The following is a 144,179-nucleotide window of genomic DNA, read 5'->3' as shown; positions in this document are numbered from 1 at the left end:
TATAAATTCAGCACAGTTAACTGGGGTTCAGCAGAGGGCAGAGCTGATCAAATACATCAATAAGGAAAAATATGCAAAGCAAGGAGTTGCAGCTCTTAACTTGGTGCATATATAGATAGGTTATGCTTGTAGAAGCAAAATGATTTAATCAGTTAGGGTGGATACTGTGAAAGCATTGAATCTTACAAGTTACCATGGTGAGAGAAAGTTCACTGAGTTCAAGAAAGGAATATTGGATGATCATGTCAGCCTGAAATGTAAATAAAATGACACGTGTGTAGTATATATGTGTGTGTGTTTCTTAAGTTAGCACAAGGCAAACAAATCTTATCACAGCTAACAAAAACAAATGGCACAACTTGATCGCTACAGGGCCCCAACTGTGGGCATAAATGTTAAGCATGTTACAATTTATTTAAGAGAAGTAAGGTTGTACAGTATGACACTGCCTTTTTGGTGCATTGGAGGAGTGTGAATGGAGAATGCCAAGCATATCCAAAAGTAACCTAAATCCGTGAACAAGTTTGCATATGTGGTATTCAGAAGCAACTGACAAATTCCTGTTTACATAAGGTGGTTGGATTCCCCAAAAGAAAAAAAGGAATGCATGACATAGCCCTGGAGATCTTACCTTTTGTGAAACTATGTAATCAACAGCTGCTCATAGAGAGATTCATGTATATCTTGGCCTCTATTGTCTGTGTGCATGTGTGTCTTACTAGCTGGTTGGCCATCAGGCTGCTGTTCCATGATGTTATTTACTCCAGTCAGGGAACCACATTATTGCTATTTACCATGGTGCTACACAGGTTATAATTATGACACACTCCATCAGTTTAAGAAGCTCACTGCTCATCTTGGCTCTGAATGTTGTTTACTAGAGGATTTGGGCTCTCTACGACTCCACCACTGTTTACTTTAGGTTGTCATTGTCATTCTCTACCCATACTTGTCAGTTGGGCCTGGGCAATTTGTGCTTGGCATCCTTGAATAGGGTTCCCCTAATGAGGCTGATAGAATGACCATTCATCCACAGGGGGCTCTTGATGTGCCACAGTTCAAATGTTAATCACCCAAGCTACTTTGGCAAATTGACAGAGCTCCATTCACTGCTTGCTCTGTGAATGTGTTCTCTCAAAAAGCCAGGCTTGTGTGTCTTCTCTCATCTCTTGATGTGGGGCTAGACTCAGGGAGTCCCCACTGACCCTGTTTTACAGTCCTCAGCTTACCTCTCTCTCATTTTTTCTATGTTAACGGACAAAGCGGTGGCACTCTCATCCGCTGTGGCACTGCTCTGGGGGATGGCGCTGTGGCCTGCTGACAAGGTCCCATCCGGACTCCCTCCATCATTATGTCAGCTTTCACTGGGAGTTCAGTCTCCTGAACAAAAGAGTCTTGTTTACACTTACAACTCAGCTAACCTCCCTGGCCTGGGTGTTTACAACCTCCTTCAATGAATTTTGATAACTGAACAATCTGTCATTCAAACTGCGCTAAAAGCTAACCTGAAGCTAAGATTTGAGGTGTAGTGAGGCAAAAATATAATAGCTGTAATAATTATACATATAATATAAGATATATTATATTTCTATTAGTAGTGTTATTAAAATGTCAAACACTGAGCACTTCATATTTAGTTGGTTTCTTATTAGGTGTTCAGGAGGAGCACCTCTATAAGAGCCAGACGAGCACCTAAAAAGCACTAGCACTTGTTTGATCCTTTGATCCATAGAGGGTATGTTTTATATAGATTTCCCTCTTTACCTTCGGCAAACAAAACTGGCCTTGGTCACACGTTAGCCCAAGATCAAAGCTTCCCAGGTCATGGTTATGGATTTTGCCCCAGTGAACACAGAACAATCTATATTTATATAGCTCTTTACCAGCATGACATCTAAATGATCCAACATAGGCCAACTCTGAGGTTCAGTGAAGTCCCGGTACTCCATCACTGTGTGCACAACATGCTCATACAGATCCAGACGATTACACTCTAGCAGTTTATGACTACAACTCATTGCTGGGCTATGGTTAAACCCTCAGTGGTCCTAATGGCCAGCAGCAGTGCACCTCCCTAGAAACAGGTGATGAATTGCAGCAAGTGTAACATTTTCGGCAGGGGATATGGTGGTAAATGGCCTCCTTTCTAGTCTGAGGCATTTTTGTGACACCAAATTGAGCTGAGATAGCAGGGGGACACATGTTGCTGAGGGTGATAAAGTATCCCCTGTATCAACACATATAGGTTTAGATATAGATTTATATACTTTGCAGAAAAATGCACAGCGAGAAACACTTGCATAATCGTGTTAGTCTGACATGACGAGCTTCCTTTACAGCAGCTCAATATGGCAGTAGTGGGATCGCGACATCTGTCGCTGACAGTGATGAAACAACCATTTAACGCAAGGCGACAACCAACACATGTAGAATCATCACTTTCTCAAGGTGTGGAAGTGGCACTGTCATATTCTTAATCATAATATTCATCCCAGCTCTGAGGCCAGATTAAACACCCCATTACCCCAGCTCTCATTAAAGTCGGTTGACACCTTCATAGGTAGGACCTATTGTACAATGTGGGAAGCTGTTTTCACCATGTAGGTAGCAGAATTCTCTGATATTACTGCAAGTGTGTGTGCATGTATGTGAAATCATTCTCCAGTGTATTTTCATAAGCCACCAAAAAATAATTGTCAATGGTATTTTCTTGGATAATATAATGTAATGCAGATTTGTATGTTAGCCTAACTCTTGTGCAATTTCATATGGCTTAGATGTTGCTTTAGAATGCTTTACAATGCTCTAATGGCTAATTATTAACCATGAACATTTCAGCATAACTGAATAATAGTTCATAGATTACTAATGAATTACAATTGAATTAAAAAGTATATCTATCTTGAAGTAAGGGTAACTGACATTTACCCAAATACTGATGTGACTGGCTGAGATATTACTCTTCATCCAACCGAAGGCAAAGCTTTAAATGTAAACATGGTTAGACCTGGGGAAATAACTAAGATTTATTGCCTGACAGCATTTGTCTTCTTAACCCAGCCTCAGATATACAAGTGTCAAAAGGCAGACTAGATAACACGCTTTAATCACTGTTGTTTACACTACATCCCCCCTCACTGGGAATGTTATACTGCTGACATAACAGAGGAGGTTATCAACCAAATTATAAGAGTTCAATCAGTATTTTACGTGGGTGGAATATCTAGGGATGCTCATGCTGCAAATGTTAGAATGAGTCAAGCTGGTAGATAAAAGAAACATAAAATATCTTTAAGTAATGATTTGCATATTAGTTAGAAAAACATTTGTTTTCCCAGGAGTAGGAGTCAATGAAAAAAATCAATATCATAGTATAATATTGTAATACTTTCCTACACAATTCTGTATTGATATGTTGACCCTATCAGTACTAATTAATATATAACTTTATGTGTAATTTATTGTTACTTTTTTTTGCCTAGAAGGAAATTACTCAGTTCTATTCATAGCATTCTGATATATCACCACATGGCCATCTTAGTAGGAAAATAACAGTTTATAGTAATAAACTAACAGGTGATTATAATCAAATGACAGCAACAGCCAATGAGCTGTGTATATTGTAAAGCACCATATTGGTAGGAAATACATGTGACATCATGGGAATAGTTAGCCCTGTTGGGACTGGCACTGCACTACGTGGGTGCCAGTCCCGCATCCTTCCATTAAAAACCGCTCTGAAAACATTCTGTGCGGCACTTCTAGACCGTATTTTTGCTTGTCCTAGTTGTTTTCATATGGATGTCTTAAAAATGGCTGCCACTCTTCTTCTACTCCTCTACACCCTATGAGCTGTTAAACGTTAGCCCAGTTGGGGGCTCGACGCACAGGGAAGAGGTATAGAAGAAGAGAACATGTTACACCAAAACGTTAAAAAAGTACAGATAAAAGAACCGGTAACGTCAGAGCTTATCAATACTACGGTCTTTAATAATTTAGCCCCGGGGGCCTGTTTAATACCAGGTTTCGATATCCATCCCTACAGCGAAAAAAGTGCACATTAAATAAAATTGCCATACCCTTGATTATTTTGGAGAAAATAGACGTATAAATCAATGCATTATACAACCGCGGGAAGCTGGAACAAGCGTTGATGTCTGGAACAACGAGCGTCTTTTTCCCTTGCCATTTAATCATATACAAAGCAAAAAGCGGAAATGCGGTGGCAGAGTCAACTGAAACTGACAATCGCAAGTCGCGTAGCGACACGCATAATGCATAAGAGGATCTATTAGCAGTAAAAATAAAGGGACTATGACGGAACAAATAATTCACTTTTGACGGAAATCCGTCTGTAGACGGAGCTCTTGCACCCATGAGTTTATTACATCATATTTTTGAGATTGCATTTAAGCTTGCATTTTTTCCAAGACATTCATCTGTTTGCAGTGGTCTGAAAAAGCAACCTTTCTAATTCCAGCTACAAAGATAATTTCTTGCTAGAGCAAGTACGCTTTTATGTGTCCATCAGCAACACTGTTTATGCAGTCAGCCCAACTGCCTGCTGTGCTGTGTCCACAATAATATATGGAATGTTTTTCTGTGTCCAAATCCTTTGCAACTGCCAGTGCAATTTTCTATGTCTTCCTAGACAGTCAGTCAAAATAAAAATAAAAATAAAAAAATATAATAATAATAATAATAATAATAATAATAATAATAATAATAATAATAATACAAAACAGATAAAATAATGGCTGTACCGAATTTACACCAAGGCAAATATGCAAATGCGTAACACAGCTCAAAATTGCATCAGAATTTATTTTTAGGTCAATGTGATTCACTAATGTTTCAAAAATTGCATGAGGGTGTGAATAATGTTGATTATGGGAAATACAGGACTAGCTGCCTCTCCAGTATCAACCAATACAATTAAGACAATATTTAGACATACTGTAGCTATTGCCATCATGTCCAGAGTTTGAACTGAAATGGAGTCCACAGCAGGGTCCAACTGGATTTGTTGTGTGGAACATCAATGTAATGCAATTCTGTCAAATGTTTCTCTCTATTCCCTGAGCCCATGTTGATTTATTACATGCAGTGTCAGAGACCGGTGAAAATGTGACATCTGTGCTTTGCAGTGTATCTTTCCTCTGATGTGTGTCCTTGAGTTTTGTGTTTCATCCAGATCCATCTGAAACTAACGTAATGGCAGCTATCAGAGGTTTAATTTGACAGCATAAGTTTTGATAAAATGTATATCTACAACCCTTTATCCAGCCACAGGCTTCACACAGGAAAACGCAGGACAATTCGGTGTAATATACAGTGCATTGTCTGTGGATTACAGAGAAAAGAATCAGAGGATAAATTAAAAATTTGACTTTTTCTGTACATTAGTAGGGAGATGTGGCTGACACCTGGACTGATAACTGTCAGCGCCTCCCTCTAGATCCCAGAGCATTTTCAGGAAATGAGAACGTGAGTAATACGAGGGCAATATCCGGCAAACACTAGACAGCTAAGTAGAAGTGAGAACACGATTGAGATGCTTTCTCTTCACCCACAAAGTCATGCATGAATCAATCAAAATGGAGTGCTTCTTTGCCTCCTAGAGGCTACTTTTGGTATTTTGTAATTACCACACAGCACCCCAGTTAAACTAAATATGTAAAATAGGCATACTAGCATTTATTGATTGATTATATGACCACCATAGTTTTTAAAGCTGAACCGTAATTACTGAAAATGCTCTCCTATGTTATGGAGATTGTTTTCTTTTGTTAGGAAGTCATTCTCAATATGCAGCAGATACAGCATGAGCACTGGAGAAGTGGAGGGGAAAATCAAACAGTTTTCCCAAAGTTTTTTACCTCCCCCTCGGGCGGAGAAACTTTTAAGGCAAATCTGCCAGTGGGAGGAGAGGGAGGCTGTGCTCTTCATGCTAGAGCTCACCTGGGAGACTGACAAGACCTTGCTTTATGGGTCTGCAATTCCCTTCATGTACAACATTTGAGTTAATAGAAGTCTTCATCCCTGACCAACCTCATCAGGAGCTTACTGCCAAGGAAATTATGGGGCTAAAAATGGCCGCACGGCAGCAGCAGGGTAACCAGGGGAGGGAAGGGGGGAGGGCTGCTCAGGCAGGACAAGGGAATATCATTACAAGGTTAGATGAGATACGGATACCACAATATGATAATCAGAGCCCAGTTCACAGACATAAAGGATAGAAGGCGTGAAACATGTCTGGATTTGCACATTGTAGTTCAATACCATAATTGGTTGGAAGCACAGTGGACCTGAGCATAATGTCAACTTTCAAACCTTTATTGATCAGGTAAGCAAAATCTCTGATAAAGACTTTTTATTTATGTGGTGTTTTGTACATATATGACAAATGAAGACCTCTGAGCGCATACATTATGCAAGAGATGGAAAGTGGATTGATAGCAGTGATCTAACAACCAAATAAAAGCTCCAGTCCTTTTTGTACGGTGTCTGGGAAGTGACTCCCTAAATGAGCTTCTGGAATGATGCATTACGGGAAGGACAAGGGTAGTGCCAAAACCACGCCGTCAGTGCCACTTACAAGGGGAAAAGCTCCAGATAAACATATGGTGTATTCAATCTTGCTAAGCCTTGGGGGGCACAGCAATGAGCGATACAGTGAGGAGTTCCATTAAGGACCGGCTGCTTGTATTTGCACTTGATTATTGCAAATAGATGCTCTCCCTCTCTATTCCATTGTTTCATGAGCACTCATTTACAATACTCATGTCCCTTTAACAAAGCTCTGGTTGGGTTCTACAATTTAGGTTTTTTTTGTTAGGAGTTCAAGCTCGTAGGGCTGAAACCCTATTGTTACCTCCACCAAGGAGGTTATGTTTTCGGTGCCGTTTGTTTGTTTGTTTGTCTGTTTGTCTGTTAGCAGGATTATGGAAAAACTACTGGCCCGATTTTCATGAAACTTCGTGGAAGGGTGTAGTATGGGCCAAGGAGGAACCCATTAAATTTTGGAGCGGATCCAGATCTGACTCATGAACAAGCAATAATAGCACAAACCTTGGCGGAGGGTCTGCGCTCTCCGAGTGCCCTTCTAGTTTTGGTAGGATTCCTCCTCTTCTTCATGATTTGCACCTCATAAGACCCATAAGTCCTCTAGAGCAACCACATCTGGCAAATAGGTTTTAATTCTCCCCCACTATGCAGGAAACAAATATGACACCAATCAGCCAGATGGTGGCACTATAACAAACAACTTTACATTTTGGCCAATAACTCTTGAACCATAAGGTCTCGGATTCCTTAGCTCAAGCCAAATCCATTGCACATACATTCACAATTTCTCCTGCAAAGGAGCAACAAAATTGTGCACACAGAAAATCGGCCGTGGTGCAGAAAAGTTGTTGGTGAAGACAAGCGGGAAGTGAGGCATAATTCCTTGCTTGATGCTAGAACAACTGAACTTCAGATACATTTTTGGGATGGACCCCATAGTGTGACAGACTACATTTGGTCACGCTCCATAGCGCCAGCTTCCAGCCAACCTTTCAATAGCAGCTAGGCTATTTTTTAACATTTCTCCTACAAAGTTGACTCAATCTCCACCAAATTTTGCAAACAGCATGACTGAGCTCAAGCTGCCTACACCATGCCTATTTCACAGATTTTTGATACTCATAACTGTTTGCCCTTGAAGAAAACGAAAATGCAAAAGCATGAGGGAAGGCATAATTCCTAAATGCTTCAAATCTGCTTGACTACTGAGGGAGCAAAAAATAACCCAATCAGGCAGGTGGTGGCACTATAGCATACAACATTAGATTTTGGCCAATAACTCTCTTTTTCTCTGATAGCGCCACCTTCAGGCCAACCTTGCAACAGAAACTAATCTATCCTGCAAAGTTGCTTTAATTGCCACCACATTTTACACACAATAAATTTCAATTGCCTACATAATCTTTGTATCACAGAATTTTGATACTTGTAACCGTTTGGTTGACACACAAAAGAAGTTGCTGGCGAAAACGCACAAACAGGAAGGGAGGCAGATAAAAATGCATAATACTTAATCGTCCAAACTTCACATACCTGCTCACAAATTATTGTGAAGATTACATTCCTCCACCGTGAACTGAATTATGTCACAACAGGACAAATTGAACACGCAATTTTCACCTAAATGTTGTCTAACAGGCAAGTTTACACAATTAAAACAACTTTGGTTAAGGTTAGGGAAAGTCTTTGGTCATGGTTAAATAAGAACAACTTCAAAATCAGACTACATGTTATCATGCAGAATAGCACCACCATCAGGACAAATTGGCATTTTTTCAAATGGCAATAAGTCAGGCAACATTTCACCTGCAGGACTATCACCAAAATGTTCTATCATTGAGATGTAGAACTTTTCCATAATGATGAATCAAGCACATATTCTCACTGTCAAATAATTTGCCCCATAGGCCTGGACTCCACTTACGGTGCCTATATTTTATTTTTACCAAGCACTGAGTCAAAAGCCTGTGTACCAAAGGATGACGTTGTCTGGGTAGAGTGGTCAAGTATGGTGTCCATTCAAGATAACACAAATAGACATGTTTGTATAACATGCCATAGTTATGTTAAGTTATGTTCTATACTCAATCATTTAGGATGTAAATTACTAGTATAACTAAAAGCATGCATTCCTTTGAGTGCCTTGGACAGATTTATTCTAATATTTTTGTCAAGAGAGCCATTGCAGCAGGCAGGCGTCTCACTCTCTTTCTCTTGCCATTTAAAACTGTTTTGAACCCAGGACTCTTGCCAAGTGTTTTGATATATGACACAGCCATTCACCCAGATTACAGACTACACGCTATGCCAAGTTAATGTCCCAACCCTTCCTAAAGATCGGTTAACAGGGAAAGTAAACCTCATCACATTCACACTGACCTGCAAGGAGAGACATCTGTCATAAGCATTGGGCGAATTGGGGTCATACCTTATATTTTTGGCACTTATTCACCCTGGTAGATTGCTGGAGAAAATATTTGATTTCTTTTCATGCTGAAGCACTTCCTCCATAGAGCCAGCTGCAATGTGTCAAGGGATTATAAATGACACCTGCCATGTTTTCCAGAAAATAAGAAATGATGACCTCTACCTATTCAACAGCTGTTGTTGTTCTCTAGCAGATATTCCATCACAGTAATGTGGTTGGACAAATTGAAAGGTGTTTCCTGGAAACCTTGTCAGGTGATCATTTGATTGACAATGAAAGCATGGTCTGTCTGTGTCACAGCTCTCCTCGATAAAGACGGAGTCAGTATAATCAGAGTGGGACAAAAACAAAACATCCCCCAAGCTTAATTTGTAAAATATTTGTAGTGGCACCCATAATAATCAACATACATGTATGTTGAAGACAGTGCTGGCTGTAAGAGGTATCATTTTTAGCTGCTCAGAATCAGGATGACAGGTCTGACATGTTGCCATTCCTTAAAATGCATAATGCCATTCCAGCCAAATGAAATGTTGCCTCAATATTCGGCTCATTTCTATTCAAATTTCTGTTGTCCTGGCATTTAAACAGGAGGAAAAAAAATACGGAGAACTGTGGTGATAATGGATATATTCAGCCTCATCATGATATGTATTATTAGACAGCGACCCTTTAAAAGGGTATAATTTTCACTGCGCACTGTATCGTACATGATGAAAACATTAAAAAAAAGAAAAAAAATCAAATCAGTAGTATTGTTCTACAGAAGAACTCATGCTTGTCAAGCCACTGGTACACATCTGTTGTGTATCAAATTCTGTACATCATTAAATGGGAAAAAAGATGGAGGACCACAAAATGCACGTGCGTTGGACCCTAAGCCTAACCCTGCATTAAAATAGATTCCTTTGGACAGGTTGATCTTTACAACACATGTCCAACACTACTAACGGATCACGGGATCCATGTACTCCTCTTGCAGTTCAGAGGGTTCTGTAGAATATCTTTGCACATGAATGAAAAGCTGCATGATTTGAAGGATTTGTAATGCACCATAATTTGGCTGAGCATCAGCCTTAATATTTTACTTGCTTAATCAAACTGCAAGAAAGGGTAATGCACACTACTAATTGGATTTCATCGTTTAATTCAATAATGAACAAGGAGGGAAAAAAACAAACAAATGAGCTCTCCTATTCATTTATGCAATTAATTCCAAATCATATTGTAAGTGTCAGTGCATGGGGACACAGTGGTACTATATTAAAAAGCTTGCACTTGAAGCCCCTGTAAGACACACTGCAATAAAGTAGCATGAAAAATGCATTCCGTCTGAGTACTAGTACTTTCAGTTGCTCAAAAACGGTTAATTCTCAAAGAGGTAATGCAACTGTGTTGGGTTTTCCATGCTGTTATTGTAGTATTATCTTTCTAGTATGCTATCTAGAACAGGCCCAAAGTGGAATGCGTTTCATCTCAAACATTTATCTATCAGGTCCTACTCTGGGCAGATAAGGTGATTAGCTACAGTCTCAAAATATCCAGGCCACCTCAATATGAATGCATATTTGAAAGATTGACTCTTTACATGGTGAAAACACCATGCAGCACCATTAACATTAATCAACATTGACAGTGATTCTCCATGGAGTGTCATTTGTAGGATTGTGAAACACGTTTTAGGTCCCGCCATGATAATGGCAGCATTAATACCTCAGGGTTTCAGTACCGTCAAAGACATGGCTATGGAATATGTCACGATAAATGTATTATCCTTTATTATGTTTTATCTAAGGCCGCATAGTCCAAGATAAATCAGACAGAAAATTTTCACAAGATCATGAACAAGGTTAATCATTCAAGATCTCATTCTGTATTTGTGATTTTTTATAGCCACTGATCAAATGTAAAAGCATAAGAATGGGTGTGTTGTAAAAGATATAAGCCAGGTGTCGATCCTCATCCTATCCTTCTCTACTGACACAGGTTCTCCTCGCCTCAAAGCCTTTCAGACAATAAGAACATGTTGCCATTGCTAATGATCCAGCAGTGGCACCTTAGTACCTCGTCCTGATCCATCTTAGTGGTACAACATATAGCTGTCAGGCTTCTTCTGCCTAGAACTGTCAGCGAGTAAAAAGAATCTGGGCAGCCGGAGGCATCTTCCCTGGGGACACCAGGACATATGGTGTTGAGATGGAAGGACTTGTTATTCCACAGTAAAGGAGTCCCACAGGACCAGTTAAGTAGTAATGACAGTATGGAATAAATTGACAAGAGTCATATTTCCACAGGTGTTGTATTGAATAAGCCCTACTCAAGGTTTTTGTGGCACTTTCAAATTGGCATCCTGGCTCATCAAAGAGTGGCATTCCTTTACAAAATAAAATTATATTTGTTCCATTGCCACAGCAATTGCATGGGTAGAGTTGCAGCACGAGTTGGGGTTGCTGTGTTATGGTGCTAGAGGCAAGTTCTTACCTTCCAAAGGCTAATAAGAGTCTAATCACTTTTAGTACATCCTGATCTGGCAGGCCAATAGGCGTGTAAAAACCAGTGTTCTCATTAGAGCACGGAACATTGATTAAGATTAAAATTAAGATGCGCAACGGCACAGTGAAACCTAAGGACCATGGCATAAGAATATCAGCAGTGTTTAATGCACTAAAGCCTTCGTTTACTCCATGAAGCTCAAAGTTTTGCTTTGCCAATGCTTTCCAAGTGGTACTTCAACTTTTTCTTGCTAATGGAGCTTACTCTCAAATAGCATGACATAAACTAAGTGTTTCTTGTGTTTGCACTGCATCGCATTGGATGACATAAAACATGGTAAATTCACAGGCTTTCCAACACCCTTAATAAGAAATATTTAAAACTAGCACAATTATTGCCCATAATTTTGCAAGTCAGCACTCTATTGTTTTAATTGCTGGAGACTGTGGAAAACAGGAGTGTCTTTCTCAAGGTGTAACCACACCAGACATGTAGGGCCAGTTGAGTGCTGCAAAGAGGTGAGCGGCTACTCAACTATCCTGGGTCCACTGATTACGATCAGCCAGCATCAAGCAGCTCCCAGCAGATATCAGCACATTATCACAGGTTTAGTACAGCCTCTTAATCACACCAGGCACAGAAATCCATTACTTTCTGTCACCCCCCCCCCCCCCCCCCCCCCCCCAACTCAGGAAGCTAGATCCCTATCTGCCATTTGAATGTTATGGTCCCTCTCTCTCCATCTTCCCTCCAGATTTTTTTTTCTTCCTTCCCACAAGACCTTTCCAAATGCTGCCATACCATTAAATTTTCTTCATTTGTTGCATTCTGTGTATTTCCATTTGTGTCTGGGCAGTAATCTCCCTGTATATCATCTCAATATTCTATCAGCTTCATCCCTCCGAAAGCATATTGCCCCCACCTCCCCCCGTCAAACAAGATGTATGTATACACTGCAGGCTTTCAGTTGGAGGGCTGACATTCTTTCCAGTGTCATGCCTTAAGCCTGTAGAACTGTGGAACAAGATTGCATAAATTCTTCCTGAAAATAAAAAAATGTACTTGACAGATTTTAACTTGACTGATATTGTTTGACAAAATGTATCAACAGGGTTTCTATATGTATGTATAAGGATTTTGATAAAGTTGCAGTTTCCACACAAAAAAACACTGAGCTTCAAAAAAGCATGTGGACACAACCAATATTTGTTGTTTATGCCTCTGTGCAGACTATTTTTGCTTATAGAAAAATCAATAGAGCTTGAGTTATCAAATCCAACGTGTGTTGGAAGAGAGAGCCAAAGGGGAGAGCGAGCGAGCGGCAAAATCGATCCTGAGATATTGCCTTATTTAACAGGTGCCATAAATAGCAACATTATGATGTTAACTATTGCTGAAGTTACCAAGAGGACAAGGAGAGGTCAGACTGCATGTTACATTCACTTTTTGCCTGCTCAAATGTGTCCAATGTCTCATCTAAGATATTCTTTCCTGCATAACTTAATCTCTTACACTTTTATATATCATCAATCTTATCATCAAGTTTAATGCATTATTTATTTATGTGTTATTTTTTGATGGAAGTATTTAAGTATTTACCTTTGTGTTGTATGCACTTTCCCTCAACCTACCTGGTCTACTTCTGCTTCAGTCAGTATTTCCTACATTTCCCAGAATGCCTTTAAACATCCCCTAATCAACTCGCCTGGACTTGTTGCATCCAGCCGTTTGGCATGTAGCTGGAGAGCGTACTTAGTAATAACGATGGTATTAGTAACGGCAAGAGAGTTCGTTTTTCCAGTCAACAAAAAGCGAGAGTTGCGCCCCATATTCAAAATGCAAACATGTTTTGCAGCTGTACTATAATATGGACTATTATTGACTATCGGTGGAGAAATCGGTGGATGATGAATTTCTCCCTGTATGATTGTTTAATGCTGACGGAAAATGGTGAGTCTGAAGCCCTTGCTCTTTGATTTTGAGGGACTGATACCAAAACCTGACATTTACCTCTGAAGTTTTAGATAGCTGAAGAATGTTCTATCAAACTCCATTGTGGCTGCTCTGGAAATATCTCGACATGACGTGACGTCGTCTATATTTGGCCACTGCCACAGGTAAAAAAGAATGCACCACCAAACAACAAAATGGACCCAGGAACGCATGGTACATTGCCCATGGCTGTTTTTAGGGTGGATGCCGTAAGGTATATGGGGTCTACAAGTTGTCATTGAGGTTAATGCAAACTGTGAAAAGTTGACTCGGTGCCTTTGATGTAGTCAGTGGTCAGAGTGTGTGTGGGTGGAAAACAGGTGACGAATCCAACCCGCCCACTGGTGCATCAAGGTAAATGTTTCAGTCGCACCTAAATGGAGTGACACTGTAGGAAAAATCCAAGCTCCTCAGGGATGACAGGCAACTCTAAATTTGCCATAGAATTTGTTGTTTGATATATATATTTGCAAAACTAATGTATCCAAGTATTAATATTACTGATGATTGTTAGTAAAAATAACTATTAACTTATACTGAAATCATACAGTGTAGCCAAGTGTAATGCAACACCTTGTGGAACACCACACCTGTGAATATGAAATGGTTTAGCCCAGCCCCACCGCAACAATCCCAAACAGCAGCAAAATCGGAGCTTGTAGACAACAGAAGGTTATTTTTAACTATTTTTAACCAAGAGGAATGCATTCACCTAATATTTATATATTCGCACAGCTAGTTAGCTAATGTATTGACATGTGGGTTGTAAAGGTAACTGTTAGCTGTAGACTCACTGTATTCCAAACAGAGCACCGATCTGGTTACTACCAACTGATGATGGAATGACTGGACCAAGTGTCCTACTTAACATGCATTGAGGGAGAGGATCCCCTTGCCATCATTTGAAACACAAATTACGCACATACCAGTTGTAAAATTCCATTTCACTCTAAATCAACCAAGACAAAGTACACCTTAAACCTAACTACATTGGCACAGCACAGCTAACCTATGAAAGGAAGGCGCATCACAACACTGAACACTTCCCCTTCCCCTCTAACACCTCTCACACTCACTAATGTGACTATTAATAATTGCACATTGAATCAGGCTTCTATGGCAACAAAGCATGCCACTTGAGGTGGAAGCATTTACATGGTATCCATCCGTAACAGCTACACTGTTCTTTACTTGTTAACTGTGTTTTAGGGTGGCATTTTCCTTTAAGCTACAAGCTGAGGCTGGATAGAATGGCCTTACTGTCCATTGTCATAAATTTAACAAGGCTGACAGAAGTGCATACGGAAATGAATGTGCAAGCTAAATGAAGGAGACATTTGTGACAGAATGCTGAAAATTAATCAGTGGGGACAATTAGGGGGAACACAAGCAGTTTACAGAAATTAGTCCATCAATAAGAGTAATACACCATTTTCAAGTGGACGGCCAGCACTAAACAGATTCCAGTAAGTAAATAAAGTTGTAATCAAGGTGATTAATTGACAGATGAGGTACACTGATGTTAGAAAACCATTATAATGAAACCCATAGAATGGGGTGGGGGGGGTTGGAGGAATCTAATGCTCAGAAAAGATGGATCTCCTCATTGTTGACTGCACACTAACACTAATGGCAGAATTACATGGTGCATGAATGTACCATGAGAGGAGAAACCTTTGACTCAGTGCATTTTTTTCAACTCTATATAACAGTTTGAATTAATATTAGTAGCATGGTGAGGCTGGTATCAGCTACCGCTTTTTTCTTAGTAATTATAACCCAGAATTAGGGCCTCCATATCTGAGCCGTGACTGTGTGGCCACGCTCCAGCAGCATCTGCTGAACCCGTATTGCCACCCTTAGTGTGCCCTACCACAAGTGAGCCTTAGATATAACCTCTTCCAAATCCTTCTACCACCTCCCTACTTGCTTCTGCATGTGAGCCATCTTGGCACAACTACAGAGAAAAAAGGTCTTATCAAAAAATGTACTCACATTGCCCAACGTCACAGCTAGGCCTACTCACAATTCAAGCATATATCTTGCTCCTAGAGTCAAAACTTGAAAGAGTAAAAGGATTAGTATGATGTGATGTGTGATGAACAGTGATGTACATTTAAAACAAGTGAACTACCTTAGTACTAGTTGCATGCTTACCAGCCATGACAATATAGGCAAATGAAAATATAACTGAAAAATAAATATGAAATAAAATCATCTAATCATCAGTAATAGGTCATTATTCCAACTTAACAACCTACATGCTAACACTTAGCAACAAAGGCTTAAGCCTATTTACAATGAAGAAGTCCAACAAACAATAAGTAGGATGTCCACCTGTATATCCCTTATTTCATTCAAGGATCAATTTAATTTATTTAAATGACAGAGGATTTAATTTGAAGAATTTATCCAAACCGCATGTTAGCAGTGGGTAGTATAAACAGTATAAATGGTACACCGGTAGAAATATGTGCCGCAATATGGATTTGGCTGTATCGTTTGTACCGGTGGAAAATGGATTTTAATGGTTATATACAGTAAAGTGCAGCACGAGCAACAGCGGCCTGGTTCAGACCGGATGCAGAACGCCCACAAAGCATAGCCCACTTCCTTTCGGTGCCCATGATACTGGGTTGGACTGTTCACACACCGGCCACGGCGCAGAGCGGAGCTCGTGGCTCGCCATTGGCAGCGATAGTTTCGGCATCTAGTGTAGTTTCTCAGCACGGCAGCGTATATTTCATAAAAAAGCACAATGGAAACACACTGTAGATGGTCATATTTCCATAATATCAACAGACAAGCTCAAATATCAACTTACCGGTGTCTTCTCTCTCTTGAGGGCGGGTCTCAAAACCTTTTCTCTCTCTGAGAGAAAAGGAGAAAGTGAAGAAGATGGACAAAATAAAGTTATGATGTGAAAAATTGAGTAGTCAGCATTTGGAAAACAGTAAAAAATAATATTTTCTATTGAAAAGCCCTACTGCATGTTTCTATCATGTAGACTTCAAAAGGTATGCATTACTATATCTTAGCATATTTAAGCGAAATGATTAATTCCATTGCTGTCTGTAATCAAAAAGTCTTAATTTCCATTGCTACAGTGAAAGACTACAAGTGCAAATATCTAGGAGTATATAAGAGTTTCAACCCATATTTCAGTAATACATGGACAAACTAATCCTCACTTTGAAAACCAATGAAAAAGTCTGAAAAATAAAGTAAAACATCATAGTTGGTGAAATTTTTTTTACTATTCAGTAAAGCAAAAACAAAACAAATTTCCTATAGCTGACATATTACTTGATTTAGACCACATCATTGCCAATCACCAAAGAACCAGAGCACCAGTGACATGAGGAGGGGCAGGAATTTGACTCAGCTGACTGTTAGCTTGAAGGACACAATATAATCCAATGCACACTGCTTAACACAATACAGTACTCAGCAGTGGCAACTTTGAAAGGAAAAAATCCTGACTACATTGTCCAGTTGAAACATTATGACTGAACTTTGATCTCAGATATTTTCAATACAATTGAACTTTAATTTCAGATCTGTTACCAAATATTTTTAACAGGGCTGCTGAGGATTGGTTATGGTTAGGCAACTAAAACAATTTGGTTATGGTTAGGCAACTAAAACAGTTTGGTTATGGTTAGGTTAAGGCAGTGATCACATGAAACATTCAGCTTCTGAGATTATTCACAAGTATGCAGTGAAACTACGTCCAATTTCCGATTATCCATGGCCTGAAACTTGAGTTGCAGTACTAAATGTGTTTTTAAGCTAGTTAGCAAGTATAAAACTCAAATACACTGATGCTGCATTCACATCATATAATTTCCTGTAACGGACAGTTGTGGTTGATCGCATTTGCATCATCTCATTCTTGTACACAGGGTTCAAATTGAGTCCTGAGTCTTGGGGGGTCACAACCACAAAGGGGGTGGGGTGGAAGTAATTGCCGGTTGCCTGTCATGAAACACTCAATTTAATGATTTATGAAGGAGTATGTGTGTATTATTTGCTTATGCCAACTTGGGCCTAACTTAACCCTGACCTGCCACAGCACAGAGCATTGTATAGGGTTGACGTGGCAGCTGATCCTGCTGTCTATTGTCATATAAAAGTTAAAAATCACAAATCACAAAAACCACAAAATTTACAGTACTTACGTTGTGCTGCTGGACTGGTCTGGTCTAGCGCAGGTCCATACTGCCCTGATGCTGAGTGTTTGGTTGCACTGGGCTGACCGGAGGTGATGCGGCTCAATTGAACTCTACAAAATGCAAGTTAAATATGTTCTAAAGAGTGTGTTGGATTAAATTAGATTTTTTTTTTAATAAAAACATTCATACATTCATACCCTAACTGAAGCATAAATAAAATTTTATGACACAGAGTTAGCACACCATTTGTCAACATGGTTGAACAAATATACTGACCATTTCTGGGGGGGAAAAAACCCCAGAAATGGTCTCTCCTTTCCCTCTCTTTCCATCCATTTCTGAAGACTTGTGTTTTCTGGTCAATATTCCACCAGCAACAGTGTTTTCCAAGTCATACATATGGCTTATGTTTAACCTTTCAAATAAGACCTGATAGTTAGCTAGCTAGCTGGACCTAGCTAGACCTAGCAAACATTGGCAAGTGTAAACCTGTGTAATATAACAGTTAGGTGAGGTCGCTAGCTAGCTACGGTTAGAATGTTCTAAAAAAGTAAAAATGTAAACCGTTGAAGTAACCAGCACAAAGTGGATTTTTTTTTTTTACGATAAAAGCACTTACTCAGGTTATTCACGCACGCCAACTGAGATTTTCACTCCTCCTCTGATGAAGAGTAGTCGCCTATCAGACAAGAATTTACGCGTTTGCTGATGAAATGAACACGTTACCGATGTGGGAGATTTAACGTTATGCTACATTCAGTGAAACTCAGAAATTTGGAGCACTTCCAGTATGCTGTATTCTCTACGAAATTTGGGTTTTATCGGATACCTTGCCATCCCCAAATGATGCCCATGGCTGTGTTTAAAACTATGGGCCAGTGCACCTCGTTTGAGACCCACTTTATCACAACAAAGTCTCAAATTGCTCACATTGAATTAACAGCCCCATAAGGTATGCTTATGGATTTTTTCACTCCAGCTGTGTACCGTTTCCAGCATCATTGGTACCAATTCCCTGCTTTGTTAAGAGTGATCATAGATGATAAATGAATAAATGTATCTTAATGTGTAATCAATCTTGCTCTGTGTTGTACACAGCATATTAATTGGCTAAGCAAGTAACGATGGTAGGCTTGGCGGTCTACATAAAGCATACAAGTTAATAAATCTGTTGCATTAAACCAATGTGCTTGCTTAATTTAAATTCATCAATATTATAATCTGATAGACTTATTGAGGCTGCACTCAAACATCTACAGTATGTCTGTATATTAAATAAACAACAAGACAGAAAAGGGTAATAAAGTATATTGAATTGACAGATTTTAGTGGGGGCACAATTGGTTTTAGCCTAACACATGTAGCCAAGCTGTTTTGCTTTTATTACAGTTGTAAAATATAATTTAGGAATGAAAGACTACTACTGTGCTATTTCTCATTTTAGAATGTCAAGGTGTACTCGACAGTCCACTCAGTCAAAGTGATGCATGGGCATTTTAATAGGGCATTGTTTTACCATGTATGGTTGTTTAAGTATTAATCAAAAGTGTATTAGTATAGACAATACAATTTTCTTCACAAATAGTAATCTGAGGTAGTTTAAGAAGTACTATTTCACCAAAAAGCTAATGTTTGACTAGCGAGTACCGATTGGGATGAAAACAGGAAGCTATGACAGTAGTCTATCAAATAAAAGTGGACAATACAGTTAAAGGAAAGACTGGCTGTACCGTTGAAGTTTAATGTATAATTTAGTTCTTTTTTTCTTGTTTTTGAGACCACAGAATCACATTTGACCTCTCTACTACAGGCATGTCAAACACGTGCAGATTAACAAGTAGGCGACCTATGGAAACCCTACTACATCATCAGCACATGCCCCTCTGGCAAGCATAACAATAGCTCAGGGTGTAATCCTGAGTTCAACCAAGATATTCATAAAACAGAAACCATATTCCCTAGAAAGGCTCTCTAAGTGGGCTGGTGGACATATTTTGTTGCTGGCAAGCAGAGTTGCACGTGTGTCTCAGTGTTGCTTTGTCCAAACATGATCTGGGTTAAATCCATAACAAGCCTGTTTGTTTTGCCAGTGGGAGTGTTACAAGTGAAAGATATGGAGGAGAGAAGAGGGAGGGAGACAGATAGATAGATAGATAGAGAGAGAGAGAGAGAGATGTTGCTGTCCTTGCTCCTGTTCCTTCTGAGACAGCTGCAGAGGCAAAAGAAGAGTCCTGTAGGTTACAGGTGCCATGCTGCAAATGTCACACAAACAGATGAGTGTACAGTCTCTCCAACAGAGAGATGGAGAAGTGGGCGAGAAGGAGGGGTCAACCATACAATGCTGGTGAAAACCATTACTGTACAACACAACAAGACAGACAACAGCCCACAATAGCATGTTTGGGGGGGAAGAAAATCAAGGACCAGAAGTCATCCATCCAAATTTTGCCTCCAGTATCAAAACCAGAAGGTCACTCTGCCCTTTTCATATAGCCAGCAAACAGCAGACCAGAAACCAACCAATTCTTCTAGTCTGGAGTAATAGTTGACTATGAATGGCTATTGTTTTGACAGGCTCATTCTACCAAAAGCATCACAGTGAACTAAGTGACAATCCCTGAGGGTTTACTCGCAGCCTTCTTTGTCACTTTCACGTTTACTTTCACTTTTAAATCTACTGCAGTCCTACCAATTAATGGCACAAAGTAAAGTAGTGGTGTGTGTGCCACAGAATTTCCTCTCATTATTTCGGAGCTGTTTGTTCAGTTAGAGTAGAGTCACTGGTAGCTAGAGCTCAACAGATGAGGTCTCTCTTTCTGAGCAGCTGTTGCAGGTTATTGATGACCTCATTAGAATGCTGCCTGCGGCACGACGGCTGACTTTGAAGGACTTCCCATATGCAACGGCACAAACCGTCACCGGCGCCTGTGCCACTCGCTTCATGCCAAACACCATTTCCTAACGGCCTTTTAGTTGGAGAAGTCAAAGGCAAGGAATTGCAGCACAGGGGAGTGTGTGTGTGTGGGTCCTAGATCCTCTCCAAAAACCGGTGGCTTTTCATCGCAAAGTCTGACTTGAGTGATTTTGGGGACTTCAAGCAAATAGCTCTGCAGGTCCCTCGCATGTCGCATATTAATTCTGACCCCCTTCATTTAACACCTTAGGAATATCCCAAAAACTGTTGGTGCTTTCATCCAATTCAACTAATAGGAGTTGTTTGAGTGCTCCCTTGGATTATGAACTATCTCCCAGTTAGCTGTTTGTGAGCTGGACTAATCAAAGATTGAATGTTCTTCCAGTTATTCCATGTCACCCAGAAAGGTGATACACAACCTCATTTATGCACAGCTACAGGTACTGTCACTTTATCTTTTATATCTGAGACACTAGCTTGCATTGACAAAGCCTCATTGAGCAATAATGCTCTGCAATTAAACATGACTTCACATTTGGCCTATCTCACAAACACAGGCAACAAGGGGCCACAAACGTAATGCACGATGGTACATAAATTATTATTTTCAGTGGCTACACATTAACATTTTTGTCGCATTGTGTGGCTATTAAAACCAGCCTAGCACAACCAAAGTCAGCCATCAGATGCCATAAATACCTACAGTGAGACGCACATGTTTTAATAATGCATTTTACTGCTGCATTAAGTGTTTGGCTTTGTTTACAACTGCATGTTTGAAATGGATGTACCGTTCAAGATTATTGTTTGAAAAAAGAGAAGCTCTTTCACGTAAACCAAATGCTCCTAAATTCTAAAAGTCTCCATCATAATTACATGTAGGTTTGTCTAAGCAAATGGAATAGGTAAGATTTCCATAAAGCTTTAGACATACAGTAAGAGTAGCACACGTATTACCTTTCTGTAACATTCACAATGTTCTCAGTGTGTATTGATGCATGATACTACGTTGTCATAGTGTGCTCAGTTTATCCTGATACTGCTTACCAGCAAGCCCATAGAGGTCTAAAGCAGCTGTTCTTTGGCTTAAACACCACATATTGGGTTAAACAAAGCACCCAGCCATCACTGGCAAGCCCACATGAGGTGCCAAGACACTATGCCAAGTCCCTCCAACTGTCACTTCCTTATTTAATATTAACAAGCATCTTACGGTACACAAAACTCACTACCTCCCGAGTTGTCAAACCGTTTTGAGCAGGAGTTTGTTTCCTTGGTGATATTGTTTTCTTCAAGGTTCTTATAGAGACTGATAGAGGGAGGAAGGTGACATGGCGGTTTTGGACTCCATCTGCAGGCTGCTCAAATTGGCCTTCACAGCCCATAAACTTTCCCCCAGCCAGCCAGACGCCCTCTAGCTCCTTCCCTGTGGACAGGCCATATAACGTCCTCTTATAGGCGAGAGAGGGGAAGAGAGAGAGAGACTGTCCTGTTTCCATCACTAAAGAGTATCCCTATTATACTGTGGAGGCAAAGAGAACCTGTTCAAAAGGAATGCTGCAATTTAGCTGTTAGCATAATTACCTGCTCTTTACAATAGTAAACCAAAATAGCAGACTTGTCCCTAGTGTAGTTAAAGCAAAACGTGGGACCCCCATTAAACTTGTCATGCTTAAGTCAATTTTACAGTAAACATAAGTATAAAGGAAAGCCATTGTGTCTATTGATCGCCAAGTCTGAATTTGTGCTTCAGCTCACAACTGACAAAGCAGCGGAGAGAAGCCAGCACAAACCCATCCACCCGAAACGGTCAAGGCTAAGTCAAACTGTTATTGGTAAACACTGCCTTTGTACCCACTTGTTTGTTGTACCCAAATTTTAGGGAGGTTTACATGAAAGCATACTACTAGATGTATTGGCTGCTCCCCAAGATGAAGGATTGAAATGTAAGGATAGAGTTTGATAGAGAATACCAAATCATCTGCTGGTGAACCTCATCCCCCTGTGGAACAGAACGGAGTCTGGTCCTGGGCGAACATCAAACAGTCTTGCTGTAGGCAGCAAGCAACCTTGGGATAAAACACTGACAGTATCTCCTCAGGTAGAAATGAGCAAAGAGATCTGAAGTTCCTGTTTGATGGTGAGTAAAACCTGCCTTGCACAACAAATCCAAATCTCAAAAAAACATACACTCAGTGGCTACTTTATTAGGTACACCTAGCCAGTACCAGGTAGGACCCTCTTTCTTTCCTCCAGAACAGCCTGATTTTTTTTTTTGGAAACCTTCCATTGGGATCCCAGTCTATGCTGACTTCATGCATACAGTTATACAGTTACTGCAGAAATGTCTGCAGCACATTCATGCTGCCAACATCTCAGTCCACCTCATCCCAAGGGTGATCTTTTGGGTTGAGATCCATAGGGACTGCGCAGGCCATTGGAGTAAACCAAATTCACTGTCATGTTCCTGGACCCATCTTCAGACAATGTGTGTTTTGTGACATGGTGCATCATCCTGCTGGGAGTATCCATTTGACAAAGGGCCGTCAAGGGATGCACCTGCGCAGCAACAATGTTTAGGAACGTTGTGGTGTTCAAATGATGCCCCATTGGTACTTAAGAGCTTAATTTGTGCCAAGATAACATTCCCCATACCGTTACACAACCAGCAGCAGCCTGTACTGTTGGATTCATATTGTTTACGCCCAATTCTCACCCTGCTATCAGCATGTTGCAACACAAACCAGGATTAATCATTCAGTTTTGGTTATCGTGTGCTCACTGTAGCTTCATCTCGTTCTTAACTCGTGTCGCCTATCCACTGCATGGTTCGCTGACTTCTGAGATGCCCTTCTGCACACCACTGTTGTACGATGATTTGCATGCTCGTGGCAATGTTGTGGCAATGGCATGTTCAAAGTCTCATAAATCATGTATCTTGCCCATTTTAACATTTAGTCAAACAGTAATTGAGCCTTTAGACTCTGCTGTGTGTTTTATACTCATGCTTTATTTAAACGTGACTCACTGTCTGGAGGTGCGAGCTGTTTGTGTAAATGGAGAGGTGTACCTAATAGAGTGGCCACTGAGTGTACAACACTGCTATTAAACTGTATAAGCACAGTTAATTCCTGAGGACATACACTATTCTACATAAAATGCTCAAGACTGTTATTTTGTATACAAAGGACGAAATTGCCTTTCATTCAGTACTGTATTTTATATTCATGAAGTGCCTTTATTCCAGTCATAATCAGGGTCAAAGACAGAGTACAGAAAGAGCAAGTCACTAAGGCATTTCACGGGCAATGTCTCTATCAAGCTGTTTCACCTAAAGTCAAATGGATAATTCAACATGATGGTCTGAAGATAAAGCTCTGATACTGTGTGGTGTCAGTGATTTGCAATGAAAGAGATGGGTCTGGACTAAACAATAGCTTTGTCTCTTATTCCAACATTCTACCATATGGTGTCTCCCTGTACAGACACGATACATGTAATGCCAAGCTCATTATTGCCAGTAGAATATGCATGAGTATTCCCTCTGTGGTACCTCTTCATTAGAGCACTATGGTGTACTGTAATTACACACTCATTAATCGTTCATCATTATTAATGTTATTGGGATGGACAGTTTTAGCCACCTTCTATTAGTCTTGCATTGCAGTTCTGGCACAGTGCCTACAAATTGAAATAGGAAAAAAATGGGGGGAAAATCAGCATTAAAATCCTCAAAGTCATGTCTAAGTTCTCGCTCTCTAAAATCTCCATATGATGTTTCTCAGGATTTCTCTTTGGAGCTGTGGGCTAGTAGTAGGATTTTGATTTTACGCCACAAAATGTTTGCTCTTTCATGATCTAAAACACACTTTCCAGCACTTCAAGAACTTCAAGTCAAGAACTTTTAACTTTTTCATCCTTTTAAGTTAACTTTCCAGGCCCCTGTTTGCAATGCACCCTCTGCTCTTTGTGCTTAACATGGAAGGTGATACCTACCTGCGTCCCTTGGATGCCAGTGAGAGCAATCTTGTTTCAGCTGCATCCTTCAAGGCTACATCTCCGGGTATTCCTGGTGGGGCTTCGGTTTGCTCGGATAATGCCACGGCCTATGCTAAGGTTCAGCGAGTACTGGCCCCTCTATCAAGCCAATCCTCTGGTGCAGCTTCAGCTAAGATGGGTCTCTCACCCTATGAGTCCACAGAGATGGGCATGGCACGGGTCGGGCATTCATTCACCCTCAAACGGGTCGATGATGCACAGCTATCGGGCTCCAGCACATCGCCCTGGAGTGTCAAGCAGAACATCACCCACTGACGGCCCTGTCAAGGTCATCAAAAAGAGCGCTGGTCTGGACATCTGCCATCAGAGTGAAAACACTGCTACTGGCATGCATGAGCAACAGACCGAAGCAGTCTCCATAATGGCAAAGACGCTTGAGGTCAGTGAACAGCTTTAGGTTGTACTTTTTCCATAGAGCACTTCACCTACATTATACAGTATGTACATACAGCACAAAAAATGTGAGAATAAATCTGAAATTAAATGAGAATATGAGAATAAATCTGTAAGAAAAAAGGTGTTTCTACAGCATTGCAGTGCCTTAATGTCATATTCATTGCACAAGTTATTCATACCATGAGGCCCACTATGTAAAATCACTCTAGATAAATAGTTTATGGTTTTACATTAGGTTTAAGCCCATTAAGATTAAATCAAACAGAGATTTTCCATCATAAAAAACCTTCCTCTCTCTTAAAAGCTCCCCTAACATGATTGAACTTCACCACATACAATTTCCTTTGAATAGACTGATTCCCTTCATTAAAATGCATTTAATAACTGTATAGTTGATTGTCAAAATGGTGTAAGGCTCTGTTCTTAAAATAGTCTATTTTCCTTGACCTACTTCCAGAGATTGTTATCTAAATTACTGCACCACCTCTCCAACAAATTTTCAAGCTCAACTTCTAGTTCATCTAAGTAGCTCATAGTGTTGTATCATTCTCCCAAATTCTGTTTTATGCTCCCTGAGTCTGTCATAGATGTCTTGGTGTCTCTTTATCTACTGCATTTTCACACATTTCTTGCTCTCCCTTTTATTTCTCTATCATCTATTTCATGCATTGTCTTCCTTCCCTCATATCTTATTACTAATCACTCCTCTTTCTTCACTTTTTCATTATTCACTTTTAACCCATTGCTCATCTTTTACCTTTACTTTCTGCACGGCTCTCAAATCTTTGTGGGTATTATCCTCCAATCATTCCCTCATTCTCCTTGGCCTTTTCCTATTCTCACCCCATCTTTTTTCATTTCGCCCCGCTGCTCACTCCACTCCCTCTACCTCTCATGTCCCTTCACATCTCTCTCTTCATCTGGCTGGCTCCCATCCTCTCTCTCTCTCTCTCTCTCTCTCTCTCTCTCTCTCTCTCTCTCTCTCTTTCTCTTTTACATACTCCTGATGCGCTCCTGCTGGCCCCAGCCTGTCCGAAGGGATTAATTGATAGTGAGAGATAATAAATCTTCCCATTAGGCGCAAGGCCCCTGCCCATCGCTCATTATGCGCCCGCTGCTCCTCAGCGCCATGGCCTGGGGTTTCCCCTGCTTTTTTAACACGCACGTCTGCCATCTCAACGCCAGCAAGGTTAATCTCTCTCTCTGTCGCAGTCTGTTGGCTAGCTCGCATCATGACACACATTACTCCACAAACACCAATTGAAGCGCATGTGTTTGTGTGCGCACATACATTCATTCTTTTATTCCTTTCCCTCTCTCTATGGATTAGCACTACCTTAATGTTTTGCGTGAGAGAGAGAGCTCAGCAGCCATACCATGCAGCAGCCATAACACACATGTTGTTTTGCATTTCTGGACTCAAAAAGGGCTAACATAAAATCCTGGCCTGACAGTGTACTTTTGCTTTCTTCTTATGTAATATTGTGATGATAGGTATGCAAAAAGAGCCCATTCCATTTTCATCTTGTTGAATAATTTCCAATACGTAGAGAGAGACAGAGATAGACAGACTATCACTCAGTGTCTCTCTCCAGGTACTCCACTCTCAGATGAAAACGTTGCAGATGGGAGTCTTCAAAGGCTTCTCCATTTATCTTTTCAGCACACAGATGTGCCCCATGCATTAGCCAGTCATTGACCACAATAGATTCACATACACGCACATACACGCACACACCATCTAGTCTTTTATACCCCAGGGTACTCATGCCTCATTGTGTGTGGACGAGTGAGCGCGTGTGCAAAATGACATCAAGAGACATTCCTGTTGGTGTGGATGAATTTATATGACAAATGGCAGCAAAGTGTCTGAATTGCTTCTAAAGTTTGCATTAGTAAACATACATATAATTCAAATGTGAATGATATTGTAACTCTAGGCAGAATGTGTTCACTAAAATGAGTGATTTACTTACCCCTTTTCTTAATGCTGTTTAATATAACACAGTGAATGAATAAAGCCCTACATTATTTATATTATTTAAAAACTGTGGTGCTAATTCATAGCAGGTCAAGATAGACCTCCAAAATCAGTATTTGTAATTAGGTCATTACAGCATTAATTATCGAAAAGTTAGCATCCACATTCACAATGGAGCTGTTGAACTAGCATCTATTTACATAGCTCATTGAAATCCAATATAGAGATGCACTCTTTATCTAAGTACATCTTAACATCTTAGACATTTCCTTAGAGCCAATTCAAGTCTCAGGAATATTTCAGTTTAGATTTAATATTTATAATTTAATAAGTGGGATGCTGATTTCTTTTGTCTCCACTAAGTTACTGAGATATGCTTAGATAAAAAAAGTGCAAATGACAAACCAAAACTTACATTTTGCAAAAATGCAGTTTTAACAAAATCACTTATCTCAAAAATAATATGGGTTGCTTTGTACTTTTATGTAGTCATAAAATGGTGTCCCAATTTTTCATCATTTCCTCTCAAGTTTCGTAATTTCCAGATCCACTGATTGAAATGAATGGCATTTTCAGATGCCGTTTGCCAATCTATCTGTTCTTAAAATGTTTGAAATAATGTAAGAAATGACTTATGACAAAGTTGTGCATAATAATAGTTGTGGAGTAATCATTATCATCAACATCGTCAACATATAATGAATCATGTTTAAACTAGTTTATTGTTTATTCTGGGGCTTGATTTTCCAACAAAATTCCGACTTGGAAGTCCTGGATGTCGTACTTTCTCACCAGCACGTGAACACAGCATGGTAATTATGACTAAAAAACGAAAATAGTCTAATAGTGGAAATGTCAGATATGGATCACCTCCTAAATCTAATGAACTGATCCTTGGGCCAAGGGCTATCTGTCCAAATTCCAGACAAATCCGTTTGTAACTTTTTGAGATATCTTGCTGACAAACAGACAAACAGACCAGTGAAAACAACCTAATATATTGGTAATAAATTGTTAATAATTTAGAAGTGTTTAATATTCAGTGTTACTGATATTTGCTGCAGTTCACTAAGTCTAAACCATAAAGAGTTTAGTTAATATTAACTGCGGGTTTAAGTTATTTTGTGATATATGTGATAGTGGGTTATGCATGTTTGCATGCCTGGACACATTTCTAGTTTTCCCATCTGGTGTCTGACAGGATCACTAGCATTGCACACTGCACATCTGTTTCAATCTATAAATCTGTCAATGATGATGCTGTGTCCTCATCTCTTTTGTTGTTTGCTGCATTATTTTCCAATATATTTGGTTGATTTAATTCCTTGCTGTACATTCTGTTTTTATTATCTTCATTACCTATTACTAGTATTTGTCTTAGTATCTTATTTTGTTGTACTGCGATGACCTAATTTCCACACAGGATCATTAAAGTTTCATTTAATCTAACTGAATCTAATCTGATATAAGTGATATTACCGAGAAAAAAATGTTTGTGACATGATAACATAGAACCAATCAATCAGTAGTTCAACAGGAGATATAAATAGTTTGTATTTTTTATTTAAAACTTCATATAACCCATACAGCAAACTGTACAATTGAATTATTCACAGTGTGTTAAAAAGAAAATAATTCAATAGCTTCTCTATAATATTTTGAATTTCCCCATGTTTTACTCGGATGTTGGTTATTCTAATGTTCTCTTAACACATACAGTTACTAGGAAAACAAAATCTTTTTTTTTTTTTTTTTTACAAAACCTTACAAAAACTATATTCATAGAAATTCTGCATGTCCACAAAGAAAACCCTGGTTGGCACCAACATATTCATTGTATTGTTTGAGAGGTTTTCTGCCAAATGATAGAAGCTGTGCAACTGAAAAGAAAAGGTATACATAAAAAGGCATACCGCTGTGACTGTCGGAAAATCAAAACTCATATCACACACTGCTAATGGAACACAGGTTATGTAGCTTACATTTTGCATTACGTTTCTCTCACATTTCATACAATTTTGTGTAAAATGACATTATTCACATTAATTTATAAAAAAGATGGATATATTCAGTAACCAAACTGACTGAATCAGCCAAATCAGAAACCCTGTTGTAATTCCAACTAATTTTGATAATGATGTCATTTTCAGTTATTCTCACATATTACAGAAGTGGAATACAAGCAAACTCGAGTCTTTGAATCACCTGCATCAAAAGCTACACATGAGGGTAAAAGTAATATAGTATAACCACGTATCAGCCTCAGCCATACTTCAGGCCAGGTCCTAATGGGGATTTAAGAGAAGTAAAGATCCAGCTATATCAAATAAACCCTACTCTAAGGGGGTGACCCCTAAATTCTTGGGGAGCTCAAGATTACAATGTCATGTTCACCTCGTAGAAATATATTAGCCATGATAAAAGAAGATTTACATATATTTCCCCTTCTTGATGATAGTAATCCAATATACTATAATATAATGCATTGCCATTAAATAAATAAACAAGGTCTAGGGCTGTGGAACTGGGGGGAGGTGGGGAAGTAGGTTAAAGTGACCTCTCTAATGAAATAAATAGCATCTATAACATATTTGACTGTGAACAAAATTTATTTAACAGTATAAATTTAGCAAAATACATTTTCTCCTGCTCATCTTATCTACATACTCTACTTTGCAGAAGGGAATCGATAAACATTTATACAATGAATCTCTACCAAACCAATGATAAGTTTTACAGATTGGAGTTCTCTTGAATCATAGATAGTTTTTCATTAATGTGGAGCCCAAGATTTTTGTCTCGACTTTGTATCAACAATAGAAACCTCACAGAGGTTCGCTGTCCACTCAGCTCCCAGGTGACAGCAGCTCACAGACTCCTCGAATCTTCCTACAGCATGATACTTGTTGAAGATATACAGTTACTTAATAGGCATTAACGTCAACAAAAACACACAGAATCAGCAGACATCTGTCTTCTGTCTAACTCACCACACTATCTTTCAGCATGTTCACACTAGAAGTGTTGATTCACTCAATAATCTCTATCTCTGTGCACATTAGGAAATTAAACAGAAAAAAAGCATGTGTCTCGCTAGTCAGAGCTATAACCTACAATGACTCTCTTCGCTCATGTAAAGCCAACCCCTTGCTCAGTTTTCATAATGATAAAACAACCAAGAAGCAGTATGGTGCCAAAAAGCTTCTAGATCACGCCTGGAAAATGAAATAACTTAACGGTGTTCAAATACTAGGGACATTCAATGGTCCTGTAGCCACACATGGACAAAGACCAGCACGTAGTTCAATGGATACATGTCACAATTAAATGCACTTTAAAAATGCACTTTAGTTTTAAGGTCACAGTCTCTTGCCCTTTGTCTCTGTGCCTCACAATTCACTACTAAACTAAGAAGTAATGGGAAATACCTGATCTAATGCCTTCCATGTCATACTGTAGATGCGTGTTTTTGAACAGTGTGCACATGCTACCAATTTTTAAGGACACACATAAAGCACAGTCAAAGCTGATGCAATCATGTATTGTCTTTGTTATTAGCAGTGTTGTTTCAAGTTAGTAATCAGAATAATGTTTTAAAAGGGAGCTTTAACTTTTTAATAGATTCATATAAATATTCAGTGTTTCATGATTATGCTTTTTTTTATTACGTGGGGCCAAAGTTATGTTCCAAGAAAGGCATTGGATCAGGAAGTTCATCCATTAGATTTTTTATTTTTATTTTTTTTTATTGTTTTTGCAATGTTTGTTTCACATTACAGTTTTCATAATAATACTTTGAGGCGAGATGGATCGAAACAACAGCAAATACAATGCCATGACTCTGTGCCAAATACAATTTACGTTGGATACACATTACCCTGCATGGTTGGAAAAAGTGTTAAGTATAGCGAGATCCTTTTATAGTCCCATTTAAACCACTCCAATTGACTTCGCACTGAGCACAAGAAGAGTACTCCCTCTCAGCTCGCACTCTCTAAAACGTTAAGTGAGCAGTCTTGGCCCATACTGTGTATAGTTGTATTGAACGGGCAAATCTTTGGCAATTCATATTTTAATTGATTTTAAATTTAACCATGTACAAAATCATTTTGACATAGGCCAACATAAAACGTACTCCTGCTCCTGATAAATCTAATCCTATACCAAGATGGTACAACATATGGAATCTCTTATTTTTTTAAATGTCTCCTCATTCAAACTTTGCCTTGCATCATTGATTAAATCCCTCTGTGCAACAATGTAATGGATTACATATCTTCAACACACTTCTATTTGTTGTTGAACAATAGTGTCCCGCTATGGGTTTCCACCAATAACAATACTGTGGATACTGAATAAGCATCCCTACGTGTTATCATAGATGTCCCATAGTCCGAGCCACGCTTTCAAAAATGTCCTCCGTCTTATGCTGTAGCTTATTACTCAAAGACACCCATTCAAGCCTGGACAACAGGTTTGAGGTAACATTATTTTCTGCTGTCAAAGGCCATTCAGGAGTTTGCGTAACTCAATAGAAAAGGAAAGTGGTAAGAACTTGGTATAATAATTTTGATGTGCTGTGTGGCAAAACTGATCTCCAATGAAAACTGCTCCCCCTTGTCCTCCTCGTCTATCTGTCATTTATTGCCATGCTCAACAAAGCCTTTTTTCTTACTTCAGTCCATATTTTCCAATAAAATTCCAGTGTCTTTGTCATTGATTGAGGATTCCTTGAATCTAGTGTAATTTCTTGTGGTTTAGTGTTGCGCACGTAAACATCAGACTTGAAACGGATTATTTGGGTATGCTGTTTCCTTTCTCAGGAATGGAAAAAATTCCCAGAACCTCCCCCAAATATTTCTTTTACCTCTGTGGTTTTGGAATATAATGGTGAATGTTGTCATACCTGTGTAGCTGATGCTGCCATTTTGAGTTGCCCATGTTTTGTTAGTGTCCCCATGTCGCTGTGGTTTATGGTGAATCTGGTGATCCCATCTATGCCATTGTCTCTTGTCTCTGGCACCGCCCCTGACACGTTACTCAGGAGGCTCTTTCCCTGGGGGGAGCACACTGTCACGGGAACACGGGCGTCATCCCAGTGCTGCAGCTCATGTTGTCCTTTCCCGGGAGTCGTCGGTCGTTGTAGGCGTGCATGTTGATCACCGCATCCGTCTTCACCATGACCGGAGGCTGAGGCTTGTGTTTCACCCGCCTCTCGCAGGTGAACGACAGTCTGATCTCGTCCACCATGGCACTGCACAAAGACCTCTGGGCAAAAAGGGAGGATGAGGGGAGGGGAGCGAGAAGGAGAAGAGGGGAAGAGGGACGGGGGGTAAATGCCTTAGCTTTAAATTGGTCTGACAGCAGAGAGTGTCGACAGTCCAAGAGTGCAAAACACATTAGAACAGAACATTCATGTTGTGTTCATGTTCGTGTGTGTGTGTGTGTGTTGTGTGTTTGTGTGTGTGCATCTGTGGCTGTCAGCAATGTCAAATCACACCACCACATGCAGCCTGCACATGGTTCATTATTGCTGCTGTGTCAGAAAGAGTGAACACAAGTGCATTCTCCCCCATTACCTACAGTACATGAGAATGCATGCAACAACCCACTTAGTTGCATGACTCAAATTAGTGATTTACAACAGTAAAGGGTTCATGCTATTCTGACATCTGCAATGACTAATAACGGATTAATTCTCTATGCTCCAATTTGCAATTATGCTTGTTAAAATAAGTAAATGTTGTGGTGTTATGGCCAAGAACTCATAGGGATTAGCCAAAGGCATGTAAATCCTTTTATAACATGTTTGAACTAAAAGCCATGAACAGAGCACAGCTTTGGTTTAGAGGCTATGTGAAAAAAGTATCATAACAAAATAGGCATGGTTAGCAACTTCATTGCTAAGAGTGGGATTAAAATGAATTTAAATCCTAGTGTAATTTAATTAATGTTTAATTCATGTTTCGTCCCTCTAAACCACAGATTAAAAAGCAGATGAAGAGATATGGCATTCTGGATGTGATTTATGGGGACATCTACCTGCTCACGTTCTGCTGTCTTCCTTAGCTTGTAGATGAATTCAGCAATCGCCACAAAAACAGAGAGCACTAGGCCTGATGCCAGCACGATGAATATACCACCCAGGTTCTGGATACCCATGGGGCCGGTCTCGCGACGCTCTTCATCCAGGCAGCTGCTCCCGCTCCACCATTTCTCCTTCAGCATGTGCAGGCGCCCGTCCTCCAAGATGCTGAGGATGGCTATGGTGATTTTGTCCCTGTAAGGGGAGCCTGCAAGCAACAAAAGGTCTGCATTACTTTGGATGAAACGCCAGCTGGATTCTGTGATATTAGGGTTTAATGTGACTTAGGGAGAATTCCACAAGACTAAACATGTTATGGTATATTATCTCAGCAGTAGTAGAAAAAAAAAAGTCTTGTGTTGCATCGTCTCAGAACCCCCACTACCCCATCCCTCTAAGGCAACGCACACGCACACACTCACACACATCCCAAGTCATGAAAAGGACTTTGCTTGGTAGCCTCATATTAATATACACTACCAGTCAAAAGTTGGACACACCTGAGTGAATGCACTATGCTTTTCATTATCTTAAAGCCATTTAGATATAAACTCTTATGCTTAAATGCTTGAAATTTGTTTTTAGACAAATATAAATAGTGAAGTTGATGCCTATGTATGAATTTGTTTCCAAAGCTTTTGCCTTTCCATCAAGGCAAAGGGCGGCTACTTTAAAGAATCTAAAATATAAGATAGTTTTGATTTGGTCAATGCATAATTCCATTTGTGTTATTTCATAGTTCTGATGTCTTTACTATTATTCTAAAATGTGAAAAATAGTAAAAAATTAAGAAAAATGTGTGTGTCCAAACTTTTGACTTTCGGGAGTGTACTATAGTCATTGCAGAACCTCAGGTCTTACCAAGGGGAGTGCCGATTCCATAGCCTTTGCTGTCAATGATCCCTCCCACCTGTGTCAGGTTACAGTTCCGCCTAGTGATGTAATCGATAGTGGTGGACTCCATCAGGAGGGCATAGTCTGACTTCAGCACCCTCTGAATTCCATCTTCAATAGACTTCACCAGTGATGTGCTTGGCTTGCTACTCATAAAGGCCCACATCTTCTCAAAAGTAGAAACTTTAGATTTCTGCAAAGGATGAAAATAGCCTGTTAAAGAACTTACTTGAACAGTCTCCCTTGCTGCTGGTAAGGAAAAAGTAACTGATTATAAATAGTCAATGCTTGAATACTTGAACTGATAAATCTGTCAAATGACACTAGTTGGACACTCACAGCTTTTAAGAATCTTCAAGATCCTTTAGTCAGTGACCAAGTAGATTTATATGATTAGTCCTATAGATATTCATGGTCACCAGATAGTACCACAGATTAAAGCTTTGCAAGCATCTATTCTCGTCATAAGTGCTAGTGAGACAGTAATAATAGAGTCCCTCTCCATTAGTCTTGCATCAGGCTATGTGGTATTTCATGCAATTTTATAAGAGGGTCACATTTATACCATGTCTAATCCTAGATAATTACTGTCTCAGGACCATAAGGCATTTCAAATTGTGAAAGATACTATTATCAGCAGTCCTCCATTGTTATGTGCAATTCCAGTGGATGCAGTTCTGGTGGTTCAAATGGGAGATAATATGGTTATTTTGAAACATAAGAGCGGGAGATGCCCAGTGTTGCCAACTTCGGTCGACCCCACTTGACAACTTTATTTCTAAAATGCAACTAACAACAAATCTAGTGGAAATCTTAATGTACAGCTGGTGCCTATATATGCTACTTGCATGTCTTATCCAAGGAGGTCTGATGATCCACAGCGCTTCCCATACACATTGTAGCCTCTCCCTCTGCTAAGCGTGGGGGGCTACAGCAAATATGCAAATTACCATTTAACCTCATCTAGCGCCTTCTAACGACTTTTTGAGCAGCCGATAGCTAATTTGTGATTTCACAAAAACACAGCTCCTCTATAGAAGGCTGTCAGGTAATGCAACACAATCTCTGGCAGCCATATTGGAGGGCCTCTGCTCTTGGGCAACAGCAGGAGCGGATTGCATTTCTAAACGTACTTGGCAGTCTTAACTGTTCTGTTAAGATGGCCAAGTATGTTTAGAATCGATCAGATGTATCAGATGTATCAGTGGCGAAATGCACCATTTTGTGTTTAGATAGCTAGCCTGGTTGCTAGATAACAAAAACAGCCATTTATTTAGGTAAACAGAGCAGACTCTTCTCAAGCTACAACTCGAGACTAGGGCTAAAGAAAAGACAGTTTACTGTGTCACAGTAACCTAAATTTAGAAGCAAACTATCTTATCAGACCATTCACGTTTAACTGACCTACAACCACACACAACAATCTTTTAAAGATATCTCTCTTATTCTAACATGGTTGTTATATACGTAGCCATTATTTGCACACATCCAGTTCTCCAATGGACCTCCGTGATGGTGCCAGTTGTGGTTGCTAGTAGATTTGTGACACAACTGTAAAGCCACTATAGCTATTCCCCAACCTCCTCAGCATTTATCACTTCCCTCATCTGCCTCATCGAGTCAACCTCGTTAGCTCTCCCTGTCAAAGCGAGGAGGAACAGAGGGCACTTGAGCCTCGCAAGTCTGATGAGGTAATTAGACACCTGTGTCTCCTCCCATTAATAATGCCACAATCACAACTAGAATTCATGAAAGTAAATATAATGGACTAAAATAAGTTCCCTTTAGATAGTTACTGAAAATGAGTGAAAGTTCATTTCTTTTCAAAAGGTGAAAGAGATGAGTTGGATCCAGGCACACAGCTACAGTCATCAGAGGAAAGAACACAGTGTCGTCCTTGAATATCTTTGTTTCATGGAGTGCAATAAAATGAAAAATTTTGTTTCAGATTAAAGCAATCCTATATATTGTTGTGACTGGCAATTTAGGGATTTTATGAATAAACACAATGGGGTGCAATTCCAAGACACCACTATTCTTTTAGATGTAGATACTGTAGAGGTATCAGCAAAAGGCCTACGCCCCAATTACATGATGGAGGCAGGGGGATCCTCAAATACACACTCAACATTAAAACATACAGTATTTATGAAATACTCAACTATTAATTTTTTTGGGACATAAAAACTGGGGCAGTGAGATGCCCTGGATGAATTTTTTTTTTCCTCTAGCTATTGAATGTCATAAACTTATGGACTCCCTCTTTTCAATAGAAATGTGCAATGTTTTCATTTTCTTACTCGGAGAAACTGTAACTCTGTTACATGTGTTATTCAGCACCACAGCAGCAGCAGCATCTGAGGCAAGACTCAAAATAATAAAATAAAGTCAAAGACCCTGCAGGCAAACGCTGAAACTTTGGAATAAAAAAATCATTATGGAGGAACACATCAAACAGTGTAGAGAAGTGGAGAAGCTGAAGAATTTGCCTTTGCTGTGGGAATTAAGATCTAACTGGAAATATATATAAAAAATATCTTTTGTTGAATGGTATTGATTTTTTTTTCCTTGGGAAACATAGGCCTACTGAATAGAAAGAAAAAAAGTTTTTTGAAAAGTCAACTAAAAACTTAAGATTCCACATCTTGCCTCATTTCTTAACACATAAGTTTTACAACAGTATAATGTGTTTGTACTCAGCATGCTTCAGCTATGAAGGCTGCTTTCACACTGTGTAAAATAAGTGATGGAATCAAATTAAGGGACAATATTGTTGTGAGTTATTAAATCTGCACAATTCCTTCCGTAATTGATCTTTTAGTTTTTAATAGGAAATTCATAGCTCCGTCTTGTTATCTGTATTATACCTTGAAGAAAGACATGGTTGCACCATCTTTGACAACACCATATTCGATCTTGGTCTGCTTGGCGATGTCATCGGCGGAGTCCACGGGTGAGTCCATTCTCTCCACAGTGAGAAAGGCTGCTAGGTTGGCCGTGTAGGATGAAATGATGATGAGGGTGAAAAACCACCAGATCCCTCCGATGATCCTGGTGGACAAGGCTTTGGGCATCAGCTCCGAGCCTGTGTGGAACACAAAGAGAGAGACTGTTGAGCCGTTAAATATATAAAATTGTCCTGCCAAAACTGATGCAAGATTGTTTGCACTTTTGTACATGAACCTGCTAATGTTGTTGGAATTGCCTTGGTGTTAATCTAGGTGCATTGTCAGAGGGGAAAACAGCCTAGGAAACCAGATTAGGCAGATCAGTGAAACATTTGCCTGCTTCTCAATTCACGCAAGCCTTTACACCTGTCTATCAAGCTCCATAAGTGGCAGAAGACTATATTTTTTTGGGAGACTATAATTTTGTATTGCTTCTTGATCTAAATTAAACCAATAACAAAATATGTTTTAAGTGAAAAGTTAAATGTTTTAAGTGAAAAGTTAATGTGTCAAAAGCCATAAAAGCAGGGAAATTCAAATGATCCTCAAATATAAATTAAGCCAATTCTCTCTCAATGGTTTCTAGTACAAGGTTTTGACAACAAAAATCCTGTATTTGCTGCATTTACACATCATCACCTTCACATGGAAGATAGCTTACCATTCAAAAATTCTCTGTAAAAGCCGTTATTCATACTCTTCAAAGAGGTGACTGTCCAGGACTATTCACACTGTTAACAGCTTGCTACTACTAAATTATTACTACCACTATCAGCATCAAGTTACCAACTTAGATGTATCTAGTGAATAACAACATTTGCATTTTTTCCTACTCTTCTACTGTATCTTCTATCTGAAATTTTGGTTTTGGTGAACCAGCGGACATACAAGTCGATCTGTGAAAACAACATTAATAGAGGATGTGAAACAGCAGATCAGATATTGATAACCAAGAATCACACTTTTCAGTACAATGCAGTGGCTATACAAGCAATCAAGCAATGCTAATTCATCGAAGGCCTGCGTAGATTTCTAGCATGTAATTTCTTCGGTCATCAAGTTAACTGGATGTACACACTAACAGCAATGCATATTACAAACCAAGCATCAAACGATGTATAAAAAACAACAGGGAAAAAGACAAATTTAGGATATAGTACCTAGTCTGACTGACAGCGCACCTCTGCATCAGCCTTGACTTTGAGTGGTCCTTAGTCGAGTAATATTATGTTTACAATGGCTCTCTGACTGGTGTTAAAGTTACTTTATATCTCATCTCTGACAACCTTTAAAATACCCTTGTGCTTTGTGCACTCCGTTACTTTACTGAGAAGATTTATGAGGGCAATTCTGAAGAGTAACAAGCCCACAGAAGGGGGGCAGAGTGGTCAGCTCTTTAACCTCCCCTACCAAATTTGATTGGATTTGTCCTTTGTGGTTTGACAAAGGCTCTATGTGGTTGAAAACAAGGGGAGACAGTACCATTCCTTAATTCAATAGAGGGAAGATGCAGATCCCTCCTCTGGTTGCATTAGAAAAGAACTGAAACAACTGGGAACTCGATTGAATTCCACACTATAAAATGCTGTCGTCAGCAGGGAACAGTATATGGCATTGCACCAGAACACTCTAATAAATACAAAAAGCAGATTGGTCATATAGTGCCAAGGAAATAAAACGGTGTCAGTATGCTATACATTTCCTTGAAGAAGGACTCATATCTTGTAAGCCAACGAAATATAAATGTCTTCTCAGGGTAGAAGATATTGATACTATTTCAGTCAACAACACCACATCTATCTCACTGACTGCAGTACTGCTGCTATTCATACGACTGCAGTAGAGAGTGAACTTAGACTAAAACTGTTATGGGAAAATATTGGAGTACAAAGATTGCTGACACACTGGGATTTGACTCATGGCAAAATAGACACAAATTAAGTGTGCAGGCCCAGGAAAGCATAGACTTACAATAATAATAATAAGATTTACTTATAGAGCTCTTATCAAAACTGAGTGTTTTACAAGATAACTGGATAAGAAAGAAAAAAGAAAAACACAAAGGGCCAATGCACAGAATAATTAAGAATAAAACAGAATGAAGACCATAATTCAAGTAAACACAAGCAGTATGTACTGTATACTTCTATATTTTCTTTGTAATGCTGCCATTTCAGTAGAGCTGTGACTGAAAGGCTGCCTTGTGGATGTAGGCTAGTGTGTAATATACTCCCAGCTGACTATTATAGGTCAATCGTTTCACCTGTTGAGGGAAAATATTTACTGAATTTGCAGGCTCATAAACCACACTTGGCATTGTAGGCCAATTCCCTGGAATCTACTTGAAACAGTGCCAAATAGCTGACTGTGTAAGGCATAAGGTATTAATGTAGACTACATCTTTAGCTCAAATTTGGTGTAGACTAACATATACATTGGTGAAAGACAGGTAGCATTTTTATTTATTTATTAATTTCACAATAACGGTTGGGGCAAAAATTTAATTTGAAATTATTTATAGTAAGAGTTTGGTTAAGGTAAGACAGCAGACTCTGTCTGCAGTGGAGAATCTTGCTTTCATGGCACCTGCAAAGAAATATTGGAAATCTGAAGACTAGTGCCAGGTTGTTGTGTATGAACGACACATTTTTGCATACTACTTGAGTTGAGAGTATTTTCAGTATTTACTCTGTTCCAGAGTATAAGGGCACTGATGGAGAAAGCTTGATCAGCCTTCAGCCTAGACTGTGGAACAACCAAAACAGCACTGCAGGAGGATCTCAGGGTGCGCTTGGGCTCATAAGGGGTTAAAAGCTCAGAAAGCTCAGAAAGCGCTACACCAAAACATACTTTGAAGATTATCACATAACATTTTAAAATCAAGCTGTAATTGCACTGGTAGCCGATGAAGTGAAGGTACTTTAGTAGAGAGAGGACCAAGATGGTTTCGCAATTTAACACTAACAGTAACTAACACTGGGCCCAATAAACATAACTTAGGAAATATTATTCAGTTGTAAGAAATCACCTATAGCTTTGAATATCCAGAAAACAGTTATGTAAAGTGGCCATCTGCTTCACATCACTTGGGTTTATAGCTGGGTAATGGAACCTAACTTTATGTTTATAAAGTACAGTATATGACCAAAGGGTAGCATATATATATGGAAAAAAGGAGTGGATCCAGAATAGACCCCTGGGGGACACAACAGATAACTTGTGCTGTAACTTTTTTGATGACCTGGACTTGCCAGCAGCGGCAGGGAAAGTTATATCCTGCAGATCAAAGGAAAACCAGACGAGCAGCACCAGAGATGTCAACCCAATGTTTGAGATGCTCAAGTAGGACAGAATGATTAACTGTGTTAAAAATTACACTAAGATCTTGGACAATTAAAACAGAGGATTTTCCTGCTTTGAAAGCATTCATCACTGTAAGAGTTGTCCCAGTGCTATGAAGACTTCTAAACCCAGATTTAACCTTCTCAAAGAGACCATTACTGTTCATAAATGTAATTGGTTAGCAACTATTTTTTTCATTTTCCAAAATCCTGGACTTGGAAATGGCAAGTTAGAGATCAGTATGCAATTGTGTAGAGAATGAGGGTCAGGAACAGGTTTCTTAAAAAGAGGTTAAAAAATAGTATTCTTAAAGTGGGCAGGGAGAACGCTAGTGCAAAGTCAGTTTACTTGTTTTAATTGTGGGATGAAGTTTACTCATCTTTTTAACTTGAAATAAATCTTACGAGATAAATTCATAGTATAGATCATCGTAAGTAGTATTAAAACTGATGTAAGTTATATGAGGATAGAGTTTGTTAAGAATCAAAAGCTATTTTGTTTCTGAAAATATAATATATTTTTCTTTATATTGGTGGTTATTTTCCTCATGTTTATCCACCTTTTTATTTACAACTACACTACTGGTTAGGATATATGGACAAGTATACAGTGTACAGTGGGCAGAATAAAGGGAAGAGGTAGAGGACATTTGTCTCGGCTATGGTCTTAATTAATTTGCAGAGGCATTATCAAATGTATCTAGTGAGGCAGCAACCTGTGAGGAGATGTGCACTGGGGTGATCTGCAAATATTGACGATTTGGTTTACAAAGAACCTTAAGTATTCTTTACATTCTTCAGAAGAGGGTTCAGTACTGGCACTAGAGAGAGCATCTGTGGTACGGCTAATCACTTTAAAAAGTAGCCTACCCTTGAATTTTGCTGGTTCTGATGAAGACTGTGATGCACTGTAGTGGTTTCACTACTGTTGACAAAATGCACTTATTGTAAGTCGCTTTGGAGAAAAGCGTCTGCTAACTGGCGTAATGTAATGTAATGTAATGTAATAGTTATTTTTGATAAGATCTAAGAGAATGTGATCTTATATTTTCAACTTCTGAATTACATCTTCTCAAGCAATCTTATGATTGATATATCAAGGTGCACTGGAGTTTTGAGGCTTTCCATTTCCATTCTACTTTTTGACAATATTCCCAGTTAAGAAGGGCAGATTTGTTAGTGTTTTAGACTTCATGTGCACTGAACTTAAAACAGTAAAAATGCATTGTACTGGGGCACCCCGGTGGCTCACCGAGTAGAGCACGTACCATGTAAGGCTCAGTCCTTCCCGCAGCGACCACGGGTTTGAACCCGCGGTCATTTGCTGCATGTCCTCCCCTCTCTCTCTCCCATACCTTCCTGTCTCTCTCTCACACTGTCTCTATCTAAAAATGCGTAAAAAAATATAAATTGCAATGCAATTGCAAAATATAAATTGCAATACATTGTACTGTTTACATTTCCTGTGTGTGTTTCTAGTTGCTCACAGCAAACATTTGTGAATATGTGCAATAGCAAGGTTAATAAACACTTATAATAATTATGCCTTTAGTCTAGTTTTAAAAAATAAAACCAGAGTTAATGACAAATAACTATAATACTGGGGCATAAATTCCATAGGGGAGGATCATTAAGAAGTCTGACACTGATATTCTCATTTGAATAAATGAGCAAAATGTTTAGCTTCTAATGATGCTTTTTGAATTGTCAGTAAGGAAAAAAAAAGTTACTCTCTGTGGATTGAGCAGTACATTGTGCTAAAAGTGATGCCCTGGTTTTCTGGAGTGTTTTTCCCCCACTAGCAATGCCTCGACTTAACATGAGAGAACCAGGCCTTCCCATGAGAATCATTACCTGCACTTAGCATTCTCTCTATGGAGTCATCACACAAAAACTCCTTTTCAATGCTTGAGGCTCTTACTGGTTATTAATTGCTTTTAAATAATGAAACTGGTAAACAGAAATGTTTATTCCAATGCAGGTAAATCTTGCTCTGAATCACAAAAAGGAGCAAAGTCACAACTCTAGTTTCTTAAATGCAGACAGGATGCTATCACAGATTGCTGTAGTTCTTGCATCTTGGTGCAGGTAACAAATCAAGAAAACAGACTTCTAGACTCAAAACCATGGTTTTATTTAGAGTTGAAACATGTATTTTAGAAAATGAAGGATTAACGTCGTTGAGAATGAGAGTCAAATCAAAAGCACTTTCAAAAATTGTTTTATATGGAAACCAATTTATGGGAAACGATCAGACATATGTTTGTTGTGAGCAAAAGCCTACTGAGACCCCCAGGAACGCTTTTGAAGTACACAAGGTGTTTGCTTTTGCACCTCTTCATATTTTGTGTTCTTTGTGCTGTCTGTGACACCTCCCTCCCACAGACAAGCTGGTAGATTTTTTTTTGGATCTCCTCAAACATGTCCATTTGCATTTTAAGCATGTCAAGAAAATGGCTTCCTTCTCAGCTGCTGTCACCGTGTTTGGCAGACAAGCATAGGGTGTCTGTTTATATGAAACAGACAAAATATACCTCCGTGCAAATATTTGCACCATGTAGGTAGAAATGGGCGCCACAGACTCAGAATTAGACTGCAAAACATTCAGTCAAACGGTCTATTCTATAATTGTGAAAAAATTTAAATCGCTGTTAAGATATTTTACGACACTCAATGTAAAAATCATGTGTAAACAGTAATACAAAATATAAAGAATATGTCACATTTACATTCTACTTATACAAAAACCTGCTAGAACACAGATTGTGAAGATATATGAACCTCATATTAACTCCAACATGCAAATGTGTAAGACTGCATTCAGGGAATATTAATAAGAGCTGATTAGTAGCCACGGCTAAATATGAGAAACACTAGGGCTTAAGCATTGACAGACAACACTGAGAGCCATGGTAAGAATTACAACGAAGAATTCCCCATTTAGCTTGATAATATAGGCTGCTAACTAGCTCATTCTGTTTGGATTCTCCCTCCCCTCTCCCTCCCGGCACACTGGTGCCACACTCGTAGCCTCCGCTCACACCGGCAAATTGGCAGAGCTACCATGCAGTTTCACAAGAGCGCTGCCGAGCTTCTGCGCTTAATGAATTGCTGAATGTGTTTGCTATCCTTACGGGCAAAGATCCACCGCCGAGTCTCACTAAGCCTCCTTGATTTGTCTTGTTACATTGAGGTTAAACATTTTATTACTCGGGTCTATTTCTTCCCCAGTTGACTTCATTATGTTATTTCTGGGCCTTCATTTGCTTACGTTTCCCTTTAAGGGGACACGAGGCAAGTGAAAACCTCTTTGCATGAGCAATATCCTCCTACTAACCTTCCTTTGGTTTTGTTAGGTAATACATTTTATATGCGTGTGTCGAAAGCAACAGGGTGACAGTAAAATGTTACTGCTTGTTATATATAGCAGTATATATTTAGGAGAATGGCTAAGACTAAATTAGGTAAACTATTCTAATTGAATAAAATCCACAAAAGCCATGTTATCTATAGCTATAATGTCTACATTTAGATCCCTAGGTAGTGGGTAATCTTGTAATTTAAATGGTTGTTTGAGCCATTACACTAATCTTTTTTTTATAGCAGTGTAGTATAGTCAAGACAGAGTGAAGTATAGGAGTATACAGTAAATGTATATATAGTAGATGTGGAACAGAAAATGTACTCATATTTAGAAAATATCAATGGTCTTTCTCTAACATATTTAATCTTCTTCAATTCATTATCTATTGAACAGTACAAACATGTTTTATCACAGCTAAAGGGGCAGGAAAAACTTTTGCCTCTAATTACTGGCTGTTGGGATATAACATTTCTTCAGTACATAATGAACTGTTAAAAGTCACAGCAAAAGTCTACAGTATTTGATTGCTGAATTTCAGTGTTAATCTCCTCTAACTAATATCTATCTGAGAATCTCAACAAAAAACGAAAGCTCCTGCATGAGCCTGAAGCCTTATTCAAAACAGTTGATAAGCAAATACAGTACAGGCCTACTGCAGTGTGTAGTATTTTAGTCGTAGAGGGTTAATTTGTGTATCTGTGTATTTGTGTCAGTGTACCTGCCAACTATTTATCACAATAGATCAGTGTGATTGTCACTCACTTCACTGTTTTGTGGTAGAAGACAAGTGTGTGTGTGTGTGTGTGTGTGTGTGCTAGCATGCAGTAGAAAACAACCAGCTTACCAGCAAAACTTGACTTAATATAGCCAAATGGCAACTCTGTTTTAATGTAGCTAAAATGTAATAACTATCTAATTATCTATCTAAAATTTGAAGAATTGATACAGTGGCACACCATTTTGCAATTATGTCATAAGTAACATAGATGAGGGGTGGGCATTTATTTTTCATGGGGCACCACATCAAGAATTCACCATGATAGATGAATATTATTTTACAACTACACTCAAAAGTTCATGTTCCAGTTCAAATAAAGGAATTTACGTATGGTTTATGTTTTATGAACCATACGTTTTGTGTAGCATTCACAATATCTTCTCTTGCTGAAATCACTTGTATTGTCTTCAGTGCTCTTCTCAGGTGCTCGTACAGCTGGCAGTACGTCAGAAATCAAACAAGCATCAACCGACTCGAGGCTGGCGTGCTGTACATCCACATTCTAACTGTCATGGGTGAACACATGAATTAAATATTTTGTTCAGAGATTCTCTCAGTTACAACAACACTGGGCTGCCGCAGCCCTTTGGTGTCAACAGGTGGAGTTTTTAAAGTCAAGACAGTTTCACTCACTCCAATCATGCATACCCCCCCCCCCCCCCCCCCCCCCCCCCCCCCCCCCCCCCCAGCACATAAACAGCACTAGCGCACTTGTTCTTATCCGATCCTCGTCTCTACTGTAGCTGGGGAAGTTGCATTTGAGAGTATATACTTGAAATTTCCATTTTTTCTAGACCAGTTGGATCAGTGAGAACCATCTGGCTGCACACAGGCTATATCTTGCCAAGGTTTAACTTAAATATTAACTGAATATCTTACATAAAGCTGTAATAACATGAATACATGTTAAACGTTTCTTTTGTCCAGGTGCTATAAACACATTTGAAACCTGGTTTCAGATATAGGCTTAGATATAGGTATTACCAAAAAGGATGCATCTGCACCAAACAATATGTGAGTGACATTTAACAGAACAGGTACTTGGTGGACAGTTATGAGCAAGACATATGGATCCCCCATGATGGGTCATCCTCAGTGCATGCAAAGCGTTGTAAACGTCAAAGTCACACCAGCCAGTTCTAGCATGGCTGACAGCTGGCATTTGTCTGACATGTTTCCCAACTTACCCTTTTTCGTCCCAACAGTCAGAATGCTCTTGAGCAGGGCCAGCGACTGCGTTATGGAGAAATAAACGCAGCAATGTTTTCCTTCCTTACCTGCCAATCTCTGACAAGTGCTTGACACCTACTCTCCTTTTTTTAAACAGCAGGTAGGTGACAACAGCCTTCTTTTGTCATGTAAGACTGAGCTCTCCAGTTGTTCGTGACAGGTAAGTGTCTTATGAAACAGTCGGGGAATGGAAATCAGGTAGCTTGTCAGTTAAAGAGGCAGAGGGTGGAAGCTAGCAGTGAAGAGGAAAAGGGGGTGGGGTGAGAGTATTGTTTTTGACAGGGAAGGGGGATGTGCGCACCACCGTACCTTGTTGCATCAAGGAACCTACTCCAAACCAGAAGCTGTTGAGGAGAGTGAAGTTGTTCTCCACCACATCTGATCCGGGGTTACAAGGATGGGCGTCATACCATTCATACGGACTGAACCTGCAGAACGAGAGAGGAGGTTGAAATCTGCTGTAAATCCTTGATGCTTATAAGAGCTGAGAAAATGCAAGCATGATGTCTTCTTTATCCTCTGAAAAAAACGCCACATGCTCCTTAGAAAAAAATCTCACAATTGAATCGCAGTAGCATATTCTGCTATTTTAGAGTTCCCGCTTTTGGTTTAGAGTTGCTTTTTTGGACTGAACCCTAATAAAACCGTTGCTAACTCTGACAAGCCACAGCAGCAGCTCTTTGAAGCAATAATTATTAACATGAGCTTGAATGTGTGACCATGAAATCTAGAAAATAAAATGACCTCACACCTCCTGATGTTGGGATTTCTAGTCAGTATCTGGCAGCAATTTTTAAGCAGTTATTTTAAAGAAAAACAAACTTGTTGTCAACTTAATATCAAACTTCATATGAAAAAGTTTTAAAATCAACTCAATACTTCTAGTTTAACCTTACCTTTACATATCTCCTCAACCATCTGTCATGTGCTTTGTAGTTCAAGGTGTCCAACTTGGCACAGAAATATCACTTAAGATGGCAAATATCAAAATGTCGTGCGAGAATATGAGGCATGAAGACTCCCAGTAAAGTCACATTAAACCACAAAGCGTGCTTCTTTCCATATCTCTGCCATTTGGTGTAACATCCACTAAAAATGCTGCACGCCATGAATCCTTTATTACACAAGTCATTTTCAGAGGCAGATGGTGAGATAAAACAAGCTAAATGTCAGTACTTTCCCCTTTTGAAATTTATTTTGAAAATGTGAAAATCATTTTCTGACTATTCACATATATTCTGGGTGTACTGCTGATAGAATTGGATCCTTTAGACTCTAGATAGTATCTCCTTGAAATGTGGCATATCTGTTGCTTTGATGAGATGTGGTTAGTGCAGAGTGGGAATGACTGGAGAGATACCCTCATTTCCAAAACAGAGAAATATATCAAATCATCCACAATAGTGCAATGAAATAGCGTGAATCATTGAGTGCATATTCTCAGCTCTAAAGAACCATCCTGACAATAATCTGGATAGCCTAATTCACTGAAGTTTACACTGTTCAAGAGATAGATACACTTCAATCTCATTATATGCTGCCGAAATATTTTCTAATATGTCAGCAGTCTATTTTAATCAGACACTGAGACAGTGAACGTCACGGTTAAGTCTGAAACTGCTTCATAATTAGGTCTTTAACTGCCATCCTTGAAGTAGTTTTATCATTTTAGATCTTAGTTCGTTTAGATCTTAGTAACCAATCAGAGATCTGACCTGATGAACAATAAGAAATCCTGTTTGTCCCATGTTGGCTTGCCTAAGCATTGTTCCATATGCAATTATAATGGCTACTGTCAAATATACTCAATAGTGTTTCCATCTCAGTTGTGGTACAAATGTGGTACTCCCTACCATTTCAATTAATTTCACTTTAATCTCCTTTTGTTCTACTTTAATGTTAAATTGAAAGCTGTGGTCAAATAATAAGTGATAGATAAGGGGTAAATTTCTATTCAGACACTTAAACAATGCTGATTCAATGCCCTGGTTCTCTGCTACTTTTTAAAAGGCTTGTGTTGGCAAGCAAGACCACAAGATATTTGCTTCAGACTGCATGCTAAACGACACTTTCCTTAACTGTTTGCTAAACAACAGCCTACACACAGAGCAGGTGATTTAGAAACAGCTTGCCATCCATACCTGAAAGCAAGAAAGCATAATGTTTGCATTTGCAAATATTATATTAATTCTACCCGCACTCCAAATGTATAATGCAACTGGTAATCTAACCTGCCAGTCTTAATCAAATTAAATTTGTTATTTAACACACCCTAATAACGCTGTAATCCAATTTTGCCCATACTTCTCATTCTGCTTAACATATTCTGATGTTGAAATTGTCTGTTGCATTTGTTTATATAAGAAATGCAAATATTTGATATATTCTATGCATATTCTATTTTTCTGTTTATCTTTTCCTATGATTTTAGTGCCACAGACGTGGAAAGCAAAGATGACGCAAAGAGAGTCAGATGTCAGACATTGGGCCATAACCTAATTTGATCACAGATTTTGATTGAATCACAAACAGTTGCTGATTGTGACATTTTGGCTATATTTACATTCCTTTAAAAAGGTTATAGTTGGATCTAAGAAAGGATCCTTTGTAAATACAGTATTTTTAGATGCACAAACTGATGTATAGTAAGTAGCTGCATGAAGAGCGACACTTTTAGCCCACATTCTCCTGTCTGCTCCTACAGTACAAAGCTTTATTCCTCCTACGATACAAGTGGGTAGCTTTTAAATCTCTCTATAAGTCCCTGAAATGCAGTGAGGCCATTATTTGAATCACTAAGAAACTTAAAATAACTAAGAAATTAAATAAATAAACATAGCTAGTAAACCCACGCATTGTTACAGGTTAACCTGTATTGAGAATATAAAAGCACTTTCCTTGGTTTGCGTGTGCAGGCAGATATAGTACAGACACTTGCAACCTGAACTCCATGAAAATTGAAACCTGGTCCCTATATTGCTATTTGAGATGATAAGGATACACAGGGAGAAACCACCATCATTACACACTTAGTGGAGCGTGAATGCTTATCCACATCAACACGTTACCGAAGTCTTCTATTAATCTGTACTCCACGGCTTATTTTTATCTCCGAAATTTTTCAAATGTATATTCTCCAGGTTCTGAGTTATGTATTGAATGATTGAAGCAAAAGAGATTTCTGCTCCCCTCACATCCTCTAAGTCAGCCCTGGTTTTAAGGGCTGGACTGATATGAACAAATATGGGGCAGCAGTTATTTCCCCTTTTTTTTTTTTTTGGTTAGGTATGATTTATTTATTTTTCATAGAGCTGCAAGCGCTATAATAGATTTCACATATCATACCAACAGCTATGGACTAAACTATGTCTCTGGCCAAATAAATAAAAAGAAATGTTGTTTTTGTACGCACCTTGCAACACAATCTTCATAGTAGGGCAGAGCTTCTGAAAGCTTAAGTGTTTTCTGCTGATACTGTTTGTAATAGCATCAGACCTCAGTCCAACATATACAATTATCTACTTAAGATAAAGTAACCATTTTCTTTCACTGCAGTCTATTTCAGACTCATATGATGCACTTTTAGGCATGCAGCTTTTCAGCTGTCTAGGCTGGCCTCCAAAAATGATGCAACAATTTAAGATGATTTTGTACTTGTATGACGCCACTCCAAAATGTTTGGTCTCACGACAAAGACTGAACGTTGAGGAGTGCAGCTGTTTGCTCTCAAACCCCAGCATTCCTTTCAAAGCCTACTTTCTCAGAACTTCCTCAAGTACCACTTTGCATGAGAAGCACCAGGAAATACTGACAATGATGCTGACAGGATATCCATGACGTTCATGAAGCAAAAAAACAAAAAAAAGTGAGACACTTTTCAGCCAATCACACAGATAATCTCCATCCATAATGATTTTATGACTGATTACTGTCAGGGATTTCATGTTTTTTTTTTATTTAAATGCAAATGAACCCTCTGTTAAAAGCCCACTCTGATGAAATTGCACATCAGGTGCGTTTTTTTACTGCTCAATATGATATTTAGATATGAAATCCTTTTTTGTTTCAGCAGGTATCTCATTTCAAAAAATGATGGTTGTTTAAAGCGGCATTGCCACTGTGAAAGAAATTACACAGGAAATAAGAAATTACACAGTGAATGGGAGCTTATCACTCGGCTTGAGGTTTTGTTCTCATCCCTCCTCCCACTGCTGGGCTGTAGAGAGCCCATGCTGACATAACTGCCTTGATCACTACCCACCAGCTAACACTCCAAGTCTGCGAAAGTCACCAGTGTACTCTACTCATCCAAATAAACATGTCAAAACATACCATATAAGAGAAAATTCAAGTCTCAGCCTGCACGATAGCACAGAGTCGAATACTAAGACAATTGAAATACCTTGTGTACAACTTTACGAAGGGCATAAAGCATCATTTGAGACTTTTGGACTTACCTGGCTATGACAAACAGGACACAGCTAACACCCAGGTAGGCCAAGAGGATGTAGACCCAGATGTCGGGGGTCATGGGGTTGAGGAAGGAGAAGAAGCCATTGTTGGTGGCGTTGGGTTTGCGATACAGGATGCTGATGCCCATGCTCATGAAGGGCTTGGAGAAGTCAATGACTTTTTCACGCATGTAGGTGATGGTGAGTGGAGCCACCGCCAAGTCTGCCCTCTGTAGTGAAAACAGACAAATGTCACATTAGCTGGTCACTCGCTTTTATTTCTCTTTTCAGATTAGCAATAGGAATGTCTTTTCATATCGATAATGATGCTGTGGAATATGTAGCAGGAGGATAATACAGGTGGATATTATTTTGGCCTTTCCTCTAAACTCAGGACGACAGTTGGAAATGCACGTAAATACAAAAAAAAAATGCATAGGATTAGGACATAACCATTCATATCATTGTGAAAAAATGAGAGTATCAAATGTGGCATTCTCCATAAATGACTTTCTCTCTCTTCTTGGAAAAAGGAGTGTCACTATTCCCATGAATCAGAGGAAATCCGACACAGTCCCATGTACACAGTAATTACCTAGGGCCACTAGAACGACCTGAACCACCACCTCTGTGAGATGGACATGGCAGAGGCTGACAGCGACATTGCAGTCCCTGATTATATGCATATGGCCGCATATTCAGAAGGTTACCGTTTACGTTGGCGGCCCCCACAACTCCCCTGCACCAGGGTTGAACAGGAGGTTAATGAAACCAGCTGCTCGGTTCACGCTTTCATACTTCTTTCCTCTGGAAACGACGCAACTCACAAAGGGAGGTTTTCTCTAGGCTACTTCCTGCTTACTGAGCAGTGGGAGAGGCACAGGGCTTGTTCATACTACAGTTCACTGATTAAGGGCAGTAAATGAGATCCCGTGTTTGTTTTGGGAACTTACGTAAAGCCAGGCCGCCATTACCTCTTACAAAATACAACTACTAATCTGTAGGTCCCGGAAATATACTAACATAGCTTGAATGAAATGAAAATAAATTGTGTTGAATGTTGCGGTCATGTCCTGGCACACCTCTGATCCCACATCCACTGTAAATGTCAGCTGATGCATTTTATCACACCATACACTACCATTCAAAAGTGTGGACACACCAAATTTTTCTTCATTTTTTACTATTTTCCACATTTTAGAATAATAGTAAAGACATCAATACTATGAAATAACACAAATGGAATTATGCAGTGACCAAAAAAGTGTTAAACAAATCAAAACTATCTTACATTTTAGATTCTTTAAAGTAGCCGCCCTTTGCCTTGATGCAAAGGCAAAGGCTCTGGAAAGAAATTCATACTTAGGCATCAACTTCACTATTTATATTTGTAAAAGAAACTCATTTCAAGCATAGCCTAAGCCTTTAGATCAAAATGGCTTTAAGATTGTGAAAAACATAGTACATTCAGTCAGGTGTGTCCAAACGTTTGACTGGTAGTGTATGTGTTTTACAAAATATATATGCACATATAACACCATTTTGTTGTAGACCACTATGCATATTCGGTTCCAGACCCTAAGGCTATTCTTAGCTTGACTTCAGCTTTACCAGTGGCGTAGACAGCGTTCCTTCAGATTTGTGTGATAAGAGTCACAGCAGTAAACAGAGGTCAGAAAGAAAACATTCCCACTCTGTGTGTGGCACTGCGGATTACCTGCACCTGTGGTCAGCACCATGGTGGCTAAATACAAGTCGGCCTCTGAAGAGATAGAAAGAAGGGAAAACCGATATGCCCTACAGTGCATCCGCTGTGTCCTCATTAACTATTCACATTTTACATCACATACCGCTCCCTCTGTTCCATGCTGCCGACTGCAGCTTTTGAACCAAGCTGCCACTCAGCCAGAAGATCAACCAGCAGGCAATCCCAGACATCCCTATGGTGGGCTAATGTACATGCCGCATGTCCATTTTCTGCCTAGGCACATACACTGGGCACAGGCAAGATAACCTGATAGTGCCCTGCTGTTTGCCACATGGCTTGGTGTTATCTGGGTTTGCAGATGGTGGGCTTAGAGGTGTTCTCTTTCTAAACCGCCTCACCTGATGACAGCCTGCAGGATTCATAAAAATTACTAATGCAGTCCCATGCATTGTCAATCCACTGACATGAATGTATTTAGCATCAGTGGGGTGAGCTGTTCCTTCTTGGTTATACGGGGCAATGATTGAAGACAGTGTAGGGCTTAAGTGAAATGTGATGGTTCACATCTGCTGCTCCAGCTCCAAACAAATATTTACATATTGCTCACAACCCTGGCTTAACAAACATGGGCATACTATGCTATATGTAGGCATTTGATAACATGCCATCATGACTCTGACATGACGATTGTAGAACACTTACGTATAATCAGTGTTGTGGTTTTGCTCTTTCTTCCATTATATGAACATTTAGAACAGACATACAGCAACTGCAAATGTTGCTTCAGTGGACGCCTGTGCACAGAGCCGCAAAAAAAAACTGGCGGTGCTTGCAGAGATGCATTTGACACATCCTCAAGGACAATGGGTATGGCAGATGACACGCAGAAGTGGTTGCTATAGGGTTGATGGTGGAAAATATGAGGTCCGATTGGTCAGTTACATTTGCAAAAACCACAGTGAGAAATTAAAGTCCAGCATGACATTTATCTAAAAACCTAGCTACAGGCCTACAGTGTAGTCTCACAGAGAAATACAAAAGAGCTGATTATGAAGCATACAGTGTAATTAATGCTGCATTCAAATGGTGTCGGATTTACTATCTGAACAAGTTTCCGTCCAGGAAGTGCCACATGAACACTTTATTATGTCGGATGATCAAGTCGGAGAAATTGGGATTGTAGATGCAGCATAAATTGGCTGAGTGACGTAATCATTCTCTCCAACATGGCTGAACAGAGCACAGGGGAACATAGTACACCAAGTACAAATTTAAAAGACATGGATATTCCTTGATAAGGTGCTACGCCATTAGATTTCCTGTGGTATCTACATTCATATTCCCCTAAAATAGCCGAAGATTGCTTGCTAGCTAGGCTATCGTTAGCTCGATTGCTAACGTTAGCCTAGAAGGCTAGCAATGTGTGTAAGCAGTTAAGGAAACATTCTCCAATTTGTGACGTATTCCCGACTAGGGGAAAAGTACGACCCGACATCACTTGAATGCAGGGTAAGAACTTTCTTTGCATATCCCTCTGAAACAAACATACAAATGCACACATTTCACCCGGGTGGTCAGAGCATGGAGGCCTGGAACAAGTTCGGGTTCAGTGTCTTGCTCAAGGACAGGGATAGACACATTTGCTGTTGCAGCGAGTGAACTTGTGCCCTTCTAGCTATGGGTCAGCCACTTTCACCAGCAGGTCATCCTGCAGCCTCAGATAAAAATGAAAGTCACACTTGTCAATCCACTTGCAGCCTCATGCTGCCCTCAATAACCATACGTTCCTAGTTCTGCACTCTGAAATCACTCAGGTCTGCAATCCTTAGATAGACCCAAAATGTGTGTGCCTTTCTGACTACAAATAAAGCAGTTTTTCATTAGGATACCCTTTCGGGTCCCAAAACCAGTCAGCTATCTGTCTGTGTAGACAATGAGAGTGTGGGCTGGCCATAACCTTCCAGTGTATCTGTCGAAGCAGAGATTAATTGCCATGACAGAAACAAATGATGTGTTAAGCCCGCTATTAAAGTTTGCATCACAGCATGATTAAAGGGATCATCTATTGTGACTAAATCAAGTTTAACAAGGCCTGTTGCATCATTTAGCACCTTCCCAACAATGCCCTTTGGCACTCTAGTTAGCTTTGTGACTATGGAGAGGAAAATAAAAGGCCATATGTTACACAGAACTAAATTAACCATACAAGGCACCATCACAGTTTCTCATTTAGGAACATCACATTTTCATTGGTCATCAATGGCATACTACTATCATACCATGCAAAAAACATACAAAAAGACACACACACACACACACACACACACACACACACACACACACACAGAGAGAGAGAGCTTTATTCCTGTCACTCTACATTACCCTTCTGTGCGACAAAGCTTGACGACCTACAAAGATGAATGAAGGGGTACAACTGCTAATAAACCTACACCCAAGTCCTGTACTGTTAAAAAGATAAGCCGGCGCAAAGGTTTTGTGTAATACTGTAATGAAACTATGATTTATGTGACCATGTGGGCTGACAGGATGAACACATGATCCCTGTGATTTACCACCATCAGCTAAAACCAACTATGTACACTGCTGTTTTGCCTGTTGCCTACCTCAGACCTTATCTAACTATAGGTGACCCTTTAAGGTAGAGGCACTAATAAACCCCAGTAAACTTTAATGCAGCTTCTCTATCTGTATTGCAATGAGGAGGTAATGATTTTTTTTCAGGGTTATTGAAAAGCAGTTATGAAAACAAATCGAACAGATAAATAACTTTGATAGAGACCATCTACTTTCCCCTTCTCTATCTCTTTGTATACTGTGTACACAACACATACAATACATGCATAAAATAATATTGCATATATAACATTATGTATAGTATAGACATATTGGAAAATAGCAAACCATCACACTATCAACTGACTCTAACAATTCTAGTTAAGAGTTAGAATGAAATGCAGCTTGATTATTAGCGCAGTGAGGAAGATAAGGTTGTTTGTGGTTCACTCTTATGGAATCTATAGCCATCCTGCCTCTCCTCTCATGGCATTCCTGGGTCAGCTCTCTTGAGTTTGCCGTAAGGTTTATGTTTCAGGTCTGCTGAATCAAGATCAGCTTATCTATACGGACAGGGGTAAGAGACGCACTGGACCACAAAATAGAACCAGCTAAAAATCCACAAAGAAGTGGTGATGCATCCTTGGTCATGCGATATGAAGCGGTGAAAGCAATAACTAACAGTATAGATTAAAATCTCTTTCTAGTAGAACGCCACTCATGTGTTGCTATTTGCAAAAAAAGGAATGGATTTAAAAAAAGAGTGAAATACATATATGCTAAAAAAAAAAATGCATGCTTAAAATGCACTAGTTTTTTAATTTATATATAAAGATGACTATTGCCATCCCCTCTTTCAAAAGCTGCTGTACAAACCAAGTGCCCTTGAGCAAGTGGAGCTGCTCATTCACCAATAGTTGACTATGAGTGTGGTTGTACTGGGCAGCTCCCAGGTGTGTGTGTGTGTGTGTGTGTGTGTGTGTGTGTGTGTGTGTGTATCTGAGTGTGAGGGATGGGGTTGCTGAAATAGCATTTTCTAGAGACACAAAAATAAGCAACAAAATAGATCTAGTCTATTTCTGGGATAGGTGAGATTTGTGTGTGGAACTAAAAACAACAACAACAACAACAACAACAACAACAACAACAACAAAAATGATTCAAATTCAAGATCAATCCAGAGGGTCTCAATTCCCCAAATCCTACTTCTTCAAATAGTCCCTAGAAACCTGTTGTCACAAACAACAACATTCCTTTTTTTCTTTTCTTATTTTTAGCCGTAATATGAACAGACTCTCCATGGCCATTCACGCCTTCTTCCTTTAAACCAAAGTACAGAGTAATACAAAGTGCATATGTACTGGGTTTATGATGGATGCTTGTATCTCCATTTCCTGCCAGCATTTTCTGCCTTTAGTAATCCATTTGTTCCCCTCAAGGTTACTGTTATCAGCATGGATCTGGCAAAAAGCTTGGAGGGAGAGATAAAGTGCTGCAGTGGTAGCCCACCTTTCCTAACCCTTTCAGCACCAAGCCATTGACTCCTGCCATATGATTCCCTCCACTAAATGCCACTTAAGCTATTACAACTTTTCAGCCGAGCACAGCGCTGACCCAATGGGGCTGAGGACAAAGAGAGAGCACTGATAGGGACACTTATGAAATGCCAGCAGAGAATTGCCACCATCACTTCGATGTGAGGCCTGTTTCGTGGCCTTTGACGCTTTGGGTTTGATATAGACTGTATCAATTCTGCACTATCTATCATTTCTGGTCTGGTCTGCATCGTTAAAATATATATTGCATACATGTTCATCTCAGGACTCTGGTATATTCATCTACAGGCTGCGGATTGTCTCACTGAATGGCGTCAACACACTTGTAACTTTTAGGCAACCTTGACGGAGTCATGCCATAAATGTAACTGACAGCTTTGCAGGCTCCTCATGTCCTGTACTCAATCATATCTATATCACTGTCTACAACAGAGGACATAACCCGCAATTCAGTCCAATGTAATGATTTTGTCAGTTTGCCTGATGATGCAATACACTTTCCCTTTATATGGAATTGTAAAAGTATGAAACAGATGGTAATTATGCAGCAGACATCAAGGACAAAATTTTAAGCTGCCAGCATGATTAGAGGTAATTGTAGCAATGCAATAGTACAACTTACATGTTCTATCAGTTCCCTGATCATGCCGTTCCACTGGCCCTTGTCGTCCTGAGAGCCGTATTTCCCATCAGGCACCAGGCGGATCTCATACGTGAAGCCCAGGATGTTGGCCAGCTCTTTGAGCAAGTCAATGCAGAAGCCTTCGAAGCGGTCGTTGCCAACCAGCGCCTTGTCAGACTTCTTAAGCATGACATATGGCTCCTCCTGCACAGACCCAAAACATCAAATGAAAAGCAACGGTGAGGTCAGCGTTTTCAATTTGTTTCAGCACATGCACCTAATTGAAGCAAAGTGATCTGAGCTGATGTGTCGCTGTTGCATTTAACAGGGAGTGACAGCGGATTCAAGTTCAATGTGTGGCTACAGAGTGTGTTTAAATATGAAAGAGGACTGAGGTTTTTCTTACATTGGTGTGATGTCTAAAGGAAACCTGAGCTAATTTAAGAACATGATGTGCATCTCTTGTCTCAGAAAATGCAAAGCAGTGACTGCATCGTATGTTTGCTATTACAAGCGAAGGAGATGTACACAAAGGGAGTATTATTACTTCCGATGTGCTTGCAATGTTGAGCCGTCTAAACCTACTGTCTCCCCCACACTGCTGCCCACTCACCTATATAGTCGGTGCACAGGTCGGTTCATTTTATGGTCAGGGAGCTGACACTCTTTACTGCCCTGTAATATTCTGCCTGGCTGCTCATAATTTGGGCTGTATAAAAGCTTGATTAGGAACAGAATGCTGCAATGAAATGGAACATGCCCCTGATGTTGTCTTCATCGCTTGTCACCGAACTCACAAGGGAGAGCAACTGAGCCGCTGCCTGCAGTGACAATGACTAAGACAGAATAGCTTATAAATGAATTCCTTTATTTGGTGTCTGTGACCATTTCTCTGCCAGATAGACTTGCTTATCCCGCTGTGCATTTCAAAACATGTTGGTCCATTTATGCATGGACTGTAATACAATTTATTGCCTCCAACGGCCAGATGTATAATTTACAAACTCAGCTTAGAAGCATAGTAATTGATTCTCTAGTGAAGGTGACCCCTGCTTTGTGTTTGCCAACTGTGGCTTGTGTGGCACTAAGTGAGAAGATACAGTCAAAGGGGAGAAAAGTCATAGCACTCTTTATTCCCTCTGAAAATGTTTTTTTTTTTTTTTTCACAGGGAAGGAGGGAGGTATTTATAGTGGCCAAGAAAAACAGAGAATCACGAGGTGGCGGCATGTGGAAACCAATTATACTGTTTGTTCTAATGTTGTGTTATGGGCTTGATGCTAGCTGCCTCTGAAGAATGGCATAAACCAAATAACATCCTAGTGCGGCATAATTTACTCCAGAAATTATAGCATAATATAGATGTCCAAAAAAGCTATACATGAAAGAAGTATAAACATCTTTAATTGCTTGCCATCCAAATATGAAGCCAGTTGGACATTACAATTAGGATGGCCTCTTAAATAAGTAATAACTGATGAATACTTGATGACAATGCATTTAGAGAGAGAGAGCAAGCGCTTAGCCACAAACTTTGCTCAAGTTGTCCAATTAACTTGATCAAAAAGTTTGCATGTTAAGGGAAAAAAGTCATTACCATCTGTTTCTAGCCTTCCAATTCTTGCTATTCCCCAAGGTTTGGACTCAAATCAAAGTGTTTATACCAGTTCTACCCTCACAGTCGCAGCATGGGCGTGCATAACAGAAAGAGGAGGGAGGTGGGCCTGTGCAGAGACATTACAGGCAATGGAGTGCAAACAATTAATGTAAGGGGAAAACACATTAAGTGTCTTAATCTCTTCGACAAAGTTATCACTATAAAGCTGTCAGACGTCTTGTTCATGCATCACTGGAATCAGTTTGATGCAACGTCGTTAAGCCAAGAGAGGAGATTGATATTAGAGTTGAAACTCTCTTCAGCAATTTAAAAGTAGGCAGTTTTATGATCTTAAACTAATGACTCCTAAAGGACTCGCAAACCAAGGAACATGTCAAAAAATATTCAAATGTCTTATAAGGTAAAAATTAAGCAAAGACACAATTTTACAAGTGAAACACTTACACCACTCAATGAATAACAAATCAGGAAATCAGGAAACTATTACAGCAGTTCATTACACCACCTGACTCCTTGTTTCATTTATTTTTTCTTTGAGATAGGATTGACATAGCTGGCACTAGATAGGCATTAATTATATCCCTTCTTGACCTCACTTGGTCATAATTACAGGCTTGTGGTCCAATCCAGGCATAATGACAGTGTTTATCATTGTTAACTCGTATGTCTGTCCAGAAAATGCCCATGGGGGACATCTGTGTCAGCGCCTCCCTGATAGCTCCACAAAGACCCTCGTACAAGCTTCCAGTGACAGTGTTAAGAATATACAATAGAGGACCTGCAATTGACTGTGATGCGGGGCTGGGGAAGGGATTGCCTGTTTATTTCCATCCAAACATGTAATTAATTGAATTCTCAAGAACAGTCCATTTTTATCTCACTGCTGCTCTCTTTTATTTTGCTCTAGGCTCTCAACAGTAAACATGATCATGATGTGACCATACCAGAGTTGATCTGGAACATATTTTCCCTGTCTATCACGGAGAGAAGAGATGTAAAGTGAGCACACCTCTTCTACATGTTGCAATACATTTTAGATTAAAACTTGGCTGAGATAAGGGTAAAGATGTCAAGCTTTTGTAAATTGCAATGTATACCAATATATCTACAATAACATCAAAATGATACACGTACATGTAACCCATACTTTGTATGTATGTACAAAAAAAATCAAAGCAACAGCAGCAAAGTTCATTCTATCAGCACTGAGGATGGATAACAGAAGCAAGAGACACTTTGTTGGAAATAGCCAGACATTAGACCTAGCTTTTCTAAAGCTTGAACCTTTGGTGGTGTTCCCCAGTGATTTGTCTGTGAGAAAACCGAGGAGAGGCAGAGGGTAGGGCATCTTTTATGCCGGGCCACGCAGGTGACCTACCAGGATGGTGGTGATGACGAGGGAGCGGTTGGCCAGGGAATCAGTGATGTTCATCCCTTTCCGCTTGGGCACTTCTGTGATGTTGAGACCTCCAGACGCACTCCACTTCCCCACCTGCGGAAGATGAAAAGCATGTAGCTAAGTGTTCTGTTCTCGGTGGTGGGTTGTGACCCCTGCAGACTCCCCGCAAACCAGCCTCCTACATTAGTGCCAGGTTGAACACATCTCCAGCAGCATTAGCTGATTGGCTGAGTCACCTTTATCTCACCAGGTCAGGGAGTTTGGGAAAAGCGAGGGCGGTTAGGTGGAAGTGAGTGTGACGGGCAAATCTAAGAAATTGAAGAATCGTTTGATGGATGGCATGTTTAAATAATGGACATGCTTGAATAGATATTTTGCAGAGAAAAATTGGTGAAGATTAAGATTAGATTAGTCTTGTACTCCAAAATGCAGATGTACAGTTTTCAAAAGATGTAAATCTATCAGCTGCCATTACCTTCAAACTAAGCAATACATTATGAAAATCAGATCCAGTTGAAAGAGCCTCTGCTCCACTCTTAAACTACAATTCACAACCTTTATTTCACTTGAAAGTCTGCTTAAATTGGAACAATTTTGCAAGTGGTGGAAAATAAATATATTATGGGTGGCATTATGAGTTTCTGCCCAGTGTGTCTGAAAAACAGAAAATAAGATTTTATGGACAATGCCCTCCATTTGGTGGCTAATATACACATGAAAACAGTATTAAAAATAGCAAACCAGATAAACATGCTTGTGTGATTAACATATGGCTATTTCAGGTTTTGTATCAATGCAGTTTTCTACCCTTAGGAGCACAGCAAAACAAAAAAATGGCTACAATTAATTTTGAAAGAAAGCACAGCAGGCGGTTGCCAGCATGAAAGACTGGATTACATTGTGGAAGTAATTTTGCTCTGAGTAATCTCCCTAAGATAAGCCAAGAGATCTGAACAAATAAAGGGAGTTGTACATGTGAGGAGCCCTCGGGCAAAAAGCTCTGCATATTGTAGAGACACACTCTGGAACATATCATTACCACAAATAGTCCTGTGGCTGTCGGTAACAATCTCTGTTTGCAAGTCGAGCTCTCCACCAAGCTCTCCTCCCATCGTTCCCGCTCGCTCCATAACTACCAACACAGCTTTTAATATTCACAGGGGTTTGTGCTTGAGGTGGATCCATTTAAAGACATACAAGCCCCCACAAAAAGCATGAAAAACGTCTGGTAATGTCCTCCCTGTCTAATCCAGAGAGAGGCATATGCTCTAATTTGAAAAGCGTATTAGTTACAGCTTGTCACCCTAGCAAAGAGGACTCCAGGAGAGAGAGAGAGATTTAAAAATATCTGTAAATGCCTTCCACTTTGCGAAAATTCTTTCTAATTGTGCGCAATTACAATTAGCTCAATTCATTAAACGTGATTAGTCAAAGAAGCAATTCAGGAGTTATTTACTCATGCCACTACAGGAAAAGCATTCCATTTATTTCACCCTCCTGAACATGCCAGCTTCGAGTGAAAGTGCCACTCTGAGAACCCCTTCATAATTCCAGGATGAGCTCAAACTTGGGCTAATATTCAATTACAATGGATTAGTCAAGAAAAGTCCACATCTTAACAGGCTCAAACAGTTAAAGCCGATTCCATGGATATACAAGGGAGGGAAAAAAAAATCCCTGCAATCCGCTGTACACTGCTGGATAAACGTTAACATGCTTGAGCGTAGGATTTGTCAGCGACACAATGAAAAGATGCTAATATGGCATCAAATACTTTTGCAAGATGACTGTGCCACAACTTAATTTACAACACACGGGACAAGATGCCGCTGAAAGGGAGAAGAATCATTTCAAAGCAACAGTGTTACTAGCTCCATTCTTGAACAGCAGGGTTACAAGCTGAAAAGCCCCAGCTATTATACAGTCTTCAGCCTTTAGGGAGTGCTTGAGGAAGTCATAATGGGACTTATCCCTATTTGATGTATTCATAATGTATGAAAGCCCTCTAGTAGACAAAGCTGTTATAGTCCGGAGGGTACTCTGCCTTCCAGTATAATAAAATAAGTTCTACATTACCAACCTTTTAGTTCTTTTTTTCGTTCTTTTTTTTTTTTTTTGTAAAACATGTTTATACAGCTCATTACCACCAAACAGCATTTTGGGCATCACCTCAAATTACCATTAAGAGAGACTGCAATTAACACCCTAATGTGTACCCTAATCCAATTTGCTTTATGATCCACTAACTTATGCTTATGTTGAAACAGCCAATTTGCTTCCTTGTTAGGAGGTAAATGATACTGTCAAATTTGCATTATTCGTTCCGCATCAAGAGGAAAATCTGAAATGAATTTCTGAGATCAATATTCTTATTTCATTCTTTTAAAGGTATAGCCCTCATAAAAGCGCCACTTTTTACACACCGCATGTAATAACATAACATTACATTACTGCTGTGCTTTCACCCCACCTCGGCGAGGAAATTTTATTCTCATTTCAGCTCAAGAAAATGATCTTGCTCGAATCACAAAAACAGGTTTATGTTACAACACGCCTATTCAGTTCTACTGAGCGAAAATATGTGACCACTGCAGATAACTAATGGCGGATGTCAGCTAAAGCTGCTGAATAAAGCCCAAAAAGTATACTAATTCAGGCAATCTAGCACTTTAAACATGTTACCTTTTCGAGTCCCTCTTCCTTCAGACTGATGATGTCCAGGTCGAAGTCTGTACGCAGACCAGTAGTCTTGTTGAAGGACAGTCTCCCCGTCAAACCATCCCAGTGGGACTGAAAAACAATACACCTATGAAACCCATATTCAAACACATTCATAGAGCATATACTATGAATGAACAAACAAACACAAACATACAAGTGCTGTCGACAAAGCGCACACACGCACCTACCACACACACACACACAAACAATAACACCCTCTATCTTTCAGTGAGAGTAAACTCACACCCACACATACACCCACATACCAAAAGTACAAACACAAACTGCACAGGCCGCATTTCCTTTTTTTAATTACATTTTACATCTCAACGCCTCCAACACATTTTCCCCGCAGACCACGGAGTTAATTAACAACCATCTCCTTTGCTTGATTCCCCATGAGGGGGAAAAACACATTACTACCCACTATTACCATTCCCTGATACCCCCCACCCTCACACACACACACACACTGTCACTTTTCTCCAGTACAAGCCTGTCCTTCTCAAGCTTGTGCTAACTGAGAGGTCTGATACACTGGTGATCTGTAGTTGGGATGATCCCGAACCGGAATACCATATTCAGCAAAGCATGAATAATATGCTGTATACGGATATTTGTTTCTTCTCAATTTGTTAAATATTATTCTGATTTATTCCGAATAGTATGCCTATAGTCCTGAGAAAACTTACATAGTTAAAGTCCCCATGAAATGAACTCCCATTACTTTTACCTCCTGGAAAACGGTGTATCTTTAATGATGACCTCATGCTGCAGCAGTTGGCGTAAATAAAAATTCCAACCAATAAAACCATCACAGATTTTTGAACAATCCCACCCCCTCCCATCGAATAGCCTTTCTCTCCCTGACTGATATTCCATTTTTTCTACTCTTGAATGATCACTCACTGTGTTGTATCCCACCCAAACAAACATCCTGTTTCAACAAGAAATATATCAATCAATAAAGATGCCATTTCATTGGGTGTTTAAGTGAAAATAACTTCTGAAAAAAAAAGTATTGTCTGTGCTTGAGAATGCCTTGCACCTCCAGAGCAGCAGGCTGGGGGCAGTGAGGGAGCGCAGCCTTCCAACACAGCACAGCAGGCTGTGTGTGTTCACACTTTCAAAAACAAGGATCTATCACAGCGATAAATATAAGGGACGATAAGGTCACTATAGGCTCTTTGGACTCAACTGCAATTGCTTGCTATAAAATTTGCTGGTCATTTCATGCTCTTATGCCAGACCACATTCACTGCAACAGTTTGGGAGAAGGAGATAACTTGCTGTGTGTACAAACTTCAATTTTTTTTCCACTGAGATGGGGCTGAGCAGATAATGACAGCGTTTTTATTTTGGGGTGAACTGCTCCTTTAAGCTCCTTTAATAGCTAACATTAGCTCAGGCATTTCTTCAGTTTATAATTGACTCGTCAATGTCCTCCAGGAAGAGTGGTGGTGGGATTTATAAAATATATTTTTCTTGTTTAAAGTTGTTTATGGCTATTGTTTTTTTGGGACTGTGTTTATAAAAGCCTATATTTATGGCTACATAACATTTACAGTGTTGTTTGGCAAATTCAGCTTTAAAAAGCATTTTTATTTTGTTATACTTCATTGTTATTGATAGGTCATTGTAAAACCATGAGGTTAATGCTTTATTATCTCAGCAATGATTACAAGGGGAAAACAAACCAGGAATTTCTGGCATTTTTAACATTTCAGCCTAAACCACACCCAAGACAAATACAAACACAAACAATTTTGTTAGTTGAACAAATCGAGACACAAATACAAATAGCAGCATCTCCGCACACCCCTAATCTGCCATTTTCCACAGCCTGGTTTGTCTATTCTGAGGCATTGTCACACTCTCATGTTGGATGAAATAAGAGCTGATTACACAAGTTGTGCTTTCAAAAGGTTACAGTATGTGCCATCCGGAAAATAGGTTATGAATACAAGGAATTTATAAAGATGACAACAACACTGCTTTGATGTGTCTATCAAGGCTTTGTTTGCTTTGTATGTGGATATGATTGATTTGCTGGGTAAATATCTCGGTCCCAAATGAGTACACTGTCTTCACCCCACTTGTATTGTCATCTTCACCGCTCAATCAATATGCTCCTATATAAACAACACTCTAATCAAGCAGCTACATGAGGCCAAAGGTGTCCCATCACCTCTTTGATGAAACTCATGAAGCGCCCTCCAAATCTCCAGGGTTTGTGGCGGTGGCACTGCAGGGAGTTCACCGTCATCTGTGGAGCGTGCTGGTATGAGACGGACACAATGTGGACCGCATCATAGGTCAGAGCTGCATCTGTCTGGAATAAGGGGTGAACATTACTTCAGCTGATGGCCGTGGACAGACATAAGCAGTCGGGACACCATCTGCCAAATCTGCACACAGATACGGGAAGATCCAATGGAATTCTGATAAAAGAAAACATTGTCCACACATTCCTTTCATTCTTCTTTTTTTCTCATATATCATCTTCTAGAAATAGTTAGCTTAGTAATTAATGTCATTCCCTAACATTTGGGGTTTTTGATGCATTTTAAATACAGAGATCAGTTGAGTTATATGATATTACTATTAATATTGCTTAATTAATATCACATGAAGGGATCAAGCTCTCTCTAAAAGGGTTTATTCCAGAATAATGAAACTTGGGAGAGTGCTGTGTGGGCACCATCAAACCAAAATACATTAATACATAAACAAACGAAGAATAACTACAGCAAGTGAATATTGGTTAGATAAAGTTCCTTTTGCCACGTTCTTATTACGTTACTTTAGACTTTAAAGGGATTCTTTATTTGGCATATCGTGGATGGGATTTGCATTATTGGATTTAAGCTTTTATGAAGGGATTCAAGCATGAGCTCCCTTTAATATGCTAAATAAATGAGATTAAAATTTAGTAACGTGACCGCCCTGCATTACCAATAAGTGATTCTTATCTGGCATTATGGCAAAAATGGGCCCCGCAGAATTATTTTCTTAATCATTTTGATTTCTAGAATGAGATTTTTTTGCAATACTGCCAATTTCTCCCAGCGCTGCTCACAGGATAAACTACATTCCAATATGTTTTATCATTAACATCTGTACTAATACACAGTCAGTATCCATTCCATCAGCTACACCTAGCTACAGAAACTCTTTTGCCTCTACAGCAGCCTGAATTCTTCGAGGCATAGGTGCAACAAAATGCTCCAAGCCTTCCACAGGGATCTTTGTTTGTGCTGACTTGATAGTTTCACAATGTTTCTGCAGATTTATTGGTGGCGTATTCATGGTATGAGCATCTCGTTCCACCTCATCTCAAGGGAGCTCTACTGGGCTGAGATCTGAACTGGAGTAAACAAAGGAGTAAACCAAAGTCACTGTGCATTATCCCACTGGAAGTATGCTCATCAATGCTCAGTTGGTGCTAAAGGGCCGAATGTGCACCAAGAAAACATTCCCCAAACCATTACACCACCAGCGGCCTGTATACTGTTGACACCATGCAGGATAGCTCCATGGATTCATGCTGTTGTGCCAAATTCTGACCCTACAACAGAACCTGGGATTTGTCGGACCAGGCTGCATTTTTCGGACAGTTTTGGCGATCCTAATGCCCACTGTAGCTTCATCTTCTTGTTTTTAGCTGACAGGAGTGAAACGCAGCACAGTCCTGTGCCGCTGTTGCCCAGCTGCTTCATGGCTTGATGAGTTATGCCTTTCTGAGATTCCCTTCTGCACACTACTGTTGCACTGAGCTGCTACCCGCATACTTGTGGCTCGCTGGTTAGTTTGAACAAGCCTTTCCATTCTCCTCTGACCTCTCTGATCAATGAGGCATTCTGCACCCACTCAGTAAACTCTAGACACTGTGGTGCGTACCAACGGTCATGTTAAATTCAAAGTCACTTAAATCATGCATCTTGACCATTCAACATTTAGTCAAACTGTAGTTGAACCTCTCAGTTCTGTCTGCATGCTTTATTCTTATGCTATATTTATAGGTGACTCACAGTGCAGAGAAGTGAGCTGTTTGTGTAAACCGGGGGGAGTACCTAATAAAGTGGATACAGTGATGACTTTGATTCCAAAATTAGATATCTACTGTTAGAAAAAACATGGTACTTACTCTTATACAATGATTGCTTAAAAATGAAGTACATTATGAATTACTATCAAAGTTACAAGCCATTGCAAGACATTTTTCTTGCACAATTTTTTTTTTTTCAAGATAGAAGCATCTGTGTTTTTTAAATATTGACTGAAGAATTTAAGGCAGCATTTCTTTTCCAAAATGGACATACAGCCTTTTGGAATGAAACCCTTTATATACAGTTAGAGGCCCTTACACTGACATGACAAGTGAAAGGTTTTCAAGGTTTGGGACAAAAAGAGAAGTAATGAAACATACCGTCATGATGCCCTCCAGGAGGCCCGAGTCTGGTTTGGGTGGTATCTGCCTCTCCGTGGACCATTTCTCCACAATGGACGCAACCTGGGGGTTATCCACGTTCAGGATGCGGAAGCCGGTCATGTTGACACCACAGAAGCGATACGGCTCCAGGTCGATGGCCATCAGGTCCTTTTAAGAGACACCAATAATGAAGGATGGGCTTTCAATTAGTCTGCCAGGATTGAGCCTCATTGTTTTCAGAGAAGTTGCTTTCTCCTCACATAAAAAGAGGAGGATGCAGTGGCTGATTAAAGAGATACTATATTATGGCCAAATACAGTGAAGGGAGGGACTCAGCTTTGAACAATTTGAACACAGGAGAATAAAGTGTGGAGTGTGAAGCAGAGTCTGTGTAATAAATAAAATCTGAGACATAAGGCTCAGGTGGTGGAGTCACTTTTCTGCTGGCAAATCCTTTTATAACTGACAGATTTTGTTATTGTTTTGGTAGAATTGAAACAAAGCAATCTTGAACAAGTGATACCTACATATCAATAAATTCTAAATAAATGATAGAAATTAAAAGCTTGTGATATGTTTTTGATTTTACATAACCATGTTCATCTGGAAGATCAGAAAGTACCTTTATTCAGTTTGTCTGCAATTTTGTTACGTGGGAAATTGAGTAAATTATATTTGTAACCTTAAAAAAAAAACAAAAAAAAAACACCAGTTCTGATGGAGTATATTAATAATGCAACAGTTGCAATCCCCTGGCAACATCTTAGCAAAAAGCAATTCAATTTGAGCGGCTGTAATTTCTGGGGCAGCGATTGTAGCTGAAGTGTGAAGTCACATGTTGACACATGTCGTGTCGGAATGGGCCAGGGGGCTTGAAAAAGACATTTGGATGAACATAGATATTTCATTAGCACCCTGTGGGGTTAGTGCTGGGGGAATGAGAGCGTGTAAGACACTCACTAAAGAACGGTTGCCGCCAGTTACTGAAATAATTTTCCTCTTTTTTTCCTACAAGCATGCGGTTCTGCAGAGTTTACTAAGTACAGTACTCTCTTTTATCAACAAAGATCAAAATAAATCACTATTGTTCTAAAAGACATTCATAAATTCTCAGTAAATTAGATCAGGATACAAGTTTCTTAGCTTTGAAGCTAATAATATAAAGTAATTGGGATAGAATTGCATGTAAAATGGTGTAATTTATCTTTCCTGACATCCTCATTTCCATTAGGACATGTTCCAATTATAAATTAACTTTTTGCAGTGCTACTTTTTTAGGGACACATACATAACTGAATTAGCTTAACATAATCCTACAAGTGCAATACACTGAAATCTGTACCCTGAGAGCACACCACACACCTCATACAGAAGTGATACGGAGGTGGGAAACATAACAAAGTTCTCAGCTTAGGTTGTTAGAGATAGCCCTGTAGGGTGGCAAGGCTGCAGCTATGACAGACTCATTTCAAAGGACAAGGATGTTATTACCCCATACCACTCTGCTGTTGCCTTTTCACGCTCTAATAAGTCAGCATTTCCCTCACCTCAGAAGATAAAACACAGACATCAGAAAATTCCATCGAGGGGAAATTGTATTGCCATGTATACCATGCATGTATTCATCATTTTGGATCAAATCAAGCCGCCAGGTATAATCTTCTTAATGGTGTGTCTATCAATGTGACAGTCTATTGCAGCTTTAGATGGATCCTACAATCTGTTTGATTCCATAAAGATAGCCTGCCTTTATGGGAAAAATTTTGTCGCTGCAGCAAAACAGTATATCAAAGAAAAGTTCTAAAAGTTACTGCTCAAGTAAATATTGGAAATTTTTCCTGTACCATCTGCTTGGAAGCTGGTACAATATGGCAATAAAAAAGGGACTGTGGGTTTCCCTATTAAAGCATTGGTCATGCTACACAGACATGATGTGCGTCAGAACAATGCCATTGCCATGCTATCAAGCGTGAAAGATGACACACATCATGCCTGGCCCTGTATGTCATATCGCATTATCATAACAGGCTGCCCAAGTCCAGAGCGAGACAGGGAGAGAGCCGGAGAGAGAGAGAGAGAGAGAGACAGAGGGAGAGAGAGAAACAGAGACAATAACAGAGAGCAAAAGGAACAGCACAGTCCATGATGGTATTCATTCCCATTCCGTCTGTTTGTCACCAGATAGCCAGAATCTGTGCCAAGAGTCGCCTTGAACAGTGTCCTGCTGGGACTGATAGCCACAATGCCAAACAATATACCTGAGAGACCCAACTGGTACTTAAGATCCGTCTTGACTTGTATTTTTCAGATGACCTCCACATTTTATTATAGTCAAAACCTACGCTGAAGATTGAAATGAAACACTAACATAGGCTACAATTAATGGCTTTGCTAAAAAAAAAACAATATAGATTTCTTGTCCAAAATTTAATTACTGTTAATTTTCAAAGCGGAACTGAGGAATTGTTAGTCCTCACTTTAAAATATTATCGTCATCTTGGAAACTTGGAAGTGACATTCAGTATTGAATCTCAATCTGTTGTCTTTATGCTGCCACCTCAAAGACTTCTGTTGACTTTACTAGGGAGAGGAGTGTTTACTACAGCGTGCTGAAGACTCCATTATGCTGCCAGCTTGTCAAACAAAATTGATATTATGGACTGGATCCAAACCCCATTGGCAATTAGCCGCCATTCATCAAAAACTCAAGCGGTGGGGAGATGAGAACAAACGAGACTCTATTTGCATTAACAAGCATGGTACATTACCAGAGTGGTGAAGATATAGTGGTAATACTCTGTCATCATCCCCATGGTCTGGGCCTGGAAGGGCAGAGACAGAGGATGGAAAAGGAAGGTGTGGATGAATAGAGACAAGACAGAGAAAAGGGTCATTTTGACGTGTCAGAGCATTTTAGAATCAACATCGCAGTCAGAACAAATAATGCTAAAGAGATGCAGAAACAAGCTTTTATCAGCGAAGAAAGAAAGCCAGGTTTTAATGAGCGTATTGACTAACACAGCAAGTTTCTGCCGTCGCTTATTGGGATTTCAGCACCATATGTGGTCCACAGTACTAAAAATAAAGAAGAGCAACAGCGCTCGATGCTTTTCTATGCATTTAAATGGTGTGCAATGGCTCGGGTCATGTGACGCTCTCCCAGGAGAGAAGGGAGCCTTCAATCAAAAGAGCATGGTAATCTTTGTCTCATATCCCAACACCCCATCACTGCCACTTGTTTCACTCAATCTACATTCAAAGGCACAGCATTCCCATGGTGGCTGTGCTTCCTATTTAATTGTACCATCTGTTGTGAAGAAAAGCCAAGGTTATGTAAATAAGATGCTGCGTTTATGGGAAGGCGAATCTGCTTCTCCATCTTTCGACATCAAGCCAAACACATGACATTGAAACTTGTGTCATGTTTCATATAGTAAGCAGGTGCATTCATTAATTAAAGTAGCTGCTCCACTGTTGCAGACTGAAAGCTTACTACAACCTAATTCTGTCATCATGGTGTAAGGAGTTCCATTGAACACATACTGTATATCTTACTTTTGCATTTTTATTCTGATCTCTATCAACCTTCATTTCAGCAAACTTTCATCTGTCCCTTCCTCCACCAGTGGCCGGGTCACCAAAAAAAAACACAAAAAAATCCAGACAAGACAGCAAAAGGCAAAGGGAGTTGGTGCTTTTAAAAGACACCTGGGATATGCTTCCCATTTTCTCCTCTCCAAGTGGAAGGGGAATAAGACCTGACAGAGAGATGTTGAGTTCAGGTGAGCTTGTCAGACTGAAAAAAGGACCAGACAGGTTGTAGACAAGGAAAAAGGCAGTCGTGGGACTATCAAAAGGTACACTGAGGTTCGAATATAGGGTACAAAAGACGTCTTCCAAGGGTATAATTCAGTACTTTCAAAGTAACAACGCTTCATGTTTAAACTTCTCATAAGTGTACACCTGCAGTAGTAGTCAAAGTCACAATATGTATAAATTAAATGCTTCCAAGCATTTAATTTACCTCTGTTGTAAAGATGTAATAAAGTGGAGGTGGTCTGCAGGTCATCTTGGATAGTTTAGTAGCTGATAAATATTGTCATTGCTGCCTGCAAGCCAAAATGTAGATAATATTCTGTATAAATGTTGCCTTCAGCGAGACAGTCATTTTAAGCAAATATCACAAGGCATTTCATTGAGAAATTGTACTTCATGTTCTGCAATATTAATATTGGAAGGATCGCCCGGATTGTTAGAATGTACTATTCCGTATCCAAATGACTGTGAAAGACAGGTAATATAATACGGCCCAATTGTGTCTGAAAGCTGTACACTGTAGTCGTTTTCATTAAAAAAAAAAAAAAAGACTCCCACACACCATTACAGACTTTTCTGGAAGGTATCAGCACAACAAAGCACTATGCATGTCACAGCAAAACAACCTTTCAATATCAAGCTGGTATCTTGAGCAGTAAAGCGTTCTCTGATGCACTTTTGATGTTCTCTTGCTCCTATGGTTTCAGTAACAACTGATCTGATATGACTAAACTGGTGTCAGTGACAGCTGTGAGGAGGAGGAGCGCATGCCTTTGTCCAGTCATGCTACGATCTGATGTAGAATGAATGATGCAGTGTGTATACAGGCTCTATGTAATACTATATAGGCCCCGCACTCACCTGTTTGAGAATCTGAGCAGCCATTTGGTGACTGCAGTCAAAGATAATACGGAATTCCCGGCCTCTCTTCATTTCTTTGAGAAGAGGTCTGGTGTCTTGCGAGTCCAGAGGGAGCTGGCGGATCTTTAGCCTGATGTTGTACCTGGACGGGGCCATTATCAGCTCCTGTAGTCTAATAAGACCTGAAGAAAAGAAACAGCACAGATACTAATACAGCCACGACCAAGAAATTACAACCACAATGAGAGAGGTGGGAAAGATCTGATATTGACAAATTTCTTAATGGATTTTTTACTGTTATGAATGCAGTAGGGAACACAGAGTGCATTGCAAATGTACACACTGTATTTGTGAATATACACTATCATGACAGTAGGATTGTACAGAGCAAAAAAAATAAGCCTGTTCACCTGTGCTATCATCGTATACAACGGTGGCTGTTTTCCATTTGAGGAACTGCACCAGGTCCAGGATAGCATAGCTTAGTGAGGAGTAATCTGGGTATAAATTGGCATAAAAGGTGTCCCTGTTGTCCATGGGGTGGTGTTTCCACCGCACCTGGATGTGCGGCACTTCCAGTGCATTGCAGATGGACTGCACAGCATTTGATGATGAGCTATGTGAGGGCCCGAATATTGCCACCACACCTAAAGACAGCTGGTCACAAGCTAGAGAGGAGCAAGAGAGGAAAGCTTGTTACCTTTTTAGCCACACTATATTCAATAACAATTTTTAAGAACTCTACCTCTTTGTGATAATTAATATTTTATTTTTATTTATTTAACCTTTATTTAACCAGGCGAAATCAATTAAGAACATGTTCTTATTTACAATGATGGCCTGACAAGAGGCATAAGTATAATATGAGATTATAGTGTGATAGCCAAAAACAAAACCTTCAATAAAACTACAGTTTATAGTATGTTGTTTTCCTGGCCTGATTCAGTGGCCAGATTCGTCCATAGCATGATCACAATCCTTGAACAAACACAGAACAAGTCACTCACCTTTTCTTGAGGCCTCAAAACTGTCGTAGATATTAATCCTCTGTATGTCGTATGTTAATGTTGTGTTTGGCAACAAAGTCCTGTTTCTGTTAATGTTATTGACTGCAAATTTAAAGGCAAGCTCCTCCGCGCTAACAAGTGAAACAGGTCCTTCTGTTTGTTCAAAAATCCCCCCTGGAAAACAAAGAGAGAGAGAGAGAGACGTAAGGCCCATGACAATTGGTCTCAAACATAATCACAAGCAAAAAGAGAAACACAGTCACAATTCTATGTGCGACCAAAAGAAGAAAAACACTGAGAGGCATTTGCACTTAGGAGTAGCAGTGGAGTAAGCTGTGTACAATACACAAGGCATTAAATTTGCTCAGCAAACATGGAGCACCCCACTCCATTTTCAGGGAATGCTGTAAATACCAATATCAGCTTTGAAGTCTAAAGCCATAATGGATTTAAGGAGTCTGTGTATATGTGTATGTGTGTGTGTGTGTGTGTGTGTGTGTGTGTGTGTGTGTTTGTGTGTGTGTGTGTGTGTGTCTTTCTGGTTGTGTGTCTGTTCCATCAGGGCAGCAGACAATCTCAGGCTCTTGTCTCTCCATTAAGATGTCCTTTTATTCCACCAGAATACTACATTGGTGGAGCAGATAACTGGATTCAGGCACTCTTCTGGGTAGTAGGCATAACAAGTTACATACATTTCAAAGGAAAGTAATTCTTTTTTCGTGTTTTTCCATTTTCGGACGGGCTCTACTACTGCTCAAAACGTAGGAAATATGTCAATATGCACATCAAAATCTGGTGAGCGTTGCTTGAGGTGGCGGTAGTGGTGGTGTGTACCAGACCTGCACTAGTGTTTTTATTTTGTTTTTCCAGATGAGTGGGGTTTTCCACATTATACCATAGAACAATCGCAATAAAGCCAAGATAATCAAAAGTAATTGCAAGTCAATTTAGGATACTTAACTGGGATTGAAAACTGACACTATCCTGATATCCTGAAACCCACTCAAGCAAGTTGCAGGGTATGAACATGCAAAAATCTGTGTGTATGAGTGTGTGTGTGTGTGTGTGTGTGTGTGTGTGTGTGTGTGTGTGCAGGGGCGCACCAACCACCAACAAATTTATCGGGGTGTATGTGAAATCCAATTTAGCGCCCCTCAACCACACAGTGCTTACCTCTGCAAGATTGTGCATGTGCATAAACACATCTTCACGGACTTTATTTGAAAGGTGATAGTATTTATTATGTTACAATATAATTTATGTTAGTCAAATCATCTTAACCTACAATAGCGCAACTATTTTTTGTTTCACATTTAACACACAGAATATTTAGACATCTGCAAGTTTCATATTTGACAATATTATGTCACTGTCATGTGTTCTATATCTGGTATTAAATGAGTGTATGCTGTATTATTTGTGTGTGTGTAATTGGTATAGTAAGGAACACTCCTAAACCTATTTTGAAATTTGGGGGAAAAAAACATAGTCAAGCTTTCTCTTCAGAATAAAGTTAAATCTTTCTATAGCTTTGCCACATCCCTTTATAAGACAGCTTAAAGGGTAAATTTCTTAAATGCTGTTTCCAGAAACACCACTTGATGTGATGACATATGGAAATATAGACTCGTCCCACTGCTCTCTCATCATATTATCCATTTCAATAACAAAGCAAAATGTCTCTGCATCTCGATTCTGAAAAAAGGTTCACTGTCAATAGTTTCACCAATCACATTCTATATGGCTTGCTTAAACTGGGCTTCACAGTCTCGCTCATCAAAGTAGTTCCTGCTGTCAATTTCATCATGAAATCTTTTACATTTGCAGTGGCGCTTTTGGATAAACTCTGTATTTGAGCTGAACTCTGTGGCCAATCACTGGAGCTGTAGAGAAAACCTTTTGAAACCCACACTCTGTACTGACAGAGACACTTTTTCAGATACTCAGTCAGCATAATAGGTGTCTCTAGATACATTTCTGTTAATTAGTATTGCCATGTTAATGCATGTTAAAAGTGATTTCCAGTGTGCTCTTTTCACCTCTATAGCATTTTGGAGATGACGGTCAAGTGCATTCGAAATGGACTGCTAATTATTCTATCCTCTACCACAATGGTTCTCAACGTGGGGACCGGAGACCACCAGGGGTCCTTGAAGGGCTTCCAGGGGGTCCCCAGCAAATGATGAATAACTCAATTAGAGAATGTAGAATGACTATTTTGATCATAGTTTCACTGTAATCTCTCTACCTACAATTCAGATAGTCATGGAATTCTGAACAAAATCATATCTAACAATAAAAGTATTCTCAGATTTGGGTCCAAGATGCCAAATCTCATCAAATGGAGGTTTGTGGCCCTAATGTGGACTAAATTAGGGTCCTTGATATGAAAAAGGTTGAGAATCACTGCTCTCCGACATGCTTACACACCTCCAAATACTTTGCATGCAAAGCAATGCACTTTGTTTTATTTGAGTACATTAATCAGTCAAGTTCAACTCATTCCTTTTTGGAAATTAAACAAAATAAGTATAAGCTTCACCTGTTGCTTTTTTCTACTCTGGGATATGGGCCCTCAGTGTATTTCACGGGCCCGACCTCAAACATCATCTGACGAAATGAGTCCATTATTTCAGTGGGTGAAGGCCAGTCTGACGGCTCAGAGGGATCAGGATGTCGATCTTTCATCCACTGCTCTGACCTTAGTGGCCGAAGTATCCTCAGTTCGCCCCTGCTCCTCACTAGACTCTGTGATCTCCCCTGTGCCATTACATCCACCAGGGTCACCACTATATTTTCAGATTGGCTTACTTGTATGTAAGCCTATGATTGGTGTTGTGCTAGATTTGTTTAAATATTTTGTCACTGTCAGGTGAAAACCCTGTATCTCCAAAATGTCAGCTTTTCAGGAACTAAGAAAAACAGCCTTGTCTGTATTTTTGACCTGTGGATTTTCTTTTGGTTTCATAAGCCCAAGAGGTTGGGGAATTTTCTCAACCCTCTGAGGAGCATGTGTCCTTCAACTGAAGTGAAAACATGAAAATCACCAAAATTGGAGTTACATGGTTTTCACAGGACAACAGAGATTTGTGGGTTATTTGGGTTTTGTGCTTTTGGCTCCCGTAATATTTTACACCCCCATACGTTTATACTGCCTACTCTCCAGTTTGCTCCACAGCGTGTGTGTTTGTGTTTGTGTGGTTGGGGTGGTGGCGGATGAGGGTGGAAGTAACTAGTTCCAATCAATAAACCTGCCCATAAATATTTCACTAGTCCTTTCACACACAGTTTCAGAGAGCTGAGTCTGGGAATAGCACCTGTGACCCACCGACGGCCCCAAGCAGGCAGACCCCCAGTGACCGGATCACAGGATCACAGACCTCTGCTGCTGTGGGCAGAGTGGCAATTCTGGAAGCCAAGCTCATCTCACTATTTATGACTCAGAGCCTCCCTGGATTGCAAAGGGACGTGATGCATAAACTGCCCGGTGGAACGCGTCACATTAAAATAAATGAATCCTTCCGTTTCATGGGGAAATCTCATTAGAGTACATTAAGTAATTGCTGGAGTATATAGTAATTTGACTGTTAAGAGGATAAAATGTGCATTGCTCAGAAGCACTTTAACAAATTTAATAAACAGGGGGAAACCTGCTCCTTGGGAGGAAAATCCTGCGGATAATTTGCTTTGCCCTTTTCAGAATCCTGCCATAAGCACAATAGCATGGCTTAATGTACAAGGAATTACTCAACTCCATCAAATAAGGGATAAGCACTTCTTTTTAGCATCACATAAAAATGACTCTAATGATGTAGAGGATGCAATAATATGGAACATATTTACAAGTTCCCATTTAGAAAACTAAACCGAATGTCATTATTGCAATGGGTTAGTACAAGTTGCTATGCATCTTTAGATTTCAGACTTGTTCTTGCGAACCTCAGTCAATAGGCTTCAGATTAACATGTTTCCGATAGACAACAACACAAAGGCCTTTAATTAGTCTCTAAGGTCCTACCATAATGTAAAAATCAGCCACTAATTGCAGCTGTTTTCATAATTTGTCCCTTGGTGAGAACTTTGTAGATCAGCTGCATTCAAAAGCCGCAGTGGTTTGCCCTCAATTACGAAAAAAACAAAAAAAAAACAGCCTCGTGTGAAGAAAGGACAACCATTCAAGTCAAAGTTAAACTGTTAAAAGCTGAACGAAACCACCCAAAGCAATTTGTGCTGTAAAGCTGTGGTCAAATTTGCAGGCCTATAGATACCAATATGAGTAAGACTAAGTAAGTAAACTGGAATGTTATTATTGTTATGCTATTGTGTGTACATTAAGTAGAATGAAGTAAGGCATTGGAAAAAAGACCAAGTAAGCTAAGTCAAACCCTTTATTTCTCCTTAAGACCAGGACCTTACACTTGGTAAATAAAAATAACATTAAAAATACAGACAGCAAATGCAGGGGTAGAACGTATCCTTGTGCTTGGTATGCTTTGGTTTCATTTAAAATCTCACACAATAGATTTGTAACAGTACAGGATATGTAATCTTTCTAAACTGCAGTTATTACATGTCAGAGAATAATGATGATCAGTGTCAGTGGCTAAATCAAACCCATTCCCCCATTTTTATAGAGCTAAAGTTAAAAATCTGCACCGCTGGTTTTACCCCCGGGGCTTTAGTGTTAGCTGAACTAAGCAGCAAAGCATAGAGACAGACTGCTGACATAGCTTACTGAAATGGACTCAATGGTTTCAATCTTTTAATGTATTACTCTAAATAATAATGGGTGCCAATGTCTAGTTACAACATAGGTGTTACGCTAACTTCTTACCAAGCCCCAATACGCATTTGTAGATGTGGTTAAACAAAGGTCTCAGGTCGGTACAAGGAGGGGACGTACACTGGAGCTTGGTGAAATCAATAAATTTAACTAACAGGACCAGTTTTAGCTACTGCCTGGTTAGTAAGTAAAAAAGGAACAGAGTATTTCACAGGTTCTATTCAAACAAAGCACAAATTCAGCGAGCTTTAAAAACAGTTCAAATGACAAATGTGACCAAGGGGAGGATTAAAAGGTTCAATAAAACATTATTAGTTAAGCTAACAAAGTATAAAATAATAAACCCTTCGGCTTGCATGCTAGTGAAAGGCTTTGGTGAATTGTGGTCTGAATGAAAATTAGGCTGCATTTTATAGTTAAAGAGAAGCTGTGGGTGCAGGGGGCGTCTGCGGGGCCTACAGAAGAGACATGATGCGCCCAGTCAAAATCTGAGGTTTCATATTTCAGCTGTACATGCCCGAGCAAAAATCCACGCTGAAGCATGTAAGCCCCACATGCCTTGTACCCGCAAACAACGTGGGCAGGCGCACAAGCATGAAACTCCCCACCACTGTTGTGCAGCGGCAGACTGCCTGCAAGCTAGATAGCTGGTATCAACTGGGTACCACTGAAAATAGTTATTTTTTAATATTTACTGCATTTACTCTACTCCTCAACCGGTGTTCAGAGTATGCTGTGGATGCTCTGAAAGGATGACATTCTGCTTAAACAAAGCAAGATTATAACAGAATGATGCTGTTTTCTGCCAGAGTGTACTGCCAATGGCATTGACCACAACTCAGCATGATTTCCATGTCCAGCTTCTCTATGTTCTTCATCTAATTATATATTTTACCCTTTTTCACAGAATTAGCTTACCCATTTAAAGCCTGTATGCACAAAGAGAAATTCTTGTATCGCAATACCAAAAACAATACTGCAGGCTGTGAAATGTCACAGTGTAAACAGTGATTACTGATGTGATGTTTGTGTAACATTGAAGAAAGCAATTGACACATCTGCAAGAAATTTTCCTTTAACTCTTTAACGCTTTTTTCAAGACAGACCTAACCACGACTGCAGCAGCAACAAAGTTTTGGACATATAGTACAATACAGCATTAATAGCTCTACATTTTCCCATGCCAAACAAAGCATATTATAGATATATTTTTTCTGAGCAACTGCATGCATCAGGATGGTCCCACATGCTTAAATATCAGTTCATTTGAATGTCATCTGGATCCCTAGTTGATCAGCTGCTTTAATCTCTTCTGTGGAGAAAACAGTAACGTTTGACTACTTGGCTTCAAACTGAACTGTTAGCAAACATAGCTTACAGCATATTACACACATACATAAATGCACTGCTTACTGTATATAACAATCGAATTCATGATAAAATGGCATGTCTTATGCCATAAAGAGTTAGCCATGTCGCCATGTATTATACATCACTGTCTGTATCACAGCGGCCCATGCAAACTAATAGATAAAGACCCTAGAAGAACATTATCCCGTCATGCAACATCATCAAAATTCATTTGCATACGAGACAAGGATCACGGGAGTTGAAATTGCAGTTAAGATGTGAAAATGTATTTAATGGGGTTTATTAATGGTAACTAAACCCCAAGCCAAATCAGTGGTGAAGCCTGACACCTAAGTTTAATTTTCACAATAGTACAACTTTTGCTTCCTTTTATTAATTACATACTGCATTAATTACATTACAGACTTGATTTGTAGAAAAATGCTTTTTATCACAGCGGGATTAAGTTTGATAGCACCCAGGTAAAGAGCAGAGAGGTGATTGACTGACCTGAATTTGATTGAATTTGAAGACTGATTAAAAACTGACTCATAAGACCTCTCCTGGTTAGGGACGTGAGGGTTGTATGTTGACTGCCAGTAGTCAGTGGTTACTACTATCATGATACTGTTGAAAGTCTGGAGTATCATCAGCTGTCCTAGTTCCTTTTTGTGCTGAGAATTTAAGGCATTTCCTTCAGGTTGCAGGTTCAGGCAACCACAGGCTAAATAAACAAATTCTTATTTTATCCAGATGCCAAAAACTTGTTTCACCTTAAGACAATCTTATTCTATTCTTTTTTTTTTTTTTGCATCCACACATTTTGGTAGGTGAAAACTGTAACACCATTGCTCTTGTATGAATTGATATCTCAAGGCAAAATCAATGGCATTGTTATTTTTCTACTAAGAGAGCATCTGGCCTCTCCTGTAGTGTTATAACTGACTTCTACAGCTTCACAAAAAATGAATATCATTCTACTTTCTAGATCATTCTACTTGTTTTTCCAAACTAGGCGAGCCCCAGATTTTTGGGGGTCTTAAAGAAGATTTTCATTGTGGCCCTCTTCAGTTGAAATCTCACACATTTTGTTTGCATTGTGCTCTGTTGGCACAGTTTTCACTGTAGAAATGGCCAAAATATACCATAAGGTATTTGATAAGATAGTGATATTCTGCACTTAATTCGACAGGACATAACTAATGCTGCTTATAGCTAAGGCTGACTCTTTTCCAAGGAGATTTACCAAAGTCCAATTTAAAACATGTCGACCCCCGTGAATGATGCAGCCACACCTTGGGCCAGTCAGTATCAAGATGCATCATTCCTCCAAGTTTCATCAAAATCAGACTGGTGGTGTAGCAGTTAGGGCCTTTCAAAGTTTGAAATTGTGACCTTTAATTATAGCGCCCTCATTAGGTCAATAAGAGTAATTTCTAAAGATAGCCAAATGTGTGTAGCAACTTTCAGGTGAATCAGATTTATCAGTGTAAAGTTAGGGCCATTCCAATTTAGAAACTTTGACCTTAAATTATAGCGCCCCCATCAGGCCAAACAGTGTATTTTTTAGATGCTGAAACAGTGCATCATCCCATCAGACCAGTGGAGTCTGAGATGAGATATCACCTACGATGTCATGTTTGAAGGAGTGACAGCCTGATCCATAGTCCTCCCCCAGTTTCACCAAATAGATAAGAAAGTAAATGAATAAACAAACAAATAAATAAATAAACAAATAAAACCTGCCCTCCAATGTACGACACACTGAGCTTGTTAAGACAAACTCCTTACTGCCAGACAAACCGATGCCAAAGCCCAAACAATGAAAGTATCTCATTATGCTCTTGGATACATGTGTCCTCGCCCACTGCATTTCTGAGTGTTGCTCTTTTGTACTTTCTTTTCACTGGTAGGATTCCCAATCTCCCTGTGAATAGCTTTCCCTCTCCCTGGATGTGCAGAAGCACTCAGTTCCACAATGATGGCAGCAAACAATGACCAGCACAAAGCGCACACAAACCTCCATGAACGTTTGGAAAAGCAACCAATTTTAGGAAGAATGTGTTCCTTGATAATTACGGGTTACAACACAACACTAGGGACCAGCAATTATACTCTATGTTATACAATATTGTAGCACCGAGACCAATATTACGGTTATAATGCATATTGTGCCATCCATATTGGCGAAAACAGCAGGTCAGTAATCCATTACATTTAATCAATGATAACTAGCATGAGAGGAAATTGATGTTGCTGGTTAATTACTCTAGTGGATAGCCCACTAACTGCATGTGATGAGAAAGTGTCTCTCTCTTGTCCAATTAACGCCTAAATTCAAACATTAGAAGAACACACAGCTAACATGTACAAGTTTAACTCTTGTTGTATTAAAGGTAAAACTGCTACATTTTAAAGAGTAATTACATTATAATTAAACTCTCATTAATGCCTTATTTTAGACCATTACAAATGATTAACATATAATGTCAATCTCCATACATACTAGCCAACACTTATTTTATAATTTGTGTTTTCCTGTATTGTAATCATGTTTAATTAGTGACCCGTTCATCTGAGTATGTAAACGTAACGTATAATGTTGTCATAGTATTGAGCTACTTTTTTATCAAACTACTCTTGCTATAATACAGTGATATTAGCGGTATATTCATCAGAATAATTAACAGTAATATCAATTCCCTTCATTCTAATTGTCATTCATTACTGCATTAACTATCATTAATTACCTCTTCATCAATTACCTCTCATATATTGTCTATTTGCCATTAGTAACTGTGTAACTATGGCTCTTGTAGCCTACTAATAACTGATAAATAAATGTAATTTGGTGGACGGTAATCTCAAATGATACCAATAGTTCACATCTGGTATCATTTAATTCTCATTTAATTCAAGTTAGATACTAATTTGCTGGGCTAATTTTCTCACCAAACTAAAATAGGAATATTAGCCAAGCAAATTAGCCCTGACGAATGACCTATTAGCAACATGAACCATGATGGCAGTAAGGAGATGGCTGTGTGGGCTGCTTTGATTATTCATAACCTGGACACTGAATTCATCACTGAGCCACACACTGCACCAGAGTACTGGGGTGAAACATGCGGTCTAACTGAGACTTCACCAAGAGAGGTTTTACCTAACAGGGGTTAACTTGGTAACAACAGTTTTGATAATTTATGTGTTGCTTAAATAATGAAAAAGAAATGAACATTTTGTATGATTTATGTTATCTCAGTGATACTCAAAGTCTGATCCATCTGTGGCCCACGAACGGTTTCTGAGTGTCCCTAGGAAACAGTTGAGTATAAAAACATTTCCTTGGTGGTCTCAAATTCATATTTCCTTGTAATAAATTGATAGCAAAGCTTGATAGTGTTATCAAGATACATGATATCGATACAGCCATAACAACTTTATGGATATGCTGAAAACAGAAAGTATCAAGTGGCCTCCAGTTCCCTGCCAGTTTGCAAAAGTGGCATCTGGCCTAAAGTTTGAGTAAGTGAATACGAGTTATTGTGTAATCAATATATAACTTCATTCTAAATGCAATATTCACCATTTGAAAAACTGACACCAACTGTTACAAAATTGCAGACATGAAAGTCGCACAATGGATATAGAAGTGATTTTAATGGATATAACCATCTGTATATTTGAAATATCGAGCAATAAACCTCAGGTAAAATATTTTACCTGCAAAGCAGATATATCACCTTTGGGAACAAAACCTTTAATATATTCATAGCGCAACACATTCACAGGGGGTTCATATACACACACATATTTCTTCTTGCCACATACTGTAGATAGAGCTTTCTTAGTGACTTGTCCCTCACTGCTGCTGTCTTTCTGCTAAGCCGACTGCATTAGAGCTTCCATTCATCATTCAGACTGAGTCATTCAATCTTCGCTGTTGTCTTAATGATGTATTTGACTATCCATTGTAGCCACCAATAACATGACAAATCAGTGTTTCCTCAAAGGCTCTCCCTCAAATCAATCCATTAATTAAAATGACTGTGTACGTTTTTCTTTGGCTGTGTACACATAATAACTGAGTGTGTTCTGTTACAGTTTAGTAGTTTGTTTCTATTACTACACAGTAATACTGAACTACGAACTACTTCTAACCACTGTATTACAGGTTCCTATGGCTTGAGAGACGACAGAATAATAATAATAATAATAATAGAACTCAAATCAAGGGCAGCAATATAATCCCTAACAGGTTAACCTCTCATATTCCCAATTTGGCATAATATGTCATTCCTTCAAAAATGTGAAATCTAAACTCACCACTCACTCTGACAATGTTATAAGTGTAACAACGCTTAGACAAATGTGTTGTAATGTGTGAGGCTTTCACAGAGCATAATATATTATCATATAAATTGAATTTGGGCTTCTAATGTTTGAGTCCATAATGAGAAAGGCTGTTTTAATTATGTTATTTCTCCGTCTAACTCACTGTCCACATTGAATCTCCATCGAGCTCTATCACAGCTGAGAGGCATCCTTATTTATTTGATACGATTAGTAGTACTCATGCAGCCCTATAATGTTGTGATATCTCCTCTGTCAGAGGACTGTCAGGTAACAACACATTTGTAAAATCTAATTTTATGCTCAAGTGGTTCTGCTTCTGCAATTTATCGCAGCTATCGCTCACCCTCTCCCGCTCCCGCTCGCTCTTATTCTCTCTGCCTTGCTCCCTCTCTCTCTCTCCAGTCTCCACCCTCTCTTCCCAGCTTAGTGAGGTGTTTTGATCTCATTATCATTCTCAAACATTCACACCGGATAATCTGTCAGGGCGGGAGCCTGTGCTCTGCACCGTACAGGGCACCCCGGTCATGATTAGGGGTCTAGGGGCGTGCTTGTAATGAAAATACCTACCTATTTTTTCTCTTTTTTTTTTTTACCAAGAAGACCAGAAGAGATAGCTATATCTTTCTCTCTGCGTGCTATAACAAGTTGGCTGTGTCAATAAAGCCCTTAGCAAGAGAAACTACCCTCTGAGGCACCGGACTCTGTACGAGGACAATTCTGGGACAACCAGCGAGGACACACAGTTGATTAGCCAAACGAAGCAGCGGGACACACATGCCCTTTTACAAACCACATATCCCTTTCCAGAAACACTGCACAATGCACAGCGCACCTCCATTAAACAATCCTCCTCCACAATGCATGATACAAACAGCCACCTCCCCTGCCTGCGGCCCATTGTTATCATTGAGGTAAAACCCTCGCTATGCCAAATCCTCACCTCACCGCCAGTTCAATCAAAGGCTGTGCCAAGAAAGGGGGAGAGAGACAATGGTAACTAATGCCAGGTGGATGGGGGCCCAAAGCTGTGCCAGCCTACCTGTGTCCATCACCATCCTAACCCCCATCTATCTCCTCACCCACTGCCACCTTTCTTTGTCCACATATGGTGGCAGAGGATATGCAGACCCGCAGCCTTGGCACTTTGTCACAGTGGGACACAAAGGTGGCACGCGGCAGGAGAAAAGCTCCTCGCTGTGTGTAAACAACAGCTTTGGAAGGTGCACCTAAGACACTGTGTGTGTGTGTGTGTGTGAGAGTGCAAAGGGAGTTAAAGATCACTATTTCCAATATTGTTGACCATTCTAACAAAGTCACACATACAATAATGTGGTATCCTCAGCAACATTTGTCAATTAGCAACCCAAACAAGCTTACTCACCAGCTGAGCTGTGGCTGCCACCCGCTTCCACTGGTTTTATGAAACAGTATGGAGATTCTGGCTTGACTGTTGTTTTGTCTTGTCAAAGAGCATAAAAATGCCTCTAAACTTACATAAGAGAAAACTGTGTACTGCATAGAGGTAAATGTGACAATATTTTTTCAGCATTATGTATTCGAAAATAACTAAGCCATATTTCCAGCGGGGATATGACGTCTAACTGAATACATTATCTGGCTACTTAATCAATGAGCAATTAACTTAAAACAATCTCTTCTTTACCCTTACTGGAATGTGATATTGTGACTGGAAGATACCACCTCCGCAACCAGATACCCTGTAATTCTGCCATACAGCCTTACTTGTCAGTAGCATTCATGAATGTGTGAAAACTCCCAACACCTCTGAAAGAAATTGGACTCATACCTTGTCTGACCTTGTGGTGGTTCACTTTTAAGTCTGCATTACTGACAACTGAGGGCTTTTCCGACCTTGAAAGGAGAAGGCACTTTGGAGCATGAAACATTTTATACGATAATTGCCAGATATTTAACATTAACCCCACTAGCAAAATGTAAAAAATAACACTTTGTGTTCACAATGTACAGCATAAGCCAAAACATCAAGTGGACACCATACAAAAGATTGCCTTCATAGGACATCTGGGTTTGGTGTTTTAGATGGGTCTGAAAAATTGGACACAAAGAAGCAAATTGGATCTTGCAGGCTGTCACTCACTATCACATGGCCAAGTTCCTTTCCCTAATCTGACTACTAACTGTGCAGGCCATACCTGTGTAATTGCTATATCACAATTTTACCACATGCCAATGCATAAATGGTGTGAGAGAATAATGAAAAAAATGGCAGGGGGGAGATGAAGGAGACATCAAAGGAGGGATCTAAGTGTGCAAGCAAGTGGGCTAAATCTGCCAAGCAAGCATAAGAAAGTGAGTTCTCTGAACGTCTCAGCTGCCACTGCAGCAGGATAACATGCCACACTGTCCTGCACAAAGCACGCTTCCCAAACATTCATTTTTTCCACACAATGCACTTCAGGACTTAAATATTTAAATCTTTGCGTACACCATCCCAATGTCAGTTGAGGTGAAAATGCATGCAAAAATGGCAGATGTTATTTAAATTGTTGGCTGATATTGTGTTGGTCCATTCATAAAACAGAAAAAAAGCACATATTCTGTCAAGAACTAGTCATTAGTCATTAGTGTTTTTGTTCTTTCATTATGTTACATGAACCATCAATGGAATGTGACCAGTGTCAGTGAAACAGCAGCATCGAAGGCTGACTGTGCCGTGGACATGGAGCGTAATAGCTTTCCACCTCAGGGCCGAACCATAGAGTTTTATGTTCATATTCTGTGCGCCGGGTCAATCGAGGGCTTAAGGGCTTCATTTTCATTACTGGCACTCGGGAGGACCTTTTAGTTTTACTGACACAAACCTGTTGCAGGCCGATTGACTCATCCTGCGGGCTAACATGCCACAGTTGGATATATAGGCTTTAAAACAGAGATCACAAGGTTAGATAACTACTCTGGGTCACTAAAACTTGGTGTGTTGTAATTGACATTGATTTTACAACTAAAGGCGCAATTAATATCGAGGCTTGTGTTTAGCCCCTGGAAGCTGCTTCAAAGTTCATACTAAGATGGAAAGGCATTGTTTATTTTAGGCCAGCTTATTACCGTGCAGTTTTGACAACTGCTCGCTTTAATGCTCAACAAAATTAGAACAAGGGTTTAGGTTCAGTCCTTTATAAAACTCTTTGACAGTGCTATTATCTTCCCCCACCCACAGAAATTAGTGTCTTTTGCCAGGGGGCAATAAAAGCAGGATGTAAGTATCTTTTTTATGATCTCTTGTCTTACTTTTGTAAAAGGCAATAAACATCTGGGACAGACTATATTGAGTGTTAAACTGCAACACAGAAAAATCAAGGAAAGCACTTGGTTGTAACCCAGATGATAACAAAGACAGCAGACATTTCAGTATTTGCAATAAACCAGATTAGTATCGAAATTAAGAACACGTCTGAGCCAGATGTATGTTACCGAAGTGAAGGAGGGCCTTGTGCACAGAGGTTGCGAAGGGTCTGAAGACAAGAGTCACCCTGTTTTTCAAAGTCACTGCAGGCAGGGCTAAATATAAATCTGCCCCACTTATTATTGGAGGGACCACACATGCAAAGTTAATGTAGACAAATGAGGGGGAGGTGCAGGTCAGATCATTTGGGACACCTCTGGCTAGTTTCTGGGACAGGAGGCACTCAAATGGAAATTAACTGTGTCTGAAAGAGCGTTCACATCCTTTGGAAGAGGACCAATCTCAACACATCTGAATTGAAGCCCTAGGCACTCATTTTTATCCACATTCTCTAACTTTCTGGTGGTATGAGAAGGGAGATTATTCCCTCAAAGCATGCAGAGAGCCATGTACAGTACTCAGAAGGATTAGCAACGTAGAGCAATGAATATGAAGGACCAGTCGGCCGAGGGACTTTAACTGATGGCCTATTGAATAAAATTCTACATTTGTGTAATGGGAATTTGAAGACACTACAGTTAGAACTTTCATATGAATACATTGCTGTTAAATCAGTCACATTTTAATACAAACAAAAGCAAAGGACTGCCACTGTAACCAAAAAAAATGATCAGCTTCAAGCTTTCACTGAGTCCAATTAGAAAGATCTCAGGCTCAAATCCCTTTAAAAATTTTGAAAAGTATTTCCTCATGACTTTTTATATAAACCGGCATGTTTAACTGCACTGATTTGACTGGAAGCCTGCATGGAACTGCTCTTGTGAATATGCTCTCCATGGCCAATGTTGCGTTCATATCGTGTGACAGTTTCATGAATCATATATGGGGAGTTTCTGATGGCAATTTGCAGTGATTTAAAGATGACACTATTGACGTGGGTCTGTCTTTTTGGATCACATAATACAAGGAGTCTTGTTGATCTCTATTACAAAACCAATGTGTTAAACTATTAACAATTGACAGTTTCCACACAATCTATGCATCATAGCTCTCTTGGAGATAATAAGAGAATAAGATGATAAGACAGCGACATTCTATGAGAAAATTGTTGTATACACGCTGCGTCCTGAATGAGAGCCATTTATTCTCGATGTGGAGAACAATATGCGCAGAGCTTATATTTTAGTTCTTTTTCAAACATGGCTTGACTATTGTAGGTTTATAATAAAAGCTGGCTGTTTTATCACAGAGCACAAGCATTATTCCTAAGCACTTTGCACCGTCTTTTCAAAGCCGATTAGAGCACGGAGAAGGAGGCCAGCTCATCCTTGCAAAGGCAGGATATTTACATTTCAGTGCCATGTGCAGTGAATTTTAATTTGCCTGCTACGATTTAACACGCTGGCTTCCTAGCAGTTTCACACATGAGTGCTTAATGGCTTCGTTAACATCCTGAGGGACTTTCCTCATTACCTGATCTGGTCAACTCTGACAGGTGCATCGAGTCTCATCACTGATCTTTGTTCATAGTGCCAAGTTCCCTCGCACCACCGAGCTCAGTGAAATCAGAATCAAAGACACAAGTGTGAGGGAAACAAAGCCATAGCTCAGAAGAAATGTCACTCAGTGGCATAAGGGAATAATGCTAATGAGATCAGTGCCCTTGACAAAAATATACGCTCCAACGTTAAATGTCTAAATTATTCCTGTATTGCCTTTCTGAGTATCTTTGGACACAGACCAAGAACACCATTAGGCCACTTTAAACAAACCCATTAAGTATGTGTTTCATTACACAGTCGCTGATAAAGACCTGGGGCAATGCTGTGTGGAAAATAATTCAGCTTTTTTATTTGTTTTCCCCTATTAAATACACCCAAACATGTCATATTGTCAGCCAGTCATCTGTCCTTGACTGTGTTGCTGCACCATATTTTTAAAGGCCTTTCTGCATCCCCTTGATTTATCTCTACTTCATATAAATGGAAGCCCGCTTACAGGGCGTAATTCAAAATATAACAACTTTAATCACATAACATTGTCCCACTTTGAAAATCCTACCTTGGATTCTTGAGGGACCCCCCATACTAAAAATTCAATACAATTATCCTGTACCTTTTACTGCTCTGTTTCCAGAATTGAAGACACCTCATCTTCCCAAAATATTAAGTCAAGAGCTTTGTATCCAAGCATCTCATTTGACAAGACAGCCTGGTGTGACCTATTTAGAAAATCTGTAGAAGAGCACAGTTCAAGGTCAGGATGTCTCACCATTAAAAAAACCCCAAAGCAAACTTCTCTTTCTTTTTATTGAATTTCCCATAATTCTTAACCTGAGGAGATAAAGCACAGAGCACTTTTAACTTTGCAAATCACACTAACAGCGGCTTTGTCCTTGCTACCGTAACTGGCAAGAAAACAGATAATCGTTTGATGAGAGGAGATGAAAAACAGACATTTCCATGAGGCATTTGATTTGAAAAATGTATGATTTAGAGGAGACTCGAGAGAAGGTGGCAGAGGCGGGGGAGGGGGCATCTAAACAACAGTCTCGTCTTCTTGCCATACAAACATGTTCCCATGACTACAACAACTTGTTTCCTCGTGTCACTTCCTCCACCCTTCCCCTGCAAGTGATGGTCATGCTTATTGCACAGCATAAATTGTCTCCTCTGTTCTCTCTGATCCCTGACACGGACATGAATCCCATCATGTGGAGTCCTGACAATCAGCCAATGCTTTGCTGCTGAGAAAACACATAACATGGGTGCACCTTGTGGATCTCTTATCCATCACAGGTTTTACATTAGATCGGATCATTCACCTGAAACACATGGCGGAAAGAGTGACCTGACCTGGAGTAATGATTTTCTTACAGTCAGCAGTACAGAATCTGTTGTCCAGGCAAACTGCAGAACAGTGGAACATGTGGAATATATATGTATATACAGTATAGTATTTATTATGAGGAGAGGGTGACTTCAAATGGAATGACCCATATGAGAATATTATTGCTCATCAGATATTTTCTTCCTTAATGAATAATTTGAATTACCCCGACTACCCCAAGGCGATCAGGTAAGGCAAGCATAAAATAAAAGAGCAACGACAGCAGCCTTAAATATTCTGTCTTATAATTCTTGAAAAATGAATGGTGTACCTTTTAATAGGTGTGATTGCATGCTATGATTTTTATTTAGAAAAAACTGTGGCCTACATATACGGTGATCATTCAGTAGTTTAACTGTTCCCGTGTTTTATTGGCCAGATGTGCAGTGTGTAGCACACTGTGTGCTTTGTTGTAACTTCTGAATAATGCAATTTGTCATTATGAAATAAAATGTCCTTGGATATGTTATGAAACCTGCTAGTGTAATACATTTCTTATCCCTGTTTGGCTGCTTACTTACTTGCATAAGGCTGTCCATCATTGCTGATAATGATGTTGCTCCTATTATTGAAGCGAAAGGTTATTGGGGGTTTTTCAATTATACTTTGAAGGCCATTATTTGGCACAGGGTTTTGTGCAATGTGAGGGGCAGACGTACATATCACAATACATTTACACATCACATCCATTGTAAGTTGCTCTGGATAGCCATGTTGATAAAGGCCTAAAATGTAAATGTAAATGTTGTTAATTATTGTGTATGCTTGAAATAAAACCCCATTTGTTCCCAATGTTCCTCAATGTTCCCAAAGTTCCCATTGTGCACCTGAATACATCCTTAGGAGTTATTACACTATTAGTCAATATTATCGGTACATCGTCAGTTAAAAATACAGTATGTTGCACTCCTTATGAAGTAATAATCGCCGGATAATGTCATAGTGTGATAGTATTAAGTAGGTGTATTACATTTTCAGCCCATTTCGAGGAATATTTTATTCCATTTTGTTCTTAAGGTGTAGAGTTATTATAGCCTGGTAAGACCATCCTGATCACATGACCTCACATTCTGTATGTTAACATAAGCAAGGATTAAACAAGCTATGTCTTCTACAGAAGTGAACGATTTTTGCCGTCTTTGCAAAGAGAACAGTCGAATAAAAGGCACTTTGTGTAACATCAAAAAAATAACGTTAACGTTACCGCTCGTTGCTTCGGGAGACACCATTACTGTTTTGCCAGCGGCGGCCTGTATTTCACGTCATCAACTACGACGCAGTCCCTGATTGGCCCGGTTACGTCATAAACTACAACGCAGTCCCTGATTGGCCCGGTTACATTGTAATTTCAGGAAATCGATGTGAGCGGCTAGAAGTCCAGACTGATCCGTGGAGCGAAACAGAATGTGAGGTCACGTGATCAGGATGGTCTTACCAGGCTAGAGTTATTATATTATCCGGCAGTTATTACACATTATCATTTGCTACATTCCTTTTCTGTCCATGAATTTAGGTTGCACTTTCAAAGTAACCCAAGGCCATACAATGGTATAATAAAAACTGCAACCCACCCACTGCAGGCTAATATATGCTACCTGAGCCTATGGCATTTTCCTCTTCCAAATGAAAAGAGGCAAGAAAACCCAAATGAAGTGAAAAAAGACTGGGGCGAATCCATACCTCATACTAACCTCACCTTCTTGTGCAGTCAAGTCTCAATGCTTTTATCTGGCAGGCCTAATACTATTGATGGGCTGTTGAAAAAGAACAGAAAATCCCCTTGCTATAACGGCATTTTGGCTGCTTAGCATTTGTGGGAATACACAGTAGAAGCATTATGGGAGCAGATTATTTGTTTTGAATGAGAGGCAATTCAATACCTTGGGTCCAAGGGGAGAAGCTAAAATGTGTTCCTGGTGCAAAACAAGCAGCCGAGTGCAGACTTGAGAAATCAGTCGGGGGAGAAGAGAACGACCAAGGTGCTGAATTGAATAATAACAAAAACGACAAAGCCCACAAACTCTAAAGCCTCAAAGCTGACAAGTTCATTACCCCCTGAAACCACCTTGCTAAGAGCTTTTCTGATGAGGGTTTTACTATTAAAGGTTTCAACAATAACAGCACACTCTGCAATTTCTGGCTGGCCACCACACTGCTGTAGCTTGGTGTCAAATCGAGGTCATGTTTTTAATCCCATTTTTTTCCCCTTCTCACATTCAAGCTTTGCAATAGCAGCTGTTACACATCAAACCAACAAAGTTTTCATTCCATTATTTAACTAGGGAGGCTGTGGCATGCCCAGTTCATACAAAATGCATTTTGATGAATGGGAATGAGCGCTAAACGAAGATATTTTCGAAGATTAAGCAGAATAGGACAGACCTCAACTCTTCAGTGACAGGCTCACTGTGCTGTAGCAGGATGAGTTTAGACAGACACATACAAAACGTACACATACATGTGCACACACTAACACACGTGCAAACAAACACACACACACGGAGCGGAAACCTCCAAGGTAGCCCCCCTGTGGGAATCATTCTGTTGGAGATAGGTGCATAGTGCTGCGTTGCTGGGTATATTAGGGACACCCTTGAATTTGGCAGGGGCTTGCCCGAGCCTAAAATACTGAGAGAGAGAAGTGCAATTGTTTTCCTCTGCCAATCTAACACAGTATAATAAAGGCCATCTGCCAGGAGGAAAAATACTAAATCCGTGTGGCCAATCTCAAGGGTCCTTGTGGGATCAAGAGACCAAAGCAGGCGTGACACATGGTCTAAAGAGAGCCAGTAGTGTGACGAGGGGAGAGACTAGCACGCAGAGAAACAACCGTGATACACTTGCTTCCTTAAGGACTTTCATATGGCACTAGTTTAGTAACAGTCACTCCAACGGCAGTCCTTGAAACCTGAGAGCAGAGATACTGTGAAACCGGTGAGCGAATGGTGTCAAGGACCTATTTTGGCATACAAAGCTGAGACGGCCTGAAGCACTGAGCTGTTTGAAGAAACTTAAATATGTACCAGTCTACCCTGTCCATACTATCCTGTTACAATTTCTGAGGTACGGCAGAAAATCAGGTTGTATAACTGTATGACTCTTCTGCACCACTGAGTCCAGATCCTAAACATCAAGCAAGCTCCATTCCATAGTCAATATCTAAAGGACACCGCACTAAATCATTTTGGGTGTCAGGAGGAATCAGGAAGGAATGGTTCATGACTCATTACATGTGATGTGTAGTGTTTCAGGCACTGTCATAGCCTGTTAACAGACTTAATTAAAAAGCTGAGTGACTATGCAATCATAACTCGGTCTACTGCCGAACTGACGTCCCCTGTTTGTTTATGTAACCTGGATTCAAATGGGGACAGTCAGCCGAGATCAAGTCATCACTGGTTTGGAAATGCCCTTGTGAATGTGGAGGGCGCCACCAATGACTCATGAAATATGTTACTCTGATCACAGGTTACATCCACACCATCAATCCTCAAGATTAATGTGACTTGGGAGATGGGTTATTCAATAATTCATCATGTAATATTTGCCTGCAAAATTAATCCTTATTCAATGTGACAAGGAGAATTAAATGATTGCTTACCAGGTAATTTGGACATAATTATTCTTCTTTCAAGCTATGGTCTGCTGTGCAAAATCTACAGGGTTTATCTTTGTTTCTGCCAGGTGCTGTTGTTAAGATAAAGAACTCGTCGGCATATATTTCCCAAAAGATGAAAACAGCTAAGTTTAGACTGGAGCATGTGAAAATGATGCATGTGCTCTAGATGTTGTTCATTTCCCTGGAAGAGATTTATGATTGGTAGGTTACAGAGAATATTAAATTATCATGTGTTTCCCCGATGCAATGATACAATCTACTGTTACCACATTTTCCTTTAAGTTCATTTAAACTTAACCTACTGTATACAGAGAGCGCACTTTTCCCTTCTTACCCTACAGACCTAAAGAGATACAAAGCAATTAAGCTTGCTCAGCAAGACCACACCTCTCCTTCTGGTGACCCACATTTAGCCTTAACACCATTTGTGAACTCACTGTATGAAATCAGATACTAACAGCAAACTTAATTTGCCTTTGAGAGCATTCTTGCAGAACAAAATAAAGACAGTAAAATGCTCAAGTCAGCATTTAGTCCACACTTAAAGCGAGTGTAAATTCACTACATGTTCATTATTGTTGTACAAATCAAAGAGCAATTTATTCATTAGAAATGACCTTACTGGAGTTGAGTTAAAACCTAATCCTTGCTGCAAAAGCCTTTTTTTTTTTTTTTTAAATCCAATAAATATCACATTTTCTGGATTAACAATAAACTGCTATTTTACACTGAAGTAGCTACTTTCAAATTCAATACACACTGAAGGTCAACTTGATCAAGAGGAAAGTTGGGCAGAAATGAATTCAGGCTGTTAACTCCAGTGTGAACTCCAATTAAATGAGTCTACAGAATGAAAACAGCAGCACTTCATTGAAGTGACCTCAAAGGCAGTTTTCATTCACTGATTTTTCCAATACAGTCTAAAGACAAAGTTATTACACCAGCTTGTTACAATTACTATTGTACAGCAAACTCATACAGTGCAACTTGAAATCTACAAAGCACATCACTGGAATTAGACTCAGTATCCTTATCCAAATGGAACAGAAAAGGACTTTAACACACACACTGCAGTCACACACATCTGAATTCCACTGGTTTACAAACAGCCCACAGATTTATAAAACCCCATGACATCAATAACACTTGGAGTGATACAACCCACTTTGCACAGGAACGGGCATATCCTTTTTACTCACACCTGCTGTCTACCTGTCAAAAGCCTTCTCTGTACTGCTGGCTCCACTCCTTCAGTCCCAACCCCCCTCCCTAGTCAGGCCTATTCACAATTGCAGGCCCCCTATTGTGGTCTGTCAGATGCCAGCCTCAGACATAGTGCACCACTGCGCTGGAGTCTCTGGAGCTAACTGTCACTTATTTTTCCCTGCGCTTCTCATGAGAAGAGGGAGTGAAAGTAAAGAAACACCCAGGGAGGAAAGATACGGCCAAAGCTGTCAGCCAGTGCTAGAAATCATTAAGGGATACACATGTTGGGAGGCTTGTAACATTAATATCCTCAGTGATGCAGCTACAGTACGCTAAGGGAGAGTTCGGAGCCAAAGGCGACGGCCCGGAATATCTATACTGCCACACATTCACAGCCTTAACTTCCCACCCCCCGTTCCTTGATCCCTCTTGTACTCTCTCCCCTCAATGCCCACCACTTGAGGTGATGCCTTTGCTGTACAGTATATTGGGCTAGTGCTGCCCAGCTGAGTTAATCTGTTTTCTGCATCGGCGACTTGCAACAAGTCCACTCTCTTTTTCATTAAGTGACTGAGGGATCCTGGAGGCTGGGCAGAGCAGAGAGCAGAACTGCTGTCAAAACGCCCTGCCGAACCTTCTCACACATTAGCAGGCTGAGAAATAACATGGCCCGCTTACACATGTACATATGAGCACGCACAGATGCACACACACATACACACACGCACAAGCAAACTCACATACATGTACACACATTCTTTCCAATGTATGTTTGAAACACGTTAACAAAGCAAGTTATCCACAGCAGCGGAATCCAGTTTGAAATTTATCCAAAGCTACAGGCTAAGAAAAAAAAAAAAAAAAGACAGGATTATCCTGAGGCAAAACCATTTGGCAATCTGTTTGTGTTTAGATTTTTTTTACTCTCTTTCTTGGGTGGAAAAGTATTGTTTACAGCCTCATTTTCATCCATAAGCTGGAGGAAAGAACAGGAGGGATCAGCCTCCCCGGCCACGAGGTGCCACCATCTCCTCTCTCCATCTGTCTGCCCACTCTTCCGGGGGCTAATTATCCTAATCCCTTGAATCCAGAATGTAGGCTGGTGGCACGCGCCTCAGTCCCCGGACGCTAGCGTTTTGCCTCCCAGTTAAATTGTGGAAATTAATTACCGCCTGCCCTGCTGCCAGTGGGAGGAGGAAGAGGAGAAGCAACCGCAGGAAGGCCTGTCCCTGGCAGGTGTGGGAGGGTGCTAGGGACTTCTCATGAGAGCCTGTTGTTGGGGCCATGGCTGCAGTTCAGCGTGAGGAGGACTGCGGTACCGCTGGAGACCTGCTGCTGATTCCAAGTCTCTGCAGACATCACGATATTGACTCCTCTAAGCTACATAATAATTTTACAAAGTGTCTCCTCCGCTTATTCAAAAACAGCTACCGACAGAATATGTAGCAATATTTCTTGTGATCATCAAAATATACGATGCAAGAACTAAAATTTGATAGGCAATGAGCTTGTGTATCATTATGTAACAATGCAGAGCTCACACACAACTGTCATCAGTTAAAATGCACAGCTACATGGGACGCTTAGGGACAACGTGGCAGAATTAAGGATGTTGCAGCACAGAGATAAGGTCCTTTTTGTTTCTATGGAAAGTGTTGATATGTGATGCATCATCATTCAATACAGTGGCTGTCTGAGTGACTGGGATTTACATCATACCTTGAGCAATTTAATTGGGTGTGACTACATCATGAAGCATGGAATAGTATGGCAGAGCATGACTTAAAATATTCTTTTGTTGGAAGGATGATGAATGTGGAACTGACACATACAAAATAGTGAAACTGTGCGCAAATGGCTTATTTATATTTATATATAGAGAGATGAAAGATAGACGAGAATGACTTAATTTTGCACTTCAGGAAAAACAGCATCCATTTTTAAATGCAGAGGACCATTATCATAAGGTTATTATAATGTGAGCATCATTATAATTTATGCATATGCTTCCACCATTAGCACAACACAGTTGAATGGATGAAAAAGTAATGTGCAAGATATGTGTGAATGCGTGCATTCTATTCCAAAACACCCACATGACCAAATGACACAGACATATTGAGTCACTCTTCTACTTTGCCAAGGGAAACAGGGTGAAAAATACAGCTATTAAAAATATATTCATAGTTGAGAAAGTACAAGTTTTGGCATCCACAAAATCACACTTTCCCTTTTTCTCAGAGGGACTTGCTCTCATTAATAGAAGTGCTGGTGTTGAAAATGAACTGCCTGAAATCGTTCCAGCATCTCATGCAGATTTCAAAACAAACCTATATCAAGTTGGATGCTATACTACTCAGACCAACAAGGGGAGCAACATATTTCTGTTGCCGTCGTATGCACTACTGTGTCTTACTTCTGCAGGCAAAGCCTGACACCTGTAGACACTTCAGATGAAAAAGTAATGGAGGACATTGTTTTCCCGCATGCATGGACGCAATCAACCTCTGATCACAGACACGACCATCACCGGTCCAGCCAAATACAAGACAGGATGTTATTGCTCTGGAACCCAAAGTATGCACTCTGCCCCGCATTTCACGCCGGGTGACATACAACAATGCAGGTCAGAAAAGGACTACCTGGGCATCCTGGTGCCTGGGACCTTTGTCGCTTGTAATCCCCCTCTCTTGCTCCCTGTCTATCTCCACTGCCAACTATCAAATAAAGGCCCAAAAATGTATCTAAAAAAAATAAGAGAAAAGGACAACCTCAGGATCCCTTGTGTGAGATGTAAACTGTGACTGTGGCTACTCCTCTGGGTGCCGCCTAAAAAATAAAATTGAGATGAGAAGGAAGTAGTTGGAGGAAAACAATCTGCCGAATGTTAAAAAAAAAAAAAAGTCATCAGTGACTCATATAGAGGACTGGGTGTTGGGCTACATTGGCTGAACGAGGATTCCAGCCTCCCCCGCAACAAACACAACCCAAAAAGGCTGAAAATCGGAGGTGGTAAATCTGTACTCTAGGTCAACATAAAAACTGAGTTGAATTATTTATTAAGAATCATTTAATTATGCCCACTGCAGCGAGGACGAAAGATTATAATTGTTCAAGTCTTACTGTGCAAAAATAATCCTTTAAATCTAGTAATGGATTTAATGACGCTATCTGCAAATCCACTTTTTGTATCCTTAAAATGTCAGAAAACATGACGGTTATAGCCTTCTGCGTAACCTTGAATATGAAAATTTGTATTGTTGTCAAAATCGCTGTATGGCTTTCGAACCTTTCAGCGCAGAATTTAGTGAGAGACTGAGGGTAAATGAAACACCATCAGAGAGAGTGGAGTGCGGAGTGAAGTGCAATGGTGGGGAAATTACATTTGCAATTCAGGAGGTCAAAGGCGTCCAATGCCCCGAAGTACAAATAAATATTTCAAAAACATAATTTAGCTCCGCACAGGCATCTGCGAGGGAAAAAAAAAAAAATACATAACATTGTGGCATGTGATTGAATCAATCCGTAGACGTGCAGATGGTTCCCATTGTTGAATGTCGAGGACCCTCTTCCAGCCTCTCCATGTTTCCTGTGGCCTCGCGAGTGAGATTGTCAGGAAGTAGATTTTATTTGACGCAATACACGCCTGACCTCTGCGCCAGGTGGGTAATGGGGGTCATCAGTGAGCAGGTTGCTACGGAGATAATCAAATACCCGGAGGTGCTGAGAGAGTGTGCGGTGTCAGTGGTATCATGCTCTTTCCTGCCCAGACAATGTCCTCTTCGTAAAGCCGGGACTGAGCACGGCTCAATCCACAGTGGGAAAGAGCCTACCTTGTCCATTTGTCAATGTGTTTAAGACGTTATGTTAAAGCATTATGTTCCATAGCAGGTTTCTTTTTACTGAAGGTGACAGAATGAATTCCTGCTTGATATGTTAGACACACGTGTCCAAGTCCAAAGAATTAACATCAGTGAAAGGCCTCAAAACACCTCATTCACTATGGTGCTGGTTTATAACTCACTTCTGAAACAAATGACTGAAATAATATTAACAAATAATAATAATCTCTATTAACATATTTTTCAAAGTACGGTTACAAAGCACTTCATAAAGGAGAACCTTGCTCTCCTAACTAGAACCTTGCTCTCCTAACTAGAACCTTGCTTGTGTTGTATGAAAATCTCATGTGTAAGTCGCTTTGGATAAAAGCGTCTGCCAAATGTGAAATTGTAATTATAAAGCAAGAAGATAAAATGAAACAGCAAAAACCAAAAGAACAATCAAAGCGAGGTAAGAAACATAAAAAAGAAAGGCAAGAACCATGAAAGAGAGGTCAAAAACAATTAAAAAAATCTCATTAAATAAAAAAAAGTTGAGAAAAATTTTAAGAAGTAATTTAACCGATGACGATTCCTTTTGATAAAAAGCGCTGTCTGTGGTGCTGAACCAGGCATTTGCTTGTAAATGCACGTTGCATTTGACAAATTGTGCCTGCCCTTTCTAACGGGAGATTTAGATCAAATTGAGACCACAGGTACTTTCTTTAGAGCTTTTAATGAGCTTTTAATGAACATATTGGACATTTTTGTTATTGAGCTTACTGCGTTTATTTGATGTCACTTTTTTCTCAAAGTCGGATTTGCCTGTTTTGCGATGTGATCCCGTGTTTCTGAAGTGTCTGCATTTAATAAGATCAGACCTCAGATTACTTTCATAAATTAGATATGTATAGTGAATGTTGGCATATACAAGGAAACATTTAATTAATGCAAGATTTTGGTCAGTGCCCTTTGTATCTGTACTCCCATGTTTCCATCAGTGTGATGTGATGGCCTATGTGCAGTGGGTTTTTCCAATAGTTGTTTTAATTGTGCCTGCTCTTACTAAGGGGATGTGGATTCAATTAATGCCCAGGGTATATTCTGTACAGTTTTGAGGAGTGAATGAGTCTAGAATGGGTGGATTAGATGCTTTTGTTTTCAGGCCTAAATGGGTTATTTAATGACTCCCTGCAGCTTAGATATGGCTAGGCCATTTTGCTGGTTTTCAATATAGGCTATCTGTATTCATAAGCAGGCCTCAGATAGCCTTCATAAGCTAGATTTGAATGGTGTTGGAGTTGATATAATATGAAGGACCCTTTTGATTATGCCAGTCTTAGAGTTTGGTCAAACCTAAAGTTTTCCTCAGTATATGGAATGGATTTGGCCTGTTTCATGCATCTGTTTTAGGGTTACTAAGTGGTCCAAACTAGATAAATTTAGAAATTGGCTGCAAAAAAAAAAGGAAAAAAAAGAAAGAAAAATCATCTTGCTTTTCAGGGCTTCTGTAGGTAACAAATGTAAAAAATGCTAAAACCAGGTGATGTGTTCATTTTGTGCCAGTAAGAATCATAGGAGTGGACCTTTGTAAAAGATGGAGATGACAGAGGGATTTCAGCCTGAGGCAGCAATACAGAGAGTTACAGAAGTCTAGGCAAGAAGAGACAAAGCATACATGACTTTTTCCAGACCACTAAAAGATAAAAAGTGCTTCATTTTGGTAATATTGCTCAATACTTGTCAAAGCTCAAATTAATATCAAAAATTACAGTTCACCTAGGTTTAATTTATTTGGAGAAAATTCTGTTACATCCAGCACCTTATATCTGCAAGGCAGTTTATAGGAGTGGCTAGACTGTTAGTGTTGTTTGGTGTTACAGGCAGATATCACTATGAGTCATCGGCATCGCAGTGAAAATTTATGTTAAGTTTGTTGATAATATGTCCAAACGGAAGCCTGGAAATAGAGAATAAGATGGAGCCCAAATGGAGCCCAAATTTTTACCCTGCAGGACACCACATGCAGCGTCTCCTGAGCATGTAGAATAAGTTGACTATGATAACTGAAAACATTCTATTGGAAAGATAGGAGTTGAACCAGCGAAGAGCCTGAGACCAACTCAGTTTCTCAAATTCAACTTTGTTTTCCCCTGAAACAGTGTTAGCAAAGTCGATTACAGTGTCTAATGACCTTGATGGTGTGATGTGTGTGTGCCTGCGTGCATTTCACGGCTTTTAGCATCCTGCTGGAATCTTAACACTGCGCTTGACTCGCAGAGATGTGATCCCACCTTCACATATCCTCATTAGGAACCTTTTGCTGATCATTACCTTAAGTGCCTTTAATTGATACTCATCTCTCACAGATGACTTTCCCATTATTCGTTGACTAGCCCTTGCACTTGTTAACCTTACAATTCCCCACTTTCACACCTTTCACCCGGCCCGTATTGCGCAGTAATGCTTTGAAATGTCGCTTTTCTATTCCCCTGCCAATCGAAGGATCTTCTAGGCTTCACTCTGCATGATGTGGTGGCACAGGAACCTGGAAGGTCATTTGTTTTGCTATTCAAAAATCATTTTGCCATCATACAGCCTATGATGCCTCTGATGGTGCGTATCATTTTGAAGGTGAGTCAAATTAGATGATATTTTGGGGCTTGGTCCCATCACGAGAGCCATAGAGTGAGTGACAGATGATGCCGGGTGACTGCTACAGTGGCAGGCCTCATCACTTTCTTTCTCTCTCCCTCTCTATCAACCTCTCCCCAGCCACAACATCTATCTTTCGCTTTGTCCACCCATCTCTACGTCATCTGTTGCTGTGGTTTCCATCCATCTTCCTATCCATCTCTGCTTAGCTGTCCGTTAATCTACATCCCTTTTTACTGTCCATCAGACCTTTGGTTGTTCCTTCATAGATTACTGACAGTCTCACAACGCAACTGTCACACTTTGTTCTGTGTTACACCTTGTAAGTTAAAAGGCGGCAGAACACCCAAGATAAAGGAGCACTATCTGATTCATCCAATATTTTCACTGAATTCTCTCTCTTTCTCTGCAACTCGAAGTGTAAATTATTTGGCTTGATTGATACAACGGACTTCTTCAACATCCTCTTTAATAATAGACTTGCATTTGCTAAGCTCTAACTGGAGATGGACATGTTGGACAATGCATTCATGTAGTGGGCCCGCTAGAAAGAAAGAAAAATAGTTCTCTTAAAAAAGGATATTTTAATGACCTAACACAATTGCCACAAGAGAGTGAGGCACCTATCCCAAAGAATAAAACTGGTTTTCTTCATAGAGAATTATAGTGTTCAGTGTAAAATAGTTAAGTGAGAGAGAGGGTAATCAATTTTTATCAAATGCATAAGGGAGACTTTATGAACATTTGTCATTACCTGCATTTAACATGAGGGACTTGCTGCAAGTAAACTGCTACTCTGAGGAACCAACACTTACTTTGAGAGACATTTTCACTGTTTGCTGAGTAGGAGGGTCTGTTGATACACTAGATGGGAATACATTTCTTAATCACCAACCACACTAAATCCTGCAGAAGAACTGCAAACCTTCAAAGTAGAAACATGTCTGTACTAGTGTTTTATCTGTTCACAAATGAATGAAGAGACATCCAGAGCCAGCTCTTCTATTTCTACAGCAGCAGGAACATGGCAGCCAGTGTCTGACCTCCAGGCACGCTAACAGGCTAACGATACGCTAATGTGTCCCATTACGCCCGATTTGCCAGGAGGGGATTCTCTTTGTTGAGCATCATGCTGCTGGTGGATTTCAGATGGGCGCCGTATAATGATGCGCGCCTTTCTTCCTGCCTCATAAAAGATACAAGGGGTAGTCCTGCTGAGAGTCATTAGGAGGGCCATTTACACTGTGCTTTTCTTATTCACACACTTTTTCTGTGGTCTTTGAAGAGAGCCACGAGGCTATGCAGACATCATGAAAATGAACCGTGAGTCACTGTAGCCAAAAGGAGTTCTCATGCAAAAATACTGTCTGTACACAATTATTCCCAATACCAACCCTATACCTGCCTGTCTGTACACAATTATTCCCAATCCCATCAACTGCAGTTAATGTTTTCAAAGAATGGGACCTCTTTCAAAAAAAAAAAAAAACCTTTTTAAAAATTATGGTCGGGGGAGAAAAATAGTGGTTTGGCCTGCATTTGCAGAGCATGAAACACAAATTAGCATGGTGTGATGCAAGCGGGTGAGGAAAATCACATACCATTTTCTGCCTTCTCTCTCTGGCCTCCCTATTACCATTCCATCGACAAATTGAATCCGAGGCTGATTTGAATTGCGCCACTGTATAACCTCTTATTTATTCATTGCTTTTCTCTTCCCTACATACTATTAAATCTAATAATTCTTTTTCAATACAGCAGCCGCCACAAACTGTGAGCAGCGGAGCGATTCCATGCTTCCCAGTGTCTGCTTTTCCAGTGAAAAGAAAAACTGAACAAGAAAATCTGCCCCATGGTTACCAGTTGCTAAAAGCACAACTCCAGTCATTTCCACCTGGACCCTTTTTCACATAATTTTCCATCATACCGATCAATTCTGACCAAAATCTTTACAATTACTTCACTATAGAGCTACTCACATCTTGTTTGCCTGTGTGCAAACAAGATGTGAATACAGTCCTGTAGGGCAAATGGAAAGTCAAAAAATCAACCCCAAAGGCATCTCGTTTTCAATATATTGAAGCTCACTCTGTAATGAGATGTAGTTAATCAGTTTATCTATGACTTTCATTATTTATTTTGCACTTCTTTACACAACTGCGCATGTAGAGGCAGCAGCAACTGGCAAAGAGTAAACATGAAGTGCTAAAGAAATGGCTAAGATAGCATCAAAACTGTATGAGAAAGGCATAACTTTAGTTAGTCTAGTTTAGTTAGTTTAGTGTTTTCATTTACTTATTATTACCAACATGTGTCATTACAGAGCCAGCAGTCAATGTGTTGACAAAGATGCTTTTGGGGTTGATTTTTTGAGTATTCGTTGGTCCTATAGGACTGTATTGGAGCTGTGCATGAAGGTAAGCAAGACATAAGTAGCTCTATAGTGAAGCTTTCTAGAGAAGATTTTGGTCAGAGTCAAACAGTTTAATGAAAAAAATATGGGAAAATAGGGTCCAGGTTAAAAATGGAGGATGTTGCGCATGTTTTAACAAAAAATGTGGCCAAAGGATGCTGGATATTAAAAATTAATACCATGTTTGGAGTTTCCTTTTGATCCTCCAAGAGGCTGACCCTTCGTTTGAGCCAGAGTCTTGGTTAGCAGCCTTGTGCAGTTCCCCACTGCCAGGTAATTACTCCATTACAGTGATACATCTAAAATCTGTCCACTGTTTACACTGTGCTTGCCCTCTCACATTAGGCTGTCTGCTATGCTTGACAAGAAAATTATGAAAGGGGCTTGGCCAGGCAGCGCTGAGGTGTGTGTGTGTGTGTGTGTGTGTGTGTGGTGAGGGGATTAAATGGGGCCATGATATTTGCCACTACAGAACCAATCAAGTTCTTATAATGGATGATTTGTCTCATATTCACCCTCGCCTGATGTGATAGAATACAGCCTGTGTGTGTCTGCGTCTGTGTGTGTGTGCGTCTGTGAGTGAGAGAGACAGTGACAAAGAGCAAGAGGGAGGGAATTAGAAAGAGAGAGATGGGGAATGGTCATGGTAATATTGTGTGTATTTGCCACTGAGAAGTGTTTTCCAAGTGTAATTTCTTGGGCAAGTTTCACTTCCTATCAAAACACCCTGAGATCAATGCAGTGCATCACGTTGGTAAGGAATTTACAGACATCTGATTTCCAATTACACACTGTCAAGAAGTATTACAACCACAGGGTGATATGAGGAGGGGATTTAATGCATATCCCTTGTTAACTTTGGAAGTTAAGGAGAAAGTTAATACTGTCGCAGCACTGTCACTCTCCTCTTAAATTAGAACGCATTTTGCACTAATTAGAATAAAGGAAATGCTGGAACTTGGAATAATAGAAGCCAGTGGAATATGCCACTTTTACTAAACTTTATACATGAATATGGTGAGTTGAAATAGTTGTGGACCACCCTGGATGATGTGTTGCAGAAGAATTTTTTTTTTTTTTTGTAGGATATTATATTGTATATTGGATTATATATCGGACATTGAGACACTTTTTAATCGTTTTATATTTATATTGATATACTGTTATGTACATTACCTATCCTTTCTGCACTATTCTTATTCTATTATCTTTTTTTATTACCTTCTCTTTGTTTCGCTACTGTACTGTACATTGCTGCTGTGACACCCGAATTTCCCCTAGGGGATCAATAAAGTACATCTTTATTTTATTTTTTATTAAATCTGACCCACACGTTAAAAGACAACATAATGCACCTGGCATTTGCAGGGCAATCATTTGTCCTTAAAGCTATTTCTGTGCTCTATTGACCACTTCTGTTGAACCTTTTGGTGCTTTTTCACATGCTACCCATGCTAAAATCTTTGTATTTATCAGAAATACAAGGGCTCGGCTTTAATAACATGTTAAATTGCAACGAGAGCCATTAGCCAATAAGCACAGCACCGACTTCCTTCTCCTGCACCAAATTCAGTGGAGAAAACAAATGGCTTCTATTTCTCCTTGACCTGAAGTGAGCGTGCAGCTTCAGTGGGGTTCCTCAAGCCTCTGGACACGTTAATCATAATGCTCACACGTCAGCAGCAACCCCTACTGATTCCCACATTCCATGTTGCTATGAAGAGTTTTTGGGTTAAAATCTGTCTGGGCAGCACTAGCTAGGGCAATATATGCATCCACATTGACCTTTTCCACATTCCACTGGAAGGGGGCAAGGCCATAATGCACACAATGACTACCAGCCATTTCTCTATACTGTTTTAACACTCATATAGCTTACAAATGCCTAGAGACGAGGTTAGCAAAGTGGGCTTGTGACCAGCAGGTCAGTGATGTAGCCCGGGGGAGAGCTCATCCCACCAGCAACATCTACCATCAAGGTGCCCTTGAGCAAGGCAATTAACCAAGACCTGCTCCAATGGAGCTGTTAAATGGCCACAAGTAGAAGACCACATTGTATTGTTTTAAATATCATTGGAAGCATTGCTAAAAAAAAGCAACCTCTTTTTAAAAATATAAAGTCAATGGAACAGCCAAACAAGTTGTCTTGCAGCATAGGCTACATCTCGGAAGTGAAGCCTTTAATCACATCCTATTGTCGAGCATCCATAAACTCTTTGTAGCCCCCCACCTGGCTCTCTAATATCAGTGTGCATGAGTAACTGTTCCTGTTTTAAATGTTGCATCAGCTCTATCATTATTTGTCCTTTGATTTTCAGCAGAATGGAGATGCTCCAGTTAAGTGATCTGAGCACACAGCGCTGACAGACTCAGTGTCATAATGCTGATTTTTCTGAGAGAGAATAAGGAATTACATGTCTTCCCAGGCACACGCATGCTCACAGGCACCCAGCTACGGCTTGTCAACAAAATGACATGCTTTGCTTTGAATTGAACTGAGTGTATCTGTCTCCAGCAGTGACGCATTACCAGGAATGTGTGCAGCTCTGCAAAGTACAACATATTATGCAGCCCGTAGAAAATGAATACCCTAATGGTTGACAGTGGACAGTGGGTAATATTTCATAATATTTCATCATTAGGCAAACCGAGATCAGTGCATAATCCTATGTTTGCCACATTGAAAAGAACGCCTAAGTATATGTGAAGGTGCATGGCCTAAATAACCACAGCCATAAGACCTTGTGGTTTTCAAAATGTTCACACAAAATGTTTCCAGAATTTTTCACAGACACGGGTCAGAGGGTATGCTGACCTTTTTTGATGTGTTAAGACTTTATGATCACTGCTATACTGTCCTTGAACATGATAAAGTGCTACAGGCTGAATTGCTTGTCTTAGTCTTTCCTGCAGAAATTTCCCCATGCTTTTCCCTCACCCACTTTGGTCAGCATTACACAAGGTGGGGCACTTAAAAGTTTCCTTTTAGTTTAGCTGACTGTTCAAATGGAGGGGACAGAGGCCTGTGTGCCCTTACTAGGGCTGAAAGATATTGGGATGTTTTGGCAGAATATTGCAATTGCGATTTATACTGCGATTCATATCATATTCATATCAAGTTTTTCTTGTCATAATTTATTTACAACTCTTTTTCTCTGACAACTCTCTACAACTCAATTGTTTAAAGAAAAGTGATTTTGTTTAAAAAAAAATGTCAGTGTGCAGGATTTACTGAGTTTGAGTATGATGAAAGGTTTTCACCAACATTGTACTTGATTCGTGGACCAGAGATTACCTGGAGCTCTAAAACATCTTGTTTCATCCATTTTGGACGCCCCTCTCTTTAGCAATTAATTACAGCCTCTGCGATTTTGACATTGCAGGAATTGGAAATTGGAAGCAATTTTGAAATTGGAATATTGCAATTTCATTCAATCATCATCATCATTCAATTTTTTTTCGATTAATTGTTCAGCTCTACCCCTTACCATTGTTAACCCTACATACATTCACACATACATACATGTAAGAGTAAAATACATTTTTTGGTTATCAAAGGTCTTCATCAGAATCATTAGGAGCCCAAAGTTTACAAATGGAGAAGTGTACTGTGATGCTTAGAGTGCCAATTAAGGAGCAAACACAATGTTCAGATGCATCACACTAAGGGATAGGTGTGAAAAAGGTAAGATAAATCAAAAATGCTGTTAAATCTATTCCCATATTCCATTGCCACGACCTAAATTGTTTGCCTAATATGAAGAAAACAAATAAAACATATTCAAGGTCCACAGCCTTTCTAAGTAAAGTAGTAATGCTTATGTTCACTCTCTCTCTCTCTCTCTCTCTCTCTCTCGCTGTCTCACACATACGCTCTCTCTCTCTCACTGAGACAAACACATACACAGACACAAGCTACGGTGGTATGAACAAACATGTCATTTTCACCCTGATTACAGCACTCTTCAGGGGCCCTTGACAAAGCCAATATTTTCTCTCAGGCTTTCACTTTGATGCATGGTGAACACCTTCACTCATTCTTTACTGAACAAATGTGTAATGTTACTACAAGCCACTCATCTGCTGCAGCCCTCCACTTCTTATGTAAATGCTTGTGCTGAATATGATGGTGGATTTATTTTTCAATACAAGTCTCCTCCGGTACTGTAAGTCTATCACCCAGTACAAGGCTGACACTGCGAGTCCTATTTCATTCAAGAGCTGTGACACTGTAATCTCTATCAAAGCAACACCAGGGAAAGAGTCGTGTTTTATGCTCAAAGTCTAGTAAACATGTAGCGGGTGCTTGGCATTGTGAAAAGGTGAAATCACTGACACTTGTAATGGGTGAATAAAACAAAGCCGATGTCGAAGATTACACAAAGCCAGAGGGGAAGGAAATAGCTGGTATGGAAGTGAGACGTCAGAAACCATGCATTTCCTGGACACAGGAGAAATAAGAATAAGAAATAAAAAAGGAAGAAAACATACCAACAAACGCTAAGCTCAGGATGTGAGTGATTTTCTCCCAAGCCTGACAACAGGCAAAAGCCTATTTTGTGTAAAGGGTCTGGACATGAATAAGCCTGTGGCCACAGCCACCACTTCTTTGGTAGAAAATAAGATAAAAGCTGGCAGGCAGTTAAATGCAATTGCACACATCAAGAACAGGGGGCAAAGTAATTCTACAAAACATGGAGGTCATCTTTTGTATTTGAAGTCTTACTTTGCTGGTCCAGTGTGTGTTGTGTGCACAGGGCTGCAGGAGACGAGACAGCAGAGTGGTGTCATCTCGTGCGTCCTGTCGTGGTTGAGTGAAGGGCAGCTGCTGAGCTGAGTGACTGGAGGTCGTCCCGGCTATCTGGTGAGTGGACGAGCCCGACAGTAGCGTGTGGCCAAGGCAGACCTGCTGGGCGCTTGACTAGAGGCAGAAGGTTGGACCGTAGGAGAGCACAGCCAGCGTGCCAGGCGAAGCGTGGAGCCTGAGACTGGGCTTCTGTCTGTGTTGCGTACGATGTAGAGTCACTGCCTTGTATTCCAGCCGAGAAACAGATGAGAAGTACAGCCTTTTGCCTAAGACCCCAGTCTCAAAATACATTAAAGTATTCCCATGAAATGAACTCCCATTACTTTTACCTCCTGGAAAACAGAGTATCTTTCATGGTGATCTCATGCTGCACTAGTAGGCGTCAATATAAATTTCTAACCAATAAAACCATCAGATTTTTTAACAATCCCACCCCTCCTATCAAATAAAATTGCCTTTCTCTCCCTGACTCATATTCCATTGGTTTAGACTTTTGAATGATCTCTCAACGCCTTATGCCCCGCCCCAACATCCTGTTCAAGGAAGTAAAAATGCACTTTCATGGGGTCTTTAAAAACATGTGTGGTGAAGCGCAAGAAGCAGGCCCTTGACCCATTTCGGTTCCTGACCCATAGTTGTATCAGCAGTTACATATAGTAGGGTCAAAACACTTATAGCGAGGTCCGTAGGTCAGATACAGATCTACATCTATTCAAACTAATAAGAATCAGCATGTTATAGCTTGATCCCCAGTGCATGCACACAGGTTGTGACCTGTGACTCGAAGAACTCCAAACCTCCAGCGGTTCACCCAAATGAGTAATATGAACCAATAACCTGTTCCAGAGCTCTCCGTTCTGACTGCCTTAACTTTCAATCATGTCTACCGACCAAACCATTGTGAATGCCATTATGGATATTCTTTTCCAATTGCCTTGCTAAAAAAGCCATTACACGGGTCCCATTTTCAGCTGGTGGTGCTGTCGGACGGAGACAGGGAGAAAGACGCAGCACTCTGACATAAACTTAGTACCCCCCGCCTGCGTCCAACCAATTCAATCCTGTTCTATATTCATACAATGCAATATGCAATATCATAATACTCCATTATAGGGCTGTACGATATTGGAAAAAACTGACATTGCAATATTTTCTTTTTTCTGCGATATATATTGCGTTATGAAAAAATACAGGGATTTTCACCAAATTACTTGAATAGTGAATTGTGGGAATTGTGGGTAACCGGCGCGGGTGACGTAGTAGGAAGTGAGTGTGTTTTTAGCCGCAGCCAGAATGAGTTGCAGGATGCTAAGTAAAGTTACCATAGTTAGCGGGAAAAGAGATTAGAACGTCACCGAGAGGCCGTGCATTATGTTCGCTGGTGTACCGAAATAAAGTGCCAGTAGAACTTATTGGCAGTTCAATTCAAACTACGGTTCGGAGCCGCGAAAGCTGGAAAGGTAACATACGCTACTCTTATAACAAACCCTTAAATCAGAGTAAATTATGTTATATCAGACAGACTTCTCTTGTAGATTAGTCATGGAAAATGAGAATCGTACAAGTTTTCCTTTTGTATCAAGCAGAAAAAAAGTTGTAGCATGACGTGTTTGAGTTAATTTGCCTTACTTGACATTGCACATCCTGTGATGTAACTACGACGGCCCTTTTCATTGAGCATTCTGCCTCTAAAAACAACAAGCTGGTAATAATGATGTGACTTTAAGGCTTCAGAGGGAAGACATGTTTGCTGCAGATGAGGGATACACTTTGAGGATTGTTCAGCTGTATGATGAATAGTATAAATTGCATGCATGGTCTTAAAGAGCATAACTTTAGGCTCACCTGTTAGTTTAGAAACTCATTCTTAAACAACTCAATCTACTAGAAGGCCTAATCTCCATGAGCCATTCCTTTCATGTGTATATTCAGTAAAATGACTGGAAAAGTCGAGCGCTGCATGGTGCACTCTCTTACATGAAGATGTGATGGTAGCCCACCGGACACTAAAGCAGAATGGGGGACAATTTTGAAGCACCATGCAATCAAAGGGGTCCCTGACAGGCTGAGCAGGGTCTGATGAGCCAGCGCGTCACTGTGCAGCTCCAGGGCTCCACAGCTAATCAACCCCCAAGGAGGGGCTCCATCTATGGGCGCGATCACTCAAGCCCTCCATCAACACGCAGGGAGGAAGGCAATCACCAGCCCATTTCCATGTGCTGTTATTCTTCCTTCCCCCCTACCTTCACCTCTCAAATCAAGGTGCACAGATGACCAGGGAAGCATTGCATGGAAGTAAAGGGGCGGAGGAGGAGGAGCGGGTGTGTGGAAAAATAACCTGTTAAAGGGCTTATGATTATTCGGTGGGGAAAAAAAAAAAAAAAAACTAGACAGGTTTCTGCAATCGGTTCATTCAGGTCCTTTAATATCTTTAAATGACCATAAATGGATTGGAAACATGAGGGGAAAAGATTGAATGGGGCTCAATAGCTTTACAACCAGCAGCTCATAAGATCCCTGTGATTGGGCTTGCAAATTGAAATGTAAGTCCTGTAATACAGTGCGATGAGGAGACAGAAGGGGTATGGGTCAGGAAAGGTGAGGGACGGAGCTCTCATTGTACCCTGGCAAGGGATTAGCACAATGAGCACATGTTGAGCAGGGTCACATCTCCTGTCTGGGGAGAAAAGAGGAATAGCGAGTGAATGAAACCCAAACAAAAGCTTATCTTTTACCCTCTTAAAAGAACACGACTTCAAATAAATGGTTATTTCTTTTCTCGAGGAAAGGAAGATGGGGGAGCAGGAGAAGGAGACAAGCGTAGGGGAAAAAGGGGTTCTTTGTCTATCATCACGGTGCGTCTAATATGAAACGAAAATTAATTAATAAAGGAACAGTCTGACAACCCGACAGCTTGATAGAGCTCAGGCTTCACAGTTGTACCAATGCCCATAATTGGAGGTAATATCTTCTCCTGTCCTTATTTTAAAGTTTGACAGTGGCTGGAGAGGCTCCCTCCACTAATAGGCTCCACTCAGATAGAACATATATACACACACACACACACACATATACACAGTCGCACATACACATCATGCTCATCCTGTCATCTCTGTCATGTAGCGTCCTCAGCAGCTTGAGCAGAATATTGACGGAGAACGTGAGCGCTCTGATCTGCCTCGGCTCGTGCCAGCCGTCATTATGAACTGGAAATATAGCTCACAAACCCTGCTGATTATCCCCTGGCCTCCAAAAGGCCCTGAGGGAGAAAAAAAGAGAATGATTTCCTCCCTTTTTCAATAATTTCTCCATCTCATGTGGTTAAATCTCTGATTTTCCACCATGCCCGGTACAAGGGATGTACATCTAACAAAGGGCAACCGCTGCAGTCTTGGAATAATATATTCTGGATAGAGACATTTGTGTGCCTTTGTGTTGGATTCTTTATGTCAAACTAGTTTCATTTAAAATTGTTTCATTAGGAGATTGCACTTTCTTTTTACTGCGTATTGTAGTCTATGTCCTCTATAGGAATGGGCCTAACCACATTTGAAGTAATTACCCTTTCTGGCAGACAGGCGATCCATATGTGGACAGTGCAGGGGGAGGCTGAGCAGGACATTAACTGAGCATTAATTCTGTGATACCAGTGTGATGCCAATTATTTTAAATGTGGTCAATGTTCTGATTGTTATAAATTTTCTCAAGTATCAATCAAGCTGACCAAAGCCTCTCGTTATAAATGGAAAACATATTCAAAAGGTAAGTGAACAGCAAATGAGTTGTTTAAATCCAATCGAAGCAACATACAATTATAGTTAGATTTTATATGAATTGAAATTTGCTTGTACATATATAAGGTAGAAGTAGCCATAACGGTATGATGGCCTCATGACTGTTACAGCTGTCTTTATTTAGGAAGTCTTGCTCCCACTTGCCTACAGTTTGTGAAATTTCTAACAGACCTTTCAAAACGTTTAGATTATTGACATGTCTACGCTGTGATGCATTCTAAATTTTCTTAATAGACTTTTAAGTCTAGACAGGTAATTGGATAGTAGCTGCAGCAGTCTATTTCCGTTCCTTGTTTCAAGTCACAGAAGACAGTGTTTTAACTTTCGACTTGCTGTACTGGCCATTGGTGGACTGGCACAAAATTGCATTTGGCATTTTGTCATTCTGTTTCTAGGACAGCAGGTTCAGCAAGTTTCACAGGAATTCACAAATTATACCATAGTTTTAAATGTTGATGATGTCCATCTGATATCCTGTGCTGATATCCATTAAAATAAAATAAAACATGTTGTGTAATTTAATGAAAAATTAAATTATAACCCCAATGGTATGGAATGTTAACGTATAATGGCATTTCTGATTAAATGGCAGGTGAGAAGGATATGAATTGTTTGCTTTAGCAATGAAAATAATCAACCTAATATACTGCAGATGTCTCATTAAATTTGCATATGATTGTTGTAGCATTCCTTCAATTGATCCTTTTCATCAAACCAAATAATACTTGCTGATTGCAGACTATTGTGGCACAGGCAAATTTCATGGTCTTAAGTTCACTCTCAGTGGAAAGCAATTAGAAGCATAGCTTGGAGTTTGCCCAATTTCATTCAGAAATTAGCTAGCTTTCACAGCATTAATTCCACTTTTCCTCTCTGGACAATGTAAAACAAGTCTGAGACAGTCTTAAGGGGCTAAAAGGGAGGCATTATCTGTGCATATGAGATTTTGATTTCCTGACTGTTTTTGTTGCAGCTAAACTTTAGGCCTGTGAATTATTATTAATTGACCTCACAAACTGAGAATGAAGCATTATGCAAACCACAGTATAAGGAGACACAAATGGACAGATTTGATAATAGATTGCACTGGGATGGGAAAACTGTACTAATGATTTACTCATCAGACAAATTCACAAATGTTTAAAATATATGTATAGAGCCTTGAAATACATCATTACATAAACAAAGATATTATATACTGGAGTCACATTTATGGTAAAAATGCATCAAAATTAAGTTATGGGAGAATCATGAAATTCATAAAGCAATTTAACAAAGTTAAAATGAAAGCAAAGTTAACATTTCAACAATGTCGTACTGATGACTACAAACACGAGTCCAATGAGCAGTTAAAAAATGAACAAGAGACACATGAGACTGAACACTTGAGACTGGGAGTGAAGAAAGAGAAACACTTGAGACTGGAAAACATGATTTGGGAACAAAACAATCAGTAGCCTAATTCTTCATTAACTCTCGGTGATAGAGAATTGATTTGGAAAATCAACCTGCTGCTTAGATGATAGACTAATCAAACACTATAATCTTCACCAATCACGTTCTAGTTTGGCAGTGTTGCATGAGCTGCGGTTACTATGACAGCCGTCTCTGAACCTCCGAGTATCTTCTATATCTCAAACCTCCGTCTGAAGTGGCACGAACCGGAGGGATCGTTACCTTTCTGCTGGTACATTAAAGGGCTTAATTCATAAGCATCACTAATAGCTTTGCTAAACTGTAGCGCTAGTCCCAAGCCACCCACTATACCTTTCCTCCTCTCCTCTTTCCTCCCCGTCAATGAAAATCTCTATCTCGTTCATATATCTGCACCTGGTCACATGCAGACATAGATGAGTCACAGGGACCATTCTGCGGTTAACCACACTGCTCTCTGGGGGCAACTTGGACAGTGGATCGGCAGCCAGTAAAACATTCAGTCAGACAGGAGAGACCATCCCAGATTGCCTTGCCTGCACACAGCATCAGTGCTGAGTGGAATCTTCTGGGCATTCGCTGTGTTAACTAAATTGACATTGGCTTCCAACCTCCTGGCTATCCATCAGTGGAGGGATGAGCACAGAGGCTAGAGAGGTAACCCCGTCTTATACACTTCCTGCTGTTGTCCCCGTATTTGTTTCTGCTGGGATGGAAAAAAAAAAAAAAATAGGTGTGAGGCAGAATGTGGTGGAAAGGATCTCTGTTTCCCCCAGATATTTTTGGTGATAGCCATTCATTTGCAGTGGTTGTGGCCTGAAGAGGTTTGTCTTATTGTTCCTTCTCTTTCTCTCTGGGGGGAAAATAGAGGGTGAGTCTTCTGCAGCCTACTCCCTCAGAGTTGATTAGTAACTCCTGCTCTACCCCTACGCTCCAGGGATTCTATGCCAGCTCCCCTTATACATCCCCTTGTCATGCACACACTCACACACACTCCCTCTCTGTCTCTGTCTCTCTCACACACACACTCAAGCACACACATACACAGCCCCCTACAGTCATGGAATGGCAATTTGAGGGAATCACACAACCAAGACCTGACATTTGCAGTGCACCTATAACAATGAGCTTGATTAAAAGGGCATAATGAAATGGTGCCACCCTGCATTCATTGTCCTTAGCCCAAGTTAAATAGGATTTAAACCTGTGCATGGCAACTGATACCTTTACTGTCAAATCCTGATTGCTTGAAAGCAGTGAGAAGAAAAGGTCTTGTTATTGTAATGCTTGCGCGTAACTGTATGTAACTGGGGTGTCAGAGGTGCCCAAGTTTACACAGAGCGTCTGGGGAGAGATAAGGACGAGGCTAACACTGGGACGAGGGGAAAGCGAAGCTAACGCTGCTCTGTTGAATGCCACGGTGTTTGAAAGGCACAGGAATAAAGCTTAGTTTTATCTTGCTTGGGGCAACACACAAAAGGCGCCAGCGTTGCAACGTGGCGGGTTTTAAAATTGGGATCAAAAGGTTCAAGCTAATTAACAAGCTAAATAAGAGTCCCCAAGCTTCATCTATGCAACCACCCTCGCTCGCTCTCCCTCTTTCTCTTTTGCTGCAGTACTTTGAGTGCATGCGTGTGTGTGTGTGTGTGTGTGTGTGTGTGTGTGTGTGAGCGCGCGCCAACATATACAGTTTGTCTGGAAAAGTGAAGACAAATTGCTCCCCATGCTGAAATGTAAAAATAATCACCAAATTACCTCCAACAAGATCATTCCAATTAACTATGTTATATTGCTAGCATGACCCAAGAAGCAAAACGACCCGTGATCAAGCTTTCTTTTCTAAGTGTTTTGATGTTATTTGACTTTTCCAGCAGAGCCCCGAGGAGGCTGAGATGGGGGAGTCAAATGGAAAGGACAAGGGCACATAATAAAGACAAATGGCTAGAGCATGAAATTTGATTCATTGCCTTGGTACAGAAACATTCACGGGGAAATAGCCAACATTGACAAGCCATGAATTTCAAAACACTGTCAAATCCAGGAAAGCACACGTCCTGATATAATGACATTGAGTCCCTCGGGGCCTGCAGGGGCACTCACACACAGACTGTGGCCCCAATCAATCAGGCTATTGTTCTGATGGACTTTTCTGAGTTGACTTGCATGATGCTGTGAAGGTGTGAGGTGCTGCGTGGACTCCGTGACAAATACAAATGACTCCTAATGATGACCTAAAAATAATGTCTGCAAATGAAAACCTGCATGAATGAAAATCTGCAAATGTCTGTAAAAACCTCAACTGAAAGAGCAAAGTTGCAGCCTCGTTTTTTTTTTGTTTTTTTTTATGAAAAAGATGAAATTTATTGGCATAAGGAAACTACCACCTTATTTATTTAAATAGGCATTAGAAGCATATGCTTGCAGCAGACCTTTCGCTGTGGAGCACACACTTTGTAGTACGATATGAAAACACCATCTGGTGTGTGAGCAGTGGCTAGGCTAAGCTAGCTGGGGCTAGATAGGGCCCTGCTGTGTCATAGGATTATCTTACTGGTTGGTAGATCCGCTCTATTAGCCCCTAGTGGCTTGGATTATTGGATGATCATTATTATGTGTGACTGAACAAGGAGCTAAGTACCTGCGTTTCCTTTCTGCAGTAAAGTCTTATTAGTGTTAGTGATCGGACACATTATGAGAACATTTCGGAGCATTACGCATTTATTACACCTTGCCTGGAACACACACACAAACACACACACTATTTATTTAATACACTTTGACTTGGCGTCCCATTGTGCATTTAATACAGGTTGACTGGTTTACTGACTTAAGTTAAAACAGGTTCTGCCTTGCAAACAGATTCTGCATTTTGACAGGGTATGGCACGCCTCAAGCACATATTTGTTTGTGGAAGTAGAATCTTCCTTTCTAATGCGCATAAACAGGATCACAGGCAAGTACAGAAGACAGCACGTTCGGAGACAGGCCCTCTGCTCAACAAAACGAACATCTGCCGTTTCTCATCAGCTAGATTGAAGCTAATGACGAGCTGCGAGTGTGCTGACAGAGAGAATGGAATTGGATTGTGTACAAGAGTCCCAGTGAGACCAGACATATGTTTTGGAAAATGTTGTGGATGGAATACGGGTTTATATAGTTTATGTCCATGTGTGCGCGCGTGTGTGTGCATGTGCCTGCGTGTGTGTATGAGCCTGTGTGTGTGTGTGTGTGTGTGTATAAATTTTACCCGAGAGTGAGAGAAAGAGACGGGATAGAAAAATATGCCTCTACTATTTCTTTGCTGTTCACCTAACCATACATGTTTATACAAGCGGATGAAGGGGAGTGTGTTAGCACAGGTAAAACAACCGTTGTATTCCTCCCCCTTCAATCTTTGCTTTCTCTAACAGAGATAATAGAATTACACATCAAAGAAGCTTCTCCCTGGATCCAATTCTTCTGTGACCTCTCCCAGCCTTTGTTCATATTCACCACGACAACTCCCGGCCCCCAGCCTCTACCGGCAGGCTTCTCCCTGCTTCCTCCTTTCTGTCTGGGGAGAGATTAAATTTAGATGAAAATGAAATATTCATTTCCACTCAGCAACTGATGGCCATCTTAATTTGATACAACTTTTGCAGCATCTCTCAGTTGTTCTTTTTCATCACCAAACACTTTTTTTCCCTTCCTCCTCCCACTCTTTGCCAACCATACCATCCTCCTGTGGGTAATTCTCGTACAAGCGGCCCTTGGGTTTGACTTTGTTAAAAGTAGAATCCTGAAGTACTATTACAGCTTTTCGCAGTCTCTTGAAATATTTCTGAGTCATTTCAGATGAGACATTTGCACAAACCCCGGCGAGGAGGATCTCAGGGAGCATGCGAGTGGAGAGTGCACTCTTTATAGCTCGCTAGAAGAGCTAATCACATGAAAACGTCTCAGTCTCTCTCTGCTGGTGCAGGGATAAAGACAAGCCTCTGAAGTGGCTGTGTGTTTGGAGACTTCAACCAAAGTGGTGACCACAGTCCGATTTCTCTTACTCGGGCTTCTGAGTGGTCACATTGTACACAGCTTTAAGCACCGCGCATTCGTCAGCATGCATTTACATGTTGGGCTATTTTGCACAATAATTAAATCTGAAGTCATGCTCGCTCAAAGCTTTTTAGGGAGACTAAATGAGAATCCTGTGACCAGCTGTTGTAGGGGGCAAAGCGAGAAGCTAAGGAAATGAAAGCAACATGAAATCATGAGGGAGATTGATTAACTGGCACTGATGAAGTGCTTTAAGTATTAGGTAGATAAAGTAATTGATTATTCAATAAATCCCTGTCAGGCTGTGAATAACCTCAGTAAGAAATAAAGAGACAAGAAATGATAAATTAGTTTCATCAATCCACAGATGAAAAGAGACGAAGCATAATGATTTGTTATTATGTTGTAATGTTTGCTGTATTATATGAATGCACGCTATAATGCATGTATTTTCATGTGATCAAATTTCACTGGGTGTGTCTGCGTTGCTTTGAACACTTTACAAAAGACTCATGTCAATGATCGAATATTAGACCAGGGAAATTACTATAACTGTTATCACTTTCTTATTAAAAAAAAATATATACTGTATATATATTTTCATCGGCTTCTTCTAATAGATTCTACCCTCTTACATCATGTGGTTTTCAGCACCTTCCCTCTACATCGTAATGTACAGCCCATACTGAAGAGATACATTATCTGTCATATGCATACTGTCATGTACATGCTAAGAAATAGCTGACTAGATAAAAGTGCTGGCATTATTCCTGAAGTGTCATGTCCTCCAACCGCATGTAAAGAACAGCACCTTTCTGAAAGAACACTTTTCCCAAGTCACATCCATGACCTTACGGAGCTCTTCAGCTGTACCATCTATTCAGGAATATGACAATGTGCCATTTAAAGCTGCAGTATCATTGGTGAGATTTTCTATATTCCTTTCAGTGGTGATGATATGTTCTAATTCTAGCAAATAAAAAAGCAACTTGTTCCATTTAAAATAGCAATCGCAGTGATCTGCTTTCTGCTTTCTGCTTTCATTTGGGAGTTTTCAGGTTTTGTTTTGCTGCAAAATCTTTCAGCCCCTTTCTGGTTGAGAAGAAAGCATAGAGAGGAATTAAGGAATCCTGCAGATGGAAAGCTCTTCACAGGGGTTGCAGAACATGGTGCGGGTTGAAACTATCCCACATACACTTACAATGATATTGTATATTCAATGAAAATCATCCATATACTGCTTATATGAATGATGTATAGAATGGCCTCAGCAGACACAAATCTACACGCTCTCTTCTGAGAAGAGCATAATCACATCGATTCCTGTACATCCAATACTGTATGTCTTTATCAAGATAGCATTGCATTATCTAACTGAAATGTTCCCAGGAATGACATGAGAGGGTGCAAAACATCTCAGGAAAAAAAAAAAACACGAAAAGAAAATTGGAAAGGAGAATAAAGATAAGCACAGCATGTGAGAGAGCAATACAGGAGGAATAGTCTTTTATTCCCTCCAACACTTAGAATCTTACAGAATTAGTCTGATCGACCATCTGGCCTCAACTTAGAGCAATGCACTGTAAAAGCACTAAAATCAATGGCAACAACTCTACCTTGGATGCCCACCATTACCCAGATGGTGTACTTGGAGAACTGCTTAGGCCACCTAACCAAGAGCAGACACAGCGCAGACAGAGAGCGCCCTGCTCCACTACCGCCGCCCACATCCACCATTTTCACTGGTTTGTTTGTGTTGGTAAGCTAGTGCAAAGGTTCGACATTGGCCACGGTGCATTGACTATGAGAGAGCCCTCTGCTGGTTTCAGCATTGTGGCTGTGACACAGAGCACACACACACACACACAGAAAGAGAGAGACACAAACAGTAAGTACCACATCACACACAACAAGAAGAAAAAAAAATGTCCACTACACACCCACTCAAAAAAGCGCTCATCCCTAAACAACTCAACAGACTGTGCATACTAACGCCTTCTCACAGAGAATCCTATGTGTGCAATAACACACACACACACACACACACACACACACTGCTTATCTATTGCACACTTGCACAGAATATTCTCATAGCCTTCGTACCTAACCAATATTAAAACAGACAAATTAAAGACAAATTACTTTCACAGTCAATTCCATAATTATTGTATTATCTAGTTCATGTTATTTCTACACAATAAATCCACTTGGCAGAAATGTGAGCCTACTTTTTTTCTTTTCTTTTTTTTTTTTTTTACAGTACAAAATAAAATGTATACACAAATGGCCTCTGTACATAAACATTCTGCTTCTAAAGATCATGAGCAGACATGTCTCTGAGTACGTCTTTTACCGTTTTTATTCATGGCATCGAGGCAAATTCAACAACCTTCCCTTACATCTCCTTTCTCTTAGCCGGTTGTCAAAATACTATCTCAAGAACACAGAAATCCAACTGCACCTGCACTGCAACAAAGATACGATTCTAAAAAAAGCAATTGTGTGACTGTGGCACATTTCAAGGTAAATTTGTCTCAGAACCTCTGACATTTTTAAAAACAAAGCCTGTCACAGTCTATTTCAGGTCTTCATTGGATCTGCTGCTGTAGTAAAAGAAAAAAAAATGGCCCTTTGACCAAAATATTTCAGTTCACATCACCAAAAACAAAGCCTGATGAATTTATGCAGTTTCTAAGACATCAGCAAAGTCCATGCACAGCAGTGTCAGAGAAGTCATAGCTCTTCAGAGTGCAGCAGTCAATCACCAGGACATGCTGGGCCAGCCCAAGTGACTGAGAGCTGCATCTATAATGCTCAGCACTAAACATTATTCTCCAGCGTTAGACATTATGCTTTGTCTTGACTCTTTTCTCATAAGTCATATTAGAGGCAAATACGCAGGGGGTTTGACAGCATTCACCCATGGTTGTAAACTGTGCTTTATCCTGTTAAACTCTAATAAATTTCAGTTGAGTCAATGTGCCTTTTCAATTACCACCCACTGGGCTTGACAGAAATTATGTATAACAAAATATGAGTGGGATGTTGCTTATATGTCATACAAGAAACTGCTTTGGGTAGGCCATTTCCCTCTGAATAGAAGATTAATTGTGATAGCCTATATATAGAGTGTGCAATTTTCTAACTAAACTACATTCACCCAGCAATTATATCTTTGCTTGCAGAAAAATAGCAGCATACCATTAAGATTCTTTCTCTCCGCGCCTGTACTTTGGGTGTTGTAGTGGTATGTTAATGTGGGCCAGTGCCATTTTGAGTAATTGTCCTGCCTGGCACTCTGCCAAATGTCAAAAACGATTTGCCTCGAGACAAAAAACGTATTGATCTTCATTCTGCTCCTGTCTCCTGGCGGCGCAAAATGTTTCATCGCATCGCCAGTCTCCGAATGACAATTCTCACATTGTTCCTCGCAGAGTGATTTGAAAACGACAGTGCCAGCACCACGTGGATACTTTATTTCTCACACTATAGACGTGAAGGAGAAAAGATCATAGGGAAGGACACAGGACTTAGCTGCGCAATATTGCATGGCGACTTTAATCATTATTAGTGCACTGGCTGTTTTGATATATTCTGCGTGTGTGTGTGTGTGTGTGTGTGTGTGTGTAGTTTGTTACTTTTTCTATGATTGGGGTTTTGCAAGAATGTATCGAAAATGACAGGCTACATATAAGATAAGATGAGATAAGATGAGCTAAGATAAGATAAGATAAGATGAGATGAGATGAGAGAAAATGAAAACTTCAATAATCCCCCTGTGTGAATTGTGTAACATTGTTTGAAACTTTGTGTAGGTTGATTTTATACTGCAGCCTGTTATTTATTCTTAAAAGTAAAAGTTACTTTCTGTATTTGACTATTGATTGTTAAAAGACGGCAAGAGTCTCTCGACATACGGGCTTCTGAAAATGGAATAGACAACAAAGCAGCGTGCATAGAGGTCATATTAACACAATATTTCACTTCTACGTCCTCTGACTGGAGAAGGCATCCTCAGTTTTTACAGGCAATCTTCCGCTATAACGCACGGTTCTCCTGTTGCTTGGTGTTCATTCCCCGTTAAGTAAAAATACAAATGCACATGATGCCCGACTGATAAATGAAAGGGGCTACTCATTTAGGCTACTCCCGAAAATTAGGAACCGTTGCCGATGTGAACGCACAGATAAGGACACACGCTGAAATGATATGCAGAGGGTGCAACTTTAAAGATTATCATACAAATGTGGCTGTGTAAATGTGAACAACTTACCTATTCGAATAACATGAGGCATCCCGTAAGAGTACTGAATCCAAAAGAGACATGCAAGGAGCGATGTCCAGTATTCCCAAATCGCACTCCGCATGATTGTAAAGTCGCGGGATCCACTTTTTTAAAATTCCAAAGACGACTCAGAATTGCTCATCAAATTTGAATTCGACGGAGTCATATGTGGATTTTGGTGTCTGCGACAAATTTGCGCTCATTGTACTTGGTGCAACATTCTCCCAGTGTTTTTTCTTTCTTTTTTTTTCTTTTTTTTTTACCCACAAGTCTCAGAGCGGCTCGATCAGGATGAAGCCCCCCAGTCCCTCACAGGCGGATCAGTGATACACCTGCGAACGTTGGCTGCTACAATTAGCCTGCAGGACTCTCTGTATCCCCTCCTACCGTCGATGCTATCTGTCTACTGGCAAGTACCACAGCAACAACCGAGCCGGACTCCCGCACCGCTGTGGAAGAAGGGAACTGCGCCTGCGGAACTTTTGGTCGCCTCGAACGTTTCTGTTGCCCAAAAGACAGAGAAATGCGTTACACAATAAGTGCTGGGGACTGCATGCGTAAACTTTCTACTTCAGACGTTCCAAAAAAAATGCCTATTGCAGTTTAATCATTCGAGTCCCTCATCCCAGTTACGAAAACTGTTCATAAAAACACAGAGACACTTTGAGAGAGGGTGGAAAAACCGTTCCGCGGCACTCTTCTCCAGTTGCGCACGGCTGAGGCACGAAGCTGGTTATTGAATAACGCCCAAATCTGTTCAAAAATGTTCTCTGTTATACAATAATCATTTTGGAAATGTTCGAGCTTGTGCGAGATGAAAAGGGAGAGCAGGAAAGCCGTGCATCTGCGTGCGCCTCACGACCCTTCTTCCGCGGTACCACTAGAGGCACGCGTCGTTACGCATATAGTTGACAACTGTGTCTAAGAAGTATTTTATGGAGGTTAGGAGGATCCAAATAATGACCCGATTTTCTACTTTCCCCGCTAATCATATATTGATAGTCTTGCATTATGCCATGCTTTGAATGTCTTCACATTGCATATGATTCATGGTAAATCTGATGTGTGTCAGTGTTTTATGATTATTTGCCTTCAATTGTGTTCTCAGTGCAGTAAATTGAAAAAAAAATCTCTGCCTCTCTAACATCCCTGAGGTGGAAATTGCCATCCTATTTTTCCCTTCAAGCAAAAAAAGAAGAAGAAAAAAAAGACAGAAAAAAGGGTTTCTTGCACTATAATGGGGTGAATTATTTGCATGGGGGAAATAAGTGTCAGCTGAGGCTTGGGCCATTGACAAAGCAGGCTTCTTATCGTTGTTTTTTGGCATTCTGTCTGTGTCAATGAGTACATTAAGCCCCCATAACTGCGTGTTGCCTATCTGTCTGTCCATTTTTCATGCCTTACAGAGAGCCTTCAAATGCAAGCTGCGGGTGAAACATACAATCACACTGAGAGTGTTGTTCCCTTCTCCCTCACTACTGCAGTGAAGGTGGAAAAGCCTGGATGGAAGTAAGGAATCACTTTATTTGTGGTACATATTTAATTAAGTCCCATTATGTACTTTGCCTAAAATTGATAAGTGCTACATGTACAGTCCATCTAATGTAGCACCACCATAAGGATGAAATCTATATTTTGAAAGATGAAGGCTGCAGTCTCTAAAATTAGTCTTTTGATCTTTTTGAAAATACTTTGCTGTTGATTAGTAATTTTTGAGTCATAGTAACAATTATTTTTTGCATAATTATGGATAGATAGATAGATAGATAGATAGATGTTTCAGAATAGGTTCAGTCTACAAATATGAAGAGAAGATGAAAAATGAATGAATAAACCAATGCCTTGTGTGAAGCGATAGATAGATAGATAGATAGATAGATAATGTGGTATGATTATTTCCTGCAAAATTCTAAACACATCTTTGATGAACTGATGTACTGATGAAACTAGATATTTGAGATTTTAAATTCCTAATAAGGCGACACTACAAATTGTAAATTTAGGTTATTATTGATTTGCAATTATTAAACATATTGTATTCTGAAAAAGGCAGCGCTAAAATGATTTGTTGTTAATAGAACAGTGTTGATGAGATAGTGCTGTGGCTCATTGGTTTTATTTTTCTGTTTGGAATGGGGGAGAGAGGAATAAACTGTGTGCATCAGGGGGCATGCGAGCAAGAACAAGCCAAACTGACTGCCACTGCATATTCATGTCTCCCAGAGCAGATTTATCGCCTCTTGGCACAATGTAAGGACTATCAACGTGAGTTATGTGGCCCGGCTCTCGCATTATCGAGATTCATTGACTTGCTGCTCTTTCAAATACAAAATGTACACAGCTCTAGCAAACAAGACATTCTGGGTCTGTGGGTGCCCTCTATAGAGAGACGGTGGACTGTGCTCTGTCACCTGGCCTGATCACTGGAGGCAATTAATCCCTGGTCCGGCATAGCTGCCCACCATAACACATGGAGAGACGATACAGACTACAAGCTACAGTATCACACTTAACTTTCTGGATTTTTCAGCTTTTATTGAATCGTACTGGATTTGAGTTGTTTGTATTTGTAAGGGCTTGACATTAAATCTGGACGCCACCATCCGTTTTGTCTATTATCTGTCCCTCTGCCATTGTAAAAAATGTAGTTTGGCAGTTGGCACAAAGGGAGGGGAGGCAGGGGGCTTGTTAGCAGAGACCAGAGCAGTGGCAGTAACTCCCACATCCATGACATCATCTTGTACACAAAATATGCAATAACATCAAAATACCAAAGGGAGATTTGATCCGCCATTGGGGAGCAGCAATCTCTGAATCTCTACCAAAGACAAAATTATCCATATGTGCACATTGATGTAAGGATTTTAAACACGACTGATGTCTTTCACTATCGACATTCAGCTCAGAAACGAGGCTGAAGTGTGCAGTTTAAGCCTAGATGAAGCAGGCTGGGATACACTTTTTTTAGGCCCAAGTCCCTGCTGTATGTTTGAATGGATATCCAGTTGAGATCAAAATGGTAGAATTTGGTAAGTTTGAATAATTTTATAATTCATAATGATGTCTAATGTGGCTGTGCAAGGCCATACTGAAGCATTTGCCAGAGAAAAAGTCTAAAGGTGAAAGAGCACTAGAGGGTGAAGCCTCTTATAACAACACCAAGCCACTGTTGCATTTACTCAGTCCAATCTGTACTTGGAGTAAATTAAAAGGTAATTTAAGTTGACACTTTTTAAGTGGGTCACACATCCAGATACGACAGCGAAGTCAGCTCTATTTTTTCCCAGTGAAATGATTGCTGTTGCATTTACAACCGGCCAGCGATCAATGGCTCGTCTGGCAAGTCGGTCATAACTAATGGCTCCGAAAAACATCAAGTCCCCATTGTAAAACTGGAGACATTGACAAGAGGTGTACTTAGTTGACTGGATTGATCAGAACATTTTGTTTATTTTTTGAAAGATTGTAAGAGAAGAGAAAGAGGACGATCAATTTTCCACATGGTGCCTTTCAGTAGTTGCTTATACTCCTATGATTGGCTAGAGAAGATGTGCAATCCATGATGTTAGATTGTTCATAATTATTTGGAAAAATTGCTGCACTTCGATTGAGACACAAAAAATGAATCATGTGAAACATTTTCAACATTGATTTTGCCTTTCTGTTCGAGAGGAATATAAAAGACTCTGCCACCAGACTGAACATAATGCTGAAGATCGAACATCTCCCCACAACAAAGGGTCAATAGGAACTCATCTCTAAGTCTAATGTGGTTAGAAATTAGATGTCTTTTCTCAAGTGTCTTTGATGGGAGCCACTTTTTTGATGGCAAAGCTTTGGCTTTGTTAAAAAAATGTGATTGGTTTTGTCAAATGGCTACAGAGACAACTTTTCAAACTGTAAGGAAGCTGTATTGATCTCTTAGAAGAAAAGATAGACAACCCAAAACAATGCCTTGAAGTTTGATGTTTGGGAGTAAATATTCCATGTTTCTGGTTTCATCTTGTGACTAGAATAAAGCACATGTAAGATGTTTATTTCATATTTCTTTCCTTTGAGAAAGCCCTGTGCCTCTCTATGGAATTGAACTATTTCAAAAAGCATTTTTCACCATGCCTGTCTACTGTAAGCCATGGCCCAGAATAGCATATACCTGAAGTGTCTGCATCACATGGGTTGCAATGTTGAATAACTGCTTTTTGTACATAATGCTGCCATGACAAGGGGGTTGTGGCAACTCCATTACATCTATGGCTATAACGTCCAATGCGGGTTTAGTGGGCAGACATAGATAATTAAACGTCGATTTACCCTCTTCAACAGCACCGGGGCAATATCGCTGCTTTGCTGACAGATTGAACGCGCGCTACAGCCTCATACTCTATGATTCAAGGCAAGGTGCCATGTGCAGACAAGGTTATGAGGAATTGGCCCAATTCTGGCGCTGATCGCAACGTTTACTGGGGGCTCGAGACTGCTCCGGCTTGGAGTTAGAGACCGCTCAAGATGTATGTGCTGCTGCTGACGTAGGTGGCGGTGGTGTGTTGGGGAGAGGGGAGACAATCACAACCCTGATCAGTCATCCAGACAGACTCTGAGATGGGAAATGACTGCTAGCGGGGTTCAACCCACTGGTTATAGATGGGAAAGGCACAGAGTAATAATAGATTCCTGACCATCCTGATTTATCTATTGAATTATTAGTGTTACCATCCCTATCATCCTCATCATCTATCTTCAATAACTACTGAATGCCAGCTTAAAATTTTGAAGCATTTTTGGACTTTTTGAACACACACACACACACACACACCTCTATATTTGGAATTATATAGATCATTTAGTAGAAATTTGCGATACAAGTCGTGGTTATAAGCAATAGTACTCACCTGATATGAAGAGGTTTATCACATTCTTTAGGGACCCATTCACTAACATGGGTAAATGAGTGTGTCAAGTAAGGAACAATTCTCTATCCTCTAAAAAATAAATCCAAAGGTTGTTCAATTCTCAAGTGACTGGCATGTTCAAGGGGACCTTTAAGTTCAAGGAGTGCAAATTGAGGCATTAAAATCACACTTGAACACTTCTGTTGAAGAACCTATAGTGTGCAATCAAGGAGTGATTAATTTTCTCTCAAAACTCTATAATTATACTTGACCTTGTGTGCATCTTATGCATCGCCAGTCCTGACCTACACACTTAGGTTGTCATCAGAACGCAATCAGGACTAGAATGTTGTTTTTGACCCATGCTGAGGTCATCTCATTTACATAGTTAATGGCACGATTTGTGTAAATAATGATTCGTTAGATTCAAGACATTTTTTTCATTCTTAAATTTTTTGTCTGAGCCTTCATGGACCAGCAGTATGTGACATGAGATAAACATGCATTTGCTGGCTATAAAATGTTTATGTGTAATATCTGTAAATACTGAAGTACAATATTGCTGCATTTTGAGTTATGATGGGTTTGTTGTTTATTCCAAAAACCTTACTTTTCATCTACAAGTCCACCTCTTCAAGAACACACTGTAAATAAACCCGAAATTTAGACGGTCAGTTAAACGTCAAATTATATCTTTGACAAGCCGCTATGTTTTCACCATACACTTTTCTGCCAAATGCTAAATGAACTGGAGCCATATAGTTCCATAGGGCAACTGTTTTGTAATTTGGGCAAAAATATCTTTTTTGAGCAAGTTTTTTTCTTAAGATGCTCAGGCTGATTTGACCAAGAATCACGAAACATGTTACCCTTTAACTCGTATTCATAGCATTTGTCGTTGTTCATTTTGTGTGTCTATATACCATTGCTAGAGAACCAAACCATGCAACCAACCAACCAACCCCTGGTTCATAGTCTACTCCCAGGAAGAAGAACCAAGGAATTCAACCCTCAGTCATGTGACTTTCATTAAACGGACATAACCCAAGATTATAACCACACAACCACAAAGCCATGTACAGAGAAATATCCTAAAGAGAATGTGACATAATAGCGTGGTGAAGAAAATGAGTGAAGAAGTGAAACGCATCAATATTTCTCATAAACTGGAAGCATGCGGTAGTGATGAATAAGCACAAAATGGCTACCAGACGTCTCATTAATGTAAAACGGTTCTGAGCAAGAGTAGGGTATTACTGTAGCACTTATCATGGTAAAAATGACATCCAACACTCATGCCAAAAGCACTGGTATTGCTCTGTAATATAGTAAAACTCAAGCAATGGGTGTAAAGTAATGCAATGTTGGTGATCCTCCAAGCCAAACTACTATAACCATTTATTTTCTTCCTGAGCGCTGGACTAGTGGGTGCGCTATGGAGCTAATGCAAAATTTCAGGAGTGGAAGCTGACACGAGGAGAATTTGTTGAACCAAAAACATATGGCTAATTACGGTTTTTATTTTAGACCGGCGGAAAAGGCCATCAGCAAACCATCCTTAAAGTGTGTTTACTATCTCCGGGGAGTTCGCTCGGTGCTTCAAAGTGAAGCAGAGTGAGAGGGCTGTATCATGACATGCCTAGCAAATACTCCAGCAGCCAATACCCTAAAGGCTTTGTTTTGGAGGTTATCTTCACTCTCCACTCAGTTCACTCGAGTAGCCTATCTATCAGTGACCGAAAGGGAGCAGCGGTGACAGCCACAGTACGATTAGCCGCTATGTCGGCTAATATTGCCCAGGCAGTTGAACAGGGCCAGCCTTTGTTGTTGTTTACACAGCATTTGCCCATCATTACGATTGGCAAGCCTGGCTGCCTACTCCTTTTATATTAATTAAAATGAATATACAGTAAAGACTGCACGTGTGGCTCCCAGCCAGAATTTTGAAGTAAGACTCAATTAACCTGAATGACCCTGTCTAACACAAACAATGAGAAATTAATTATATGCAGTATCCATCGCAGACAAGCTTAGTGGGCTCAAAAGTACCTTATAAATGGTTTAGAATGCATTTCCACTTTGTTTTTCGTTTGCGTCTGCCAAATCAATGGCCCATTAAAAAAAATCGCCACCGATGAAAAATGGGTATCAGAAAAGAAACAGGTGTCAGTGCGGCAAGACGCTGACACTCCGTGGATTACTTATATCATTATCTTCTTGTGGGCACTTCATTGAGATTGTTTTAATGTCAGACAGGAAATAATATAACCTTGTGGAACATTTTGAGACGGGGCTGCGCACGGTGTCTCGCCACGCCGTGTGTAAGAGTAGAAGGTCAGGAGGCTTTTCTTGTGCGGCCACAGGGAGCCACAGCTGATGTTAACTTTATTATTCTTGCTTGACACGACGGCACACAAGTTGGTAATATTGGACAAACAACAGTCACTCATCTCAGACAGGTCACACAGGATCTCAGCTTGAGGACTGTGTGTGTGTGTGTGTGTGTGTGTGTGTGTGTGTGTGTGTATGTGTAAACAAGGCTGCGATAGTCTCCCTCCCCACACACATACACACACACACAAAACCTCTGAAAGTGTCTTGCTAATTTAAAATGTGTTTGAATTTGTGCACAATACAGTGATCCCCTGACTTTCATGTTATCACATTGGCAGTTATGAGTAATTGCACCCTGCAGCAGTCCCTACCCCTGGACAACTTTTAATTATGTTACAAAGTGCAGTGCTCTCCTGCATTAATGTCTCCACTGGAGTCTTGAATGATTATATTCATCTGCGTATTGTACAAGAACTAGCATGCCTGAATTATGAAAAATGCTCCTCCATTATGTTGTTGATGTTCATTAATCTTATGAGATCAGCTCTTACGGTGGTATTTGTTGATCTGAGTTAAGGTGTTATGTATGATAAGGAATGTAAATGTAATATGCAGCAATGCTATGGGATGCGTACAGCAACTGGAGAGCAAAATTCTTTTCGGGGAAAGAGAAAGGCAGAGATGGAGCACTGACAACACAAATGAATGAACCAACTGCAGAGTATTCCTTGGGCACCGTGGATCATTTATGTCTTGTATGGCCTATGTCTAGAGCAGCTTTCCCTGTGGAGACGAATGTGTGTGTGCTGTCCATCATCATAGAACCAGATGAGTGTGAAGTGAAGCACACTCCAACCGGCAGCATGTCACTCACGGCTTCATGTCGGGCAAGTCCCTGTATTGACTGTTGTCACGGTTGAGTCAAGGAGCGCCCACAGGCATGATTGCTTCTCAACCCGTTTTTACCAGTACAGAAAGAGCTGTGGCCAAACCAATGTTGCCATTTGTGACAACAAGACAAAGGCCAAAGGTAGCCTGTGGAACTACTTTACCCCAGTCAAGTCAACACATCACAGTATAAACTGAGGGGAATGGATTCAGAGGGCACCTTAATGGTTGCATTACAACAGGAAAATCAGGAAATAGTGGATTGTTGAGGATTGAGAATGCTCTTTGAAACTTTTATGATTATTATATTAAAATGCTTCACACAAGGCATTGGTTTGTTCATTCATTTTTCATATTCTCTTCATATTTGTAGTCTGAAACAATTCCAAAACATCTATCTATCTATCTATCTATCTATCTATCTATCTATCTATCTATCTATCTATCTATCTTTGTTTCCAGTTTATACATGTATGAACTGTATATTTGTGTTTTTTTTTAACAAATGAACACTGCAGATGAGTAGCAAGCAACATTTTAGTCATTTCTGTTTCACAGAACATTATGTTTAGCAGTTATCATAATTTCAGTCGTAAATCCAGTTCATTATGCAACTCATATGAAATGGATTGGCACCAGATCAAGTTGCATTTAAAACTTTGCAAGAGGAGCTCAATTATTTTACTAATTCATCAGATACCTACCGGGGTGGATAGAGAAGTAGCTCACAAATCTGCAATATTTCAATAATGAGTCTCTTATTTGTGCCTGGTTTCTTGCCCCTAGAATTTGTTAATCAGCTAACATGTTAAGTGATATGAACACCAATATTCTGAGAGAATTAAAGGTGCCTTTGGGATATAACCGATGAGATAGTGGTGTAGTGGGTTTGATGACATCCAGTTTGATGAGTAGTAATCTGTTGTGGTGTAACACTTAGCATAGAGACACCATTTACAGAAGATTCATTAGATATTTAAATAATGCCGGTTACAAGGCATGAAATTTGGTGTACGCTCTTGTTACAGTATTTAACACCTATTTAATGCTTGAACGATTATTCCTCCATATATTAAGGACAGTGGAAATGACCACCACACTTACTGAAGTAATCAGTGACTGAGAAAAAAAAAACTGCAACAAGAGACGAGGGTCAGTTGGAAACGTGCTCTTTCAATCAATGCACACCACACCGTGCTGGCTTAATCAAAGATCTTGTACATGGATAATCGCTACAAGTGAACCTTGCCTGGCTGACATTTGCATATATTGAGTTACAGGAGTCAGTCTCACTCAGACTCTATCTGGTGGATCACCGTTTGTGATGTTATCTACAAGGGGCTGAAAACATCAAAAGGGCTACAAACGCTTGCATCAAACCATTTTTCCACACATCAATGTGGTTATGGTTTGACGTTGATTCTGTTTAATGGAGAACTGCCACGCAATTTCAAGACGCTTATGGAGTTCATTTTATTGAAATTGATATAGAAAATGTCACTGTTTTAAATATTGGTTCAAAAATGAACTCGTAAAGACGGTTATGATATGACATTTGTGCCAAGAAAGGATATGGGCAAACATTTGATGTATCTTCAAAGAGGCTTTGGATATCCATTTAAAGCTTACGTCATTATACCTTTTTCCTCTCAAAAAGTATATTTTAGCTATAGGCGAAGCTACAACATCATTAAAAGGCTTAGCAGAAACACTGATGGCAATTTTGATTTAAAAAAATAATACTGATAATAACTGAAATCTTGCTGAGTGAGATGATCCCATAGGACACTAGAGAATACTTTGGTTTCCTCTAGAAAGATGTAGCTCCCACCGGTGTTCCTGTTGGAGAAGAACTGGTCCTCACATCTAAGCTTTTTTGATTCTGCTCTGTTGTTACGTAAATCTCTCTGAAGGTAATCATCATGGACCACTATGAGTCTCATGGGAATTAATTACCCTATATTGTTCACTGTGACATTCCTTGAAGGCCCTTTGGGAAGTTGTGCCATCGAGTTGCTGCTGCTTTACTTACACAGTCAATAAGAGAGAATGACCTGACATGTACATAGTATTAGTTTCATTTGTTGAAAACACTCTGTCTGATGAACCACAATGTCTTGATACTACTTTTGTTTATATTGCCTGTTCATGCTATCTCCAATATCCTCTGAAGTGGCATGGCTAGGTTTATTGCTGTTGATAAGCCAGTATGTTGCTATGCTACACTGAAGGTTTCTGGTGCCATTTTGGCAGGGGTGGACTTAGTGGACTTATCTGGGGGCCCTAGGCAAAGGCAAGCATGGGGCTCCCTGAATCCCAACCCTTTCCCTTTTTAATACGTTCATTCTGCACATTACTTTCAAATTCGGCTGAGCAAATTATGCATGCAGGGGCACTTTTTTGTGTTTTTCTACCCCACATGGGTAGCTTTTATTTTTTACTCTCAGATGCTGATGCAGTGGCAAGGAAAATTAGCTTAAAGTCAAGTGGCAAAATCACCCTAGAAGTGGAATAGCCCACTGTAGCCTGACTGAGTAGGGGGGTGAGCATGAGATTGAAATATTTTATTCTAACAAAAAGAGGGGTGTTTTTCAATAAGTACATTTCTTTTAAATTGATTAAAAATAAGTTTACATTAGTTCTATTCTTGTCTTTTTTGGGGCTAGCTGGCTGCCAGGGCCCAAGGCAGTTGTCTACCTTTGACTAATGGTAAGACCGGCCCTGCATTTTGGTAACATATGTGTGTCACTCTCAAATCTGCAGTTTATAATCCATGTTACTTTTCCATTCTCCAGGCTCCGCTCCTCCTCCAGTGTCAGAGTGGTAGGGCTTCAGTTTCAAGTGAGCATCCTCCATTTTGTACAATAAACCACAGAGTACCATGCTCCGGCTACACCAGGGAGCAGCCTTAAAGATTGGAGCTTCAACTCAAAGACTAGACATTTAAGTGTTTCACCACCGGGAGGTTGCAAAGGTCTAATTAGCCACTGTGTCTGCTCTGTCAGCGATGGCAGACCTGTACAAGGCCCTTCCTTCCACTGCCAACTGAGCTCCAGTATAGCTCCATATTACTAAGTCAAGCACAGTTGCGCCTGTTTCCTGCATGCTGGCTCCTTTTCCCCATGGGAACCCTTCTGAGGAGAGAATACAGCAATTATCTATGGACTGGAAAGTGAAAGGTGAAGGGATTTGTATTTACCAGCCAGTGAGTGGTTAATGACAATACAATATGCCGGAATTATGAGGATTAGAGGCCAGGGATTTGTGTAGAGTCAATGGAATTTCAATCAACACTATAGAAGACAATCTACCTTAGTAAATTGAAAGACTGTTGGGGGGCAGGTAATATGCTGTGTGAGGGGACAAATGAGAGGCAGGAAGTGGTTATCTTACTCATGGAATGTGTTCTTTTTTTGCTGTCCGTCTATGTAAGGAAGCAGGACTGCTATCAGCGGGGCAACCGAATATGTTGAACGTTGGGTGGGCCCAGGAGGACTCTCTAGTCAAGTCAAGTTTATTTGTATAGCCCTTAATCACACTTACAGTCTCAAAGGGCTTCACAACACCTACATAATGAAGCAATAAATGAAAACACTCCCCAACCTTAGACCCTCAATGAGAACAATGAAAAACTCCCACAAAAACCTCATTAAGGGGGAAAAAATGGAATAAACCTTGGAAAGGGCCTCACAGAGAGCAATCCCCCCTCCAGGTCTGTCAGCTGTGCTGAGAGTGGGCAGACATACATTAAGTGTTGATCACAAAATGGAATATAAACAAAATACACAGAATAAACACAATAAGAACGCTTGGGTGAACATCCAGATGTGACGTGGGGCATCCGCGGCATCTTGGTCACCGTTAATTTGTGGAAAATTTGTATCAAAAATATATCTTTACATTTAAACCTGCAATAACCGATATCAGACCTTATAATCAATCCTGAAACTAATGTGTGCTATGTGGAGATTTCATTGAGACATAATGATATAAACCAATATCCACACACACGGGCCAGCTGTGTTGCTGTTTTCACCTCTTTTCTAAAGGTTGTTGTTAAATTCCGCACCAGAACGAAGCTCCTCCGAGTCCATTTAGTAGCTTTTCATTTTTTAAAACTAGTCTGTCTCCTCCCTCGCTGTTTTAAAGCAGCGCTCTCCCCCTCCCATTCCTAAAAAAACAAACTCCTAATGGCGGAATCGACAAAGAGAGCGAGTAAACTAGTAAACTTGCTACCTATCTCTTCACTTGTCATTGTGGGACACATAACCTTCAGCGGGAGAAAGATCTGGCAAAGCCAGACTGCCGACACTTCTCCATAGATACGTTTAACTTAGCTATTAGCCTTTATACACGCTACTTTGCTAGGTTTGTCCTTAGGGGCCTCCGTAGTGTAGTAGCTTTGCTGTGCTTTATTTACAAACGTGTTGCGGTTTCTGGCACCCTCTGTCACACTGCGGTTTCTGTCACCCTAACTAAATTTCTATCATAGGGAGATAAGACAAAAAATAGTTTTTACCTATTCTGTAAAAATGGTTTGGTCTAAGACTAATCATATCATGGTCAAGAGACTTGACATTACCACTCTCACCCACTTTAGTTTTGCTACCTAGGAGCTAGAGTTAAGCTAAAGTTAAGCTAAAATGGCTTCAAATCTTCTAAAATCCTTTGCCCAAAAACAAAAATGGAACATGAGAATTGGTTAAGTGTTCGCGAAAAGATTGGTAATTAGTGGATGATTGCTTTGTTGAGGAAGCACCAACAGCAGGACAACATGAGGTAGGAATGCATTTATCATAATTTTTATTGGATTATTTGGACATGGCTTTTTTTGTGTGGCAGAGAAAATTCTTGTGGGCCTACTACCCACGGCTTCTGGAATGGCATTCACTGTGTACAGGGATAATTTTATCCCGGGCATGGGAATTACACATAGCCCATACAGAAGAATATTTTTTCACCACATTTAGGAGGAGTCATACAAGATTATGATGACACACACTGCTACCGATTATTGCAACCTGAAGTATTAGTTACACATTATTTCCTTTAACATAAAAAAAAATATTAACCACATATAACCCTCTACTCTCTTCTGAGTTAATAATCTCTGCATCCCTCCTAACTATTGTTACTGGCCTATTTGTCCACAAATGAGAGTTAGGATGACATAAACTACCAGTTTCCAAAATTTCTCTCAATCCCCCACAACATGCATCCATATGTTATCCCAACTTGCTTCTCTTGGTTCTCCAGACGTAGCATTTAATGAAGACACAGCTTCAACTGTAATTTCTGTTAGAATGCATTTTGAAACATTCTAATTTTAAAGCCACGTGTTTTCTTTGTATTTACAACCCTCAAAAAGAGAAGAGCATTTAATTGCCAGGCCTATTATTTGAACAGTCGGGAGTCTTTGTTTTTTTGACAGGCTTCACTGACATGCTGATGAACCCAGAAATCACCTACAGTAGACAGTAATCAAACACAGGTGCAGCGATAGTAATTAACAGCAGATTAACTGACGGAGTAACAAAACTAAATGTATTCTCTTGTTATCTGTAAATAGATTTCTCATTATTTTACTGTCATTAATAATGTTTGACGTTCTGTGGTCATTTTGGAGGGAGAATGATGAAACTGAACAGTGCACTCATGTAGAAGCAGCACTTACTTTAGCACCACAGAGAGGAACAACATTAAACATTTGTCTCTTTAAGCTATGTTTTCCACCCATAATTTCAGGATGGATGGCACTGCTTCAAGCAAATGGCGTCAAACACTGTGGAGAGCAATAAAATGGCAGCAACAGCATTTGGGAAAGCGCTCATCAAGGACATTTTAAACTTTTTATGCACAGTACACTTGATCTAAATCATCCACACTGGAATACAACCATCCATCCATTTCCTTGCTGCTGGTCCCTGTCAGGTTTGTGGTGGTAGCAGCTTCCCTCAGCTCGTCCTGGGGGGGATCCCCAGGCGCTTCCAGGCCAACTGGGGAATGCAATCCCTCCAGCAAGTCATGGGTCTGCCCCAAGGTCTCCTCCTAGTCTCCACCTCTCCATCTCCATTGACAACACTACTGTGTTACCCTCTCAGACTGCCAAGAACCTTGGGGTGATCCTGGACAACCAGCTGTCCTGCTCTGCCTAAATTGCAGTGACAACCCGCTCCTGTAGGTTCTCCCTCTACAACATCCGCAAAATTCAACCGTTCCTTACGAGGGAAGTGGCACAATTCCTGGTCCAGGAACTTGTCATTTCCTGCCTGGACTACTGCAACGTTCTTCTGGCCGGGCTACCTGCCTCTGCAGTCAGACCTTTACAGCGCATTCAGAATGCTGCAGCCCGTCTGGTGTTCAACCAGCCAAAATTCTCTCACGTCACTCCCAACTTCCGGTCGCTTCGTCCCTCCCTATCTGCAATCTATGGTCAGGTTCTAAACCTCGCCTCGTTCCCTCCGCTCCTCCACCCTTGCAGGTCGCCTCGTCCCTCCATCGCTACGTGGGCTCAGAAGTCAATCATCCCGGTCGCGACTCTTCTCATCCCTGGCACCACAATGGTGGAACGAGCTCCCCCCTTCTGTCAGCACGACCGAATCACTGCTCATCTTTCGGCGGAGACTAAAGACACATCTCTTCAGGTTACACCTGGACCCTTCTTGAACTAACCTATCTTCTTACCCTTCTTAAACTTAAAAAAAAAAAAATAAATTCAATGAATGCTACTTATTCCTATTAAAAGTCTTAGCTGATGAAGACTGTGATGCGCAGTTGGTTTCACTACTGTTGACAAAATGTACCATTGTAAGTCGCTTTGGACAAAAGCGTCTGCTAAATGACGTAATGTAATGTAATGTAATGTAGTCGATCATGCCCTGAACACCTCCAAAGGGAGGCACCTTGGGGGCATCCTTACCAGGTGCCCCAACGACCTCAACTAGCTCTTCTCAATGTGGAGGAGCAGCGGCTCGACTCCAAGGTCCTCCCGGATCACTGAACTCCTCACCCTGTTACAGAAAGTGAGCCCAGCCACCCTGCGGAGAATCCTCATTTCTGACGCTTCTACCCACCATCTCATTCTTTCGGTCACTACCCAAAGCTTGTGTCCGTAGGTGAGGGTCAGAACCAAGAGTGACTGGTAAAAAGAGAGCTTTGCTTTTTGGCTCGGCTCTCTCTTTACCACCACGGTCCAATGCATGTCTATATTACTGCGGCGTTCCCCATTACAGTGGGATATAATGAAAAAGAAATAGTAAAAAGAAGTTTTTTACACCACTGTACTTATAACTTGTCTGATTTTACGAAGGTTGGCTCAGAGCAGCACATCAATTGTGACAACACCATGGTCCAACCGCGCATGTAATTGAAACAATCGATTGCAATTTCATAAGCACAAATGTGCATAAAGCACAGCGCAGGGAAAGTGGCAGCTTATGTTGGTTGAGTGATCAGAACTGCATGCCTATCAATCTCTCAGTCTCCCCCCAGGCTTGTTTATTGTTTTCCTATTGAATGCTGGGTAGGAAAGCATTGCACAGGTCTTCTATCATCTCAAGGAGAAGCAGTTCCTAAGCTTTGCCTAAGGATCAGTTATCTCAATTCAACAGAAGAAAAGGTCTTGTATGACAGGCTCAAACATGTCCTAGATCAGCGATTGAATTGAAGACTTCACAGAAGAAAAAAAAAGGTGATAGTGTTTGAAATTTCTCTTACCTTTGACAGGAGTCACAATGTACTGTAGGTCGTATGAGACCAGAAGATCAGAAAATGAACCTGTGAAATGAATGAGGAAACTTACCTGTAGCCTTTCAATTTCAGCCTTTCAGAAACATTATTATAGGAAACCTTTAACTTTTTTTTCCCGAAATTATAGCTCAGGTCCTCCACTCGGCAGAATGAACTATGTCCAGGCTGTGCTTATGAAGTAATTCTAACCTGCTTTCGTTACATAATCATCAGTGTGGTGCAAAGGCTATGGACAAATCTGAAAATCACAAATACAAGTGAGACATTATTTTCACAGCACTACTGGTTGGTAGTTTAACCTCTGAAGCATCGATTTTGCCAGTTTTGTCTGAAATGATAGAGAGGTAAGAAATGCATCTAATAACTTATGATGAGTTAACTGTTATTAGCAAGTAATCATATTTTCTTTATGTGGACACCCCACTCTTATTCCCACTCTCTCTCTCTCTCTCTCTCTTTCTCTCTCTCTCTATCTCTCTCTCTGTGTCTCTGTCTCTCTCTCTTTCTTTTTCACTTGCTTTTTCGTTCTACCACTCTTCTTCTTTCTTGCTCGCTATTTCTCTTCTTTGTCTCTGTTTCTCTCTCTCTCTCTCTCTTTCTCTCTCTCCCTCTGTCTCTGCCTTTCCTAGTGTTAAATTAGATGGGAATAGGTAATGAGAACATTTCATGCCAGGAGCATTAGTAACGATGATAATTAATGTCCATTGTCTTTTGGATCAGCTAAATATTAGGCATCAGGCAGAATTATCTCCCTGTATCAAATCACATAATCAACATTTGGGGCCACCTGCTAATCACGGTAACGCATTCCGTATCCTGAAAATTGGAAAGAGGAATTGCATGAATGCATAAGGAACTCCTGAAATCAAATGTGTTGATGAGTATTCAGATTTCACAAGTGGGGGAAAGGCTGATTTCTGAGAGATTTTGTGAAGCAAACAATGTAGCTGTAACAAAGGCATCAGTGTCTAATGAAAAGACACATTAATTTCCCATTTTTCCACTTTTGCGACATTATAAGAATCTGATTGAATCATATTTCCACACATGTTGTTGTTTATTAAAGGAAAAGTCCGCCCTAAAACAGCTATTGGTGATGTCCCTTGCATTTCTGAGCCGATTTTGTTGTTAGGTGGTGTGTTTTTCTTATTCCCGCTGATAAATGGCCAAGCATAGGTGATGTGATGTCATGTTGAGAGTGCAGCTACAATGGAGTATGGTGGCAGAAAAATTTTCAGCGATCAAAAACATCAAAGGTTAACATCAAGTTTTGGTGTCAGCCCCTCAGAATCAAAAAGCAAAATCTTCTTTCTAGACTCACCATTTTGCACCGGCGTTCAGCAATCATACAGGGAGAAACCCATCGCAGAAGAGACAGAAATACCAATTTTTCCACTGACAGTAGCTTCAATAGACCAGAATGCAATGCTGCCACAAAACAAGTTGTGTTTTGAGTGGTGCAACTGACTTTTTCTTGACTGGAAAAACTCACTCTCGTGCTCTTTCGATTGCTATTGCTATCACTATCTCCACCTACATGTACTGAATGCAACAAGTTCAGACACATTATCTGGGGGTTGTTGAAAGGCATTCTGGGTACAATAAAAAGGTAAATTACAACACTTCATCACAAAATAACTCCTGGAATGCATTGAACATCACAGACTGATGATAAAGAATGGTGTAAGAGGATCTGACGGTGGAATTTTTCTTGAAGATTGATATTTTCGGCAGGACTTGGTGTTGTGTTGATCATGAAAAGGTGCTGAGGATTTTTTCCACATTGTTTGAACTCCTGCCACCTCTCCCTGCCAGCGCAATCCTCCCAGAATCCCACAGTGCAGGTGTTGCCAGCCAGCATATGCAGGATGGAAACCACGCCCTCCTCAATCCTCCAAAACCTGCGACCAAAACAGCTCAGGAAAAAGACCGGGCAATTGCTCTGCTTCAGGACTCTGATTAAGGAAGCAGTAAGTCAGTCGGAGAATGCTCCACAGCTATCAATGGCAGCCAAATACAGTACACCGTATTTGTGTTACAGCATGTTATCAAGGAGGTGGAGGAGAAGCTGATGTGTGTTGCACTGTAGATAACAATGTTTTGCCATGGCAGAATTTTCCCCACAGAAAGCACACAGGCTTGTGTCTCTGAGGAGAGTGCATATTCGATTGTGGGTCATTCGGTGTGTCAGATTATTTGAGTCCATGTGGCTAAGGACAGGGTTTGCAGTAGTTATTGGTGACGTGGGAGTAATCATAGAGGATTTGGTGGTACAGCAGTCTTATTTTGAAGTCATCGATTTTTTTTTTACTGCCACTGGCAATGTTGAACAAGTGAGGGAGGAATATCAACCCCCAACTATTTTTCATGGAGAGTAATAGAGCTACTCCAGCAGGCACAATGGCATACTCATTTAAGCTGTATTCTCTTGTAATACTTTCAGATATTTTGGGATAACTTCAGACCCCAGTTATCTTCATTGCCCACTGGCTGTGTTTTGTTGCCAGTTCAATTTACATGTCACGCATCTGGTACACATTCTGACAAGCATACAAATTACACAGCTCTGTCAAACCCCAGGCTTCCAGTGGAAAACTGCACAAGGAGCTCTTCTAATTTCTCTCCCAGATCTGATCTCTTCCATTTTCTGGACCACTGCACGCATACAGTGGTGCAGTATAACCTCAACCAACACTGACCACTCGCAAGCCCATACTGCCATTTTTTCCTCTGTGTAATTTCTTGAAAAATCCAGGCAAATGCCTCTCCAAGGCTCTTCCATTATGCCAGCATCCCTCAATCTCCCCCTTCACCTCCACACCAATGGAAAATGCAATTCTCAGGACTCACAGCCATCTTGAAAAAGCATCTCACCAGGAAGGAGATCTGCATACTGTATGTTTTGATTGCATGTATGAAGTGTGATGGGTACAGAAAGAGCTCTGCTTGATTAAAAAAAGGTGGTATCTATCATTATCGATCATTAAGGACCCCCACCATGCATTAATCTGCCATATACAGTATATTGTGTTTGTACTCCAGCAGCATTTTTTCTGCATATTTCAAATGTAAAATAAAACAGAGGTACATTATATTGTGTATTGTTTTGCCACTGGCTAGGTCATTTCTTCCTGTTCAGTCATTCTTCTGAGGCCTGAAAACACATAAGTAGTGTGCTGTTACCTGCTTATCATGTAAAAGGTGAGACATCAATTAGTCTATTAGATTAGTAGTTTATTGGTTTATGAAGGAACCTCATTAGCACAAGCGACAGGCTAGTTTAGGTGAAACATCAATGATAGCTATTTCCCTCAAAGATCTGCTCCCCACACTGCTTGTAAAGACAGCTCCAGTAAATTAGCAGGGATAAGTAATCCAATAGGCTCTAATATCAGACCCAGGGAAAAGCAGCACTGCTGAGAAATGTATTATGACACTGCTTCACTGTAGGTTGAATCCATCATGTCCCTGCGAGCGCTGAACATGGTCAGAGGTGTTTTCAGATCTGCAGCGGAGACTGTGCGCCGCCCGGCCTCATCACGCTCACTGGCAAGAGACGAGGGTTCTGCGGAGGTCATGAACTGCGGTGCACCAGTTACTTCCATATGAGGAATCATCTGCTAATCAGCCAGTGATCACCTTAAGAGCCTGGCAAGCCTTTGATGGAGGGTTGTGGGAGCCGCCGGTCTCATCAATGTGACGACGCGGCTGAGAGAAGTCATGCCCTGTTACATTTCAGCTCACTCCGGTAGGAATACGCTGACGGAGGTATACTATATTCCAAGCTCCTCAGACAGAACAGAGAGAAGCCCTCTTCATGTTGCATAATTCAGAGAAGCTATGTGGTAAACAGGTCCTCAAATTTTATAAAGTTCTCAGAGCAAAGGTTTCTCCCTTATGCAGTTAAGTGTGATTTGAGACGTGTGTAGCTGCCCTTACAGTTCCTGAATGCTCAATCTTAATCTAAAAAATTTGAAACTTCAAAATTCCTTCTTGAGATTCATATCCAACAAGTCAGATTGGACACACTGTACAAAAAGAGTTGAATGCAGTGTCGCATTATGTTTTGCTCTGCTGTAGAAAATGGTGCCAGTTGGATGGGTAACTTCAGGTAGTTTGATAAACAGACTGATAAGTCAAGCATGGGTGACTCATTTGTCCCAGAAGAATATAAAACATTATGGTAACTGCTCATTGGTAGCGTCAGCCTAATTGCACTGTATGGCTCTCTATTTTCGCTCATTGCAAATAGGTTATCTCTTTATTCCAGAGCAGTCGCTACATCGTGGAAATAAACAGCTGTCCCACATTTAACATTGTCATGAGCAAAATGCACAATGAGTCATTGTCAAGGTGTATTTACTCTTCATTTGTGAGAGATAAGAGGCAAAATTTGAATCTCTAAACCAAGTTTCCAATACCTTCATTTTGACAGTGCGAGTTCTCTGAATATTAAACTCAGTAATGAGAAAAAAGTATGCCTATTTCATTTCAATTGGAGAATACCTTGTATGACTTTTTAGAGTGATTTGTGTGCTAAGTGGTGCACTGCCCCGCTACCCTATGTTCAGCTGTGGCATTGTTCATTAAAATCCCCAGAGAAACAATTAAAACTTTGGAAAATACTCCAGATGGCATAATGGATTTGGATTTCCTCTCCCTATCATATTAAGACATATTTTGTGAATGCAAAGATGCATGCAGTGGACCTAGCAAACTCTAGTTAATTAGGGGTTTATATACAGTACTGTATTTTTTCATGGCTGCTCAGAGTCAGAGTTAAAAAAGCAGACAGAAGTCAAACGGCAAACATGGCACGGACTGTAAGTCATAAGGGTTTATTTGTGTCAACTGTAGCCTGTGGTGCTGTCCGTTCCTAAGCTCTTTTTAAAATTACTCCTCCTTACCCCCTTCTAAGGCCAATCTTTCCACCATTAAGCTGACAGATTTACTCTTGTGATTTAACTCAATCAATTGGAAAGGGCAATGAGATATATTCCAGCCATGGGACAAAGGTTTGCATCGTTCCTCTGTGCTCGGTCTGACCAAAACAATTATACAAATGACCTTTGAACACATTACCTTATTTACTTCATTAGGTTAAGTGGTTCCTTTGAGCTCCACAGCCAGAGAATCTCCACTTGCCTCTGACTTGGCTACTTTTGGAATGAGCTTTCTGTAAAGGAAATGCAGAGCATATAAAGGTCAAAAGTCACCCAGCAGCACTATATCAGTCACTTTACATCCAGTCATTATGTTCATATACTCTCATTGAAATGTTAACTTGATGTCAGCAAATGCATGTAGTAATGTTTCTTATTGTAAAACTCTGGGGATGCAAGAAGGGAGTGCAACATTTGGGGGGGAAAGTGGTTAGTTGTGAATATAGACTGTCACTGCTGGAAGAGCAAGAGGGAACGAAATGAGAGAAAACAGGTACATCTCCCCCAGGTCTATAATCCTGAGATTACTGTTTGCTCTGGGGCCTGTCTGACTGCACTCCGGGCCGCCTGCGCTTCACTTCTAATCTCCTCGGCCCCAGCTGTCCAAGAATTGATTTGAAGATTCTCTGAATCAATTACTCTCCTGTCCAAGGTCTCATTGCCTGAGAGATATACTCACACATGCATGGGGGGGAACGCACACGCACACACATACGCGCATGAAAACAAACACACACAAAAAATGTACACGCACAGGAAAACACACACAAACACAGACAAACACACACACACACACATTCCCAGCCCATTCATCCCAATGTACAGTGAGCTCTTACAGTACACACACATACACATACGCAGAGGTTACTTGCACAACCTCTGACATACAACTCTTGAACCAGACCTTGTCCCTCTTTGTGGTACATTAAGCAATAGACTAGGTGGCCATTGAATGGTCTCAAGAGAGCCTCAATCTCTCAATAGTTCTACTTCTCCGGTAATGGTCGTCCTCTGCCACTGTCATTTTTTATTTAGAAAATATTGTTTTTTATGTTTTTTTGGTTTTTTTTCTGGCACATGTTGAGTGGTTTTCCTATTAGTAGAGTGTCAAAGTCTATTATGTGGTTATATACAATATGTCTACATTGTAAGTACAACTACTACACTAGATGCCGCACCGTACGGTATACATCATCTGGCTTATCTTGACTTTGTTCTCACGCTAAAAATGGTTCTCACTGTAAAATTAAGCTGACAAACACTCAAATTATTGCTAAATAGTGTGTTTTCAGTATACCAAATGTATTTATGTGTACAATGGCCTTTCATCAGTCAGGTGTACAAACACGCACTTACATTCCATAAACGCATGAATTATGCATGTGGGCAGGGAATAGGGAGGTTATGTGTGTAAGAGAGAAGAAGCTGGAGCATGAACGTCTACCAAGTGGCTTCAATTGAGCATATTATTTATTCATCTATTTTTTATTGAGTCATGGAAAAGCCATAGACAAGCCCACAAATGCATTATTATAAAAGCGCAGGGAAGAAGAAATTGACTCCTTTGGTGCTGGGGAACTTTAAAGATGAACTTGCCTGCCCCCTCAGTAGTAATTATATCTTTCCAAGCAGCTATGGAGGACAGAGAAAAAAAATAAAAAAAATCCAATGAAGCTGGCACTGGCATTCCTTTCATTCCCTAGTCCAACCATGTTTGTAGTAGTTTAAAAATGCAGTTTGCAGCTGCAGAAATAATTGCAGTTTATTGCCAATTAAACTAATGAGTTCTAAAATAGCCTCAAGTGTGTTGTCTGACAAAACTGCGTAAAACTACACAGACAGAGGGACAGTAACGCAGGAAAACGGGATAAGGAATGGGGCATGAATAAGGGTTAAGAAAATTGAAGGTCACCATGGAAGACCTTCCACCTGGGACCGCGTCAGAGATTTTTTTTTCCTCCATGCCAGTCTGGATTGAAGTACCCCAACCTAGAGAGAGATGTGCTACTCTTTGACAGATGTCATCCCTAGGCTTGGCCTCCAGCTTCTCCCTAAGCGGCGCATCATTAATAATGCAGCAAGCTTTTGCTCAAACCTGCCTGACAGATGTGCATAGATTGAGCCTGAGGTACCCCACTG

At 40.2% G+C, this 144,179-nt stretch overlaps 1 protein-coding gene and 1 pseudogene across 1 annotated transcript; one reads left to right on the top strand and one right to left on the bottom strand.

Moving 5' to 3' along the window:
* Nucleotides 1-32,078: 32,078 nt before the first annotated feature.
* Nucleotides 32,079-121,319, bottom strand: grik3 (glutamate ionotropic receptor kainate type subunit 3). The gene is made up of 16 exons (XM_071530806.1): nt 121,226-121,319; nt 72,409-72,582; nt 71,812-72,069; nt 71,402-71,583; nt 69,493-69,546; nt 66,722-66,892; nt 64,481-64,624; nt 62,254-62,361; nt 59,551-59,664; nt 56,557-56,760; nt 50,103-50,326; nt 45,955-46,073; nt 36,852-37,069; nt 33,952-34,177; nt 33,048-33,298; nt 32,079-32,273 (listed from the first exon to the last, which is right to left on the bottom strand). The coding sequence occupies exons 1-16, from the start codon at nt 121,317-121,319 to the stop codon at nt 32,079-32,081; spliced, it is 2,736 nt and encodes a 911-aa protein (XP_071386907.1).
* A 12,803-nt stretch (nt 121,320-134,122) lies between these two features.
* Nucleotides 134,123-136,014, top strand: LOC139653813 (uncharacterized; annotated as a pseudogene).
* Nucleotides 136,015-144,179: the final 8,165 nt, after the last annotated feature.

The sequence above is a fragment of the Centroberyx affinis genome, unplaced genomic scaffold (genome assembly GCF_046629955.1).
Source record: "Centroberyx affinis isolate AG114_WGS23_722 - 3 ecotype Tasmania unplaced genomic scaffold, CSIRO-AGI_Caff_v1 ptg001981l_1, whole genome shotgun sequence".
NCBI classification, from domain to species: Eukaryota; Metazoa; Chordata; class Actinopteri; order Beryciformes; family Berycidae; genus Centroberyx; species Centroberyx affinis.
The sequence above is the reverse complement of the archived record's forward strand: the minus strand, read 5'-3'. Positions and strand labels throughout refer to the sequence as shown.

Excerpts from the sequence above, each read along its gene's own strand:
- grik3 (XM_071530806.1), bottom strand. The coding sequence starts at position 121,319 with ATGCGGAGTGCGATTTGGGAATACTGGACATCGCTCCTTGCATGTCTC. Across the intron at positions 72,070-72,408 it reads TTTTGAGGCCTCAAGAAAAG|CTTGTGACCAGCTGTCTTTA; the intron begins GTGAGTGACTTG and ends GCTCCTCTCTAG. Across the intron at positions 71,584-71,811 it reads TGTATACGATGATAGCACAG|GTCTTATTAGACTACAGGAG; the intron begins GTGAACAGGCTT and ends TCTTTTCTTCAG.